We start from the raw sequence: 144,179 nt of genomic DNA, 5'->3' as shown, positions 1-144,179 counted from the left end.
AAATTGCTTTTTACGTAGTTCAAAGTGAAATATTAGTATTTTTACTTCATGTTATCCGTTTCTAACAAGTTTGTTGCAGCAATTGATGAAAACAGTACTATCTCTGGAAAAGAAAAACTAGTCATGGTAAAATATGAATTTGACCTTATCAAACGAGCAGTTTTGGCAAGGTTCATGCTCGTTAAAAAATAAACGCAAGATACGAGCAGTTTTAATGCGGAAATTCATGCTCGTTAAAAAATAAACATAAGCATGTGAGCAAGCTTCTCCCAGAGTTCAAGCTCATGTAAAAAAATGAACCGGTAAATAACCATTTGAGACCATAAATTCATCAGCCATAAAAGCCTTGGTCGTGTTTGTGCACCGTCACCTCCACTTTTCATTTGGCCGATCATTCACATCCACTTGATTGTTTACCTATTTTGAGGAACAGCTGCGAAGAGTGATCCCACCTAGCCATCCTTGTAATACTGCCGTGATTGGAAAATTCCAACCTGTACCTGGAATCTGCTGCTATCCCTGTTTATCACTCGTTCCTCAAAATACGAGTCTTCTTTGAGCTCTTTTCACTGACTCGTAAAATATGAAAAGTTTGCCGAGTTTTGGCCTTCCAGCTCGTTAAAAGGACCGGAAGAGCTATCCCTCCTCTAGATTTTAATCTTTTTGGACCTGAGGGATTATTGCACAAAAAGATCGAGCGCTTGTCTAGTTCGGCTCGATAAAGCTATCGAACATTCATCCCTTCTGTATTGTTTTATACATTTTCGGACTTAAGGGATTAGATGACGAAAAAGGACCCCTGGAGTCCACTTTATGTACCCTTTTCAGACTCTCTAAAAATGAAAAGGACCGAGTTGTCTTTGTCGCTGGGCTCGTTAAAAATATTAGATAGCGACAAACTTGTCTTTAGACGAGAACGAGTTTCCCTGTCGCTAGGCTCGTTAAAACATAGCGATGGGCTTGCCCGAAGGGCAGGTTATAGAACAAGCATATGTTATCCTCCTCAAGCTTGACAAAAATAAAGAGGTATTGGTCAGAAATGACTGGGGAAAAATTGGGAGAACCTCAAAGCTTAATGGTAGCAAGTCGCTCTTGAACATGACACTTTTGCCTCCGTAAATATCGGGTTGGGTTATTATCATTCACCGGTCCCTTCACCATGGTCTCGCCATACCATCCATACATGGGGTAATGCTACCAATCCATCACATCAGTGTCGTTATATGTTCAAGAGATGTCATTCAGAAAGTGTCAACCGGGTCCCATCCACTACCGTACATCATCTTTCATCCTTCCATGACCGCCACCCTGAATCATATTTCACAGATCGTTTTCACCATCATCACTAGCTCTGTTCCGTGTCAGTGATGTGGGATTCATTAAGGCCCTCCTTTGACGGATCACTTCTTGTCGACATCAGCTCATTATCCAAGAAGTTGATCTAGGAACACCCCCTCAGTACTTTGAAGCTTGCATGCCTCAATGGCAAGTTTCTCACTTCCAGCGATAGGTATACATTAATGACCTTCGACCAGGAGACTTTGCGTGGTGTTCGACGTCAGATCCTATATTCACGCCACGTGAATTGTGCTGCAGTACCTTGAGGGTCATCATCATTATCAGTGATTCCTCTCGCGCTTGTTAACAGTTTACATTATTGACTGGTAATCAAGCGATGTCTTTCCATGTTCGACTTCAAGAAATTCTCACATGGATCGACTTGTACTAGAGTGAAGATCGGACAAGTTTGAAGACCCCGGATCTAGTTTCATCCATCCGGGCTGCGATATATATTCAGGAGATAAAAACATAGACATGTGCAGCAGATGATCATCCTACTAAAAGGATGATAATTAAAAGCAGAGAATTATCAGTCTATTATCAGACGATCGTCTGTTTATGTACAACAAATGTATTTATAAAGCTGAGCATGGGAAATGCCCGCATCAGCTAGATCATGAAAAGAAAGTATGAAAAGATAATGTATTGTATTGTATTTTGTTACAGGTCACCTCCCGACGATTGAATGAACTTCGGATCCTCCTAATAAAGCATTTCACCCGATAAACGACCTCATACTTTAGGGGGCAACTGTTATAGACATTTTTGTGCCTTACAGCATAGAGCATGAAATGTCAATAATCTAAGGGATCCAAAGTCCCTAAACATGTTTTTCTTACCCTTAGAGGAACAAGGTCAGCAAACCACAGCACTGTAAATCAGTTCTCCACTGAAAAACACTCAAAAACAGGTCAATTTTGGATCAAAGTAGCTGCTCCACTAAGCATCTGCGCTGAATGTCAAAAGCTCTATGGTGTACGTGCGCTGCATAGCAAGTGCAACAAAGGCTACCTATGCTGGGAGTACTTTGACATGTGGAGGAATATTTTCTCAATGTGCCAGTGCCCAGGAAGCTTCCAAAATGACACTTGGATCAGAAGATTCGCCTAATGATGAGTTAAGAGCTTCTAAAACTCCAAGTGGAAGGTAGAAACTCCGAGTGGACTCAAGGACTGAAGAAGAACTGGAGTTGAAGAGGACAACAAGTCACACATCAAGCTGACTTAGCTTCACTCCAAAACTCTATATAAGGATCTCATCCCATGGGATCTGGAGGCCGGAATTGGGTGCAAAGAATTGTTGTTGGTTTACAGTTGAGAGTATTGGGTGATTGCTTGAGGGAGGTGAAGAGGAGATTTCTTTCCGTCGGGAAGGTGATGCTGGATTGGACCTCTCACGGTTGTATCACCGCCTGAACCTTACTTCCTTATATTAATAAAGCATTTGAGGTTCTTCTATTCGCATGTGTTTCAATGGTGTATTGTCTTACTTGCGTATTTGATTTATGCTAATCCTTGAATCAATTATGAATGCATGCTTCTTGTAGTCTCTTTTTCTTGTCTTGTTCGCAGGATCTCGTGTAGCTGGGCCCGTGAGAAGACTTGGAGTTGGGAGCGAGCGGCAAATAGAGGAGATTGGATCGACCATTTGCGCAAGACATCGGTAAGTGGATCTCTTCCTTTCATCTCTTGCATGTCATAAAGAAGTAACTTTAGATAGCTTTGCTTCAGCTGTTGCTAAGGAACTATCACCCTTAGAGTGGGATAGGGTCATTCCGTGTTGGATACTTTTCCCCACAACAGAGGGGGTAGGAGATCCTATCAAAATCTTGCTCGAAGAGGCCCTCGAGCGACAAAGGAATGCTATGATGGATAACTTTTCCCAGATCCTTCAGCGGCTACCCAAGGGTGACACATCTACTTCGAGCAACTACTCTGGAAGTGCCACACCATTCAAGGTACAAGTTAACTTTGACATTCCCACATTTGAGGGTTAGATAGATGCAAACGTTATAAATAAATGGTTAAATATGCTAGAAGGGTATTTTTCTGTTCATGATTTTTCAAGACAGGAAAAGATTAGTTTCGCTCTTCTCAAAGCCACCCCCCACGTCAAGGACTGGTGGGAAACCTACTGAGAACAGAAGGATGAAAGTATGACCTCACTGTTTTTAGTCGTAACCACTTGGAATTCATTCCGGGATGCCATCAAGGAGCAGTACTACCCTGTCAGAAGCTATGAGCATAAATACATAAAGTGGACCATGCTACAGTAGGGAAGGGACCAAGACGTGCCAGTTTTTACCAATATTTTTCATACCCTTCACACAAAGTTAGGTATCAAGGATATTGAGTAGCATTTGGTACTCAAATACCACGGTTGCCTATACAGATACATCTAGGACAAGATGGAGTTCTGGGACATGTCCTCGCTCAGTATGGCAGACCATACATTGTCAAGATCAAGCAAAAGTTTAAACAAAAGAAGCGAGACTTTGGATCTGTGAATCCAAAGCAAGGGAAAGGTGCCCCCAAACCACAAAACAAAGGACAAAGCTAAGGCAAGGTGGTCCTAGAAAACCTGCCAAAGCTACAAGCAAAGAACAACACCGTGTAGCTGAAGAAGGACATAGGAAAGTGGTGCGAGTTCCATAAGAGATCCAATCACAATACAAGTGCATGTTGAACCAAGCTGTCATTGGTGGATGAGCTAGAGGCTTTAAAATCAGATGCATGCTCTGACTTCAGATTAGAAATTGACAAGGGGAATGACAAAGGGAAGCAGATTATCGATGTAGATCCCAACACCATCGTTTCCACCACGAAGATCTAGAAGGAGGAACTCAAAGATCCAGAGTAGGAGGATCACCTCTTCCACTCCTAGATGTGGGTAAAGGGTTCCGCACTACAGTTCATTGTTGACAGCAGGAGCCAAAAGAACCTCATTTTGGTAGAGGTCATGAAGCATCCAGGCTTACCGACCAAAACACATCCCCAACCGTACACCATCGGGTGGCTTCACCAAGGACGAGATATTCACGTGAGATAGGAGTATCACCTTCCATACAACATCAAGCCATTCATGGATGAGGTATTATGTGACATTGCTCCCCTTGATGTTTGTGATGTATTATTAGGCCAACCATACTTGTGGAGGTGACATGTTGTGTATGAATCAAAGCCTCATGTTGTTATTATTATTTTGGGAAATAAGTTTTACAAGATACCGGTGGTAGCATTTCCTACCACCATCTCTTTGGTTACTACAAAACAATGCAGTAAGCTCATTTCCAAAACTGGGAATTTTTTTTCCTGATGCTACGCCCTCGAGGAAAGAAGAAGATGGTGGCCACGATCTCCAGATAGGGCCCCTATACACGACAACTACAGATGGACAAGGTCGTGGAGGAGTAAGAGGACATCTTCACATCCCCCGCAGGGGTTCCTCTGCACTGCCAAGTCAAGCACTCCATCGATCTGACCCCAGGTGCATCGCTACCTAATGGACCAATCTATCAACGCTCTATTATGAAGAATGACGAAATCAAGAGGTAGATTCAGGATCTATTGCAGAAAGGTCACATTCGACCGAGTTCATCGCCATGTCGGAGCTTGATCCTGTTGGTACAAAAGAAGGATGGGACTTGGAGACTCTGTATTGACTATCACGTGCTGAAAAAGATCACTTTCCGGAATAGGTACCTGATCCCACGGATTGATGACCTTCTAGACCAATTGAAGGGGGGAAAATATTTTCGCAAGATCAACTTGAAGTCAGGATATCACTAGGTACCAATCGAACCCTCTGATGTGTGGAAGACTGCCTTCAAAGCCAAGGAGGGCTTTTTCGAATGGTTGGTCATGCCTTTCGGTTTGACGAATGCTCTTGCAACATTCATGAGGTTGATGGATGACATCTTGTAGCGATTCACAAACTCATTTGTAGTGGTATACTTGGATTACATCCTGATCTTCAGTTAGAGTTGGTAAGAGCACCTCAACCACATCCGACAGGTCTCCAAACACTGCGGCAACACAGGCTATGTGAAAATTTGGAGAAATGCACTTTTGGTATGACCCAAGTTCAGTATCTGGGATACCTTTTTGATGAACAAGGGGTGCATGTGGATCGAGGAATGATCCAAGTCATTCAGGGTTGCCCATCTCCAACCACTGTGACAGAGCTTCGCAGCTTTCTAGGTCTTGCCAATTTCTACCATAGGTTCGAGTTGGGATTTTCTCATATCACTTGGCCCTTAAGTCAAGTCACCAAGGGAGGAGCAAAAGAAAAATTCTTTTGGCCTGAATCTCAAGAGAAGGCATTCACGAAGTTGAAACATCACCTCTTCTTGGCACCAGTGCTCGCATTACCAAACTTGCAACAACCATTTCAGATCAAGATAGATGCCTCTGACTATGCTATTGGGGCAATCCTTACTCAACACTGTCATCCAATGGCATATCATAGTGAGACACTTTCAGACACAATCTGGAAGTATCCCACTTATGACAAAGAGATGTATTTCATTGTGCAGGTATGCCGACAATGGAAGCATTACATTTTGGGGAAGGAAACAGTCATCCACGTAGACCACTAGCCCTAGCAGTTCATACAGATACAAGGGAAGTTGCAGAATGATCGCCATCAAAAGTGGTCCACATACCTACAACAATTCCATTTGAATATCAAGTATAAGAAGGGAAGCACCAATAATTTTGCAAATTTCTTTAGTCGACCACCGATCATGGTGTTAACCATCATGCTCAACTCTTGTGGGAACAAGACTTTTGATTGGACACTTCTCTAAAAAAGCGGCCCAGAATTCGACCACACATACCAGAAAATCTTGGAGGGTCAGCATGTTCTAGATTTTCACCTCCAAGATGCCCTGTTATGGCACCTGGGTCACCTTTTTTTTCCTTCAATCAAGCGTGCCAAGATGATTTTGGAAGCACACTACTGTTGGGTTGCTGGGAATTTCGGGGTTGAGAAAATAGTGGTAGTACTGCAAAAGTATTTCTATTGGCCAAAACTTCGACAAGATGTCGGGAAGTACATCAGATCCTGCACTTCTTATGTCATTTCCAAATCGACCATCAAGAAGAAAGGCCTCTATACTCCGTTGCCTACCCTTAGTCGACCTTGGGAATCCATCTCCATGGATTACATGTTGGCCCTTCCTTCTACTAAGCATGGAAATGATTGTGTTTTTGTGGTCATCGACATGTTCTCAAAGATGGCCATTATGGCAGCCTGCAAGAAGAATATCATGGCAGAAGCCACTGCTAAACTCTTCTTTGAACAAGTTTGGGTACACATTGGGATCCCACAGTCAATCATATTAGATCGGGACAATAGGTTCCTCAGTACATTTTGGTCCAGTATCTGGTCGATTCTAGACACCAAACTCACTAAGTCCATAGCCTTCCATCCCCAAACTGATGCCCAGACATAGATTGTCAACAGGTTGATCGTACACATTTTGAGCATGTATAACTCAAAGAATCCACACACATGGGATGAGAGCCTCCCCTATGTTCAGCACAGGTATAATCAGGATCTCCACAGCTTGACTGGCCACAACCCTTTTCAAGTGGGCTTGGGATTCCAGCCACTAGTCCCATTGATGTGGCCATGCCATTTGCAGCTACTTAGGTAGATTCGACTCATGTCTAGTTCGAAACAGATAAGGAAAACAAATTCATTGAGCACATCCAACATATTCACTAGCAGGTCCATGACATTCTGGATAAATCAAACGCCAAGTACAAGTAGTGACATGATCAACATCGGGTGCCACACAAGTTTCAGGTGGGTGACAAAGTCTAGTCGCATTTGCAAAAGGAATTCCTTACTAGAGCCTATCAGAAACTCAGACCACTCCGATATGGTCCTTACATCATTACCAAGGTTGTGGGAGATAATGAATTTGAGCTCAGCATTCCCCCATTCCTTGGCCTACACCCAGTGTTCAATTTGGACTGCCTTCGGGCATACTTTCCACCATTACTAGACACATTCGTCATTGCAGAACAGCTCACACCAACAGAGTTAAATCCAGATTGCATGGAATAAGTTGCAACTGATTGGATCATGGGCATGCAGATTAAGAACACTCGCTAGTAGAAGATCCAATTGTATTGAGTTTTCAAAGTAGGCCAACTCCTTCACCAAGGCAAGTAGCTCACTAGGGAGCAAGTTCAGCAGAAGTTTCTTCATCTCATGAAGGAACTCAACGTAATGGGGACCATTTCTTCCTAAGGGGGGAGGAATGATCCAGGTTCATATTGGTGGCCACCTACCAATTCCACTTGGATGCCCACCATTGTTTCTTTCAGTTTTTTCAATTTCCTTAATTGTAGCACAATTTAATATTTTTAGCAGTTTTTGGGGTCCTAAACTTCCAGATCCATTTTGAGGCCCTAAATGACATTTTTTTGGTAATCTACTCCCATCAATTTTTTGATAAAATCATCTCTTCCATTGTAGTCCTTGGAGATATCTTTCCAACAGAGTATCATACATGTCAAATGGAGATAATATGACCAAATCACAACCCCAGGAAGTTGGTTGTCCAACTAACCCCAATGGGGCCCATAAACTCTTGGTGTTACATCTCCTCGGGTTAGGGTTTTTTTTGTTTTGGGTTTTCTCTTAATTTTCAATAATAAAAAGGCCCTTGAGCCTCATTGTAAGGCGGTTCAGGGGTATGTAGCCGCCACATCTCTTCTTAGGGATAAGCTACCATCGCCCGAGCTAGTTTATTTACATTTATGTTACTAGGCATATTTCATTATTTTACATTAATGAAATGAAGTATTATTTCTGCTACATCTCTATATTTATGGTTATATCTGTAATTTTTTGCGTTCCTGTTTAAATCCAGATCAACAATAGTGTAAAGATATATAGGTTGAGCACATATAAAATTAAATTATTGGACTTTGAGTATGGTCTTGTCCTTGATCTAGGACATGGTGGTGGTAATATATCATATAATCAAAGGAAAAGGATTCTTCAAGACCTAGTCTAGGGGGAGCTTGTCCTTGACTTCTATTTTTCATAGATCATGCCATCATTGCCGCTTGTGGATGTGATCTACAATATGAGTGGATAAATTATACTAGAAATTAGTATGAATTCCCAAACCAATGTCATGTTGAATTCGTAGTTGGAAAATAGATAATAATTCATTTGCTAATGATGTGAAATTGACATGCGATGAATACTATTTCATTTATGCATTATTTTGCAAAAGGGCTAGTTAGATTCCTTTGGAAGAGTATTAACTAATTTAAATATTCTATGATAATATTAGAGGAGCACCATAAATGAAAGGTCATAATCTGCTTCACTAGGTCTTCACCCAACTTTCCTTGAAATTTGGGGACATATGAGGGGAGCTTAATTAGCATGGTTTGTCAAGATAAATTGCGTGAACACAAATTTTAAGTTAGATTCATCAAATACAAGAAAGTTAATGAATTCATGTGTGGTATATTGGGTGCATTAGGGGGTTCTGGGTGGTGTTGGAACATTGACCATTAGAATAGACTATTGAGAGATAACATTTACTGAGGATGAGATTCCAAAAGGGTTTGTATGAGGAACTAAACCTAACAGGGATGACTCAAGTAAGGTTAATCCTATTAAATTTGCACTCAAGAGTGAGTGTGGTTAGGAAGGTTGAATTGGAGAAGCAATAAGACCAAAAATACCTCCAAATGTCAGTGGAAGGCCTTGTAGGAATGAGGAGCAATAGGGTGCCAAATTGTCCCTTATAGTTACTAATTTACAAGTGATGTATATTTTTTAAGTGGGAGAATGAAAAAACTGTCTTTTTTGTTAATAAATTTGCCTCATTAAATATATAAATCAAGTAAATGGAATTCAAGAAACGATGCAACAAAATATATTTTTCCTAAATAGTATGTGGTTAAATGGGAACTTTTTGCATGATGTAAAAAAATGAAAAACCATGTACCCTAAATATCTAGCATCCTTCTTCTCAAAAAAACAAGAGGCCCAATAGTTTCAATGATGGGGCCTTAAGAAACCAAGAGAACTAGTGAAAGTGTGAATGGATTAACCATAATGAGGGGTATTGAGGGCATGGCCCAATAGAATTAATGACATTTCCCAGTAGAAAACAAAACTCGACTCAAGTGTAATTGCTTCCCACAAATGTAACATATGTAGATGTGCTAATTCTACCCATTAAGCTACCTTCTTCAAGTGTCAGCAGGGAACAATCGTCCTAAAAATGTGATCATGGGCTAAAATTGAACAAGTGTTGGATGGGTTAAGAATATTTGTGGGAATAAATACAACTAAGCATTTTCCCCTAAATGAGTATATCCTTCATTAGTATCTCCTTACTTTGGATTTTTTCACACTTCAGATGAAGGATTTTAAGAACCATGAGACAACTTATATTTTTTGAATGTAAAATGATAATGGTGAATTTTTGGGATTCCCATTTCTAAAATTCTAGCCGACGCTTAAAGAAAATAAATTATGACCTCCCAAAGAATGAATTTAATATATTAATTTAGAGTTGTTTTTTAAGGGCTCAAATATGTGTGACATTCTAGTTTTCATTTGAATATGGGTGTGCTAGTTAAGGATATTTTTTTAGAAATTCTCAAATTTTTAATGCATCAAAATCACTTTTAGGCATGGGGTGAAGAGCATAATCAAGAGAAGCATACTTACAAATCCGTTGTGTGTTCTTGATCATGAAATTTTTGCAAAACCAATGAATGAAATTGGATGAGAAATATAGCATGTGGACTTTGTCTAGTTTTATTTTTTTTTCCTAATTAATCTCTAAGTGGATTCTTGCAAACCTAAAAAATTGAATTGTTGATTTTCCAAAGGAAAAAATATTACTAGATTGTTGAAAGAGATGTGAACAATTATGGCTTTTACCCCTTTTAACTATTCTATGTCATGTTTATATTTGCAAGAAAGAAATAGTAGAATTTTATAGTCTTTCTATTTCACCTAGATCACTTTTAGATGTAAGGTGAAGAGATACTTTAAATACAGTGAACCATTTAACTCTCTTACTTAAAGAAAGTAGACTATAATGGAAATAATTTTAAATTAGCACAATAAACTATGTGCTATGAAACAAGAACTAGCTAGCTTCAAATTCAAAATTCTAAGTTTGATTGCAAATATCCAAGGGCTAATGAAATATTGTTGATTGTACTTCCACTACTAATGTGTTGGAAGGAAAATATATCACGTGTTAATGGACTGATGTGGAATTCTTGATGTGTTAGATGTTGTGGCAACCTTTTGGAATGCCATGTGTAATTAGAATGATAGATGACATTGGTAAAAAATATTATTTCATGTGGAAAACCATTGATTTAGTGACTAAGGTGGTAGTTTCCAGTGGATACATATCTCCACCATACTAACTAGGTGGTTACATGGTGTTTTTGATGGCATCTACATTTACCCATTACATTTTTGGTCAAAGGAAATTATGGCATTGTGACTCAAAGGAGGGCTTTGGAGGGGACTTTTTCCCTAGCTAAATGGATCCCACATAAAATCTATGGTACGTGGCACCCATGAGGTGTGCACATGATGGAAATGGCTAGTACAAATGGTGGTTGCACTTGGTACAATGAATCCCATGTCCACATTGTAAAGAAGAAGGACATGTTGGATTATGATGTGGAACGAGGGTCGCCCAGTGAATGTAATGGCTTGGGACTTTGGAGGTAGCCTAAGGCCATACAAAGAGATATTATCTATCTAGAAGATTCAGGTGGATATTGGTGGCCACCCAACTATTCCACTAGGATTCCCACCATTGTTTCTTTCATTTTTTCAGTTTCCTTAATTATAGCACAATTTACTATTTTTGGCAGTTTTTCGTGTCCTGAACTTCCAGAGCCGTTTTGAGGCCCTAAACGATTTTTTTTTGGAAAATCATCGATGGTGAATATGTGATCTTAGCTTGATATTCATTGTCACCCATTGTATTCCTCAGATATATCTTTCTAACAATGTATCGTGTGCGTCAAACGGAGATCATATGCCAAAGTTACAACCTCGGGAAGTTGATGTACCAATTTACCCCAACGGGGCCCATAGTTTGGCATTTCATCTCCTAGGGTTAGGTTTTTAGATGTTTATGGTTTTCCATTGTTTCTCAATAATAAATAGGCCTTCAATCCTCATTCTAACATAGTTTATAGGCATGTAGCCACCACATTTCTTCTCAAAGATATGCTATCATCGCCCGAGTTAGTTTATTTCCATTCGTATGTAAGCATATTTCAGTTCTTTAATATTAATGAAATGAAGTTTTATTTCTACTGCATCTCTGGGTGTATGGTTATATATGTAATTTTTTGTGTTCTAGTTTAAATTCAGATCAGTGGTATCAGAGTGGTCCGCTCTTTCTCGATCCTTCTTTGCATGTCCCCAATGGGGTCAGGGTATAAGGAGTTAGGGATCGATTTGGTTGAACCTTTGCAAGATTAGCCTTGCAAACCATGATGACCACCCATGGGGGAAGAAAATAAAGATGAGGGAATCGAATATCCTATCAAAATATTGCTCAAGGAGGCCCTCAAGAAACAAAGGAACACGATGATGGATAACTTTTCCCAGATCCTTCAACAGTTTCCCACTGTCTGTGCATCCACATCTAGCAGCCACTCTAGAGGCGCCACTCCTTTTAAGGTACAAGTAAAATTTGAGATTCCCATATTTGTGGGCCAAATAGATGCAAACATCATAGATAAATGTTTAAATCTGCTAGAAGGATACTTTTCTCTTCATAATTTTTCCAGCCGGGAAAATATTACTTTTTCTCTTCTCAAATCCACCCCCCACATCAAGGACTGGTTGAAAATCTACTGTGAACAGAAGGATGAAAGTATGCCCTCACTATTTTTAGGCACACCCACTTGGAAATCATTATGGGATGCCATCAAGGAGTAGTACTACCCTGCCAGGAGCTAGGAGGATAAATACATAAAGTGGGCCATGCTACAGCAGGGAAGGAACTAATACGTGCTAGAGTTTACCAATTTTTTTCATACCCTTCGCACAAAGTTGGGTATCAAGGATTCTGAGAAAAAAATGGTACTCAAGTACCGAGGCTGCCTACACAGGTATATCCAGGATGATATGGAGTTCCTGAACATCTCCTTGCTCGACATGGCATACCGATACACTGTCAAGATTGAGAAGAAACTTAAAAAGAAAAAGTGTTACTTTGGATTTGTGAGTTCCATAAGAGCTCCACTCACAACACAAGTGAGTGTCGGGCCAAGCAGTCACCTGTGGCCAAGGTGAAGGCTTCTGAATCAGATGCATGTTCTGACTCTGAGTCAAAACCTGATAAGGGGAATGACAAAGGGAATCAAATTATCGATCTGGAGCCCAACGCCACCATTGTGACCACGAAGATCCAAAAGGAAGAACCTAAAGATCTAGAGGAGGAGGAGTGCCTCTTCTACTCATAGATGTGGGTAAAGTGTTCCCCACTATAGTTCATTATTGACAATTAGAGCCAAAATAACCTCATTTCAGCAAATGTCATGAATTAACTAGGATTACCAACCACAACACACCCACAACCGTATACCATCGGGTGGCTTCTCCAAGGACTGGATCTCCACATCAGCCAATAATGTCGCCTTCCATATAGCATCAAGCCCTTCATGGATGAGGCATTATGTGGTGTTTCTCATCTTGATGTTTGTGATGTATCATTAGGCCAACCATACTTGTGGAAGTGGCATGTTGTGTATGAGTCAAGGCCTCGCTCTATTGTTTTTACCTTGGGAAATAAGTTGTACAATATACCAAAGGTAGCACCACCTACCACCATCTCTTTGGTTACTGTAAAACAATGCAGTAAGCCCATTTCCAAAACCAGGAAATTTATTTTCCTAATGATACGCCCTCAGTGAAAGAAGAAAATGGTGGCCACGACTACCAGATCGGGTCCCTCTACATGACAACAACAGATGGACAAGGTCGTGGTGGAGTATGAGGAAATATTCACCTCCCCTGCAGGGGTGCATCTACACTGTCAGGTCAAACACTCCATCAATTTGAACCCAGGTGCAACATTTCCTGAATGGACCAATCTATCAGCATTATTTTCTAGAGAACAACGAAATCAAGAGGCATATTCAGGAGCTGCTGTAGAAATGTCACATCTGGCAGAGTTCATTGCTTTGTGGGAGCCCGGTCATGTTGGTACAGAAGAAGGATGGGACTTGGAGACTCTATATTGACTATCGGGCACTTAACTATATCATTTTATGGAATAGGTACTTGATCCCATGCATTGATGAACTTCTGGAACAAGTCAAGGGGGAAACAGATTTTAGCAAGATCGACTTGAAGTCCGAATATCACTAGGTACCAATCGAAACCTCCGATGTGTGGAAGACTGCCTTCAAAGCCAAAGAGGGCATTTTCAAATGATTGGTTATGCCTTTCAGGTTGAGGAATTCTCTTGTAACCTTCATGAGGCTAATGGATGGCATCTTATGGCCATTCACCAAATCGTTTGTATTGGTATTCTTGGATGACATCCTGATCTTCAACCAGAGTTGGGAAGAGCACCCCCACCACATCTCACAGGTTCTCCAAATACTGCGAAAGCACAAGTTGTGTGCCCATTTGGAGAAATGCACTTTTGGCATGACCTAGGTTTAACATCTGGGATACATTATTTATTAACGGGGGGTGCATGTGGATCTAATCGAGATCCAAGTCATTCGGGATTGGCTAGCACCAACCACTCTGACAGAGCTCTGTAGCTTTTTGGGTCTTTCCAATTTCTACCGCAAATTCGTGTTGGGGTTATCTCATATTACTTGGACCTTAAGTGGAGTCTCTAAGGGAGGAGCAAAAGAAAAACTATTTTGGTTTGAATCTCAACAGAAGGTGTTTGCAGAGTTGAAACATCACCTCTACTCTGCACCAGTGCTCACATTACTAGATTTGTAACAAACATTTGAGATCAAGACAGATGCCTCCTACTATGATATTGGGGTAGTCCTTACTCAACAGGGGAATCCAGTGGCATATCACAGTGAGACACTTTCAGACATAGTGCGTAATTATCACACTTATGACAAAGAGATGTATTCCATTTTGCAGGCCTACCGACAATGGAAGCATTACATTTTGGGGAAGGAAATGGTCATCCATAAAGAGCACCGAGCCTTGCAATTCATACAGACACAAGGGAAGTTGTAGAATGATCTCCATTAGAAGTGGTCCACATACCTACAAAAATTCCATTTGAATATCAAGTACAAGAAGGGAAGCACCAATAATGTTGCACACTGCCTCAGTCGATCACCGATCATGGAGTTAACCACCGTGATCGACTCTTGTGGGAACAAGACTTTTGATTGGCTACTTCTCTACAAAAGTGACTCAAGATTCAGCCACACATACCAGAAACTCTTGGAGGGTCAACATGTTCTAGATTTTCATCTCTAGGATGCACTGTTATGCCACCTGGGACACCTTTGTGATCCTTCAAGGGAGCGTGCCAAGATGATTTTGGAAGCACACTACAGTTACTTCACTTGGAATTTTAAGGTCAATAAAATAGTCATATTTATTAGCTCAGTCATATAATATAAATGGTTGGTAAAGGTTAATAGGAACCAATCCATAATAAGCATAAAAATAATTATTTCGTGATACATCTCATATTGCTAAAATTAAAAAAATCATAGAAATTAACTAAACTAGAAATTAGACCAAATGTTGCAAAGGAAACGCCATAAGGCAATAATATATAGCACTAATTAATGCTTCTTTGACAACTATTGAAAGACAAAAAAATATCAACAGAAGGAAAGGACCATTCTACAATGAAATCTTATTGTAATACTACATCCTTGAGTCTTAAAAATAATGAGACCTATGTTGAAGTTAAAGATGCATGAAGATTTTTTCTCTTGAGAATATGTTGTTCTATGTTATTTTTTCTTTAGGTACTCTTCTTGCCAACCTAATCAAGAATATTAAGATCATACTATAATGAACCTAGCTTTTTTACAAATCCTACTTCCATATTGACGAGGGTTTTATGTGGGTGTTGTTAACCATTTTATGTTGATTTTATTTCATACTCACTGAGTGTGTTTTTTTCATTGTGGGTTCTTGCCCTATTAAATCTTGTTTAATATACTAATTTTTCATTATATTTTTGAGTGTCTAAATGCTCCTATATGTAACAATGGTGGCTTTCATCATTTCAAGAGCAGTAAAAACAAGTCTATTGAGAAAACAAATCCAACACTGAGAGAGATTTGGTAGGCATTGTGGAATCGGAAAACACATATTGCTCTATGGTGTTGGCTATTGGGAATAACTTTCTTGATGTTGTATAGAAGAGTGTAAATTTTCATTTAGCTCATACTACATTAGCAAAGAAATTTCCAACATTCAGGGCACACTTGCCATCACATTTACAAAGAAAATTACAACAAAATATTAAACTTTCCTTATCAAATATAAATGCTCCTATATGCAACAACTACCTTGTGCCTTATGGTTTAAATTTGTGCAAGGAGGAGGAGTCTCAAGGTGCAAGCTAGAATAAGAAAAGGGGGAGCCGAGATTGAGCGATGTATGAAGAATCTTGTTTGGGACTTGAAATTCATGTCGGAACACCCTTATTTATGCACAACACATGCTTTGATAATAAGTTACTTGATTCTCTAAGGTGATTTAGAATAGAAAACTGAAGCGAGCTATTAGCTCCCTATTTGAGATAATAGTCTTAATTTGAGAGACATGTTCTAGAAAATACTATGTTGGTGCAATTTCTTGATAGCTAAAATTATCTTTATAACTGACCTTGTACTGCCTATACTATGTTCATTAGGCTTAGATTTGGGCTACGCTAGTTGTATTACTATAGTTGAAGCTCATGAGCATAGCTTAAGCACAAACCTGTTGTTAGCATTGCTTAATATATGCTTGTTAAATAGACCATAGTTGAGGCTTATCCTAATATCTGTAACAGATGCACATACATGATTAGATTATGTTTGGGTTTACAATATTTATTATGTGATGGAAAAACATTTCCTCATAGATATTAAGTACATTGCAAGTGATGATTGTCTCTTCATGAAACTGACTCATGGATATGGATAGGATGGTAATGAACTTTTAGTCCAAATTTTTGAACCAAATCCACTACTGTGAGATTTATCTATAATCCTAAGTCGAATATAGCATCACTTTTTTTCTTCTTAACCTATATCCTTATATGAAAGAACTTAATCATGTTCTTCTCTTCCTGTTGCTAAAGGCTACTCATATTCACCCACTTCTAGACTAATGTGCAAAAAATAATCTCATCCATGTCTAAGCTTCTTTCCACCTACCCGGTCAAATATGTGGCTATGCAATTTTTCATTTTCACATCATTTTAATGGTTCTTTAGGACGAGTTTTGGATGCAATTCCCAACAGTGCTTTTGTGTGGACATCAATACTGCAGTGGTTTCTAGGATATTTTCACTAGTTTTATGTGGTTGTATCCTTCTTGTCACTTCCCCCTTTCTACTTCTCATTTCCGTCCTTTAAGATTCTTAATGGATTTTTTTTCTTTGAACTAGTTACTACCTTTCTTCTAGTCTATGTTTTCTAGTGATTGTCCCTGTACACAAGCCTCATCCATATTTATGGGTTTTGAACAACATTACCTTCTTTCATAGATGGTTATGCAAACCCCCCAAATACTTGAGCAGTACAGTTGGGTTATTGGGAAAGATACCCAACATTATTTCCATCTTCTTTAATTTTTTCGTGTAGTCTTGTATAATCTATCCCTATCTCTACCTGAAGTAATGCCATTAGATCCACTAGTCTTGTACATATGGGACATGGTAGAATTGGGAATTTATGATAGTTTTAAAATCCAACCACTTCTTTAATGGAGGATCTCCCCTATAAGCATGAGTGAGGAAGTTTCCTTTGTGATTTATCAACCCATTCTTGGATAATTTATTTCATATATGATAACATCATTGGGACAGTCAAGCAACATAATTTTAACACTCATATAAGCAAGTGGAGCTGACAATGTTGGTAGAACCTTGTCCTAGCATAATGGTATCATGTGGGACAACGTTGGTCATTGACTAACAACGTTAAGCTTATGTGCGCAAGAATATTGATCGGGGTCTAATTCATATGATTGATCACCAAACAATGATAAAATCATAGAGTGGGGTCAGGTGGACCTTGGAGTGCAGGAACATTGTCTACCACCTACCACTCACCGCCTGTTGTTGTGACCTTAATTGCATAACATAAAAAATAAGACAACCATGTGTTGGTGGAGGAGTAAGCCTATCTATCCACGACTTAGTTGCAAAGCCTTGTCATCGTCCACTACTCACTGTTGAACCTTTCTGCATTGTAACATGTGATGGGAGTGTCGATAAGGGTTAGGATGACCTAGCCATGCTTTCATAACAAAACCCTACAATCACCAATTGATTGTTGCTGGGAAGTTCTAACATGTTGTGCATGTGATATGAGTGCATTGGTGAAAAGGAGCCAATCCAACCATGGTTCCAATATGGAAACCTTGCCTACTAAGGAGACCACCCACCATCTATTTCTTTGATTAAACATTAATGCTACAATGATAACAAGAGTGAGCGGTCGAGCCGACCTGGAGTGGGCTTGGCCTAGATGGCCCCACTATGTTAACTTGACATGGACACATGGAGTCCACGTGGGAACCATGTGGCTAGCATGATGATGTGGCCTCTTTTAATAGACCAAACTCCAAATGAGTGTAACTTGTGATCCATGAATCATATCACGATAAATTTAATATCGGTAGAAAGTTTTCGACAAGCTGAACAGAATGATGGTATCATATATGAATTTTGGAGATTTGAAAAAATAATATTTTTGCTAACCCCATCTTAATAAGGGATCTTGGGGACCGATTTAAAGCAAACAAGTAATACCTCCCACAACCTGAGATCCTTTAAGGTGGTGGGAGGAAGTGTTACACTTTAAGGTGGTGGGAAGAAGTGTTACAAACTTGTTGATAGTCCATGAGAAAATAAACTTTTCTTAATTAATGTGAAGGGATTTTTAATTTTATCACAAGATCAAAAGATAATTTTAATTTAAAAATCAAGGTTCTATCAATTTTTTTTATAACCATAAAATATTTTTAAAGAATTAAAATGCTTTATAATAATATTTAATTTATGTAGATAGGTGTGTTTAATTTATAATAGGAATTTTAAAACTTTAATTTAATTATCTATTAGGTGGATAGTAGGATTTAACCTTCACTGAGTATTTTAGAATCTTCTTAGTAGTAATCACAAATCAAAGGTTGAAGTTTATCTGAAAATAGTTATATTTCTGTCCCTTTTAATTAAATTGATTAATGGAAAAAAAATCTTATATGAACTAGTGCAACTCTATAAATTAAATGATTGGTAAACACAAATAGGCATCATTTCATAATAAATATCAAAACAATTACTTCATGATATATTTCACATTATTAAAATTAGAAAATTATAAAAATTAACTAAATTATAAATTAGTTTTAAATTATTATTATTATTATTATTATTATTATTATTATTATTATTATTATTAATTCTAAAATAAATTAATACATAAAAGAAACATAACCATGTAACAAGATTTTTCAAATAAGAAGCTTTTGTGAAAAGAGTAATTACTATGAAAAAAACCAAAACCACTTAGCGAGTCAAGAAAATAAATAGGCAAGTGGAGACCATCTGGAATCTTTAAGCCAACACTTTGAGCAGATGTTGATAGCTGACCAAAGCCTGGAAATCTTGGAAGGGGAGTTGTGGTAAATAAGTTGATTACACCTAAACTGGAGCTGTATGTCGGCGAGAACAACATATCTCCGGTGTTTTTTTATTCAGGAAAATCTTCATGGAGAAGAAACAATGGGAGAGTCAATGACTAATAAACAAATCGAGGACCGCATTGGAAGCTGCTGCATTCTAAATCGGAAATAAGGAAAATCTAATTGACCAAAGTAAATAAATAGAGAAGAAAATAAAGTCATGTTTGGAGTTTGGTTTTACAATATTTTGATAGATTTGGGTTGGAATTATAAATTTGAATTTATGAAATTTTATAATTTAAGTTTTATTTGTTTATTTATAAAGCTAAATTTATTTATGTATGTAAAAATATAATTTAAATCATTAAAAAATTATAATTTTAAGAGTAATTATTGAGTTGAGAAGTTTATTCTATAACTTAGTATGAGAGGATGTGTTGTTTGTTCATGCATTTTTAAAATAAAGATAAAAAATAAAAATTATGTTTTAAATAGAAAATTAATGTCAACGTTAATATATATATATATATATATATATATATATATATATATGTAATATAATTAAAAGTAAAAAAAATGTGTGCATAAGATGCTTAAATCTTATACTTTTCAAAAATGTTTCAACAAGAGATTTAAATAAATTATTTGAATATCTATGTTAACTAGTTTATACATATATCAACTTCATATATATCTATATATAGAAAAAAATTAAGTTTTTATGGTTAAAATTTTTATTTGGTCCTATAAACACTCTATTTAGCATTCAAAACTACAATTTAAACAATGAGAAATAACACATTGTATTTTTTCTAAAAACATTCGCAAGTGAAGAAATTTGATCTCTCTCAGCTCATGTTAAATCCGTACTTAGTGACAAAATTGAAGTCATGGACCACGTATATCTCTCTCAGCGCATGTTAAATCCATACTTAATGAAAAAATTGAAGTCATACACTGCCTATCTACAGTCTCTCTTGGGAAGAGAAGTTGTAAATCTATCACAAGAAAAGCTGTAAATCTATCACAATTATCATCGAGGCCACCCAATTATCTACAGTGACCTAATGTTTCTTCTCATCAATCTTGAATATTATGAACCGATATATCTTCTTCCTCTTCATCTCCAAGAATCTAGACTTGCATTCTTAGTTGAGAGTCATCCCAAAGCATGCATTATCCTGCCACTATTTTAGATTTGTCAAAATTAAAAGAGAAAGCCTTCAAAGAAAGATATACACTGAAATGTTTCATTTCACAACCTTTTTTCTATTTTTTTTCCAGTAAGAAAAAACGTTATTTTTTGTATTGATCATTAAAAAAAGTACATATATCCTGGATATATACAGTGCATGTACATTGGAATAGGATACATCTAGTCCATCCTAACAGAAACATATAGATCCATATGTGCCAAAATAAAACATCATAAGAAGGTATAGCATTAGTAGAAACATATTACAACCATCATTTTCTTAGTCCATATTAACCAAAATCTATCAGTCCATCATGTAATCATAGTTATCCAATCAAAAATACATATCCAAAAATAACAAACACAACTGAGAGGTTACTATTCGGGGATATGTAAGATGCCAAGAATGGTTCCACCCATCTGAATCTCAATGTGCATACCATCCAGAGAATCCAGTAATCCCTGCTTGGACATCGTGTTAGCATTTTGATTAAACTCTCTGCCTATATGTTGAATAGTAGGGTCCCTGAACGATCTCCAAAGGGTCTTAATTTGCTTGAGCCATCCATGTAGTTGTGGTTGTCTAATATTCACATAGCCCCGAACATGGTTGATGATGGTCTGTGAGTCCCCATATATGTGTATAGTGGGGATGTCCAGGAATGTAGTGAACCATAGGAGTCCCCACAATTCCATAGCCTCTGCCTTCATATTAGTGCCTTTGTCAGCTCCCCAGTGAACCCAAAATTCTTGTTCCATTGAGATAACAATCCAGAAACCACACCCACAAATGCCCTCTATTCCGCACCTACAAAAAAACCAGCAGGGTATGCATTCTCGGGGCCAATCTTCTGGATCGATGGCCTTGTAGGTCTGATAGTGTTGGTCAATGAAGAAGTATACCAACCAAGAATGCGATCAATCACACGTGACCCATCTCCCATAATGCCTTCAAATATAATACCATTTCTCCATCTCCAGATTTCCGAAAAAATAGATAAAGGGATGCTTCTCCACTGGGGTTTTTTTACTCCACCAGTTCAAATAGTCTGTGATATTATCAAATGGTTTTAAGGGGAAATTTATATGTCCTTCAAACTTCTGCCAGATCTTTAGTGAGATGGGGCATTCAAGAAATAAATGTACATTGTCTTCCTTCGTTGTCCTGCATAATACACATAAACCAAACCCCTGCCAATTTCTCTTAATGTTATGCTTTTTTATGTAGCACAAGGATTTGTAGCATTCACCATCCGATACATTTCCTCTCTTCAACTTCCCAAGCCATCCAATTTGATCACCTTCCTCCTCTCTACAGACTCCAATTAGCTTCATTTCGAACCTGATATGTTCCCATTCCCGCACCTCTAGTTCCCCCAGACCCATCTCCCCCACCCCCTTCTAGATAGGGATACCTCCCTGCCACTGTCTAATGGCTTGGCTCCAGAAAAATATGCCCATATCATTGATGTTGTGTATGAGTCCCTCCGAGGGGTGGATATCCCGACCCATACCCAATATACGATTAGTGCCAATCAGAATCCTATACCCAGAACCAAAAATCTAGCATATGTGTTGTAGAAATCTTTGTCATATTTTATTTAAACTGAGCCATATGGATGACCCCAAAAGTACACCAATGAGCTCCCTACGCATCCAGACAGTAAAATATCTATCTTTGAGGTATTTATGTCTTATAATATCTACCTAGATGCCAGTACCAAATATGCCTCTCCATAGGGTTTTTTGCAACAAGGCCCATCCAAAACGCCTCAAGTCTAGTATCCCCCAACCTCCCATGTTTTTTGGCAAAGTAATGGAGGCCAAACTAGTCAGATGATATTTGTGTTCAGAATTCGATCCTGACCAAATGAACTTTGCCATGATTTTGTTGAGTTTTGTAGTGATAGTACCCAAGAGACAGTAGAGATGTGACCAATAAACCACTAGTTGTGTGATGAACGACTGTGTGAGAGTGAGGCGCCCACCCATTGATAGACATCTATGCTCCCACCTATAGATCTTTTTGTAAAAGTGATCCACAAGCCACATCCAATCATTAATTCTGTATTTATTAGGCTTGATATGAAACCCCAGATATTTCATACCACCCTCCAAGTTGTGAGCCTCTACCCCAAATAATCTTTTGATATATGCAATATCCTTTATATTACCACTGCCATATAAAATAATGGACTTTTGTTGATTCACAAAGAGTCCCTTTTGGCTTGATGGGCCCTAACCCAGGTTCAACATTAGTCAGCCAAGCAAATCCCTACACTATTGGGCCTTTCGACATCAATCCATGAAGCGCGGACTGAAGTCTCACTTGAAGCAGTATGGGGGGATGCAGGAACCAAGTTTCCCCACCTGGAGATGGTTGTGATGTCGGTTTTACACTTTAACTTTCCCTTCACGCAAATCGATAAGCCCTTAGGGCTTATCTATGTACTTCTTGATTAGTCTTTCAGAACCTCTACGAAGGTATGTAATCTTCCTTCGCATAACCCTAACAAGAAAATCAAGCACGTACTTGCCTTTGTAACTATGTTGTTGTGTAGTTCCCCGAATTATATTAAGTGTTTGCCAATTCTATCATATAATTAAGATTTTCTTTGCATAAACAAATATCTCTACTTGCATTCATATAAAAAAGGAAAACATATATATTCAATTAGCAATAAAACATAAACCTAGTGCTTAACATAACATAATTTCATGCAATTAACAGAAGTAAAATACACAGTAATTTTAGAATACTTCTCTTTATTGATGGTTCAAATTTTCCAATATAGACTCTAACTACGTTGTGCACACAGCTGTAGGGGTCCACGCACTCAGCTACAGAGCATCTTTCCTACACTAAGACTCTCGCTCTTAGCTCTTCACAAACTCATAAATGACTAACCATCAACTGAACTCCTCTGAACTATCTTAGACTCCTCTAAGACCTCCTTTTTATACAATCCCATGGTTTGTGGACCAAGGGCGGATCTCATCAAGCTGACACAACCTATCTAAACTAAGGGCAGAAACCCTTCTTGACTCTTGATATCTTCACGCTCTGTGATCACAAAATGCGGAGAGTTTACATTTCTTTATAAAAAATTAGGGCGTTCTACCCCAAAACTTGGGCTTTCAACCCCAAAATTGACCCCAAGGGACCCGTTCCCAACAGGTCCCCAACACAAACATGGAGACTCGCCCTTGAGTCACTCGGCTGGTGCAAAGATCTTGTCGCAAAGGCTTCCTAGCTCCACTTGGACTATTCCAACTTCGGCAGTGCATTGTGTTGTCATCGGCTTCATCTCCTCAACCAACTGCTCCGTCGTTGGCCTTGTACTATCTAACTGTATCTTCTACTGAGTCGCCTGTAGACTAGCCAACTTTCCTTTGATGATGGCGGTGAGCACATAGGCTTCATCAAGCCAAGGCCCTATTCTGGCCTTGGGGACGCTCTCTTTGTGTTGCATTGCATCCACCTTCTCCTTTAGTACCTTTTCCTCCTATAGTTTTTTTAGCCTCTACGTAAGGGCAACGATGTGTGCCATTGCTTTGACTTCATCATATGTCTGTTGCAGCTCCCATGCCTCCATTCCCAACCTTTGAATGGTGGGATCCTCCTGAAAATTGGTAACCACTTCGAGTGCCTGCTCGAAGAGCGCGATGCACTCTGTCACTGCACTATTCACCGCTACCACGACGTCTTTCACAACTGTCTCGCATTTCTCTTTGACTTCTAGTAGGGTTGAAGGTTGGGCCATCAACTATTGTTGGGAATGGGATCCCGTAAGGACAGTTTTGGGGCAAAAAACCCATGTTTTGGGTCAAATTTTGTAATAAAGTTGTAAAGTCTCCGCATTTTGTGGTCACAGAGCATAAAGGTGTCATGAGTTATAAAGGATTGACCACCATTATTTTGTAAAGTGAAAAGTCGGCTATAAAGATCTATCCATGGTCCGTGAACCATGGGATTGTATAAAAAGAGCTAAGTAAGTAAGGTCTAAGTAGCTTGAGAAGCAAGAAGTCTTGAGTGATAAGGAGGAAGTCCTTAGAGAAGTCTAAGTTTCGGGTCATAGCGTAGATAGAGGCTCTGCAGCTGAGTGCACTGAGGCCTAGGGTGGAAGTCCGCAGCTGAGTGCGCGGACCACTGTCGTTGTGTGCGTAGGGCAGATAGAGTCTGTAATAGTCCAAAGATATCAATAAAGAGAAGTATTTTACAAATTTTACATCTTTGTTTCTTGTTAATGCATCTAGTCATATTGTGATTTGGATTTCATTTATAATGCTTATGTGATGCGCGAATGTATGTAATTACGTTGGTTAATTGAACGCGAGTAAGAATATCTGTTTACACAGTGCTAACTATGATTGATTAGTAAGGAAAATAAAGACTTAAGATAACTTGGGAACTTGTACAATATGCTATCATAGTAGCATGAAAGTACCTGAACTACAGGTTAGGGCTGCGCGAAGGCCAGTTGCACTCCTTTGCGGAGGTTCTGAAGATCGGAATAAAGGGCTATACTATCAGAGCCTAGAACTTAGCGACCTGCATGAAAGCAAGAACATAGGACATAAATTGACATCATGACCATCTCAAGGTGTGGAAACTTCATTCCAGCATCCCCCCATATTTCTTCGGGTGAGACTTCTATCTGTGCTCCGCGGGCTAATTCCGAAAGGGCCAGTAGTGTAGGGATTTGTTTAGCTAACTAACACTGAACCTAGGTCAAGCCCCATGTAGCCAGCAAATGGTTCTGTTGCTAGGACTAGAATCTACATAAGAGATGTGTGAGGTTGTATCACTAGAATCCAACTAGGAAAGAGATCGGAGACTAGTTGGATAGGAAGATCCACGAATTCGCAGTGCAGGAGAACAGAAATGTATGACTGATAAAGGATTAGTGGTTGGACAAGTACCTATATATAGAGATCCACGAGATTTTTTTTTTTGTTCCTTTCCAGTTGATCTATATGAGTGAATCGCGAAGCTAGCGGATAGCCAAAGAAGGTGGAGACTTGATGGTCCTATTCTCTTGACCCTGGAGTTAGTATAGAGAATGGAAGCCTCTGAGGGTAAGATCTCTTGCACTGTCGATTATTGGTTCGATTGCATCATAGGAGGATTTGTGACTGAATTCGTGGTTGATACCTCAGTTAGCTATAACGAGGTGGAGCAGTGCTTTTTCAAAGGTCCGTGAGGTAAGTATTTGAAGTCTTTGAATACCTAGATTAAGATGTTATTGTGTGAAAAACGGGTTATGCAGCTACCTTGATGTTCAAAGCTATGCGAAGCAGAGAGAATTACAAGAATGAAGGGAGAAAGTGTCCTGAATATAGTCCATTGTTTTCACCTCCACTAGGTGACAAATAGGGAGTAGCGCAGGCTTCTCCGCGGAGTGCAATTCAGTTAATAAGACAAGGATTCCTACGACTTCCGCCTCGAACTTTGCCACCATCACCTGCGACTTCAGCCATACCACCTCCACCTCCACCACAGTTTAGCATGGCAAATTCAGTGAAGCTGCCTTTGTTCAAAGGCTTGGGAAATGAGGAGCCGAACCAGTTTTGGTTCATTGTGAAAGCCATGTGAAAATCTCAGGGCATTACAGATGATCACATGAAGAAAGCAACACTGGTTAGTGCTCTGCAGGATCCCGCACTAACCTGGTACATTAAATACTCTAATGATAATCCAAATGCTAGAGTGGCAAACATCCAGACTGCACTAAATAAAGAATTCAATAGGCCTAAATCTGAGGCACAGTCAATTGTGGGGTTCAAGTAAATTGCGATGAAACTAGGCGAGACACCTTGGGAATTAGATCAGAGATTGAAGTTTAAAATCCACGAAGCTAATATGAACTTAACAGATAGACAACACCGCGAATGGTTAGTGGCTTCGCTCTTGCCACACCTAAGGGTTGCATTGTCACAACAAAAGATAATGACTCAGGTAGAGGCCTTGGAGATTGAAATGAGACTACATGAAACACCGATGCAGGATCTGAATTTGGGGGTTCATCATATCCATGCACAGTTGAAAAATATTTGCCTTGAAATGCAAAGTTTTAAGCAGGATAGAGCAGTTCGGCCAGAGGTGTGCAAAGAGGTATGGTGCTTGAAATGTAAATGTCAGGGCATGACAAAGACCATTGGTTGGTCTTTGCAAACTATATTGCAGGAGGAGGACTGATGCCTTTGAGGCTAAAAGCTCAAGCAGGACCAAGCACAGGGCTTGCGTTGTGGAGCACTATTTGTCAGGTAGCAGGAAAACATACGACGAATAATTGTCATTTGCTACAGAAGTTTGTACAAACGCCGCAACAACTGTTCTGCAACTTCTGCAGGTCAGTAGGGCATGATGAGTGCAACTTCAGAAGTTATGAATTGATGATGGAGAAAACACCCACCTATAGGGTTCAGGAAAAAACGTAGCCCCCTGACCAGAGCAGAGAGATGGCACGAATAGGCTTTTAGGGGTGCGGACGAGGCAGAGGCAGAGGAGGACTTGGCAAAGGTTCGGGACAGCTAATATGCTACAATTGCGGAGGACCAGGACACTATGCCCACGATTGCACTAACCCAACGCGTTTGTCATGCAAATATTGCACTCTATTTAATCATGAAATGGAGGATTGTCCTACGCTGATAGCAAGCATATGTGATAAAGGGGTGATACCACCTCAACCAACTGAGAACTTGCATATGATGAGATTTGAGCCTTGCGAAGAGGATCTGAATGTGAATATAGTGCTCCGAAGTGGAATTGCAACAGGGAATGATAAGGGGAAACATCCCGAGGACAACGCATGGGTTCGCAAAGCTCCGACGAAGGAGACTGAATTTGATTTGGAGCACGCACGTGAAATGTTCATGGAAGCAAAGAAGAGCTTTGCTGAGGTCTCCACCTCGGGGAATAAGGATAACCCTGATCAGGAAATGGACCCTTCTATGCATACGACCTTTCTAGAGTCCTGCATGAAGTTGTTGCATGATAGCAAGGCTGCGAAGGGATTACAGGAGCTTATAAATAGATGTGCCAGAAACACTCTTGGTGAACCACGCATGGTACGAAAGATTGGTAAGAATAAAACAAGGATAGGACGTGAGATGAGGCTAACCGTGCAAATAGGAGAATACAAAATGGATTAGGTTATTTTGGATCTAGGGTCAGACGTGAACATCCTACTGAAGCAAAATTGGGAACGAATGGGAAGACACATGCTGCAGTGGTCTTTGATTCAGTTAAGGATGGAAAATCAACATAAGATCATCCCCATGGGGCAGCTATAAGGGGTGACTGTAGATATTGAAGGCGCGAGCACGTTGGCTAACTTTGAAGTTATAGAAATTATGGATGACAGCAACCCCTACCCTGTGCTCCTTGGAATTGAATGGGCTACTGACATGAACGAGGTAATCTACCTAAAGAAGTGGAAGATGATATTTGAAAATAATTCACTCCATGTAATAGTACCCCTAGATCCTGCTGAAGGATTGTTCTATACTGAACCAGTCCGTGATTATGAGAGCAATGACGATCTGGAATGTATCTATAAGATAACAACGCAAGACCAAGATTGGGTGAATTTGACATCACAGGGATGAATTACATGGGATCGCGAGAGTTCTTGCACCTTGGACTCTGATGAAGAATTAGAGCGCTAGTAGAATTGGTTACATGAAGTAACCACACTAAGTTGTAACATCATGACCTAATCGCTGCAATGTGTGTCGTTAGAGGTCAGAAATATGCCCAATTACGATGGCTTGAATGATGTAGATGTATTTCTAGATGCATTTGAGAGGGAAGCACCAGAGAAGCAACGCTTCCAAGCTTTGGACTGGGCACTGCGCGTTATGCCTGCAAGATGTTGGGGTATGCACAAGGGTAGCTTTGATGACTAGTGTGAATGTAGGAGATTGATGAGAACATTCTTTGGGAAGTCGAAGGTATGAATGATAGACAAGTATGATGGGAAGGATGATCCACATGCACACTTGGCCAAATGGGCCGAAGCTTACGTAGCGAAGCCCTAACCTGAATGGGTGCACTTGTTCTGTCACACCTTGGATGTCATCCCAATGAACTGGTACTTGTAAACAAAGTTTTTCCATGGTACATGTGAATGGGATATTCTACACGAAGGATTCATAATGACATTCAAGTTTGAAGACAGGTTTGACTATATTGACAAGGCGCTACAGGAAGTGAAAGCAACAATCTTTAGGATATCGCAACATCCTTTGGACCTGATTGGACTACTCAGCTGAGAAACGCGCTTGAATGCTATAATGTGACTACTAAAGAAGAATATGACGATTCGAAAAAGGTTAACATCCCAGAAACAGATGGTCACCGTAAGGTTGAGGGACCACAGATTGAGAATCTTAATATAACCATGCCATTGAAAACAAAACAAGTAAATATTGGTATAGAGGCAAAACCCAAATTCGAGAAGATTGGAGATTATTGGGATGATGCGACAGTGGATAAGGTCACTGAATTGCTCCATGAATACCAAGATTTGTTCCCTACTAAGTTTACGGATCTAAAAGGGATAATAGGAGACCTGGGTGTTATGAATATCACATTGAAACCCAACGCAAAACTGGTTAAGCAAAGACCTTACCATCTATATCTGAAGTATAAGGAGAAGGTATGCTTAGAGCTTGACAAGATGATCGTGGAAGGCATCATTTAGCTCATAGAAGAATCTGATTGTGTAAGCCCAATGTTGGTATAGGAAAAGAAGTAGAAGGATGAAATAAGGATATGTGTAGATCCCAGGAAGTTAAATGACACTTGCATACATGATCCTTTCCTAACTCCATTCATTGATGAGGTGTTGGATAATGTAGGTGGTCAGGAAGCATATTCCTTCACTGATGGGTTCTCTAGGTACCATCAGATCGAAATCGCGCTCGAGGATATAGGCAAGACAACCTTCGTGACTGAGTGGGGATGTTTTCAGTACACTGTAATACCATTCAGATTGAAGAATGCACCTACAATTTTTTCAAACGTAGTCATTGTCGCGTTTAAGTAATTTATTCACAAGTTTATGGAAGTGTACTTTGATGACTGGACTGTGTTTGGGTTGGTGAAACGCCATGTGGCAATTTTGCGCCTGATGCTAGATACCTGTCGAAGGTACTAGATCGCACTCAATCTAAAGAAGTGCCTGTTTTGTGTTCCTTTTGGGACCCCACTGGGTCATGTGGTTTGTAGACAGGGACTAATGGTAGATCCCGCAAAGATCGCGGTGATACTTAACTTGGAAGCACTGAGGAGTGTGAATAGTTGCACACAATCTTAGGAAATATTGGGTATTACAGGAAGTTTATCAAGGGCTATGCCTAGATCACCGTGCCTATGGAGAAGTTGTTGAAAAAGGATGTCACATTCTGCTGGAATGAGGACTATAAGAAAATCTTGGATGTATTGAAAGAAAATATGGTCACCGCACCGATTTTAGTATTCCCAGATTGGAAGAAGGACTTTCATGTACATGTCGATGCATCATGTATAGCACTGGGAGTAGTGCTGACACAGGCTGGCGAGGAGAATTGCACCACCCGATAGCGTTCGTAACCAGAAGGTTATCCAAAGCTGAAAAGAACTATTCCACCGCCGAGCACGAGGGGTTAGCCATGGTATACGTGCTCTAGAAGTTCAGACACTATTTGCTGGGTGGACATTTTAAGATGTATACAGATCATTCTGCATTGAAATAGCTAGTCAATAAGCCTGTGTTGGGGGAGAGAATCTGCAGGTGGTTGTTATTGTTCGAGGAGTATGATTTTGAGGTTATTGTGAAACCTAGATGACTAAACGCGGGAACAGACCATCTGTCACGAATCATAACAGGGTAAGATCCCACTAATTTGGAGGAGGGATTTCCTGATGCGTAGCTATTTGTAGTGCACATCGCAGATGGTAATTTTGAAGATATCATACAGTTTCTAACGACAGGAACTTCCCTGGAAGGTTACACCGTCTAGTAGAAGAAGGAGTTAGTGGTGCACGTGGCATACTTTTCTCTCATTATCAGGCATCTGTACAAAATTGGGTCCAATGAGATATTGCGACGAGAAGTACTGGAGTTTGAAAGGAGCAATATCCTCACAAACACTCATGGGGGTGTCACGAGAGGACATTATACAAGGAGAGCGATCGCACAGAAGATTCTATGTGCAGGGTTTTGGTGGCCAACCATCCATCAGGACTCAAAAGTTTACTGCAAAGTGTTTGATGTGTGTCAAAGGACTAGTAGGCCATCGCAGAGGGATGAGATACCTCTAAATCCATAGATGGCATTACGACCATTTAAAAAATGGGTGATATATTTTGTGGAACCCATTGAGCCCCAAGGGAAGAAGACAAGAGCATGGTGCATTATCAACATGACTGAGTATTTGACTCAGTGGCTTGAATATTGCACAGGCGCGACCACTGCGAAGTTCCTCTTTGAGTATGTACTGATGTGATTTGGGTGTCCAAAGATTTTGATGACTGATCGCGGTACGCACTTTCTAAATGAGATGATCAGCGCGCTGATGGAGGAATTCTAGGTATATCACTAGAAGAGCACACCTTATCACCCATAGGCTAATGAGATGATGGAAGCATTTAATAAAGTGCTAGAGAACGCGCTAACCAAGGTTTGCAACACTCAGCAAAGTGATTAGGACTTGTGCATACCCACAGTACTATGGGCCTATCGGATGACATGCAAGAAGTTGAATGGACAGACACCCTTTAGGCTTGTATATGGTGTTGAAGCAGTGATTTCCATGGAATACATTGTGCCTAGTCTGTGCATAGCGGCACTCACGGGTATGATGGATTGCAGAGCCTTGGAAAAGAGGCTCGCACAACTGGCTGAGCTTGAGGAATAGAGATTTCTAGCTGGATTTCACCAACAGGTCCAAAAGCAGTGCGAGAAATCATGGCATTATCGGCACATTAAGTTGTGCACCTTTAAGGTAAATGACCTAGTTTGTTATATGACAGCAGGTTTGATAAATTTCCAAGGAAGTTTAGAATGCACTAGTTAGGACCCTATGTCATTAAAGAGATTACCAATGGAGGAGCAGTTCAATTGGTCAAATTGAATAGAGATCAATACCCAGGAAAGGTGAATGGCAGCCAATTGAATCCATACACTAGTGGTCCGGCCATGTGACTATATGAAGGTAGCACAGTCTTAGCGATCCAGGAAGCTGAAAGGAGGTGCGGGACTATAAACTACATTGCCCGGGTTGGGGAGCTAGGTGATTGGAGGATTGTGCGAAGTAGGGAAGTGTCACAAGGTTCGCGGCAGCGCGAAGGTAGCTACCCAGGGAGAAATCACGCAGGTCGGCTGGAAAGTGACCATTAAATTCATTGTTCATGATTTAACGGTAGAAATGCAACCAAATGGAGCAGGCGACTGGAATTTAAGACAAAATTTATAAGTCAGATCCTTGAAAATCTGCTGCCAATTCAACATTAATGAACCGAATGTGGGGGTAATGGTCAGATTTGAATTCAAAATGACCTATAAATTATAGGTGGCTTCCCAGCGAAAAACACTTGGAATTTTGAGAATTGAGTTGTTAAGATCTCAGATGCACATGAACCGAGATTTCTTTGAGGTTCTGATAGTGAGTTCTTCGTTTGAGCAGTTACTAGAGACAACATGACAATTGTTGAATAACGTCATGTCAGCACTCGCAGAGGCTGTGATAGCAGAGGAGTCGATGCCGAAAATTGTTATGGAGTTAGAAGAAGCTGCACCAGAGGTTGCCAAAGTATTAGCGAAAGTCCCCAAATCACCTAGGACACCGAGACCAAAGCCAACCCCAACCAAGGAGAGCATGAAAGATAAGAAGGGAAAGCAGCCTGCAATACTGGTGCACACATCGCCGAGACAAAACCCACCAAAGGACAAGCCCTCCACACTGGAAAAGGGAAAAGCCATCAATCTGGAGCTGGAGAAGGAAGAAATCGAAGACATCCCGATGGATGATGAGGATATGGGGATAGATGTGGAGGAAGTTGAAGCCCATGGTGTTGACCCTATCACTCGATTGCCTGAATACATCCCTCCACACAAGGGAAAGACCAAGGTACCGAAAGATATCAATGAGAGTAAGGTCCCCTTGCAAACCCCTCTGCTACCAGATGAGATTGTTTTTGAAGGACCACGCTTGGTGCAGGTTCCTCTATTAAAACTCAAAGACTAGGACTTGGCTAACCATGAGAAGTTCCCACACTTGGTGACCAGGTAGCTGATGCACTGCATTATTGACACAACCACCAGGATGACCACATTGGAGTCATGAAGGTGGCTCAGAGGAGTAGACAAGCTAGGTCTGCTCAACATGTTATGGGTGTTGCTCTATAACCACACACTAATTACAGTATTGGTCATCAAGAAACTGCTATGCTTGGTGCATGATGGGTGTCTGTGGCTAGAGGAGCCAATACCCATCAATGAAAGATTGATCCACATAATCACGTGGTTTCCCTACACAGGAGAAAATCTAGCCATCATGTTTGGCAGAAAAGGTGGTGAGAAGGCCCTCACAAAGGCCATGAAGGAGAAATTTAAGCTTGTAAAGAAGCCATGCGGATATGCCATATCAAGCATTAGTGACCTTGTTGTAAAGGTGTCTACGCATATTTTCACAGGGAAGGTGATGAGGAAGTGTCGTGCCGATGAGGTGCCGACGCCTGTCATTGTGCTAGCAGCCCAGTGCGCCAAACGAGTCCAGTTCAATCGGGTGCACTATCTCTATGGTGAGTTCCTTGCGAACTGTCGCAAGGTATAAGAGCTCAGCAAGACTTTCCACTATGCATGGCTCTTGCTGTTTGTTGTGCTGGTAGCATGGGAGCTGCCAGAGGATAGTCAATCCCCTTCGATCGCACCAGATCTACTGTGGGTGACCAAGGATGTGCAGCGCATCAAGGACAACAATATTTTCTGGATCTTTATGGAGATGAACATCCACATGGCCATAAATCGCAAACCGCGATTGTCGCCTACAGTGTTTGCCAACCTGCAGGGCTATGCGGAGTTTAAGGAAAATTTTCACCATGTGTCATTCAAGGCTTGGAAGGACCCTGTGCAGACGTGGTTTTACTTGCCTTACCTGGAAACGGATGACACCATTGATGCAGTAGTTGATCGTTGGCCAGAAAAATGGCATACTATAGTGGACTTGGCAGTGCGAGGGAACAAGTACACCATGTAGTGCAAGAAGGAGGAGGCCAAGCTCAAGATGGCGCAACTGGCTGAAAAGAGGAAAAAGGAGGTCACTCACAAGGCCCGGGTAGAGCACAATGCTGCTCAACAGACAGAGAAACAAACAGATAGAACAAAGCAGGGCTTTGACAAAAGCGCGAGGTTGCCTTCACTAGAGACAGAGGAAGATACCAATGAGGAAACAAAGAAGCATGACGCAGACCCACATGCGACGTCTGCCTGCATCAAGTGTCCAAGAGAACAAGAGAAAGGAGGGTCGAGGAAGAAGTCCAAGGCCACTAAGATGTCATTGGACCCAATCACCCTCATAGAGGGCGACTTGCATGACATTGGAGACACGACGTGAGATGTCACCGTGGAGGCCCTGCAGCAGTTAGAGTAGCAGCAACAACTAATATTGGGGGCTATCCAGAGAATTCTACAAGAGTTGTAGACCCACACGTCACTAGCTAGCACAGTGTCCACCAGCCTTGCCATTGGCACTTCAGAAGCTACCGAGATGCTGCATGCAAAGGTCTCTAGCGAGATAGTGTTGCCTGATGGCGCACTGACCATGGAGAATGAAGCTAATAGGACCACTGTCAGCACCCTCAAGGGAGTAGGTTTGAATCTAGTAGTGATCCCTGGCAAGGCGCTCCACCTATTGTAGGATGGATTAATTGTAGAGCTCAGGGCCCATGAGCACCACGCCCTATAGGTGATCAGTGAGCAGTGGATTAACAATGAGAAGATGGCACTACATTGAGACTCTACAATCACCGTCATGACCAAGGTGACCAACCAAAAAAAGCATATAACTTAGGTCGTGGAGGAGGCATGTCAAATGGTCCCAGAGATGGCCATTCTTGAGGAAGAACCAATCGAGGTGCGTGTTCACAAGCTATCTACAGGGGTGCGCGACGCTTGCACAGAGATGGCGAGGGTTCAGTTTTAGTTGAACCTGCAGATCATCGAATTATAGTTGAAGGCCAAGCCTTCTACTCTGCCAGAAGTAAAGGAGCAATGTGCAACCATTGTCACAAAGGAAATAGTGGCGGTTGAAAATGCAGTAGTGGACTGGACACAACTCTTTAAACAATTGTTTGAGGTCCTGGAAAGCTTGCAGGAGGACCCTCATGTACAATGAATAGAGATAGAAGCGCGTGAGTTGCAGAAAGTGCTATGATGAGGTCAAAGGCACAACGCAAACCGTCGTGTTCACATAGAGACTAGCGAAGCGGCAGGAGGTCAAGCAGCTAAAAGAACAGGTGGATGTAGCGCAGCACAAAGAAGTAGTGTTGAAGGCACGACTGAAGCCTGGCTAGATGAGGCTTATGTAGTTACGACCTCTATTGAAGGAAATATTGCGACTCTGCAAGCAAATCAGCTAACTGATGCTGAACCTAGGTCAGGCCCCATGTAGCCAACAACTGTAGTTTTGAAATATTTAGGTTCAAGTCAAACTAAACCTTTGCCAATTCTATTCTAGCATCGTGCACTCTGGCAACGAGTTTCTGAATGCTCACATCTACTAGTAGGGAAACTTTTAAGAACCCCCCCTAAATTTATATGTATAATAAATGGGCGAATCTCCATGGTATATAGGAAAAATGGAAGGCGATTTTATCAATAATATATTATGTATATATAATTTTTTGGCGAATCTCTCACCAGGCATGGTGAATATTTTACTCAATTATAAAATCTTGTAAGGCCTTGGTGAGTCTTTCACTAAATAATAAAACTTTGTAAGGTCCTAGTGAATCTTAACATTATGAACTCTTAGAGAATTTTTTGAAAAAGTATAAAACCATATATGACAAGAGCCACATGGTGGCAATATCACTATTTTTTTCACATTTCCACGAAATGGAACTTGTTTATAAAATTATCAAAAAGCCAACCAAGTCCCTTATAATATGCAGGTAAGCTTATAACAGAGTCTGATACATCTACTATGCTTGTCTTCATTCAAGTGTCATAGCTGCTATACATAACACCATGAATCACAACTCTCTTAGAACTCAACTCTATAGTGTAATTAGAACCTTTGGAAATTGAATCTAACAACTCTATAAAAAGGATTAGTGAAATAGAAGCTTCTGTGAATGAGCCCACTAATTATCACTGCTAAAAAATCAATCCAGACTATGAAGTCTTCCATCTTGATCACAATCATGCTCACGATCAGGGGAGTGCGACCACCTAGCCTGACATAATGGCCATCATAGCTTCCAATAATCAACAACCACCTTGCAAGGACATCCTAGCTCAAGTCTCATGAATTTTATTCATCAACCTTAACTAATATAAATCTTATAAAGATAATATTAGAATCCTCTCTGGATTCACTGTTAATACAAGGGTAAAGGAAATTTTCTAGCTCAAGGCACTAGCCAATACCAACTTTGGTATTTGTGACCCCTTTTTGGGGATGCACCTACCCTGCCCCGTTGGGTTTCTGCCTTGTAACATAGTTCAAGGATCACAAGACTTTCCAATCTTCCTACTCCATTAGACACACTTTATATGCTATACATAGTGAATGGAAAAGAAGCATTATAGAACACACAATGTCAGAGAAGGAAGAAAAATCTTAGCCAGTTCAATATGAAAATATTAACCACTGATTAATAAAGAATAACAAGTAGTGTAATGAATTGTTCTGAGTTATTTATTTACAAGCTGTAAATAATGTAGTGGAATGGAAAATATTACTTAGGCAACCCTTCAATATTTTCTACTAATATGTCTGTGCATGTACATATGAAATTAAGAGCATTGTTGAATACAAAGTTTCCTTTTCTCTTGCCTCCATTTTGACAAATCAGTGTGAAATCAATGTCACTTTGAATCTCCTTTCCTGTGTGGATGTTTTGACAAATCAATGTGAAATCAAAGTCACTTTGAATTTCCTTTCCTGCGAGGGATCACATCCACAGTTTATTAGTAAAATATAATCTACTATATATTATGTTCAAGAAATTGACTGCAATCTACAGTGGAAACGAGACCTCAATTCTTATTCTGAATTTGAATATCTTAGGACAACATAAGAGATAAAAATGCATATGGCCTTAGTAGCTAGAAAACAATCACTCCATCATTACAAGACCACCTAGATTTCGGCACTTAATCTAAATAATGGCACTAGTTGTAGTGCTTATTTGCATTAACACCATGGAAAATCAACAACAATGTTTCAAAGTACACTTACTAGAAAAGTTGTAACGTTTTGACAATATTTAATGATAGCATCTGAACCTCATAGCTATGGTGGGGAAACTAGGGAACCCAAATATTGGAAGATATCTCATACCAAATCTGAGAAAAAAATAAAAAAGGGAAAAAATCTATAAATCAAGCAATGAATTGTTTACAAATCAAATACAATTCCTTTAACTAACAGTTAAATTGTGGTAATATATTTAAATATTTAGTAAGAGGGTAACTTCAAATCATGGAATATTACCTTTGTCATTACTGTCATCCCTCAGTGACTGAGATTACAAATCAATACTTATGGAAAGATTGTAAGAAATTTTGTGAAATAGTAAAGTGTAACCTCTATTTTCAAGCAACAAAATCAAGACATTGTTACATCAAGAGCCATAATTGATACATAATCAATGAATCAAGTCCTTGTATGGCACAAGCTTGTTTCACAACCTCTATTTTCTCAATAACAAAATCAAGATATTGTATGTGGTTATTGCCAAAAGGAAACTATGTTGTAATTTGGAAGAGGATCTTATCAAAAGACATGAATTTATTCAAATCTACAAAGCCTAATGGTTTATTGAAAAATAAGTTGGAATATGGGATCATGATACTTAAATTGAAAAAATATGCTTTCCTTTTAGAAACATTACAGTTATACAATGTTTTTTGAAAGCATTAGAATTTGAAATTGGGCCTTTCTATCAAGACAAATTTTCATTAACATAATGTACTTTCCTACCTGAAACGTTGTAGATATCCAAGAAAAATTTGAAAAGCATAAGATAACTTAGCATAATGTACTTTCTTTCCTTCCTTAACATTCTTAAAGAGTTGAGGTTCCCCAAGTCATCAAGTAACTTTCGAAGGAAATTACAGTTAGTAATAGTCCAATTCACAACTGAAGATGTGTCACAAATATGAGGGGGCATCTCCTCCAAATCACAAAAATGCTCCAGGTTAAGATCTAGCATTATTGGAAGCTTAATGCTCAATTGGTCGTTATTGAACCCAGACATTTTCCCATTCTTCACTAAAAGCTTAAAGATAGCTTCTCTAAGTTCTACATGACTTTACTATGCTCTTGAAGTGGGGGCACATGCAGGCTCTCCAAGTGAATAGTCTTAAACTAAGTGAAGATAAGGCCCATAGATCATTTAGTGTGGATCTCTTTAACCCATAATTGAATACTATGTCTCTCTTGAACCCATAATTGAATACTATTAGGGCTTTCAAATTTTTCACGGAACTCAAAAATGTTGGAAGAAAGTATTTTCTTCCAAAAAGAGTAAAACTAAAGCCTCTGCTTGAGGACAATTGATGTCACACCACTAACACTTCTCCATGGAATCTATATAGGTAAACCACAAATGCAAAATTCCATTAGAATATTGTGTTTATTGAATACACAAATCAAATCATTGCATTTCTTTAAAATATCTTTTGAAATCAAAATGACTGAAATTACATATCAATAACCTAGTGGGTGTAGGATAAAATTCACCCGTGTCATTCACAAAAAGCATGAGAAATAATCTAATACTAATAAAACCAAGAAAAATTCAAATTCATCACTTCTAGGGACCTCGTAACCACCTTGCCAATACACAAGTATGTGCCTATTTGCAGTTAGAAAAATTACCCAAATTACAATCTGTTTACTCCAGCATATGTTGGAAAGTTATAGAAGGATGACTAGTGCAATCAATCCATTCCTTTTAGCCCTGGATTTGAAAGTTATAGAAGGATGACTAGTGCAATCAATCCATTCCTTTTAGCCCTGGATTTGCTTCAGTTTAAAACAGAAGTATACAAATATACTTGCCCAATGTCTATGCTTTAACCATTCACCTTAAGATGTTTTTACAATATAATTTCCTAAGTCTATTTAATATCTTCATTATCATAAAAACCAACCTATATTCATATTAACTCCACATCTACCACTCTTAGGGGGATGAAATCTATTTATCCCTCTGAGCACTTGGTAGATCCAAAATTAAGATGGATCTAACATGATAGAATTTCCCCTTTAAATAGTCTATGCTCACATGAATACCATGGTATTACCATGCGTCAAAACCATGGGTTATCATAAACCTGGAGCTTAAAAATTAATATTAGTAATTTATAAAAATTAATAAAATTAATAGTTGAATTTTATTTTATTTTTATTTTAACTAAGCTAAAATGTTTAACATACATTAAATTACAACATCCACTTTTACTCTTGATCCACCAAGCCCCGAGAGAGATCAAATATTTTTTCACTCTATGCTAGTTTTCATATCACGATATTTGATACCTCTCGGGGGTTAGTAGATCCAGAGTAAACATGGATCTATGCCGGTTTAATTCCTCCATTTAAATAGGCTACATTCCAGGTGATTACCATGGGTCAATACCATGTGCCATTTTGGTGAATACCATGGGTCAATACCATGTGCCATTTTTATTTTTATTAATACTAATATTAGGGTTAATAATGTTTTTTTGCATGGTATTAATAGCAATCTAGTCCATGGTATTTGTCCCATAGTATTTTGCCCATAGGTTTCACCTAAATATAATGCATTTTTTGAGTGTAAGTAAATATAAGGTGACTTATGGAGTAAATATAAAAAAATGTTTTATTTGTTTACCATACCTCTCGTTTATTTATTTTTATTAATTTACCATACCTCTTTTACAAATATGGTATTTGGCCCATAGGATTCACTTAAATAAAACCTCTTTCTTGAGCCTTCATAAATAGAACGAGGGTTATGGACTAAATATAAAAAGAGGTTTTATTTATTTACCATACATCTAGTTTATTTATATTTTTATTTATTTACCATACCTTTTGAGTAAGTATAAAAGACGTTTTATTTATTTACCATGCCTCCACTTTACTTATATTTTTATTTGTTTACGCCCTTGCATGTATATAAGGTGACTTATGGAGTAGATATAAAAAAATGCTTTATTTATTTACCATATATCTCATTTATTTATATTTTTATTAATTTACCATACCTCTTTTATAAATATGGTATTTGGCCCATAGGATTCACTTAAATAAAACATATTCTTGAAAATGGGCGAATGGATTCACTTAAATAAAACCTATTCTTGAAAATGGGTGAATGGAAGGTTGTAACTCCTAGTTTCAAGGGCTAAATTTACCTTTTTTACCCTCTCCCTTAAAATAAGGTGGGCTATTTGAGGTGATTTGTAAAAATGTGCTATGATACAAAATATTCGCCCGCTAAAAATTTAAAACCCCTTAATTTCGGCCAAGGGCGAACATTCACCCTTAAAATTTTCTATGTCTACTAGTTCATCATTGAGAATGTCCAGCTCTAGGACAGACCTGCATGCTTTAGTCACTACCTTGGTTGTGCACTCATTTTTATCTGTGATGGCTTTGACGAGGTTAATAGTGGAATCTCTTTGTACTGTCATCTGACAATTGTTGAATTTCTGTTCACCAATGACCTGTAACGCGCGTTGTTCGCGGGCCTGAAGTTCCACGATCACGCCATCCTGCAAATTGTGAAGTGCCTCACTCGGAAGTGTAGCCAAATTGAGCCCAACTCCTTTAAGGGTGCTGAAAACAGGCCTGTCAGTTTCAATCTCTATGGTTAGCGCTCCCTCTGGTAGCATTATTGCCCAACAATCTAGTGTGCGCACCATCCCTACTGCTTCTGATGTGTCAGGTGCCAAACTAGTTAACGTCGCGCTACTTCATCCCACACTGGTCTAGACCTACAATGCCTAGATCTACAGCTCATGTAGACCTGTCTGAATGGCACCCAAGGCCTGCTTCTATTGTAGCTCAAACTACTACAATAGTTCTGTGGTGGTATCCCTTACCGTATCACCGATATCATTTAAATCACCTTCTATTAAGGTGATCAGAGTGAGATAAGTCTTGTTTGCCTTAGACTTCTTTCGCGGTCCTACCTTCTCTGAATCTCTATTTCGCTTCATGCGGAATTGAATAGTCTTTTGGTCCACTCCTCCCTAGTTCGACTGCAAGTCCTCCTCCTCTGCCTATGGGGAAGGTGACTTCTGACTCCTGTAAGAGTTGTGCTCCTCTTCTTCCACCTATCCTTCTGTATTCTTTGTGGTGGTAGCTCTGCCTTGGCCTTGTCCTTAGCCTCCTCTTTTCTCTTTGCGGCCAACTGTTCCATCTTTAGCTTGGCCTCTTCCATTTTCCGTTGCGTTGTTGTCTTGCTAGACCTAGCTGTCAAGTTCGAGGCAGTGTGCCAATTTTCCGGCCAGCGATAGAGGACCAGTGTGATCACGTCATCTATGGCCAGGTATGGCAATTCATGCCATTTCTGCTCAAGACCCTTTTGTGCGCATATCGAGCCCTGGTGGAAGTCGGCCTTCAACTCCACATACTCCTACAACTTCTAAAAAATGGTTGGTGACAATCGTGTTTTTCAGTTGATGGTCATATGGATACTCATCTCCATCATGATCCAAAAGACCTTGCTATCCTTGACCCTTTGAGGGTCCTTCATAGCCCATAGTGAAGTGAACTTTGATGCTACTGGTAGGTTGGGCGTGACCGGAGGAAACTTTCTATCCTCTAGTAATTCCCACACGACCAACACTATGGACAGTAGCATCCAGGCATAGTGGAATGTTTTGTTGTGATCCTGTGCCTCTCTATAGTTTGCGAGGAACTCTCTACGAGGGAGTGTGCCCAATTAAATTGTACACCCTCCATGCAATGGGCCACTAAGGCTACTAATAGTGTCGGCACTTCATCTGCATGACACTTTCCCATAATCTTTCCTGCAAAGATTTACGTTGCTACTTTGACCGCAGAGTCAGTTATACTTGTGATGGCGTAGCTGTGTGACTTCTTAGCGAGTTTGAATTTTTCCTTCATTGCTTCAGCAAGGTCGCACTCTCCTGTCTTTTCGCCAAACACCATGGCTGGATTTTCTCTCGAGTGTGGCAGCCGAGTGATCCTATAAATTTTCATGTCAGTGATGGGTATCGACTCTTATAGCCACAGACACCCATCATGCACCAAGCACAACAGCTGCTTGATCATGACCATGGTTATGGGTGTGCGGTTGCAATGCATCACTCAAATCATGTTCAATAGACCTGCCTTATCCACTCTTTTCACCCACTTTCTTGGATCCAGCGTGGTCACACCAGAGTCTTTGTAGAAGACGTGGTGCATGAGTTGGTCTGTCGCTAAATGGGGAAACATTCCACATTATCCAAATTCCAATCCTCCAACTTTAAAATGGGGATGCACCCCAGGCACAATCCTTCAAAGACAATTTGGTCCAAAAGTAAGGGTTTGTGCAGTGTGACCTTACTTTCATCAATATCCTTCAGAACCTTTGTCTTGCCTCTGCGCAGAGGAATGTACTCGGGCAGTTTAGAAATGGGGTCATACCCCTCCACATCAACATCCTCCACCCCCTCCATATCACTGTCATCTACACCCACATGGAATTCTTCAACCTCGGCTTCAGGTTCTAGGTCAATCACCTTGCCCTTCTCCTACACAGTGGGCTTTCTCGTCTGTGGGTGTTTTCAAGGTGATGCACCCACTGACTATTGCACTTTCTGCTTATCCTTCTTTGATTTTGGACCATCCTTGGTCGGCGTAGGCCTTGGATTGGGTGTCCTCGGTGATTTAGGAACTTCTTCCGGTACTTCAAAACTTTCAACCTCTGGGGAAATTCCCTCAACTACCATTACTAGCTCTGGGGCAGTTCCTTCGGCTGCCATTTCTTCTCCTACACTCACAGTTTCTGCGGGCGTCAACATAATGCTAGACAACAACACCTGCATCTCCATTGGCAACTTCTCAAACACTAAACTCACTATCAGGGCTTCAAATATCTTAGGGTTCATACGTTCCTGAGAGCTTAATACCTCAATTTTGAAAATGCCAAGTGTTTTTCGCTGGGCAACCACCTATAATTTATAGGCATTTTCGAATTTAAATCCGATTGTTCCCCCCATAAATCGTTCATAAATGTTGGATTAGCGGCATATTTTCACAGATCTTGACCTTAAATTCCAACTTAAATGCTGCCCCCCCGCTCCATTTGGTAGTTTTCCCACTGTCAAGTCATGAAAAATGACCATAACTGTCACTTTCTAGCTACCCTACGCAATCCATTCTTGGATAGAACAACTCCTTGCACGTTTCTTCTGACATTGTGACATTCCTTCATTCTGCAGAGTTCCCCAATCACTCAGCTCCCCAACCTAGGCAGTTTATTTTATAGTCGCGTGCCTCCTTTCATCTTCCTAGAGTGCTAACACTATGCTTCCATCATGTAGTCATCTAGCTGTATCATTGATGTATGGTTTCAATTGGCTGCAATTCACCTATCCTGGGAATGGTTTTCCATTCAATTTTACCAACTGAACTGCTCCACCATTGGTAATCTCCTTGATGACATAGGGCCCTATTGGCCGGATAAATCGATCTTGTAGACAAGACCGATCTCCCTAGTATCAAAATATAGCCTAGGAACAAACAGAAAAACAAACGTATCTTTCTCTAGACATGTGCGATTTATAAGTAAATACTACAAAGGTTTTAAGATCCTACCTTAGATCCAGTGCTTGTTCATAGTAGTCATCCTCCAATCATTCGAAAGAGTTATCTTTGAAGACCTGCAATCACAAACAAGCAAACATTAAATAGCACCTGCATAGCAAATGTTATAAATCATGCCTATTATGGTGATTAAGGAATCCATAAAATAAACAATGAATTAACAGCTTATTGAGAAAAACAAAGATATTTGTATTAACTTTGAATAGTAGAAGAACTTTACAACATTTTCAGCCTTGATGTTGAACAAATTCTTCTTGGGGTTCTAAACAAGAATTTCCTTTACTTTGACAAGTCTTGCACTCTTCCAAATTAGATACATAGAGGTATGTAATCTCTCCTCATAAAAACTCAACTAAAGAAGACTGAGCTCCAACAACATTTTACCTCAAAAAATACTAAGCTTCTAACTTCAACCAATTAACCAGCTGAATTCTTCTTTTTATAGTGCAGAGGAGGAGGTTACAGCTCCACCTATGAAGGGATAGAATCCTCCTTCAAAGGAATAAGCTCCTCACATCAAGGGGTTAGCTCCCTAAGGTAGGGGTTACATGAACCTTAAAAGAGCGAACTTGCCACCTCAAGATTCCTTCCAGAAGCTTCTAGAAATAACTGAAAGTGAGTTTTTTCAGAGTATACTTTTACAGGGGTCCGCACTTTTAACACAAAGACAGTGAAGTCAGGTTCGCTGAAGACATGTCCATTAGGTGCGGGACTGCAGGTAAGACAAAAAGAAAGTGCGGAACCAAAGTTCTAAAAAAAATTGAGAGATTTTCTCTTATTTTCAAGACTTGATATGAGGAACTGATGTTTTAGACCTGCAGAGGAGGAAAGTATGAGTGGTAATGAACTCACACAGATAGCAGAATGTCAAAGGTGACAATTTTCAGTGCAATAGATTGCCCCCTAAAGTGCAAAGTCTGTAATAGATGAAGATAGAGTCTGTCATGTATGAAGAGTGAAGTACTTCATCATTTCAAGGATCATGTTGTGGACACCCTAGTCGGAACCTGTAAAACATTCAATGCAAAATATATATATGTAGACATATCATCACTGAGGTAGACATTCCCATACTTAGATCAAAACTGACTAGAAAACTGACTAAACTATTCTAATACAGGAATGATTTTGTAATACATCAAGAGTATAGACATGTGTAGACACAGTATGGACGCAGCCATCTGTTTATGAATAGTCCACTGTATAATGAATAACAAAATTCCTCGCATCCTGGATGGTAGAAGCTAGATCCAGGGTCTTGATTTCTGCTTTCCGAACTAGTACGATTCTATCCATGTGAATGAATGTGTCAAAGTCGAACATGGTAGAAACCACTTGATTACCAGTCAATGATATGGACTATTAACAAGTGTGAGAGAAACCCCACGCAATGAATTTTAAACTTAAATTTCTCCATTTTTGCCCAAAATTTTTCGAACAAGCTTGTTCTAATATGTATTTTTATGCATTATAGGACATTCAAAATGCTTATTTTTTTAGAACATGAGCACGAGGATGTATATTATGCCACAATAAATCATATGCCCACATTGCAGGAATTGAGAGCATGCAAACTGTATAAGTTCTGGGCCATACAGGGCATGAGGGCCCAAGTAGACCTCAACATGGCTAGTAGAGAGATGGAACACAAAGGACCAGTGCTTTGTGATTGGTGGCCACTGGCTTGAAATCGAGTTGGAGGACATATACCTTTTGACTGGTTTGTCCAAGAGGGGCGAAAAATTATCTCTTTTCGAGACTAGGCCAAGTGGCCAATCTATCGCTAGCCTCCGATTGGAGTTTTACGATGATCAAGTAGACCTCAAGGATAAATGGATTGATATTAGAACTATCATCCATCCTGAGCTTAAAGTTATATTGCATTCACTATTACTAGACTATGCGGGAGTGCAACATTGCACGTGGCTACTAGATCCCAGATGCAGATGGCTGTAGACTATTTTTGAGGCACCATATACAACTGGTGTGAGGCTGTGTTGGAAAATGTGAAAGGCCAACTAACCAGAGCAAAGAATGGAAAGTTGAAAAACTTTGGATATGGATTTATCATAGTCACCTTTGCTCTAGAGAGGATCCCCATGTTAGCCCTGCAGCATATTCCTGTTGATGCTGGTCTTCCTCGAGAGCCTAGAATGGTTCATTGGGTTGCTTTGATGGCCCGTCACGCTGAGGGCATAGAGGTTGTTCGATTTCCGCCTACATATTTTCGTTGGTTGAACAACCAACTTTTTGTGATTCAGGACTTTCCATATGCCGAGATGGATTAATGCAGCGATCGAGACATGATTCTTCCACCAGGAGAGAAATGGGATGATTCGGGTAAAAACCATTTTCAACACTTTCTAAGTTTTAATTTTTTTTTTTTTAAATCATCTAAAAATGACAATCAAAAGATTAAATGCAGATGTGGGTCCATAACGACCAGCTGCTCTCCAGCCTTATGAGAGGAGACACCCAGCTGCAGCAGCACAAACCCCATAGGGCCAATCAGCAAAGATCCTGACCGACTTGGAGCATCATCTAGAGCACTTGACACTAGATATTCCAGAGACTAATATAGATGATATTCCACTTAGGTTACAGAGATATATGATTGGGGTCCATAGGACCTTTTAGGAGGTTCCTATGTAGGGTGGCCCGAGCAGTAGTTTCTTATCGTGATCATCACCAGGGATAGGATGATCAATTTTCTAGACTCACGACATTTTTGTCCTTTCTTATTATCATTTTTGCCAATCATAAGGTGTTTTTCAACCTATGATAGAAGACGATGTATATTTTGAAACACACTTCTATGCTATGATATATCATTATTACCGGCTATCTCGTGTAACATGTTATCGAATGTTATTAAATTTATTGTTTTGATTATTGCAAATGTCTATTTATCATACTAGAAGCAACTACATCTGCTAATGTATTTAAATGTCTTGGAATATGCTGATATTCAATGTAATCAAATTCACGTTCCAAGAGACGAACTCTCAAAAATAACCTTAATAACACTAGATTTATAATGGCATAAACCCTGTTAAGCTGTAATACAACGAGTTCAAAATCCAACCTAACAATCAAACTCCGAATCCAAATGAGATGGATTCAGATAACAACTCAATCACTGCACTATACTCTGCAATGTTATTCATTGTTTGACCGAGGCTTACCCCATGCATAGACACCAACTCATCAGAGGGTGAATAGATAACCCAAGCTGTGGAAGAAATGTTCCGTGCACTATCACAAGCACCATCAGCAAAACCAATGTATGTTTGAAGAGACGTCGACATCTGCAATATCAAGAGTAAAATTAATATAAGCAGGAATAGTGATAAGAGCACTCTCTAAACTAGGCACACTCTTCTAATCTAAAACACACCAGCAAGAAACTAATCTAACAAAAAATCTCCACACGGAATTTAAGCATAATATCTCTTCAAATAAAGTCCATTTATGGGTTTATCCAAAGAGACATCGTCAAAATCTATCAATTCACAAGCCCCTTTTGTTACCTTTTTCTTAACAATGTAAGGACCATGCCATATAGGTACAAATTTTCCAGCCCCTAGCTTATCGTTCGCTTGATCATATACTAAAACTAGGTCTCCTTTTGAAAAATTACGAGGTATAACACTTCTGTTGTACTGAGCTTTGATTCGTTTCACATGAGTCTCATTTGCTATTGCAGTAGTGTGTCGATTCTCATCTAGTTGAGCTAAGTACAAAAAACATTTGTCTTCTTCAGAAGTAGCTAGGAGTAATTCTATGGCTAATTGTAATGACAGAATTTCGCATTCAATAGGTAACACTGCTTCCAAAACGTAGACTAGTTGAAAAGGAGTGAAACCAGTCGATGTTTTCACTGAGGTCCGATATGCCCAAAGTGCTTAAAATAGCATGGTATGCCAATTTGACTTATGAATACCAATGATTCGTTTGATCATAGTGACTAAAACTTTATTGATAGCTTCAACTAGACCATTAGCCTTCGGATAATACGGAGTAGAACTATCGTGGTACAGGCCAAGTTGATCTGTCAGTTCAGTCATCATGATATTTTGAAAGTGACTTCCATGATCAGTAATAATAGCTTGAGGAACACTGAATCTAGCAATTATATGATTGAATATGAAAGTTGCAGCAGTATTGTTGTCTGTCGAAAATGTAGGCATTGCCTCAGCCCGCTTAGTAAAATAATCTACCACTAGGATAATATAGGGATGCCCCATGGCTGAGTGAGGGTTACATGTAATAAATTCAATACCCCACTTTGTGAAAGGACTGATAGAAATTATAGGGTGAAGAGGAGCAGATGGAGCACACATTTTATGATTAAAGATTTGACAATTGTGGCATTTCCGGATTGCATAGATACAATCTTTGAATAAGGATGGCCAGAAATAACCAGCGTGCAATATCTTTTGGGTTGTGGCATACCCAGACATATGACCGCCACATGATCTAGAATGACAGTCATTCAAAACCTTTTCACTTCTTCATGAGTTAGACAACGTCATAAAACAGAATCCGCTCCACGACGATAAAGTGTATCACCAATAATATTGTATTGTTGGGATTGGAAACGTATTTTCCGTCGCTGAGATCGTGAGATTTCAAGCCGAAAATATTGGTTTTGGAGATAAACAATAATATATCCATACCAAGGATCAAAAGTACTGATAAGAAACAAGGATTCATCGCAATGGGCTGCTCCGCCACTATTTCAGTATCAATATGCGGGAAATCACACATCAATTCGACAAAAACCAAAGATTTCTTTGCCTTGGATTTTTCAAATTCCAAGTCAAATTCATGCAGGATAACTATCCATTTGGAATACTTTCCCCTAGCAATTGCTTAGTCAAGATATACATCATAGGGTTACAGTAAAAATTTATCATGGTTTTGCATAATAAGATGTAGTGACAAAATCTTTGGACAACTTTGACAACTGCCAAGGCCAATTTCTCCACATGTGAATATTTAAGCTCAGTCAGATGCAGATTTCGATTAAGATAGTAAATCACATTTTCATTTTTGAATTCATCTTCCTGAACTAAAACCATGCCAATGGTGGAATGAGAAGCAGCGAGATACAAAAAGTAATCCTGGTTGTAATTGGGAGGATGCAATAACGGCACATGGGTTAACGCTTGTTTAAGTGCATCAAAATATTGATCAGCGATCTCATCCCAAAAGAATGGAATATTCTATTTTAACAACCTGGTAAAACCTTTTTTTATCTCAATGTAGTTAGGAATGAAACGACGTAAAAAGTTTGCTTTCCCTTGCAAACTTTGGAGTTGGCAAAGAGTCGAAGGAGGAGGTAGATTGATGATAGCTTCAACCTTCAAGGGGTCGACACGAATGCCAACCTTTGAAAAAAAATCCCAGTAAGTGACCTGTTTCTACCCAGAATACACATTTGTGTGGATTCAGCGGAATTCGATAATGCCTACATCTCATAAAAGGTTCATTCCGGGGTATGGACCCATAAAAGGTTTTGCATATGGAGGACCATAACTTGGTTGAATGTAGGGCTGATAATTAAGCGGTAAATTTCCAGCTCCTTGTAAAAATGATTGACTAGAAGGTGGTTGGAAACCTTGAGTTGGGTACTGACCTTGAGGTTGATAACCCTGAGGCACGTACTGAATCTGGGGTTGATAAGCATCTTGAGGAATATACTGAGTCTGGAGTTGACCTTGGGGTATGTACTGTCCTGAAGGTTGAAAACCTTTAGGTAGCCCTCCAGGTGGTAACTGACTACCTTGAGGTTGTCCGCAAGGCAGTAACTGACTAACTTGGGGTTGCCCCCCAGGCAGTAACTAACTACCTTGGGGTTGCCCTCCAGGCGATAACTAACTACCTTGAGGTTGAGGATTTGGAATACTACCAGACATCATAAGGATTTGCTCTTCGTTCAATGTTTGAGTTCCATTACTAACAAATGATAACTCTTGTTCAGTCGTTCGAGTTGTTGCTCCTAAAAAAGTACCAAAGAGTGATTGGTACCCCAAAGGAACAGAAGGACCCTCGTATAAAAATGTTTCTGATGATTGGGAAAGCATAGATGACTCTCTTAACATGATCGATGAATGATACTAACCTCTTGGTGTAGGATGAAAAGGAATTCGAGGTGGTGAAAAACTAAGACCCAGGTTTTCTAAAAAAAAATTCAATGATAAATACCAAGCGTCACTCCTAAAAGGACTGTAGAATATTGATTCACACTCCCTAAGATTTAAATTCTGTTGGTTTTTGGGAAGAGTTACGTCTTCATCTGGACTGACAAGTTCTTCAATAGAAATGAGGCCAGAAGGAATATTTTGAGTAATGATATTTCTTACCCTAGGTGAACCAGGATCACTAGAAGTTGGAGTAACAAATCCTGAAGATGGTTCCAAAACAACAGGTTCAGTGTCAGGCTCAGAAATTTCAGGTTCTTCAGCTAATTCACTGGAAGGAGAAATACTACCAGTAACTTCAGAAAATGAAATTGGTTCTTGAATATGCTATATTGTTTGTATTTGATAATTAGGATGAACAATTAGAGATGACTCTCCGACTTCTAGTGATCAAACTCTACTATCACTAGGTGATACGAGAGCTCGCAACCCTTCAAGTTGGCTTGGTGTATACTCAGGAGGCTTCCCCTGAAATCTACGAGATTGTCTTGGTAATTTGGCCACGAATAAATATTAATTAATCACATGCAAACAAAGAAAATTTCAATAAAAACACCTAAAGTCTCTAAAGAAACAAACAGCTGAATCACATGCCTAAAAAATCTAAGAGTTCAAACCACACACAAACAGTAACTTCCAGTACTAAAAACACTAGTTGGTGATGAAATCCAACTTAGTAGAAGTTTAATACAGAAAGGGCGGTTGGAACAGTTACCTCGACAACCTGCTTAATGAAACAGACTGGCACAAATTTCTTCACAAAACCATCTCGAGTGAAGAGAACCCCCCAGAGAGTCCAAGTGAGTCTAGTCAATGTCTACTCTAGGTACAGTGAGATCTGTCCTTCACCGTCACCTTAGGAAATAATCTTAAATTTATGGACACTAAGGTTACCAACAGCAAAAAATACAACTGGGGGGACAGTCTACGATCCGATTCTACGCGCAAGGGTAGAGTAACAAAGCTCAATGCCCTTGAAGGCTCCTCGACATGGTCAATCCAAGGTTCACCAACAAGTGACCCCAGGCTCCTCAACAATGGTTAATCTGAGGTTTACCATTTATAATACATGCAGATCTTCTATCTTTCCCAATGAAATAGAATTGATTGTCTCAAAGGTTCAGACATGATCTCGTGATTGACTCCTTTAAGAGAAGCTTCCTAGAATGTATCAATTACAATTGGATTTATTTCCTATCGCAAGATGTATCTACTTGTTTGTTTTAAATATCTTGGAGAGTTAATTACTCCCTACTCCAAGATACTAGCCTAAGCTATATTGGTGATAAGAGCCCTAGAAATAGAAAAGATTACTAGATCAATTTTAATTAAGCGTTGCTCTTATGGGTTGTTATTTAAGTCAATAGGTATGGAAATGAAACTTTGATGGTGTGAAGACTCGACTCCAAACACACTAAAAAAAATGCACCTAAAATGATAAGCAACTAAAAGAAAGAGTTTGAGAATGCAATTCTTTAAGAAACGATTCTTTCTTTCAACATAGAAATGGAAAGAAAATATTTCTGTTTTTGAATAAGAACTCAAAACGAGACAAATGATTAATGCTCACAATAAATCTCTTTCACTTTTCAAAACTCGAAACTACAAAAAAAAAAACAATTTTCTTCAAAAGAGATCTACAAGTTCTAGAAAAACACTCAAAACTACAAAAACTAATTTTGAGATCTAAAATCTTTAAAAATATAATTGAATAAAAACTTCAATTCTTTTTTGAGGAAGCTTTACTTAGTTGTTCAGTAAACTAAGGATTCATTTGCACAAAATAACAAACCAACCAAGAAACATCCAGATATGTTTTCATTTGTAAAAATGAAATTCAAAACTTATAACAAAGTTTGTTCAAAGATTTGCAATGAGAAAACTAAATCTATTTCTCACAAAGGATAGATTTCACAACCAAGTCAGACTCATCAAGAAGATGAAAAGACACCAGGGTGATCTAAGCTTTCTCAAGCTTCTGGTCTTTTAGTCACTACAGAGACAACGTGAAAACCACTTCAAGCAAGCAAAACTTCTAGAAAATCATTCAAAATAAAAATACTATCGAAACTCACTCACAAGATATTTTTGACGAGAAAAATACAGATCTAGGTAGACACTAAAAATCCTAAATCAAACCTAAACTTAATTGGAAGAAGATATCTCAAGTTTTTCAAAAAAAAATTACAAGTTCCGCAGGCTCAAGAAGCAATAGGTGCGGTCCCGCACTGTTTACTCAAGAAAAATACGAATATGTCCACACTATCTGTGAAGACAAAGTGCAGTCCCCAGAAAACTTCAAAGAAAACAAAAATACTTCAAGATTTTGAAAGCTACCCAAGCCAGTAAAATAATTTTCTCAAGTCAAAACAAAGGAAAACCAAAAATCAAATACCTTCCCCAGTGGAGTCGCCAATTTGTTGGCCGGATAAATCAATCTTGCAGACAAGACTAATCTCCCTAGTATCAAAATATAGTCTAGCAACAAACAGACAAACAAACCTATCTTTCTCTAGACATATGCAATTTATAAGTAAATACTACAAAGGTGTTAAGATCCTACCTTAGATCTAGTGCTTGTTCATAGTAGTCATCCTCCAGTCGTTCAAAATAGTTATCTTTGAAGACCTGCAATCACAAACAAGCAAACATTAAATAGCACCTGCATAGCAAATATTATAAATCATGCCTATTATGGTGATCAAGGAATCCATAAAATAAAAAATGAATTGACAGCTTATTGAGAAAAACAAATATATTTGTATTAACTTTGAATAGTAGAAGAAATTTACAACCTTTTCAGCCTTGATGTTGAACAAGTTCTTCTTGGGGTCCAAAACAGGAATTTCCTTTACTTTGACAAGTCTTGCACTCTTCCAAATTAGATACATAGAGGTATGTAATCTCTCCTCATAAAAACTCAACTAAATAAGACTAAGTTCCAACAGCATTTTATCTCAAAAAATACTAAGCTTCTAACTTCAACTAGTTAACCAGCTCAATGCTTCCTTTTATAGTGCAGAAGAGGAGGTTACAGCTCCACCTATAAAGGGATAGAATCCTCCTTCAAAGGAATAAGTTCCTCACATCAAGGAGTTAGCTCCTTAAGGTATGGGTTACTTGAACCTTAAAAGAGCAAACTTTCCACCTCAAGATTCCTTCCAGAAGCTTCTAGAAATAACTGAAAGTTTGTTTTTTTAGAGTATACTTGCGCCTTTTTAACTTTTATAAGGGTCTGCACTTTCAACATAGAGACAGTGTAGTCAGTTGCGCCAAGACGTGTCCATTAGGTGCGGGACCGTAGGTAATGTTAGGTTCCTATACCAATAGGTGTCATATATCATGATTGACTTGGTTTAGTTCTGAAATATGTACATACCTTTACTTTCTACAAATGTTTTCCATATTTGTAAAAAATCAAAAAATTAAAAATGTAAAGAGGGTATACCCTAAAAGAAAAATCAAAGGGTGAAAAGAATAAAAGATGGTCAAAAAGATCAAAGAAAACGAACCCCACCAAAAAGAAAAGACCATGAAAGTGTGCAAGTCTAAATTCCACTACTTTTCACTTTTGTATAATAAAAAAATTGTGTGCAGCTTGTCATCTATGTCACAATTCATGATTAGTCAAATAGTTAAAACTTTGCTAGTTCATTTTTCAATTTCATGTTGTAGAAATAGAGAATAAAGATCTGACCAAACAGTTTAATCTTGGCAGATAAGTAGATAGGTAGAGTGAAAAAAGGAGCTCAACATTTTAATCTGAGCCCTTGGATGTAATAAGTGTAGACTTAGACAGACTAATATATGTAAAAGAAAAGAAAAGTTGAAAAGGCTTTGCCAGTCTAAGTGCACCCTAATAAAGAAGTAAAAATGCTAGGTTAAGTAGGTAGGGTAAGTAGATGACGGTTGCTGGATAAATGTGTGATGAATGGTTGATTTTAAAGTTTAAATATTTTTCTTTCATCACTTGGACAAAGCACAACTCACATTGGAGACAGCACATCAAAGAAACAAAGTCAAATTAATTAATTTCCCTATCCATTTCCCCTTAAGTTTCACTAATTTCCCCTAAGTACTAAAGGCACTTACAAAGTTAGAGGGGCTTAGAGCATTTCTCTAACTTTTGGAGGGACCGGACCCTCGGCCCAATAATTTGGAATGCCTAAAGTACTTAAGTCCCTTTCATCAACATTACCCCCCGATAAGATCACTCATTCCTTTGATAAAACTTTTCCTTAGTAAAATCCTATTTTACTTAGGAAAATTGAAATAAATCTTCATAAAAACCCTTTTATACACTTTAGCCTAAGTCAATATGTTATATGATGAAATAATTTCAGAAAACATTGGACTTAGTGCTTTCCCATTCATTTGGTCATATTAACCATTAATGTTTTATTATATAATTCCCAAATAAAATAAAGTTACCCATGCCCGTATTATTATATTATATAAAACCCCGAATTTCTACATATCCCGCCCCTTGGTTAGTTATAACCATAATAAATCCTTAATTGGGATTAATTAGTTAATCAGTAACTAATTAACAACCCTTAATCCCCCGTCGCATTAATAAAGGATTAATTAACCCTCACGGTTAATTAACAACCTCCCTGTCCAATCCCGTCAACCCCGATAGAATTAATTAATCCTTAAATGTATCGGGCCCGCCTCCATTATATCCCCATCACTTCAGATCCCCGACAGTCATCCGATCAGGTCCCCTAGATCTAGTGGCTATTATTCATATCGCATAACCCTTTGTGATCGCGTGTTAGCACACGATCACAAAGCGGTTTTTGCACAGTTCCTCCGCCACGCATCGAACGCTCTATGGAATCGCTAGCCCAACGCTAAATAATGCCTTTTCCCATAAGTGGTGCGATAGAAACTACTTACTACCTCCACTAAATGACAAAATGTCTTGTCATTTAGTTGCCGCCAATTGTCATTCACCCACCAATATCGACCATTTACCCGTTTAAACACAAAAACCCCAATTTTGCTCATTTTCACCTAATTGTGCAGTAAAATCCTATGTAACCCATCTATGCCACCTGAAGCCTCTATTAACTGATTCAAGCATGGTTTACCTCCCAAAAAGCATTAGGACTCACTCCATAGACCTCTCAAGCTCAAATGAAACCTTTTTGACCTCCCCTGCAAATCAATGCTTTCTTAACAATTTGTTTTGTTTTACCGGTGATCAGAAGACCACATCCTTGAATAAACAGTCTTAATACTAGTCATAAGACCTGTTTACTCCAAGATTTTTATCAATTCTATTCAAACAGAGATGGAAGATAAAACATACAGTAAAAGGACAAGCAAAGGAAATATGAAATTAGACGATTTACTGTTGAAACAGACATAAAAAACCTAAACTACACAATGAAGGCAAAAGGACACAGTAAAGAACAGTCAAAGTGTATCAAGATTAAACAGTATGAGATTGAAGACCAAGTCAAGTAAATAAATTTTCATGAAGATAAACAGCAGGGAAGACAGTTAAATAACAGAGTATACAAATTCATGTCAAAGTGAAGACAGATGAAAAAACAGAGCAATAAAAGTAAAAAGTAAATAGTAAACAATAAAAGTAAACATGAAGACATTAAGGGTTAAAAAAAGATGAAAACAATTTCACCAGCTACAATGAATTTTATCCAAAGTAAAAGTGAAAAACAGTCAAAAGAATTTTAAGGTTAAAAGATGAAATTAGAGCAAAAATGGTACATTTTTCAGAAATTTTCTGTTTAAGTCATAGTTTTGCAGAAACTATTGTGGCTAATCCAAGAAGTATTTCAAGAAACTGGAAGAGGTTTTTGTTCCTAATAGGCCAATATAAAAAAACCTATCTCATTTTTTACACAAGTATTACCAAGAGGGAGATAAGTGCATTTCTTCACAACCTATTTTTCAGTTTGTGCAAAGTCTTGTTTTTGACATCTTTTTGCAGAGAATACTGTGAACAGCTCGAGATGAATTATGGGAAACTGAGAGGTTTATCTCAAAAAAATTCTTATCTACAAAAACATCTTTCAATTTTTACATATCTATCACATATTGAGATATAAAAGCGTATCATTGGACCCTAAGTTTGCAGAATTTCTGGGGCAGAATGCACAAAGGAAGGATGCAATTAGTGACTGGGATGCCTCATCATCAACTAAGGGTTGCTATCAAATTCGACTTTCTCTTATTTGTCACCATAAATCCATAGAAATAGTGCAAAATATATTCATTATTTTTGAATGTAATTTATTTAAGTTCTATTAATGTAAACAGTTGGAGATATTTGTGAAACTAATCTTGATATTTTTTCAAGATATCTCAGTTTACAATTAGTATAAATACTTCTTCATTTGAAGTATTTTGGGTGGATTCTTAGACATTGCTATAAAACAGATTATTTTGGAATAAAGTGATGTTGGACAAATCATACATGGTTGGCTGGATGAAGAATTAATACAAAGGACTTTTCACAGGATTCATGTGCAATACATTGGACAAATAAGTATTTATAACTCATGTGTTAGTGTTCTCTTGTTTACTAGATCAATTATGTATCATATTTGAATACTTAAACGAAAAATATTAACTCAGAAAGTGCTTCAATGCAATTTGTTTTCAATTGTTTATATTCTTGATGTTTTCTTGTAAACTAGCATAAACAGTGAATTCTTAAATGCTCCTGTTTCCTAGTTTAATCATTTTGATCATTTATTAAAGAATTATTAATTTCCCTTTACTAGTGATCATTCAAGTTCTTTTCTTTTAAAATTTTTTGAAGGATTCTTAATTGACCTTCATCTCTTTTAAGCCCATCCCATCCTATCAAGTTATCATTTGATCCCTGTTTTAGCTATCATGCCCTATGAAACCATCCTTTGTTGAGAAACAAAATCCAGTTGAGCCATTTCTTTTGACTCCATTAGCCCAATGGCCTAAACTATTCAGTTCTACCTCTTTGCTACTGAATTTTACCACCAAACACAATCAAAACCCCAAGCTTCCATAACTAGCCTAAAACCTTATAAAACAAAGCTAAATCCTAAAGAGAGAGCCCTCTCTAGACACGGATTGGCTAGATTCTGTGTCTAAAAGTTGGTTTTTGGTTACCTCGGACCCCCTTCCTCTTCTTACAACTTCTAGGAAAATCTGAGTGATAACAGGTAAGACAAAGAGAAATTGCGGAACCAGAGTTTTAAAAAATTTTGAGAGCTTTTCTCTTATTTTCAACACTTGATATGAGGAACTGATGTTTTAGACTTGCAGAGGAGGAAAGTATGAGTGATAATGAACTCACACAAATAGCAAAATGTCAAAGGTGACAATTTTCAGTGCAATAGGCCCCAACCAATGCATCCTAAATTTCCCTGGAAATTTATCAAACTTGCCATCATATAAAAAACCAAATCATTTAACTTGATGGTGCGCAGTTTGATGTGTCGATCGTGCCATGCCTTTTCTCACTCCTTTTGAACTTGTTGATGAAATCCAGCTAGAAATCTCTCCTCCTCAAGTTCCATTAGCTACATGAACCTCTCTTCCAGGGATTTGTGATCTTCCATTCTTGTGAATGTCGCTATGCGCAGACTAGGTACAATGTACTCCATCGGCATCAAAACTTCCATGCCATAAACTAGTCTAAACAATGTTTGTCCGGTCAACTTTTTGCAAGTCATTCTATAAGCCCATAGCACCGTGGGTACACGAACATCCCAGTTGTTTCTTTGAGCATTGCAAACCTTCGTGAGTGCACTCTCCAATATTTTATTCAATACTTCCACCATCCCATTAGCCTGTGGATGATAAGGTGTGCTCTTTTGATGGTAAACCTGAAACTCCTCCTTCATTGGGTTGATCATCTCATTGAAAAAGTGTGTACCGCAATCACTCATTAGAATTTTTGGACAACCAAACCTTGTCGGCATGTACTCAAAGATAAATTTTGTTGTTGTCGCACTCGTATAGTCCTTAACAAGGCACGCCTCCACCCATCTGGTTAAATATCTAGTCCTGGTGATGATATACCACGCACCCGTCTTATTCCCTGGAGACTGAATTGGTCCTACAAAATCAATCGCCCATTTCTTGAAGAGTTGTAGTGATATTTGCAGACTCAGTGGCAGCTCATTCTTGTGCAAGGGTTTTCCCGTCCTTTGGCATGTGCCACATGCCCTACAATGTGCTTTTGAATCCTTATGCAAGGTCGGCCACCATAACCCAGTGTGTAGAATATTTTTCGTTGTTTCTTTTCCTGCATAATTACCTCATACGGCTCTATCATGAGCCTCAGTGAGGATGTTGTTTCGTTCAAACTCTGTCACATAACATCACAATATTTCATTTGATCCCATTTTGTACAAGTACCCTACAATGACAGAAAAATCTATTGTGCGCACTACCAGTTCCTTCTTAGGTTGACTTGTATAACCATCTTGAGCAATTCTTGTCATCAGGAAGTGGATAATATCTTCAAAGTGACTGTCCGCGACATGAACTGCAAAGAGTTGTGTGTCAGGTAGACCCTCCTCCAAATTAATAGGTTCCTCTCCCGTTTCGATGTGCGACAGATGATCCGTTCAAGCATTCAATCATCCTGGTTTCACAATAACTTCAAAATCATACTCCTAGAACAACAAGAGCCACCTGCATATCTTTACCCCCAACGCAGGCTTGTTGACTAGGTATTTCAACACGAAATGGTCCATATACATCTTAAAGTGTCTGCCCAACAAATAGTGTTTGAAATTCTGGAGCACGTAGACCATAGCTAAGCCTTCGCGCTCTGTTGTGGAATAATTCTTCTCCGGTTTGGAAAAATGCCTACTTGCAAATGCTATAGGATGATCCAAGTCCCCTTCACTGGCCTGTGTTAGTACTGCTTCCAACATAATACATGACTCGTCCACATGCACATGAAATTCCTTCTTCCAATCCGGGAAGACTAGGATCAACGCGGTGACCATCTTCGCCTTTAGCACATCCAAGATCTTCTAACATTATTCATTCCAACAAAAAGTAACATCCTTTTTTAACAATTTTTCCATCGATGCGGTAATCTGGGCATAGCTCTTGATGAATTTTCTATATTATCCTGTATGCGCCAGTGTTGCACGCAGCTGTTTCACACTCCTTGGCACCTCCAAATTGATTATGACCGCGATCTTAGTTGGCTCTACCATCAAGCCTTGTCTACATACCACATGGCCCAACAAGATCACAAAAGGGACCAAAAACAAACATTTCTTCAGATTGAGCGTGATCTGGTACCTCCAACATGTGTCTATCATCAAGCGTAGACTTGCCACATGGCGCTTCACTAGTTTGAACACTGTCCAATCATCAAATTATACTTCCCGAAATTTATGAATAAAAGCCTTGAATGCCACAATGACTACGCACGAAAATATCATCGGCATGTTCTTGATCCAAAAAGGCATCACCGTATACTGGAAACATCTCCATTCAATCGCAAATGTCATCTTACTTATATCCTCCGACGCGATCTTGATTTGATTGTACCCATAGAACCCATCAGTGAACTAATACGCTTCTTGGTTGCCAACATTATCCATGACCTCATCGGTGAATGGGGTTGGGAAGGGATCATGCACACAGGCATCATTCAACTTCTTGAGATCTATGCATATCCTTATTTCTTCCTTCTCCTTCTTTTCCTGAACCACTATTGGGATTACCCAATTAGATCCTTCCATCAGTTCAATAATATTCACCATGAGAATCTTATCTAACTCAATGCAGACCCTTTCCTTATACTTCAGATTGAGGTGGTAAGTTATTTGTTTCACAGGTTTCGCATCTGGTTTTAGGGTGATCTTCATGACACCCAGGTCTCCTATTATTCCTTTTAGATTGGAAAACTTCGTGGGGAACAAGTCCTGATATTTGCAAAGCTATTCGGCGACCTTATCTACTATCACGTCATCCCAATAGTCCCCAATCTTTGCAAACTTCGGCTCTGCCTATGTGCCAATGTTTGCCTGTCTAGTTCTGAGTGGCTCTGTTATGTCGAGCTTCTCTAGTTGTGGTCCTTCAACTCCACAGGACCTTCAGTCTCCAGGATATTAATGTTTCTCGAGTATTCTTCTTCTTCTTCCATTGTTACATTGTAACACTCTAGTGCGTGGCTCAGTTGGGTAGTCCAATTAGGTTGAATCAGTTCTAGAGGACCCTGCAATATCCTAAATATGGTTGTCTTCACCTCCTGCAACTCTTCTTCGATAGATTCAAATCCATCCTCAAAATTTAACATCATTAGAAATCCTTGATGCAAAACATCCCATTCTTTGGTGCCATGACGGAGTTCTATCTCCAAGTACCAATTCATTGGTATACTATCCAAGGTATGACAAAATAGATGGACCCACTATGGCTGAGGCTTTGCTCCGTATACTTTAGTCCATTTGGCTAAATGATCACGCATATCATTTCTCCTGTCATACTTTTATGTTTGTTGTACCTTTGGGTGGCCAAAGCATATCCTCATCATCCTTTTATATTTGCGCCAATCCTAAAAACTATCCTTGTGTGTACCCCACCATATTATGGCTGTAGTGCACAATGCCCAATCTAATGCTTGGAAGCAATGATTCTTGGACACTTCCCTTTTGAATATATTCAAAAGTGATGAATGTTAGTTAACCCGTCATAGTGAGTTAATTTTCTTACCTTGGATGATAAGCAGCGCAACGACTTGGTCATCATATTACTGCATAGCATAGATACTTCATGCAACCGGTTTTGCCAGTGCTCTAGTTCTTTGTCTGAATCTGATGTGTGGGAGCCCTCACAGTCCCATGCAATACGTCCGTCTGCTGTCGGATTTACCCAATCTTGGTCTTGCGTTGTTATCTTGTAAATCTGGTCCAAATCGTCATCACTCTCAGAATCATGGACTAGTTCTGCATAACATAGTCCTTTTGCAAGATCTAGTGGCACCACTATGCAGAGCTATTTCTTCTCAAATATCATATTTTGTTTCTTCAGGTTGATTACCCCATTCATGTTAGTGGCCCAATTGATCCCAAGGAGTGTGTGGTAGGGATTGCTATCATCCACAATCTCTATTACTTCGAAATCCGCCAGTGCACTCGTGCCTTCAATGTCAACTGTTACCCCCTGCAACCTCACCATTGGGATGATTTTTTGTTGATTCACCATCCTTAACTGGTCAGAGACCATTGTAGCACATGTCTCCCCATTCTTTCCCATGTTTGTTTCGATAAAACATTCACGTCAGACCCCAAGTCTAAGATAACTTGGTCCATTTCGTATTCTCCTGTCTATGCAGTGAGTCTCATCTCAAGTCTAGTCCTTGCCTTATACTTACCAAGCTTTCTGACTATGCTTGGTTCGTCAAGAGCATTGTCCTTGCCAGTGCACTAATTGATCAGTTCATGTAGTGCCTTCACTGCCTTACTATCGCGGATCAGTTTCATGTAGGTCTCCAAGAACGTGGTAATCATGGATGGGTCCATTTCTTCAACCAGTTTCTCCTGACTTCCTGGGGTAGAGGCATCAGCGAAACTCTTCTTCACTTCCATAAATGTTTCTCTTGCGCATTCCAAATGAAACCCAATCTCCTTTTCTAGTTCTTTGCGGACCCACACACCTTCTATAGGCTGCTTCCCCTTATCCTCACCAATCGTCGTTCCACTTCGCAACATAATTTTTTCCTTAAGGTCTTCCTCACGAGGCTCAACCCTCAACATCTGTAGGTTCTGAGTCGGCTATGGAGGTTGTGCCCCCTTTTTTCAAATCTTAGCTAACAATATAGGGCAATCCTCAGTTGTATGGTCAAACTAAGTACAATAGTGACATGCTAGTTGCATTGGATTCAGGTAGTCTCTCACGTAGTGTCCTGGTCCTCGACAATTGTAACAAATAAGCTACCCTCGACCTCTACCAGGTCCTCCTCCACCTCGGCCTTGGTCACACCCCTGATACTCACCTGGCACTCCTCCAGTGCCTTGGTCTAGAGGCTACGTTTTTTCTGCACCCTATATGCAAGTGTCCTATCCATCATTAATTTGTAACTACGGCAATTACACTCGTCATGACACACTCATTAAGAGAAATTGCAAAAGAGTTTTTGTGGCGTCTGAACAAATTTCTGCAACAAATGGAAATTGTTCATCGCATGTTTCCCAGCTACTTGGAAGATAGCACACCATAACACGGGCCCTATACTTGGTCCTGCTATAGCCTCTGGCCTTAGAGGCATCAGTCCCCCTGTTGCAACATAATTCACAAAGACTGGACAGTGATCCTTGTCATACCCCCGACCTTATCATTTCAAGCACCAAGCTTGCTCGCGTGCCTCTGACCGTGTTATTCTATCTTTCTTTAGGCTTTGCATTTCGAGGCAAAGGTTCTGCAATTGCGCATGAATCTGGTAAACCACCATATTAGCATTTTGCATTGGTGTCTCGTGCAATATCATCGCAATTTCCAGAGCTTCTGCCTAGGTCCAGATCTTCTGTTGTGATAGCGTAACCCTTGTGTGAGGCAGGAGCAAGGCCACAAACCATTCGTGGTTTTTCCCATCAATCAGATCCACGTTGGCTTCATAGATCGTACACTTCAATATTTGATCCAAATCCCAGGGTGTCTCTTCAAGCTTCATTATGATCTCCTTGAATCCAACAATGGATTACGCTTGAGATTTAGGTCTACTAAATTGCCTATTTAGCGTAGTCTGGATATATTCCAATGTAGACGTCAAGTTATCAATATTGTACTTAATGTACCACATTAGTGCTCAATCCAACAAAGCACTAACCAACGTTGCTTTCTTCATTTGATCATCCGTGATACACTGAGCTTCCCATACAACCTTCACGGCAAACCAAAACTTGCCCAGATATTTATTTCCTACGCCCTTGAATAGAGGTAGCTTTATAGAGTTCACCATGTTGAATGGTGGTGGAGGTGGTGGTGGTGTGGGTGAGGGGGTAAGCGATGGAGGTGGGGATGGAGGTGGTGTGGGTATTTGCGGGAACCCTTTTCTTATCAACTGAATAGCACTCAACAAAGAAGCCTGTGTTGCTCCTTCGTCATCACTCAAAGGGGGTTCAATCAGCGGGCTATATTCAGGACCTTTTCTTCTTCCTTCCCTTAAAGACCTTCCACTTCACGTAGCCCCAAACATCAAGGTAACTGCATGACCCATTTTTCACATAAGAGCATCTTAATCCAAGTATTTAATGATTTCAAATATTTACCTTACAGCCCCTTGAAGAAGCGACGCTCTACTTCATTGTAACTGACCGAAATATCGACTGCGAATTCTGTCACAAACCCTCCTATGATACGGTCGAGCCAATGATCGACAGCGCATGCCATCTTATCTTTAGAGGCTTCCAATTTCTTTACTAACTCCAGGGTCTAGGAAATCGGACTGTCAAGCCTCCACCTTCCTTGTTCATCTGCCAACTTCGTGATCCACTCATATAATTCAACCCAGAAGGAACAAAAGAATATTTCATGTATCTCTATGTACATATATATGTCCAGCCACTATTCTTTCATCAATCGTGGATTCCTGTTTTCTTACACTGTGAATTCATGGATCTTTCTATCCAACCATTCTTCAATCTCCTTCTTAGTTGGATTCCAATGATGGGAGATCACACATCTCGTTATGCAAATCCTGGTCTAGGAAATGGAACCATTTGTTGGCTTGATGGACCCTGACCCAGGTTCAACGGTAGTCAGCCAAGAAAGTACCTACACTAATGGCCCTTTTGGCATCAATCCATGGAGCGCGGACTGAAGTCTCACCTGAAGCAGTATGGGGGGATGCAGGAACCAAGTTTACACACTCAGAGATGGTTGTGATGTCGGTTTTACACTTTAACTCTACCTTCACGTAGATTGATAAGCCCTTAGGGCTTATCGATGTACTTCTTGATTAGTCTTTTAGAACCTCCACGAAGGTCTGTGATTGTCCTTTTTGTAACCCTAACAAGAAAATCAGGCACTTATGTGCCTCTGTAACTATTCTATTGTGTAGTTCCCCGAATTATCTTAAGTGTTCGCCAATTCTATCATATAATTAAGATTGTCTTTGCGTAAACAGGTATCTCTACTTGTATTCATATAATAGAGGAAATCATATATATATTTGTGCATCAAATTAGTAATAAAACATAAACCCAGTGCTTAACATAACATAATTGCATGCAATTGATAGAAGTAAAATACACAGTAACTTCATAATACTTCTCTTTATTTATGGTTTAGATTTTCTAGTATAGACTCTAATTGCCCTGCGCACACAACTGCAGGGGTCCGTGCACTCAGCTGCGGACTTCTACCATAGGCCTCTGTGCACTCAGCTACAGAGCCTCTTTCCTATGCTAAGACTCTTGCTCTTAGCTCTTCACAGACTCATCAATTACTCTAACTATCAACTGAACTCCTCTAAACTATCTTAGACTCCCCTAAGACCTCCTTTTTATACAATCCCATGGTCCATGGACCAAGGAAAGATCTCATCAAGCCGAAACAACCTATCTAAACTAAGGGCAGAAACCCTTTTTGACTCTTGATATCTTCGCGCTCCTTGATCACAAAATGCGGAGACTTTACATTTCTTTATACAAAATTTGGGCTTTTAACCCCAAAATTGACCCAAGGAGACCCGTTCCCAACAGTCTTGTGGTATTCCAAAATTTGAAGAAAATGTGGTATATTTCCAACCAAGTAATTCTAGTAATCATGCCCATAATAAGCACATCATCAACAAAAAAACTATGTGATATTCTGATATTACGACCCAGAACTAGAGCCTGAAACTCCCCCTCTACCATGACCCTTTTTATATGTAAACTGAGTCCATCCATGGCCAAGATGAATAACAATGGGGAAAGGGAGCATCCTTGTCTCAGTCTGTGGCCTGCCCTGAAGAACCGAGTGGGGTATCCATTAATGATCACTGCATATCAAACATTTGTGATACATGCCATGATCCACTCAGTGTTCCTGGCCTATAAGACCATCTGCAGATAGCCCCAATCCAGGCAGTCATATGCCTTCTGCGAGTCCACCTTCATAACAGTTACATTAAGCTTTTTTGTGTGTATAGTATGGAAACATTCCTATGCAGTAGCCCCCGCGTCATGGATCTATCTATTCTGCAGAAAACCAAATTGCTTGGGTGATATAAATTTTGATAGAGTGTGCTTAATTCTGCCTGCAATAGTCTTTGATATAATTTTATAAATGATATTACACAGAGAGATGGGTCGATAATCCATGAAGGACCTAGTGAATCTCCCCTTAGGAATGAGTGCAATGTAGGTTGAATTAATATGTGGATGGATAAAACCCCGAAGTTGAGATTCTTCCACCATCGCCAGGAGGTCCTCATGTATAATATCATAAAAATGTATAAATAGCTCGACATTCCAACCATCCGGGCCTGGGAATTTGTCCCTACTGAAAGATCTGAGCACTTCCAGTATTTCCTCCTTCGTAACACTCTTATATAGTGCCTCATTTGAGTCAGCATCAAACATAGTGGGGTATAATCCCACTCCCCAAATCTGATCCTCAGCACAATCCACCTCCCTACGTCTGTATGCCCTACCAAAATGTTTGACTGCCTCCCTCTATATATCCAGTAGAGTGTGTATCTGGTTCCCCTCTGAGTCCATCATATCCCAAATGGTGTTAATCTTCCTTCTGTGGTTGGAATATCTGTGGAAAAATTTTGTATTCTGATCCCCCTCCTGAATCCATATAGCCCTACTCTTTAGTCGCCACGTTGCCTCCTGTATGTGTAGGATATTTAGTCTTCTTTTTTCAAGCAAACTGATGGCATCCCGCAGAGACTCAGAGGGATTGCCCATTTGTAGTTGTAGGCTCATATTGTCCAGCTCAATCGAGATATCCATTAGGTATTTTTTCATTTGGGTTTTCTTTTTCCTTTCCCATCTATTAACCACCACCTTGAGGGCCCGTAGCTTCTCCAGCACATTCACCATAGGAGAGATGTCATGTGACCTATTATTTTTCTAGAATTCCTTCACCAGTGTGTCAAATTTCGGGTCCTCCAGCCATACCCAGTTGAACTTGAACGACACCCCCCTTCTGAGATCATCCTGATTCCATTTCAATATAATGGGCCTGTGGTCAGAGATATAGGTGTTGAAGATCCCAGATTGGATGGCACCCAATCTCTCAATTAGGTGCTTGTGTAGTAAAAATCTATCCAGTCTTTTGGCAACATGCCCATGCCCCGTTATTCCATTATCCCAAGTCGAAGCAATTCTAGGAGGGAAAATATCCACTAAATTGTAGTCTACAATGATATCCTTCAATTGATCAGCAATGGGATCCAATTTTCTGGACCCCCCCTCCCCCCCCCCCCACCAAATTTCATCCATACCAATAGTGAAATTTAGATCTCTCGCTAATATGAGGGAATCTGGTGCCAAGATCCCTGAGTCAACCAAATTCTCCCAAAAAATGCTCCTGTCCTGATAGGGGGCATATATATTTAAAATGTGTATATGCCCCGGAAGGCCTCTGATTTTCCCCGCTAAAAATATGCCTGCAAAACAAGAGTATGCCTTCATATAAACCCATCTCAGGTCCCATAGAGCAACTAGACCCCCGGAGAGGCCAGCAGAGTCCGTAGCCACAAAATGCCAATCAGGGAGCATCTTCCTGAAATATGTTACCACATGTTGAGTCGAGTGCATAGATTCCTGGAGAAGAATGATATATGGGTAGGACGATTGGAAAAGTTCCTTGAGGGCTAGAAATTTGTGTGCGGCCCCCAAACCCTAGATATTCATAGAGAGGATGAAATTCATGTCAACCCCTGAGTGGGCTCATTTTCTCCAAGGGCCCGAGGGTGGACAAACGATGCAATCGGAACATCAATAAGAGTGTGAGGTTCTGATGGACTGAAAGGGAGGGGATGTGGACATCCCCAAAAATGACAACTATCTCTACTATGTTTTCAGTAGACCGTGATATTTCCAGATGAGGTAGGGCTGATATTGCGTGACGAATATTTCTAAGGCTTGTGTATAGTGAGGGTACAAAGGTCCAATGTCTTTCTTTTCAGTAAAAATTCTAAATTGCTATCCACCAATTTTGTAGGGGATGTAATAGGTGAAGTCAGCATAAGTGGTTGAGGCCTTGTCATAAGGGAATGTTGGGAAAGGTGAGGGGGAGTGGGAGCCAGGATGTAAGTGATTGATGAGCACCAATATTGAAGTAAGAATGTTGCAACTATTGGGCTACCAGCTTTAATTTATCAACCCGGGGTTCCTACAAACTTGAAGGTGATAGTGTTGTATACACAAGTAAAAGTGATGGTTCTGCCTTTTGTCACTATTCAGCTAGAGAGAGACCACTAAGGTTTGCAAGCCATACTTCTATGGATTCAGAAGAAGCTTAGTTCCTTGATGAAAGAAATAGAAATCTACTCTAAGAGAGAGTTGATCTACTGCAATAATGAAAAAGACTGAAGTTCAATGCTAAGGAACACCATTTCCTAATTAACTGGTAAGAGCTATGATTTGTAATGATGCTAAATTAACATGAAAAAAATTCTACTATCCTAAGAAAGGAAGTTAAAAACATCAAACACCACTGTTATGCATGTAAAGGACTACAATAAATCTATTTTTTTCTTTTTATGCTTTTCATGAAAAAACAAGTGTGCAAACTAATCTCTTTTGGTGATGTGGCAGGTGGTTTATGGATGTTGGTGGATGCCTGGAAGGTTCAGGAGATGGTTGGAAGGTTTGGGAGACCCTTGGGTGACCTTGGGAGGCTTCCTAGAGGTAGTCCCTAAATTCGGCCTCAAAACAGGCCACTACAGGAAAACCTACAGGATGTACTAGAAACCTATAGGATTCCATGTATTTCTATAGGTACGACCATGAGAAAAAAGATGGGCCTTGGAGGTGATGGAAGGATTATGGAAGGTGGTTGATGGGTGGAATGGAGTGAGAAAAGGCCTAGGATCACTCAGAACCCAAAACCAAGTTTAGGAGATGGTTGGATTCGCTCAAAATGCTTGGGGAAATTTCTATGTAAAATGATGAAATTGGTGAAGGTTTTGATGAAAACAAGGAATGCCTATGGGTGGATGAAATTGGAAGGTGGTTGGTGGCTCTGAGATTTATTTCTAATTTTGAAGCACCTTCTCTGCATCAAACATGTGTAATTTCCAAAAAATCATGTAAACAAGAAGAATTCTCATGAGCTAGAAAAGAAGAATTTAATGAACTAACTATCTACCTTATGCATGAGGAAATTTCTGAATAAAATGGAATCATAGATGAGATCTACTGTGAGAATGAAGATAGAAGAGATGGCAATGAAATGCTACTTTGAAAAACTCATCAAATGCTATTTTAAGTACAACAAACTCTAAATATCATGAAAGAAATGGAAATCTATATTTTTGGGCTGCATAAGGGTCTTTTCCTCAAATCATGATTGCAGAAGGAAGAAGTGAGGCCAAGACACATACTAACAACTTTGTGGCACCTCTTTTATCCCTTCTAACCTACTATTGAAGTAAGGCACAAATGGAAGCAAACTAATAAATAATCAATCAAATCTACACTACTTGCAATGAAATACTTCTAAAAGTAGTTTAACCATGAATCTATGAAACTAAGCTAAGCATAAAGATACAAGAAGAGGAGCCTTTTCTGCTAGGGTTGGGACATAACCCAAGAGCTTCAACCCTCTAATTTAACTCAGTATTAGATCAATAAAAAACTCATTCTTATTACCAAAACAGGAAATTACATCAAAAGTCTTCCACAAGTCTGGAGCTCGAAAATAACTAGTGTTTTTGCAATAAAAATTCGAATCCTAATGAGGATCTAGGCCTCTCTACTTATAAAACTTATGTCTCCAGTGATTTCCTTAAATTTATGGAGGCTCGGATCCCAAACTAGAGATGAACTAACTCTTTGTCTATCACTTGCTCGAATGCCTTCTAATATTCATGACTTGGTTGCTTGCACTTCGAGCTGGTGGGATTAATGGAGGAATATTTGAATGGGGGAGGAGTAAATGAGGAGGATTTACCTCCTACAATCTCTCTCCCTAGTCCCATTCCAGTTTCAAACCTGAGTCTTGCCAAAATTCCTTAATTTTCTTTTCTAAACCTGCATTCAATGCATATTAGTCCACTAGGCATAATATCTCGCTTTAACTCATCTCATTAAACAAAATATAAGTGAAACATGTAATAAGTTGTGAGAAGAGTTGGTTTGACTAAGCTAGGAGGTGAATTAAGGCCCATATAATTACCCAATTATGAGGCTCATCATCACCCCCCTACTGAAAGTGTTGCTCATCCTTTGAGGAACCCAATCAATATCCGTGTCTTTCATAGCTCTAGTGGTCTCCTTGACATCCCATGCCTCTGTTGTGGTTTCCTCTTCTTGTTCATAGAAACCTGCTTTCTTTTCTACCTCCTCCCACTGCCTTCTTTCTTCTTCTTCCTTCTAGCATTCCTAATAGCAGTGGTGGACTGCGTCTCAATCCAATCCAATTTACTTTGAGCCTTTACATAGATTGCTTGTACATGGGTGTCATGTTTAGTGCTTCTCTCATTCTTTGAGGAGAGTGGTACTCTCTTATCTTTAAACTGTATGACAATGTGTTCCATCTCCTTAGGCAAGCTTGCATGTTGTCATCCCCTAACAACCTAAACATGTCCTCAAAATGTGAAATTTCTTTCTCTTGGGCAGCAAGATACCTGGGTGTAAGATGAGGATAATTTTCAATTAAATTATGTGTACTAATGAGGGCCATTGGATTGGACAACTCAACTCTGATCATAAGAAGCTCTGTTTGTTCTCTTGCTAATATCTTATTCATTTCTGCAGCCCTTGCTTCCTCATGGTTCATCGATGATGCCAAAGCCATCAATTGTAAATCTCCTAGGTTGGCATTAGGGTCCCATACATTCATGTCTGTTAAGGCCATGTTATGCAAATAAAACTCAGACATCTTGGCCCTATCTTCCAATGTACTTTGATCACAAAGATCAATGAACTATCTATAATCCTGAAATGGCATAGTGCCTTCCTGTGCTAGGGTCTTGATTTGGAAATACAACCACTGTTCCTTAAGGTATAGGGCATAGGATTTAGTGGCATCCTACACTGGATTGCTTCCAAAGAGATACTGGCCATACATGCCAATTGGTTCTCTCTTTCTTGTAGTTGTCCTTTCAACCATGCATTTTTGTCTCTAACTGATTTCTGATTATGGTCTCTCTATCCCTCAACCTACTTAGTTCTATGCCCATCTCCTTGATCTTCTCCTCCATGTGACCAATGTCCTCCACCCACTTAGACTTGGCAACCTGCATCCATCTATGAGTTTTGACTCTCTCCTTCTCAAGCTCAAAGAATAATGGAATAGCAATTTTTTATGGAATGACCCTGCCCCCTTCAATAAATCTATAGTAGGATTAAAGGTTAGGTTGGGGGCTAGGTTCTGTTAGCTTTGGGTTTTCTTCTTAGTTTCTATAGGCTTCCCTCCTTATCCAATTTTTGAGTCTCCTATATATTTAGCAGAGTCTCTTGTAGGACTGCTTCTGCTTCCTGTAGGTCCTGCTATGTATCCTGTATGATTTATTTTCCTTTGGATGAGGTGGATCTAGTTATAGGCCTTCTCACATAGGTGATAGGATACTTAGGAGGAGGCATTTTCTCCTATTGTTTAGGTGAGTCCTCAATTACAATGGGAATTTTGGTTGGAGTTTTGGGTTTCCCCTGCCTTATCCTTGTGCTTTTCCTTGTCCTAAAATATAAGGGGATCTACCTCTGTCTTCTACCTTTCTGTTTGATAGGGGTGCTAAGAGTAGTAAGGAAATTTGCTACTTCTCTCACAGTGGGTTCTAGAGACACCCTAGGTGACTCCTCCTTGTCTTTTGCCTCCTCTTTTCCATTGCCCTTTTCCTCTATGTTTTTCCCCTCTTCTCCTCCTTCTAGATCCTCATCTTGTTTATCAGTGTCCTCCTTGACATCTTCCTTTGTTTCCTCATCACCTTCCTTCTCTTTCTCCTCTTCTTCCTCCTCATCTGTCTCATCCTCATCCCTCTCTGCTTCTTCTCCATCTGTTTCAATTTCTTCCTTATCTTGTTCACTGACAGTAGGACTAATGTCATATGTGAGGGCTTTGATATCCTCCTCTGTCTGCATGTCTTTGAAAATTTCCCATTGGATAGGAATTCTGAGGTTATGGAGGGAATATTCTATGATGATTCTAATTAACCCATGGTGGGCTAACTGTTGGTGGTTTCCCTCCTGCACCTTTATGCTTGTGTCTATCTATGATTGCAGAAGGAATTATGGTATGTTGAGCCTGTGGTGAGGAGGTGTTTCTGCTCCAAACCTCAATTATTCAAGAAACCTAAAGTGATACCCATAAACCACACTATACCTACCGTCACATGATATGTATTTGATAAGGTGGTATCTCACCTCATTCTAAGGGCATGGTAGGCTTTCTCTCCTTACTCCATTTTTGTCCTCAATGGGATCCTCTCCCTCTAAAAGGAACTTCCTCTTGGAAATCTCACTATCTCCCTTGTCTTCCTTTCTCCAAGGCACTCCTAAGGGAATTGTGCTAATTTTTTTCTTATGAGTTCAGAGGTGAGCTCTATGGAGAGACCTCTCACCACAATAGTGGCATGAATTCTGATCAGTGGAATGAGGGAGAGAGAAAAATATTGGGCCTCTTCATCATCATATCCTCTTAATTTTTCAATATACCCCATCCAATTATTCCTTTTGAAGATTTCTAACACCTGAGGGTGTTGGTGGATTCTCACAATATTAATGGGCTCCCTTCTATTAAACCCCCTTGTCATCTTGTTGGTGAATTTGGAGAAACTGAGATGGTTGACACAATTTTTTGAATGCAAAAGTAAATAAATGAAAGAACTGTGGAGACAATTCCCTCACACAGTTGCCAAATTCACTCACTACTAGGGGATTTTTTGTTCAATTCACTTTGAAAAAGGGAAGTAACTATAGAGCCTACCTCCTCATAATGTTTTTGTAGCCAACCCGTGTGTTTTCCCCTCTGAAACTCCTCTCAGTCAATCCTGTAGACTGTCTGTCTGTATCCTATAAGATTCCTGTGCAATCCTGTAGGATTTCCTATGTAATCTTGTAGGAAGTCCTACACAGGAGACAAATGTAAACTTCCTCTTCTATAGGTTTCCTAGGTATGAGAGTGACTTTGCTAGAGTGACCCTCGAGGAAATGAATGCATGAGAGCATGGGGATCAACAAGTATTTCCTCTTATGGTTGAGTTATATGAGGTGGTGTGCTAGCAGTGGAGGTACGTTTTCTATTTTTGGACCGTCGGTCCCCACTGCCACATCATCATTCCCCTCTCCTCATAATCAACTCCCATTTCATGCCTCCATAGACTTAACTATTTTTTTCCTTCTCTTCTCTTTTTTTGACTTGACTGTTGCCACATGTGGGAGGACCAATTGTTTTATCTTTGTCAACTGAACAAAGGTAGCCAAGTTAACTGGCCACCTTTCTCTTATAAAACAACTTACTCGTAACCTTTACATCTTTTGACTAAATTATGTAAATGAGAGAGTGAAGTGAGATACTTACCTGTGGTGATAATACCTTGCTGCAGTTGTTGAAGATCTGAGGTGCTTGTTGTGTGTTGGCTACATGCTATTTCTCCTTCCTTTTTTATTACTCTTTGATGATTCCTTTGATGTGTAGGTACCTGGTGTTGAAGATGATGGTGTTGTTGCTGCTTTGGAGCTCCTTTTACCCTTGGATCTTCATGTTGGAAACTTGTTGCTACTCATGATTTTGATTCAGTGGGATAAGCTGCTACAGGATTTCCTATAGGGTGTCATGTAGCTAGTTCTCCCTTGGAACTTTTAATCATACACTCTGCTGGTATTTTGAGGATGGTGACATGGATTGAGAGGAAGACTAGGAGTGTGGAGAAATGAGAAATACGTAGGTGTTGATCCCTTCTACTCTCTGTTTCATTTTTTCTCTCTATGTTTTCTCTTGAAGACTATGAAAAATATATATTTTTTGAAACTTATTTTTTTATGGTGAATGTAGGGGTGATGAAAGTGATGACAGGTATGGTAATGAAGTTTTGATGTAGGGATGTCATTATTTTGACATGGCATGTCATTTTCTCGTGGTAGGGTCACTTCTTGTAGGATTCCCGAGCCACTGTAATTCCTACAGGATGTATTATTTTTCCATGGAAGGTCATTTTCTCATCCTAGGGTCACTTCCTGTAGGATTCTCGAGCCACTTTAATTCTTATAGGATCATCCTATAGGTTTTCAGGGGATCTTGTAGAAAAAACATTCCCCTTGTAAACTGAAGGAAAGGAGTAAAAAAAAATGAAAGAAATGGTGGAGTGATGAATGACAATAAGTGGAAAAATAAAAGTGTGAGTGAAATTGTTCCCTTTTTTATCCTCCTTTGTTCTTTGATCGTCCTCCTTGCTGACCTACAAATAGAAATTTTCATGATTTTTTTTCTTTTTTTTAAACAACTAGTCTGCCTCTAAGAGGTTTTCATCCTAGTTGTTTGCCCTGGGCACCTCAAGAGAGGTTTTCACCCATGGATCTTTTTATTTCCTTTTTTGTTTTTATTTTTTTACACCATTGGGCCGCCCCAGGAGGTTTTCAACCCAATAGTGGGACTCAGACACCTCATGGAGGTTTTCACCTGAGTTCTTATTTTTCTTTTCTTTTTTCTACTCAATGATTTGAGGAGGTGGGAGCTGAAACTTGCTCCACCACCATCACTGTTGTATTGATACCATCAATGAACTCTTGCTTTGACAATGGTATTTTGTAAACTTTCAATCGGTGTCCATTAACAAGTAAAGTAATGGCCTCTTCATCTATGGTTCTAATCTGCACTGAACAATTATCATGACATCTTTTCATAACATAAGGTCTTAGCCATATTGTCCTTAACTTGCCCTTAAATTCTTTATATCTAGAATCACATAACAAGGACCAATCACCTTCTTGAAATTTCTTATCCTTGATGTTATTATCATGCCAGATCTCCCTCTAAAGTTGAGTCACGTATATGTGTAGAAGGGCCTGCATTTTGAAATCATCTAAACCATTTAACTGAAGAAATCTCTCTTTTTGTGCACTGCTGAGATCAAGATATAGTTGGGCTACCATCCTTAATGTGTTATACTCAAACTCAATGGACAACAAGGCCTTTTTCCCATAGACCAACTCATAGGGTGTGAATCTAGTGGTGGTCTTCCAGGTGGTATTACAGGCCCAGGTGGCCTCAATTAGTCTATCTACCTAATATTTCCTGCTATTGTTAACCACTTTGGTCAAGATGCCCTCTAGAACTTTGTTGGTCACCTCCACTTGCCCATTAGCTTGTGGATGATAGGGAGTGGAGGTCCTATGTTTGATCTTGTGCTGGATGAGTAAGTCTTCAATCATGTTGGAGGTAAACTAGCTACCTTGATTAGTGACCAGCTCTCTAGGGTACCCAAATTTGTAAAATACATTCTCCCTTAAGAACTCAGCTACCTTCTCCTCTATTGTTGCCTTAATTTCCTTGGTTTCATCCCACTTACTCAAATAGTCAGTGCACAGAATGATGTATTTTTTTTGCTTGGAAGGAGGGTCAATAGGTCTAATGAATTCCATGCCCACTTGTCAAATGGCTTGAAATTCACTTGAGGCTGCAGAGGCATTTCATCCCTTGGAGTAGCCTTTCCCATCCTTTGGCACCGATAACACTATCTAGTATATCTTTTCACATTATGATGAAGAGTGGACCAATAATAGCCTACTTGTAACACTTTGAATGTTGTCCTCTTTGCTGCAAAGTGACCTCCATAGGGCCCATCATGATAGGTCAAAAGGGTTTCAAAGACTTCCTCCTCCCTGACACACCTTGTTGTGGGGAAAAGTATCCGACTCGGAATGACCCTATCCCTACTCTAAGGGTGATAGTTCCTTAGCAACAACTGAAAGTGAAGCTTTGATATTTTTCCTTTATGAAAGTACAGAGAAGGAAGAAAAGATTGACCAACCGATGTCTTTCGCTTTTGTCGATCCTGTCTTCTCTCTTTGCCTCTTGTTCCCAGCTCCTTGCTCCCTTTGCCAGCCCAGCTACACAAAGATCCTGCAAAAACAAGAGAGGGAAACTACAAGAAACATGTACTCATAACTGATGCATGGATTAGAATGAATCAAATATACAGATAAAAACAATACATCATTGCAATACAAGTATATAGGAGAACATCAAAGCTTTATTGATAGAAGAAAAAGGTTCTGAGAAGGTTACAACCATAAATGGCTCCAATCCAGCGGCACCTCCCCAGCAGCAAGAAATCTCCTCTTCCCCTCTATAAAAGCAATCACCCAATAGCTCTAAATGTAAACCAACAACACTTCCTTGCTTTGCACAAAATTCCAGCCTCCCTAGACCTCATAGAAGAGCTCTATATATAGGAGATTTGGAGAAAGGATGAGTCAGCTTGAGACTGACCTAAAGCTGCCTTGTTTCCTCTCCCTCTTCAGTTAAACTTCAGTTCTTGAGTCCACTTGGAGATCCTTTCTTCCACATGGAGATCAAGTACCTCTTACTCATCATAGGGCGAATTCCTTGAACCAAGTGTCAGTTTGGAAGCTTCCTAGGCAGTTGACACCTTGCAGAATGACTGTGCCACTTGGCCAATCTCGCCCAGCGCAGGTAGCCTTCATTGGTTTTGACTTTCAGCGCAGGTACAAGGAGGAGGAGCAGTTGACATTCAGCGCAGATGCTCAATGGAGCAGCTGACATGATCCAAAAATAGCCTGTTTTTGAGTGTTTTCAGGTGGAGAACTGATAGGAAGTGCTGTGGTTTGCTGACCTTGTTCCTCTAGGGGTAAGAACAACATGTTTAGGGACTGAGGATCCCTGTAATTATTGACATTTCATGCTCCATGCTGCGAGGCACAAAAATGTCTATAACAGTTGCCCCCTAAAGTATGAGGTCGTTTATCGGGTGAAATGCTTTATCCAGAGGGTCCGAAGTTCATTCAAGTGCTGAGAGGTGCCCTGTAATACAATACAATACAATATATTATTTTTCATTCTGTTTTCATGATCTAGCTGAGGCGGGCATTCCCATGCTCAGCTTTATAAATACATTTTGGTACATAGAACAGACGATCGTCTGATGGTAGACTGATAATTTTCTGCTGAAATTATCATCCTTTGAATAGGATGATCATCTGCTGCAATGATGTACATGACAAATGCTTTTATATTTCCTGAATATGTATCGCAGCCCGGATGGATGAAACTAGATCCGGGGTCTTCAAACTCGTTCGATCTTCACTCTAAGTACAAGTCGATCCATGTGAGAATTTCGCTGAAGTCGAACATGGAAAGACATCGCTTGATTACCGGTCAATGATGAAAAACCGTTAACAAGCGCGAGAGGAATCACCGATAATGATAATGACCCTCAAGGTACTGCAGTACAATTCACGTGGCGTGAATAAAGGACTTGGCGTCGAACGCCACGCAAAATCTTCTGGTCGAAGGTCATTGATGTATACCTGTCGCCGGAAGTGAGAAACTTGCCATTGAGGCATGCAAGCTTCAAAGTACTGATGGGGTTGTTCCTAGATCAACTTCTTGGATAATGAGCTGAAGTCGACAAGAAGCGATCCATCAAAGGAGGGCCTTAATGAATCCCACATCAATGACACGGAACGGAGCTAATGATTTTAGTGGAGGTGAAAACAAACTGTGACGTATGATTCAGGGTGGCGATCATGAATGGATGAAGGATAATGTATGGCAGTGGATGGGACATGGTTGACACTTTCAGAATGACCTCTCTTGAACATATAACGACACTGATGCGATGGATCGGTAGCATTACCCCAAAATGTGGATGGTTTGGCGAAGACCATGGTGATGAGACCGGTGAATGAAACAACCCAACCCGATGTGGTACGGAAGAAAAGTGTCATGTTCAAGAGCGACTTGCTACCATTAAGCTTTGATGTTCTCCCAATTTTTCCCCAGTCATTTCTGACCAGTACCTCTTTATTTTTGTCAAGCTTGAGGAGGATAACATATGCTTGTTCTATAACCTGCCCTTCGGGCAAGCCCATCGCTATGATTTAACGAGCTTAGCGATAGGGAAACTCGTTCTCGTCTAAAGACAAGTTTTTCGCTATTTAATCATTTTAACGAGTCTAACAACAAGGAAAACTCGGTCCTTTTCATTTTTAGAGAGTCTGAAAAGGTACAGAAAGTTAACTCCATAATTCCTTTTTCGTCATCTAATCCCTTAAGTCCGAAAAAGTATAAAACAATACAGAAGGGATGGGTGTTCGGTACTTTTAACGAGCCGAACAAGACAAGCGCTCGATCTTTTTGTGTAATAATCCCTCAGGTCCAAAAAGATTAAAGTCTAAAAGAGGGATAGCTCTTCCAGTCCCTTTAACGAGCTGGAAGGCCAGAACTCAGCAAACTTTTCATATTTTACGAGTCAGAAAAGAGCTCAAAGATGACTCGTCTTTTGAGGAACGAGTGATAAACAGGGATAGCAACTGATTCTAGGTACAAATTGGAATTTTCCAATCACGGTAGTGTCACAAGGATGGCTAGGTGAAATCACTCTTCGCAGCTGTTCCTCAAAATGGGTAAACAATCATATGGGGGTGAACGACCGGCCAAATGACGGTGGAGGTGATGGATGAAAACATGACCAAGGCTTTTAAGGCTGATAAATTTACGATCGCAATGGTTATTTACCGGGATAGGTTCATTTTTTAATGAGCTTGAACTCTGGTGGAAACTTTTGCTCACGCTTTTCTATTTTTTAACGAGCATAAATTTCGCGGTAAAACTGCTCGATTCATGGTCAAATTTGATTTTTTACTTTTACTAGCTTTTCTCTTTTCAAATGTAGTACTTCACCTTCAATTGCTGCAACAAACTTTGTTAGAAATGGACAATATTTGCATGAAAATGAGATTATAACCCTAATATTTAACTTTAAACTGTGTAAAAAGTCATAAAAAGGTGTTTTTACCTCTCATTTACCATTTCATTTACATTTTGCTTGTTGGAGCTCTGGAGGTGCCTCTTCTTCCTTGATTTTCACCAGCTGATTCCGGGAGATTCTGTGGACGATTTTCGGCGCCGTTTGGACCAGGTAGGAGCTAAACCTTAGCCCTTCACTTTCATGGTTTCCTTTTTCAGTTTCATGCACATTTTTCAGGGTTTCTGAGCCTCAGTGGTTTCATCAAGGCGCCCTGGCATCAGCGCAGGTTCTCCTTTCGAAACCTGCGCTGCATGTCAGGTTGTCTTAAGGCAGACTGCGCCTCAGCGCAAGGGAGAGACTCTCTGCCTGCGCTGGGCCTAGAAAAACTGATCCTGCATGTGATTTTCGATGATTTTTCGCCAGTTTTTCATCAAAATTAGGAACTTACTCCTTCTCTTGTTTGCTTGCAGGGAACTTTGAACAAAATGTCCCTTACATGGCGAGAACAAGAACATGAAGCAGAGGACATGGTTGCACTCCATGACCCGGTCACGGTGAACGCGCTTCGGAACTGTGGCCTACTGAAGTTCTTCCGTATCTCTAGCATGAGAGCACAGATTTCTTTACTGCAGTATATGCTTGATGCTTGGGATCCTGTTAACCAAGTATTCCAGATTAGGGGGAAAACCATCCCCTTGACCATAGAGGACATGTACTTCTTGACTGGGTTGTCAAGGCGGGGTGCCCCCATTTCTTTGTCAGGTACGGCTCGAGGGACTAATTCCACCAGAGACTATATCCGTCAGTATTGCCGGGAAGGTTCACAGCCGAGCAAAGACGGCAAGATCAATATCCGTGACATCACTGACAGGTCTCTTAGGTCCATTCTGTTTACCATTGGTAGGATGGCTGGTAGCGCAGCTTTACATGTTGCCAACAGATCTTACATGCAGCACGCCTTGGAGTGTCTCCAACCGAAAGTGTTTAACTGGTGTGATGCAGTATTTGTTCAGATGAAAAGTCAATTGACCAAGGTAAAGGACGGGAGGCTGAAGAACTTTGGATTTGGTTCTATTCTGACTGCCTTCGCCTTGGAGAAAATCCCATTGATGCAGCCTCAGTACATCATACTTGACTTGCCTTCTCCGACCGAGCCACGCATGCAGAGGTGGGTTGACCACATGTCCCGACATGCTAGTCAACCTCAGATTACTTTCACTGAGGCCTTCTTTAGGTGGTTCGAGCGTCAGGAGATGGTGTTTTCTGAGTATCCATATGTGGGTATGGACTACCGAGGTGATCCGGACTTGGTGCTACCGGATGGCGAGCAATGGGGCGCTATTGGTAAAATCTCTGACCATATCACTGTTTATTGTTTTTACTCATGATGTTACTGTGCAAAACTAATCAAACTCTTGGGTGCATGCAGATGTTGGTCCTGTTCGTCCAGCAGCCCGTCCACGATCGCCAGCTGCTGCCCCAGCAGCAGAGCCTGCTAGGAGAGTTGTTATTCGCGACCTTGGTGATACTGAGACACTTACAGCCGTGCAGGAGCAGGTTGAGAGCCTTACTCGTGGTCTTCCGGATGTACAGATTGACGAGTTACCTTTACAGTTGCAGCGGCACACTATTGGCGTGCCTAGACGATGGACTCGTCTCTTGCGCATGATTGCACAGACCGTGACGTACTATCATGAGCACCACTAGGCTAGGGTGCCCCCTAGCATCTTTTTGAGTTCTAGGTCATACGACCAATTTTGTTTTGATTACAGCACATCATGTACAAACTATAAACAGCTTTATATATTTTGATTTTCGGGGTTTATTCTGGTTTATTTGCGATCCACTTGCATAGCACCGATGCATCTCTTTTTATATATGTCGTAAATGTCTATCTAATACATAGTTTGCTAATGAATCTGTTAATGTGTTCAAGTTTCTGGAAATATGTTGGTATTGAATTGAATCAAACTCTCTTTCCAAAATCTTAACCCTTAGAAACATTCGATAAATAGCTGGATTGCGGACTGAATATATACCAGTGAGTTGTAGTATCACAAAATTTGAGTCTAGCCTAACAATTAGTCGGCGTATACCATGAGCGATGGTATCAGAGAGGAGTTCAATCAACGCGCTATACTCAGCGATGTTGTTCGTTGACTGCCCAATACACACACCTCTGAAACTCACTAACTCGCCGCTTGGATCAAAAATGGCCCAGGCTGCAGAGGACAAATTCCGCGTACTAATACTCGCTCCGTCGGCATATCCTACATATGTCTCAGAAAAATTCGACATCTGCAACAAACGAGAAGGGTGGATTACTAAACCGAAACAAACACTTTAGCGAAAACAAAATACAACAAAAGCACTCAGGTTACTATTCAGGCATAGTAACGCTTGAGGTACAACCCGTTGCGGGGTTGCGCCAGTGGTATCCCGTCATAATCCATTAACTCGTAGGCTCCTTTTGCTAACACCCTTTTAACAATATAGGGACCCATCCATAAGGACTTAAATTTTCCTGCTCCTAATTTGTCGGATTCTTGGTCGTAAAGCAAAACCAAGTCACCCTCAGAGAAGATACGAGGTTTGACATTCTTGTCGAACTGTGCCTTGACTCGTTTCTTATGGGCTTCGTTCGCCAAAGCGGCGTCACGACGGTTTTCATCCAACTGGATCAATTCCAAGAAACGAGCCTCTTCTTCTGAGGTTCCGGGGAGGAGGTCAATTGCGAGTTTAAGAGACGAAATTTCGCACTGGATCGGTAAGACTGCCTCCAGGCCATACACCAATTGGAATGGTGTGAACCCAGTGGCGTTCTTTACCGAGGTTCGATAAGCCCACAATGCTGAGTACAGGAGTAGGTGCCATCTTCTTTTGTGAACCCCGATCATCCTTTGTAACATACGCTTCAGGACCTTGTTGATTGCCTCAACTTGTCCGTTGGCTTGTGGATAATATGGGGTAGAGCTGTCGTGAGATAGCCCTAGTTTGGCAGCTAATTCAACCATCATGTGATTGCGAAAATGCGATCCATGATCTGTCACTATAGCCTGCGGAACGCCGAACCTCGCGACTACATGATTAAAAAAGAAAAGGGCAGCTGTTTCACCAGTGTTATCCAATGTAGGCATCGCCTCGGCCCATTTGGTAAAATAGTCAACAACGACTATAATATACCCATGCCCCCCGGTCGAGGTGGGGTTACATTGCATGAAATCGATGCCCCACTTGGCGAAAGGCCCAACAGCAACTATAGGCTGCAAAGGTGCGGGCGGTCTCCTGGTTTTGCTATCAAAGATCTGACACGCATGGCAACTTCTGACAGCTATTATGCAATCTTTAAACATAGTTGGCCAGAAATATCCTGCTCGTAAGATTCTTTGTGCTGTTGCATATCCAGATTGATGCCCCCCTCACGCATGAATTAACAATAAAGACACCTAAGGGAGTAGTACACAAGTCGACATTTAATCCTTGCGCCAGAGCGGCGCAGCATTATAACATAGTGGAAGATTTGGCCCAATCGCCATCTGTTGTGTCGACTCTTGAGGTACTGCAAAATTGTCCATCCCAAAGGTAGGCATTGTTATCAGCAATTGGTGGAGTGGATCCTAAAGATTCCAATCTTGTATCCTTTGATCACAGAGGATATGATCCTCAGTTACCAGCGCAACTAGCTTTCCTTATTCAAGTGAAAGCACTCAACAAAACTGTTCATAGAAGACCCAGTTTGTTGTGGGGAAAAGTATCCGACTCGGAATGACCCTATCCCTACTCTAAGGGTGATAGTTCCTTAGCAACAACTGAAAGTGAAGCTTTGATATTTTTCCTTTATGAAAGTACAGAGAAGGAAGAAAAGATTGACCAACCGATGTCTTTCGCTTTTGTCGATCATGTCTTCTCTCTTTGCCTCTTGTTCCCAGCTCCTTGCTCCCTTTGCCAGCCCAGCTACACAAAGATCCTGCAAAAACAAGAGAGGGAAACTACAAGAAACATGTACTCATAACTGATGCATGGATTAGAATGAATCAAATATACAAATAAAAACAATACATCATTGCAGTACAAGTATATAGGAGAACATCAAAGCTTTATTGATAGAAGAAAAAGGTTCTGAGAAGGTTACAACCATAAATGGCTCCAATCCAGCGGCACCTCCCCAGCAGCAAGAAATCTCCTCTTCCCCTCTATAAAAGCAATCACCCAATAGCTCTAAATGTAAACCAACAGCACTTCCTTGCTTTGCACAAAATTCCAGCCTCCCTAGACCTCATAGAAGAGCTCTATATATAGGAGATTTGGAGAAAGGATGAGTCAGCTTGAGACTGACCTAAAGCTGCCTTGTGTCCTCTCCCTCTTCAGTTAAACTTCATTTCTTGAGTCCACTTGGAGATCCTTGCTTCCACATGGAGATCAAGTACCTCTTACTCATCATAGGGCGAATTCCTTGAACCAAGTGTCAGTTTGGAAGCTTCCTGGGCAATTGACACCTTGCAGAATGACTGTGCCACTTGGCCAATCTCGCCCAGCGCAGGTAGCCTTCATTGGTTTTGACTTTCAGCGCAGGTACAAGGAGGAGCAGTTGGCATTCAGCGCAGATGCTCAGTGGAGCAGCTGACATGATCCAAAAATAGCCTGTTTTTTAGTGTTTTCAGGTGGAGAACTGATAGGAAGTGCTGTGGTTTGCTGACCTTGTTCCTCTAGGGGTAAGAACAACATGTTTAGGGACTGAGGATCCCTGTAATTATTGACATTTCATGCTCCATGCTGCGAGGCACCAAAATGTCTATAACACACCTTCTCAATATTTTATCTCGGCCAAGTTTGAAGAGATTGCCCCCAATCCAAGTGAAGCGGGTACTCTTCCTTATAATCTTGCTTTCCTCTTTGGAGGACAAGTTCGGTGGGAACTATGTAGATACCAAATAGTTTGCTATGTTAGTAAACCATGGAAAGAGAACTGAAATGGTGAAAAAGTGCTCATCCAGTAACTGGTCATCGACCATTCCCTCTTCACTTGCAGGAAAAGTAAACTAGACAAAAAGTCTGCAACAACATTTTCTTTACCATGCTTATCAACAATAGTTAGATCAAATTGCTTTAATAAAAGTAACCATATTATAATATGAGCATTCACAATTGGGTTTATTCATTAAATATTTTATTGCAGCATGGTCAGTATGGAAAAATGTTTGATAGCCTCTAATATAATGCCTAAATTTTTTCAATGAATGCACAACAACCAGGAGCTCCTTTTTGGTCACTGTGTAGTTTAGTTCGGCCTTTGACAGATTCTTACTGATAAATTAAATGGCATAAAGAAACATTTCATATATCTAACCTAGGGCTGCTCCTATGTCTTTGTATGAGGCATCAAAATGAATGTGGAAATGAAGGGCCCAATTTGGGCCTCGAAGAATCAGGGCAGTGGTTAACTTGCTCTTTAGGATGTCCAAGGCCTCTTGACAGCTTTTTGAACACATAAACTCAAAGCCATTGGCCAAAAAATCAAATAAAGGAGAGGCCAACTTGTTGAAGTCCTTTATGAACCTTTGGTAGTATCCGAATAACCCTAGGAAACTTCTGACATCTACCTGCTTTTGAGGCGGTGGGACCCTTTGGATGATAGCTATTTTGTTTAGGTCCACCAGCAATCCTTGTTGAGATATTGAATGACCTAGCACAGTCCCTATAGTCATCAAGAATTCACATTTATCAGGACTAAGAGATAGGTTCATCTCAATGCATTTTTGCACTACCTTACCTAAGTTGGAAAAAGCCTCCTCAAAATCACCCCCATAAGGTGTGAAATCATCCATATAGATTTCTACCACATCATGGACCAACTCAGCAAAGATACTCAGGAATTCTCTCTGAAAAGTGGCAAGAGCATTGCATAGGCCAAAAGGAAGGACCCTATAGGAAAAAGTGCCCCAAGGACAAGAGAAGGTGGTTTATCATGGTCTTCCGGGCTAATCTGGATTTGGTTGTACCCGCTGAATCCATCTAGTAAAGAGAAAAACTTTTTCCCTGCCAGACCATCTAACAATTGGTCGATGAAAGGTAGAGGGAAATGGTACTTCTTTTTGGTTTTTTTCAACTCCCTGTAATCGACACAAATCCCCCACTTACCATGTTTCTTTGGAACTAACAGCAAAGGAGAGACCCACTCACTGTTGGAGATAGGATAAATGAATCCTACATCTAGCAGTTTTTGCAGTTTCTTCTTTGGCTATATCTTTAAGAGCTGGAGTCATCCTCCTTTGGCGTTAGATACTGACTTGCAACCTTCTTTGATGTAAATGTGGTGAGTAAACATTGAGGGGTGTACTCTCTTCATTTATTTGTAACTCCAAGTGAAGGCATCCAGATGTTCCTTTAGCATGTTGCACAACTTCTCCTCTTAGAGAACATAAAGATAGGGATTGATTTTCAAAGTTCTCTCAAGGCCAAATTATATGGTTTTGACATGGATAGGGTTGGAATCGGCCAAGTATAGATCAATTGGATGGTTGTTCTGGGTTTCGTTTACTACTTATTCTAGGTACATTGTACTGGGAGTCAGACTTTGGAGTAGGTGTTCAATCATATCATCTTCATCCTATTGTCCTCCTCCCATGGTTGTTTCTAAGGTATACAGTTGGGCAGTATAAACTTCATCTTCTTCCTCCTCTTCCAGCCATAAAGGTAAATCATGTTCTAGAGATGGCTAAGCAGGAGGGTATATGACTAACTGCTTGGACATATGCCCATTCTTGATGGTCATATTCCTAGCTCTGCAACTATTGTAAGCATCGACAGTGGCCAACCATGGCCTTCCAAGGATGAGAGGGTAACCAATAAGCTTAGCCTTAGGCTGGAGAACTAGGAAATCTAGGGGGTACTCCCAAGAGTCAATGGAGATCATCACATCCTCCACAATCCACTCAGGGGTCACTGTGGAGCGATCTTCAAGTTGCAGGACTGTTGTGGTATTTCTCAATGAACCTTGGAGGTTGAGCTTGAGCATGGTGTCCTTGGTCATCACATTAATGGAAGCCCCAAGATCAATCAAAGTGTGTGGGACAATGATGCCACTGATGTGCACATCTACTACAGGGCTTCCAGGGTCCAAATACTTTGGACAGATTACCTGTCCTAACATTAAGTCGGATAGATGTCCAATGACATTAATGGTAGGAGAATCTCTTTTTCACCTCCCTGGATGCTTGAAACACTTCTCCTTAATCAAAATGTTGTAAATAGGTACATCCTTGATGGCTTGGAGAAGTGGAATCTTGACAAATAGGTTTTTCAATTCTCCCAGAAGTTCAGTAGGCTAGAGTGGTTGAGTTAATCTCTCATGAAAGGGTGGATTTACTTTAAGAATGCTTTCCTCTCTTTCTTATTCAACCTCCCTATGTGGAGGTGGAGGTTTGTTATTTGGGAGAACTCTCCCAAATATCAAGTTAATTTCCTAGATCTCCACAGAATAAGTTGGATATGATGTCTCTCCAAAATATACTTGATGTATATTTCTATTGTTCGGGTTCGAATTTGGCTGGGCAGGCATCTAGGGTTGTTTAGGTGGAGCAGAGTGAAACAACTATGGTTTGGTAGGTGGTGAAGGCAATAAAGCAGGAACATTGTTGTATTGGGGCCTCCACCCCTGGGGTGGTGCATTCCACTAAGGTTGTGGTGGAGCATATGGTTGAAATGACTGGCTAGCTGGCTAGCAATGATACTAAGATGTAAAGGACCAAGGAGGAGGTGTAGACTAGGAAGGATGAGCAGGGGGTCCCTAAGAAGGTATGGATGTGGTCTAGTTGGGGTTGTAATATGCATGGGATGACCCTTGCATGCCTTGTTGATATGGCCTAGGCCCATGAGGTCTCCTTTGGTTTAAGTAACATAGCTGCTCAGTGACCCCTTCATCTCCTTGATATACAACATTGAGTCCATGCAAAGAAGGGCACTTGTCTGTGGATTGGTTTTCTTCACAGATTGAGAAAATTTTAATAGAATTCAATGGACATTCATTCCTAAGGTGCTTCCTGGTGCATCTAGGATAGAAAATGGCCAAGGCTCTCTCTTCTTCCTCCTTCTTTCTCTTAATGTGCATAGTTTCCATCTGTAAGTTAAGGGTTTGCAGCATCTCACTCTTGAAATCTTCCAGCATGTTTCCAATTTCACCCTTGATGGACGAACTGGAAGAGGATGTACTGACCATAGGTTGGCTTCTCTTTTCCTTTTTCCTAGTTGCCCTAGAATGGTTTATAAAGACAATCTTGATATCCTCATAGGGTAACTAGTATATATCTCCTCCTGCTAACAAGTGTGCGATATCCAAAAGGTCTTCCCTTACTCCTCTAAGCAGGACCAACTTCAATGACTCAGGGTCAAGTGTTCACCTAACCCTTTTGTAACTAAGCTGGAATCTTTCTGCATAATCCTCTAGGGATTCATCATTACCTAAGGTCATCCTAAAAATTTCTTCTTTAGTATCTTTAGACCTCTAGTAGTCTTGATACTTGACGTTGAAGGCTTGTTGCATATGAGCCCAAGTTGTGATGTTATCCCCAGGTAAACCCATGAACCAGCCCAAAGCTACATCCTTGAGGGTAGAGGACCAAGGAGGAGGTGTAGACTAGGAAGGATGAGCAGGGGGTCCCTAAGAAGGTATGGATGTGGTCTAGTTGGGGTTGTAATATGCATGGGATGACCCTTGCATGCCTTGTTGATATGGCCTAGGCCCATGAGGTCTCCTTTGGTTTAAGTAGCATAGCTGCTCAGTGACCCCTTCATCTCCTTGATATACAACATTGAGTCCATGCAAAGAAGGGCACTTGTCTGTGGATTGGTTTTCTTCACAGATTGAGAAAATTTTAATAGAATTCAATGGACATTCATTTCTAGGGTGCTTCCTGGTGCATCTAGGATAGAAAATGGCCAAGGCTCTCTCTTCTTCCTCCTGCTTTCTCTTAATGTGCATAGTGTCCATCTGTAAGTTAAGGGTTTGCAGCATCTCACTCTTGAAATCTTCCAGCATGTTTCCAATTTCACCCTTGATGGATGAACTGGAAGAGGATGTACTGACCATAGGTTGACTTCTCTTTTCCTTTTTCCTAGTTGCCCTAGAATGGTTTATAAAGACAATCTTGATATCCTCATAGGGTAACTAGTATATATCTCCTCCTGCTAACAAGTGTGCGATATCCAAAATGTCTTCCCTTACTCCTCTAAGCAGGACCAACTTCAATGACTCAGGGTCAAGTGTGCACCTGACCCTTTTGTAACTAAGCTGGAATCTTTCTTCATAATCCTCTAGGGATTCATCATTACCTAAGGTCATCCTAAAAATTTCTTCTTTAGTATCTTTAGACCTCTAGTAGTCTTGATACTTGACGTTGAAGGCTTGTTGCATATGGGCCCAAGTTGTGATGTTATCCCCAGGTAAACCCATGAACCAGCCCAAAGCTACATCCTTGAGGGTAGATGGAAATAGTTTCAACTTCTGCTCATCATTTGTATAGTCATAGGTTCGGCATATAACAACAAACTCAAATACGAAAGTGTCGGGATCTTCTCTAGTCAGGCCATGGAAATGAGGAAGGGCATAGGGGCTTATATTTTACATCTTAGTGTCCCCATTAGTTTCCTTGATGGGGAAGGCACCCTCAACTCTGTGTTTTTTCCCTCTGTCATTTCTGTTTTCAGCCATTGGCTCAGTAGGAATGGGTTCCTATTCTTCCCATGTAGGTTCTTCAAATATGTCGGGTTTCTCACCTAATGGTTCCTCTAGCTTACAACCACTAAAAAAGAGGGAAGGTTGGTTGTTTGATGCAGTGGAGGTATTTGGAAAAAATTCCCTAAGTTATCCCTATTCCTATGAGGCATGAAAGGAAATGTTTTTGGTTTGGTTTTGTGCTTTGTCACACTTTGGGAAGTACTTTTCAAAAATGAAATTGCAGATTGAATGAAAACTATTGAATGAATGAGAAATTAATTGCTGAATTGAAATCTAACTTGCAAAATTGAAATTGCAGACTAAATGAAAACTACTGATTGAATGAAAATATTAACTACTTGGTTGAAATCTAACTTACAGAATGGAAAGGAAAGCAAAGAATGCATAATGAAAAGGAAGCAAACTAAATTACTTTTGCATAAATGAAACTAATGGCAGAATAGTAGAAACAAGAAATAGAAGAAAGAAAGCAGTAATCACATATTACTCAGACACCTCCCTGACAATGGCGCCAAAAAGTGATGAGCACCAATATTGCAGCAAGAATGATGCAACTATTAGGCTACCAAATTTACTTTATCAACCCGAGGTTTGTACAAACTTGGAGGTGACAGTGTTGTATACACAAGTAAAAGTGATGGTTCTACCTTTTGTCACTGTTCAGCTGGCGAGAGACCACTAGGGTTTGCAAGCTAGACTTTTGTGGATTCAGAAGAAGCTTGGTTCCTTTATGAAATAAATATAAATCTACTCTAAGAGAGAGTTAATCTACTGAAATAATGAAAAAGACTAAAATTCAATGCTAAGGAACACCATTTCCAAATTAATTGCTAAGAGATATGCTTTGAAATGATGCTGAATTAACATGAAAAAAATGCTACTATCCTAAGCATGGAAGTTAAAAACATCAAACACAACTATTATGCATGTAAAGGACTGTAATAAACATGTTTGGTCTTTTTATGCTTTTCATGAAAAATCAAGTGTGCAAACCAATCTCTTTTGGTGATGTGGCAAGTGGTTTAGGGATGTTGGTGGATGGCTAGAAGGTTCAGGAGATGGTTGGAAGGTTTGGGAGACCCTTGGGTGACCTTGGGAGGCTTCCTAGAGGTTTTCCCTCAATTCAGCCTCAAAATAGGCCACTACAGGAAAACCTACAGGATGTACTAGAAACCTACATGATTCCCTGTATTTCCACAGGATACGCCCGTGAGAAAAACAATGGGTGTTGGAGGTGATGGAAGGCTTAGGGAAGGTGTTTTATGGGTGGAATCGAGTGATAAAAGGCCTAGGATCACTTAGAACCCAAAACCAAGTTCAGGAGATGGTTGGATTAGCTCAAAATGCTCAGGGAAATTTCTATGTAAAATGATGAAATTGGTGAAGGTTTTCATGAAAACAAGGAATGCGTAAGGGTGGATGAAATTGGAAGGTGGTTGTTGGCTATGAGATCTCTTTCTACTTCTAAAACACCTACTCTGCATCAAACATGTGTAATTTCCAAAATAGCCATGTAAACAAGAAGAATTCTCATGAGTTAGAAAAGCAGAATTTAATGAACTAACTGTTTACCTTATGCATGATGAAATTGCTGAATAAAATGGAATCATGGATGAGATCTACTGTAAGAATGAAGATAGAAGAGATTGAAATGAAATCCTACTTTGCAAAACTAATCAAATTCTATTTTAAGTACAACAAACTCTGAATATCATGAAAGAAATGGAAATCTATGTTTTTCGGCTGCATGAGGGTCTTTTCCTCAAGTCATGATCCTAGAAGGAAGAAGTGAGGCCAAGACACCTACTGAAATCTTTGTTTTTCCTCCTTTATCCATTCTAACGCTACTAAAGTAAGGCACAAATGGAAGCAAACTAATAAACAATAATCAAATCTACACTACTTACAATGAAATACTTCTAAAAACAGTTTAACCATGAATCTATGAAACTAAGCTAAGCATAAAGATACAAGAAGAGGAGCCTTTGCTGCTAGGGTTGGGCCCTAACCCCAGAGCTTCAACCCTCTGAGTTAAATCAATACTGGATCAAGAAAAAGATCATTCTTATTACCAAAACAATAAATTACATCAAAAGTATTCCACAAGTTTGGAACTCGAAAATAACTTGTGTTTTTGCAATAAAAATTTGAATCCTAATGAGGGTCTAGGCCTCTCTACTTATACAACTGAAGTCTCTGATGACTTCCTTAAATTTAGGGAGCCTCGGCTCCCAAACTCGAGATGAACTAACTCTTTATCTATCACTTTCTTGGATTCCTTCTAATCTTCATGACTTGGTTGCTTGCACTCTAAGCTGGTGGGATTAATGGAGGAATACTCGAATAGGGGAGGAGTAAATGAGGAGGATTTACCTTCTACAATCTCTCTCACTTGTCCCATTCGAGTTTCAAACCTTAGTCTTGCCAAAATTTCTTGATTTTCTCTTCCAAACCTGGATTCAATGCATATTAGTCCACTAGGCATAATATCTCACTTTAACTCATCTCATTAAACAAAATATAATCGAAACATTTAATAAGTTGTGAGAAGAGTTGGTTTGACTAAGCTAGGAGGTGAATGAAGGTCCATATAATTACCCAATGATGAGGCTCATCAATGATATGTGTCGAGGAAAAGTCTTCATGTGTCATTAGAGGGGGAGGAGTTTTCCCCAAAATAAGAGGGTCGTCGCAGGAAGAAAGTGTGGCCCTTTCCAGGGGAAACTATGACATGTCATCAACAGTAGGCGAGTCAAATCCATGTGTCGACCAGGGAGATGAGGAAACATCAATCATGGAGGAAATTTCTCATTTATTTGGACAAAAGTCAGAGGATAGTTGTGAAAAACGACAGGGGGGGTACCTATAGGAATGCACTTTCCATCCATCATTCCAACTGCAGTCCGATCGCCAATAAAGAGAGAGCCCTGTCCATAAACCTTATCTGTCATCCCATGAAAATGCCTTCTGTGTGGTAAACTACGTCCTCCCAATCTATGTGTGCATTGAGCCATGAGGTGTCCCATGTGATGGAAGATGAGGCATCGGAAAGGGACACCCCAGAAATCCAACCATTGTATTAGATGTGTTCCTTCCCAGTGCAACTCGATGTGGTCCGGGAAACCCCCCATATATTCCTTCTCAATCATAATCCAAGAAATCCTCTTATCTCGAGCTCCCAAGCATTGTGGATCAACATATATAAATTTTCCAATGGCATTCCCAATATCCATGAAGACCTGTTGAGTCCAAAATTCAATTGGCAATCTGGGCTACTTGACCCATATCAATATGTTCTTGGGTGTCTCTTTGAGCAAATTGAAGCTGATATACCATGAATGTAGGGCCAAAAAACCTCTCCCCTTTATCTAGAGGATACTTAGATAGTGAACAATATACTAGTCATTCATCAGCCTGACCACCATAGGCATATATCCTAGCAGGGTCTTCCACTTTGTTTCGACCCAAAAGTGCATGTCTCCTTCCTTTAATTCAGTAAAATGTCATCTTCCCGCAAGAACCCTCTTCTGTAAACTGTGAACACGATTGATGAGCCTCACCATTGGGTAACTATATGGACCTTAATACACCTCCAAAGCTTATTAAAGTCAACTCTTTTCATAACTCCTTACATGTTTTAATTATATTTTTCATAATGAGATGAGTAAAAGTAAGATGTATGTCCAGCGGTCTAATGTGCATTGGTTGTAGGTTTTTGAGAGAAAATCATGGAAATTTTGGTTAATTAAGGGCAGAAACTCAAATGAGACAAGGAGGAAGATTATAGGAGATAGATCCTCCTCATTAAAATCCTCAATGATTCAAATATTCCTCAATCAAATCATACTAGCTCGGAGTTGCAAGCAGCCGAGTCATCGAGATCATGGGCAACCGAGCCAGTGACAGTTAAGAGCCAATTCATCTTGAGTTGGGAGAAAATCCTCCCTATATTTAAGGAAATTATTGGAGACTTCAGTTGTATAAATAAGGAGGCCTAAAGCCTCAATAGGATTCAGATTTTTTATGTAAAAGCACTAAGCATTTTCAAGTTCAAGCCTTGTGGCAAAACATTGTTATGTAATTTTTCTGATATGATAATGAGAATGAGAATTTCCTTGATCCATCACTGATTTGAATCAGAGCGCTAAATATTCTGGGTTAGGGCCCAACCCTAGCAGCAAAGGCTCCTCTTCGAGTACTAGTATGTTTAGGTTATTTCATAGATTAAGTGTTTAATTGGTTTTAGCATTGTTTCATTGCAAGTAGTGGTAAATTTGATTAGTTTGCTTCCATTTGTGCATAGCTTAAACAATATTTTAGAGAGGTAAAGGAATACCAAAAAGGTTGATAGTAGGTGGATTTGGCCTCACTCCCCCCCTTCAGGGACCATGGTTTGACAAAAAACTCCTATTCAGCCCCTAAAAGACAGAATCTCGATTTCTTATGGGATTTAGGGTTTTCTGCTACTTAAGTGAGCACCTTTTTATTTTTCAAAGATAGGTTTCAATTTTCATTTCTGATATCTTTAGATTTGTATTGGATATCATGGTGCTTAAAAATCTTTTGCAATTATTTCCATGCATGAACTAGGAAACTAACTAATGAAATTATGTTTTCTTAAGTTGATTGAAAATCTTCCTTGTTTGATATGATTTATCGATAAATGCCAGTAATGTTTGTATTTCAGGAGTTTCAATAGTATAGAAAGATCTCATGCTAGCAACCCCAGCCAAATCTCACCCATCCATGATCACCGAAAGCCACCAAGTACCTCAACCAATTCATCATTCCATAAGAACAACTTTCCAGGGTTTTTGAACAAATCCAACCATCTTACAAACTCTGTCTTGAGCTTTGAAGACGTCCTAGCCACTCCCTTGCCTTATTTATTCCATCATTCACCTTCCTTAAGACCTATACAACCTTCCAAATCACTCCTATTGCTCTCGACTGGATCCTGTAGGAATACAGGGTATCCACGTAGGAGCATTAGGATATCCTGTAGGAAGAATTAGGATATCCTGTAGGATGACCTGTAGTGGCCTGTTTTGAGGCCAATTTATGGAAAAAAAACATCCAGGAATATAGGAAAATACCCCTACTTTCCTCCCAAACCATATGACCTTCCATCACCATCTCTAATCCACCTTCCACGTCACTAAGAAGATTTAGCATTCACATTTTCAGAAAAAAAGAATAAAAAGGAAAAAAGAGTTATTGTGTTCATTCACATGCACAACAGTGGAATGTTTGGTTGTTTTAGATTGCATGCCTAGGATAGTTAGGATTACACACATGTTAGCTTATAATTCTTCTGAAGAAAGATCTCTCTTAGAATTTAGTTAGATGAGTGGTGTGTTTAAATTATTGATTTCAGTCCTTTCTTACTGCAGTTGACAATATTTCAATTCCCCCAATTAGTGCAAAATTCCCCTTCCTTCATTCGTAATCAAAATTCTTTTGAATCAATAGAAGGCTAGTTTGAGAAATCATAGTGGTCTATCTCCAGCTCAGCAGTGACAAAGAGTGGACCCATTGCATCTACTTGTGTATACAACACTGTCACCTCCATGTTTGTACGAACCCTAGGTTGATAAAATAAAGTTGGTAGCCCCAGGAGTTGTAGCATTCTTGCTGCAATACTGGTGCTCATCACTTTTTGGCGATGTTTTCGAGGAGGTATTTGAGTAATATGCAATTTCTTCTTTCTTTCTTCCATTTCTTATCTATTTCATTCTATTATTAGCTTCATTTCTGCAAGAGTAATTGTAAGTCGGTTTGCTTTATTTTCAATTTTGCAAGTGAGATTTCATTCAACAATTAGTATCCATTCAGTTTGTTATTTCAATTCTCCAATTAGTCCTAAAGCTTGACAAAAACACAAAACAAAACAAAATCACTTCTTTCGTGCCTCGTAGGAATAGAGATAAATTAGGAAAATTTCTGCCAAATACCCCCACCACTTCAAACAACCAACCTTCCCTCTCCTTCGGTGTATGTGAATTGGAAGATCCCTTAGGGTAACAACTAGAGATTTTTGAAGATCCTACAGGGGGATAAGAAGAAGGAGAACCCATTCCAACGGACCTAATGGCTGAAAATAGGAATGAGAGAGGAGATAGAGGAAGAATTGAGGGTGCTTTTCCCATCAGAGAAACCAATGGGGATGCCAAGATGAAACACATAAGCCCCCCTTCTCTTCCTCACTTCCATGGCCTGACCATAGAAGATCCATATACTTTCTTGTTTGAGTTCGTTGTCATATGCAGAACTTATAATTACACCACTGATGATCAAAAATTGAAATTATTCACATCCACTCTCAAGGATGTAGCTTTGCGCTAGTTCATGGGGTTACTTACGGATACCATCACAACCAGGGCTCAGATGCAGCAAGCCTTCAAGAATAAGTATCGGGACTATTGCAGGTCCAAAGACACTAAAGCGGAAATTTTTAGAATGAACTTGGGGCATGATGTCTCTTTGGAGGATTATGAGGAAATATTCTAGCTTAGCTACAAAAGGGCTAGGTCCACACTTGACCCTGAGTCACTAAAGCTAGTCCTTCTTAGAGGGGTAAGGGAAGATCTTCTAGATACCCTAAACCTACTAGTAGGTGGGGACATTTACTAGCTACCCTATAAAGATATCAAGACTATCTTTAAGAATCATTCTAGGGCAGCTAGGAAAAAGCGTAAGGGTAGTCAACCAATGTCCAGCTCATCCTCCTCCAACACATCCATAAAATGTGAAATTGGAAATATGCTGGAAGATTTCAAGAGTGAAATGCTACAAACCCTCACCCTACAGATGGATACTATGCACATCAAGAGAAATCAGGAGGAAGCAGAGAGAGCATTAGCCATCTTCTACCCTAGATGCACAAGGAGGCATACTAGGAATTAATGTCCATTAAACCTTATAGAAATATTATCGGTCTATGAAGAAAACCACCCCATAGACAAGTGCCCTTCTCTACCTAGACTAAAAGTTGTGTATCAAGGAACTAAATGGGTGACTGAACAACTCTGCTACATAAATCAAAGGAGACCTCATGGGCCTCGACCATACCAATAGGGCATGCAAGGGTCATCCTATTCATATTACAACCCTAAACCAAACACATCCATTCCCTCCTGGGGGCCCCTTGCTCATCCCTCCTGGTCTACACCTTCTCCTTGGTCTTTACACCTCAGTACCATTCCTAGCCGACCAACTAGTGATTTCAACCATATACTCCTCCATAGCGTCAGTTAAATGCACCACCCAAGGGGTGGATGCTCCCATACAACAATGCTCCAGCTTTATTGCCTTCACCAACTACTCAACTATAGATTTTACACCCTCCTTCACCTAAACAACCTCATATGCCTACCTAGCCAAATCCGAACTCGAACAACAGACAGGAACAATAGGTATACAGTGGAGAGACATTCCACCCTGCTTATGTTGTGGAAATTCAGGAAATCAACCTAAGGTCTAGGGGAGTGCTCCTTGTTAGGGCCTAGATTTGCCTCAGGCTGAAAAGACAAGGTTCTAGGTCCACATCAAACCACGCTCAACCTCGTAGCTAGCCCTACGAGGACAGGAGAGGGCTCTCTCCAGGTCAGTCTCAGAAAAAATGTAATCGATGAGGCTCGAGATGACTAAATATGCAACTGATCTTAGGCTAGGTATTAAGTGCAAGGATTTGATTTGGTTTTTGGTAATTTTTGTTGAAAAAATGGAAAAGGCAAATTGGGCTTGGGGATGAGGCACAGTTTCTACAGAGTTCTGATTGGGGCAAGGAAGGAAATTGTTTTGATGCTTTAAATTGAGTGAATGGATAGATCAAACTGGTGAGGAGCTAAGGAGAGCAAGAGAGTCTCAATAATTCTCCTTAAACAGATGAAAACATGGAAATTTAAACAAATTCAAAGGCAAAGCATAGCAGTTAATGGATTCTACCTTAATCACTCATTTGTTCAAATTCAGAAGAAGAGATAGGAAAATGATACATATAACACTAATGAACTTACAATTACTCAGAGAAGCACACCATCAAAACATAAAGCCACATGGATCCCAAACAGTGCTGCAAAACCCTAGTCTTTCCTTAGCCGAAATGAATGTACAATAAAGTGCCAAACTTTTCCCAAGAGTCCAACCTTGAAAAATGATTGAGAAATTACATGATATAGACAAGCCTAACTCCTTCCCATGCCTCTATGGGTCGAGCTCATCATTCTAGGAGCTGTTTGAACTAATTCTAAACAAGGAACTGAAATCTAGGTAGTCAAACAACTTACCCTATATGTTAGGAAACTAATTCATTCATTTAATTTTCACTTTTTAGTGAATGAATCCTCTAGAAAAAGTAAATAAGTGCCAAAATTACATCATGTTTATTCAATTACATCAAGATAGATCAAAAATTACATCAAAAAGCAAAATTAGTCAAATTGGCCGAATTTCTGAGCTGGAAGGTGAAAAATTGAGCAAAAATCCTTTGTGCATCGCGCCAATTTCTCTATGCATTGTGCCAATTTGAGGCTGAGTTTGAGGCACTTCCTGAAGTCCAAATTGAGCTCAAGTGTGCTTTTTGGAAAGCCCTGCCTGTCTACTTTCCAACCCAAGTGGAATTTCTGAATTTCCTTGTCATTTGCCCCTCCAAAACTTCAATCTCCCAAGACTGCTTCCTGTGTGTCAAAATAGGGGAAGTGAGGTAATTTTTAGGGTGTTTTTGACCCTTTAGGAAACCCAGAACTTTAAGAAATCTCTCGGCCATTCCTGAGCATGCATAACTTTTCATGACAAATCAAAAAATATCAAGTTTTCCTCCAGAAGATGTCCCAATCATAAGCGCGTGTCAAGTGGCGCGGCGCATTGGGCACAAAAGCCTATTTTTGCTCAAAAATGTCTAGTTCTGCACTTTTTATTCACATTGCCTGTGGTCCCGCACCTAATGGTCATGTATCCTGCGGACCTGACCGCATCTTTTCTTTGTGACAGGTGCGGACCCATGAGTGCGTCGTGCCTTTTTGCAGATAACTTTTGGAGGCCTTCCCCATGTCCAAATTGGGTGTAGGATAGCGTGTAGGAAATTTCTTTGAGTCTACTTTCCAAAACAACTTGAATTTTTCAATTTGGAGTTCATTTGCCCTGTCAAAAGTCAAATCTCCCAAGACTAGTCAAAATGTGCAGAATGAGGCTGCCTCAAGGCAGAGTGATGTTGCAGTCAACTTTTGAAGGTCTTCATCAACTCCAAATTGAGCTCATGATAGCTCATTGGGAATATCATTATGTCTATCTATCATTTGACTCATCAAGAAAGTCATGTGGCCAACCAAGCTAGGAGAAAACTTGATTTTCCCAAGGTTACTTCAGAGGTGCATCAATTCTCTTGAGGCAACTATATTTTTGACTTTTCTCTCAAACCATGACACTTGTGTAAAAAGGGAAAGAGGTTTTTCTTCCTTTGCCTATGTTAGAAAAAAAACCTATCTCAGTTTTCCCAAATTCATCTTTCCTTTCTCAGAAACATCATTTGAGTAAAACCTACCCCGATGTGTGGAACAAGAGATTTGTCGAAATGAAGCGAAATGAAGGGGATAAGGGGCTTCTAAATTCTTGGGAAAATTTTAGGAAGTAGGGAGGGATGCTAGGAAGTAGGGGAAAGTGGAATTTCAAATATTTAGTGAGGGGAAGGGGTCCAAAAGGGAAAAACACAGGCCTAGCCTCGAAAATAGGGTTTGTAGCAAGAAACTAGGGTTTGTGAAAAAATGAGGAATTTGGGGGATCTCACTGATGGGAAGTGTTTGATAAGGTACTTTAAGGATAGGGGAAGGTGGATGAACATTAGGATACAAGTTTTTCTGATGATTTGACCGTCCAAGAGAAATTGCCTTCAAAACCCTAGGAGAGGGAAATGACCTTACCTAGGCGCAACTGAAGCATGAACAAGGTGTAAAATGACCCATTGGAACCTGAAATGATGATGAAAACCCTTTGAATGATGGTAGACTTAGCTGAATAGTGACATATACCAACATTTGGACAACTTTGAAAGGAGTGAAAGCAAACCCTAGACCTAATGCCTAGTGACCAAATTTTTCTTGCAAACTCATTGAAATGACAGAATTTGACCTTGAAACCTTAAAATCACTTTGTAAGAGAAAGTTTGATCATTGGAGGAAGGCTACAAAGACTGACACTAACATTGGCTCCAATGGGGATGGTAGCTCCTTGGAGGTGCCAAGAACGGCAGATCTTTGGGAGAGCAGACCAATGCCTTTCGTCCATTGGGCTATGGAGTCATTATCTCGAAAAACAACACAAGACTTTGACTCATTTATTGACTCAAACTTGACTCAAACTAACTCGATGCAATACTGAAATGACTGGAAAAAGTTGACTCTAACAAGACAATATATCATCAAACTGTATCAAAATGCCAATGTAACCAATCAAGAAGATGGCTTCTTGACTGATTCTTCCGATCAAATCTTCTGGTCGACAATTGATACTGGTAACTGGGCATCCAAAAACATATCTGACCATGATCTCCTTCATCACTGAATACTACAATAATCACTTTCACTGCTGGCTGCAACAGATTTGCCATTGGATCCTGAAAAACATGAAGTCTTTCCTCCTACCGAAAGAGCAAGGTGTCCTTTTATTTTGATTCTGATCTTTCTTCACGATGTACTTCAATAAGAGTATGTTCCTGGTCCTGAAAAGATTCTGAACAAGTAGAGGAGCATATTTCCTTTTCAAAGAACATTTCAAAACATGAAACATAGGAGGAAGAATCTGAAATGGAATCCTGAATGGTCTGATCTTCGGTAGTCTGAACATATTGTAGGTCATCTTTATATGGTATGACAGCTAGATTCTCATTACATTCATCAATCATGAGAAAAGAAACTTCAAATGTTTCGTGAAACCCAACACTAACATTTCTATCATCTACCATAAATTCGTCCAGAGAAACCTCTTTACTTACTTGAGCGAAGATCTCATCTTGTTGTTCATGAACTAGATGGATTCCCTCGTTATGAAGGTTGTGTTCCGATGAGATGAGGGCAGTTAGGTCTGTAACTCTGTCTTCTTCATTTGAGGCAGCCTCAACAATGCAATTCTCTTCTATGAGATCCAGAACAACATGTTTTTCCTCATCACAATCTGTCTCTCGATCTAATTTATCATCATCATTTTCTGAGAATGGAACATCATTTTCCTGTGTGTCCTCTTTTATTTCAACCAGATCTGAAATAAAACTTCTTCTTTCATCATTTTCAGCCATATGGAAATCTTCAACCTGCTGATTTTGATCTTGCTACAAAGTTTCCTCTAAGAGTTCTGTGTGCTGCTGAAACGGATTTTCATACAAGGCTTCCATGATCTCATCATCCATGAAATTATCATCTTCATAATATTTCTCAAGGCTTTCAATAAAACTATAAGCATGCTTGCAACAGTCCTGAACTAATTTTAATGATTGATAAGATTCTTTATACCTTTCAATGAACATGGCATGAAAATCCTTTAAACAGTAAATACAAGCAGGCGGCAAACTTTCATACCAAGATTGGGCTTCACCTTCCAGAGTGGCCAGGAATATCTTCATCAAGAAATCTTCAGGAAAATGAACCTTCAACTTGCGAATATGCATGTGAAATCTGATCAGATGTAAAGCAGCATCCTTCCTACCATCATCTATAAACATAGGCAAATTCCTTGACCAATCTACCTTCGGAATTTTATTTGGGAAGCCTGGAATGTGATCTCGGCTCATGGGAGCATATCTTCTTGCAACCCGTTCCATCTTGAAAATCTCAAAGCTACTGATCTCTCTGCAGTGGAGTTATCATGAAGCATTGATCTCTAGATTTTTCAGTGAATGAAGTCGCCAGGTGAATTATTTTAGCCTTCTGATGTCTGATCGTTGTCCACCATCAACAATCAGATCTGAACTTGATACATGTACTGGGGCAATACAATCTACAAGTCAAGTGTCACGTTCACAAGCTAGACCGGAGATTGACTGAAGCAACGTTTATCTACTTCTGCTAATGCAAAGCAAAAGTGTTTCGAAGGCTACTTGGCATAACTTCAGGCTCCGTCTGTAGCTTATAAGAAAAATGACATCAACAAGCAAACCATTTTCTTCCCCAGTATGGTCGCCACTTTGTTAGGGCATAGATTTTCCCTAGGTTGAAAATACAAAGTTCTAGGTCCACATCAAACCACGCTCAACCTCGTAGCTAGCCCTACGAGGACAGGAGAGGGTTCTCTGGGTCAGTCTCGGAAAAAGGTAATCTATGAGGCTCAAGATGACTAAATTTGCAACTGATCTTAGGCTAGGTATTAAGTGCAAGGATTTGATTTGGTTTTTGGTAATTTTTGTTGAAAAAATGGGAAAGGCAAATTGGGCTCAGGGATGAGGCACAGTTTCTGCAGAGTTCTGATTGGGGCAAGGAAGACAATTATTTTGATGCTTTAAATTGAGTGAATGGATAGATTAGACTGGTGAGGAGCTAAGGAGAGCAAGAGAGTCTCAAGAATTCTCCTTAAACAGATGAAAACATGGAAATTTAAACAAATTCAAAGGCAGAGCATAACAGTTAATGGATTCTACCTTAATCACTCATTTGTTCAAATTCAGAAGAAGAGATAGGAAAATGATACATACAACACTAATTAACCTACAATTACTCAGAGAAGCACACCATCAAAACATAAAGCCACATGGATCCTAAACAGTGCTGCAAAACCCTGGTCTTTCCTTAGCCAAAAATGCAGAAATGAATGTACAATAGATTGCCAAACTTTTCCCAAGAGTCCAACCTTGAAAAATGATTGAGAAAGTACATGATATAGACAAGCCTAACTCCTTCCCATGCCTCTAGGGGTTGAGCTCATCATTCTAGGAGCTGTTTGAACTAATTCTAAACAAGGAACTGAAATCTAGGTAGTCAAACAACTTACACCTATATGCTAGGAAACTGATTCATTCATTTAATTTTCACTTTTTAGTGAATGAATCCTCTAGAAAAAGTAAATAAGTGCCAAAATTACATCATGTTTATCCAATTACATCAAGATAGATCAAAAATTACATCAAAAAGCAAAACTAGTCAAACTGGCCGAATTTCTGAGCTGGAAGGTGAAAAATTGAGCAAAAATCCTCTATGCGCCACACCAATTTCTCTGTGCATTGCGCCACTTTGAGGCTGAGTTTGAGGCACTTCCTGAAGTCCAAATTGAGCCCAAGTGTGCTTGTTGGAAAGCCCTGCCTGTGTACTTTCCAACCCAAGTTGAACTTCTGAATTTGGTTGTCATTTTCCCCTCCAAAACTTCAATCTCCTAAGACTGCTTCCTGTGTGTCAAAATAGGGGCAGTGAGGTCATTTTTAGGGTGTTTTTGACCCTTTAGGAAACCCAGAACTTGATGAAATCTCTCGGCCATTCCTGAGCATGCATAAATTTTCATGAAAAATCCAAAAATATCAATTTTTCCTCTAGAAGATGTCCCAATCATAAGCGCGTGCCAAGTGGTGCGGTGCATTGGGCAGAAAAGCTTGTTTTGGCTCAAAAATGTCTATGTCCGCACTTTTTATTCACATTGCTTGCGGTCTTGCATGTAATGGTCATATATTGTTTTGTGTGGAGCATGATTGTTCAGAGGTCTTTGTTTCAGCCGCATGTATACCCCAGGAAGTTTTGTACACCCCTCCACGCAGGGGGGTGTGGGGGGGACTTGTCCCCCCCATGGGGGTCTAGGGGGGCCGATCCCCCCCGGCTAGGGGGTCCGGGGGCCAGCGGTCCCTTGGCGGGGGCTCGGGGGCAGCGCCCCGGAAGCCAAAAATAAATGTAAAATTGCCTTGTAAAAGCATAGTAATTTCTAGTCAATCTGGGCCGTTCATTAGGCGGATGATCTGACGGTAGAACTTATGTTTAGTTTAGGGTTTTTTGCCCTAGAAGGCAACCACTCTCTTTGTATGAGGGTATTGTATTTGAGGTTGTGAAATAGATGTGTATTCGGTGAGCGAGAAACAGAGAGGTGAGACTGTGAGAGAAAACATAGGATATTACAGCGGATTTGCTGTAGGTTGTGTCTCTTCATTTTGCTGGATAATAGAAAGGAAGGACTGGCTGTTCAGGGTGGACGTAGCCCAAACTGGGTGAACCACGTATATTTGTGTCTCTCTTGTTTTGTGCGTTTTCTATCTTTATATTTCTGCAATATTTTATGTGTTCCATTGCTCCGTAATATATAATTTTCTAACAACTGGTATCAGAGCCGAAGGTCTATTTGGCCAATAAACTCGTAGAAAGAAGGGTTCTTAGTTCGAGTGGGAGCAATGGCAGAAGATGGTAAGTTTAGGGTCGAGAAATTTAACGGCCACAACTTCTCGCTGTGGAAGATGCAGATGGAAGATTATCTGTATCAGAAAGATCTATACCTACCATTGGGCGGAAAAACAAAGATGCCGACGGGTATGAAAGACGAAGAATGGAGCCTTCTCGATAGAAAGGCACTCGGAACAATACGGTTGTGCCTTGCTGCGTCAGTCGCCTTCAACATTTCGAAGGAAACCACGACAGAGGGTTTGATGCAGACGTTGTCGAAACTATATGAAAAACCCTCGGCCTCAAACAAGGTATTTCTTATGAAACGGATATTTAATATGAATATGTCGGAAGGTGGATCTATTGCAAACCATTTAAATGATTTTAATACAGTTACAAGTCAGTTAAGTTCTGTAGGGGTAAACTTTGATGATGAAGTTAGAGCTCTGTTATTCTTGTGCTCATTACCAGAAAGTTGGAATGGTTTGGTAATGGCCATTAGTAACTCCATTTCTGGATCTAGTACTTTAAAGTTTGATGATGTTGTCGGTGCTATCCTTAGTGAGGAAATGCGACGCAAAAGCTCCGGTGAGACATCGGGAAATGTTTTGAGTGCAGAGTCTAGAGGAAGAAAAATGGAAAGAGGAAAGAGCTTAGGATATCGTAGTAAATCAAGGAAAGGCAGATCCAAGTCCAGATCGGGGATAGTGTGCTGGAAATGTGGAAAGAAATGACACCTAAAGAAAGACTGTAGATCTCGGAAGGGAAAAGAAGGAGATGCAGAGCAAGAAAACAATCATGAAGCAAATGTGACAGGTGAGGTGTTACAAGATGCTTTAATTCTTTCTTTCGAAAATATTACTGATTCCTGGGTGGTAGATTCAGGGGCTTCATTCCATGCCACACCTGATAAGAAATACTTTCATGACTATGTTCAAGGAGATTTTGGACAAGTTCGTCTGGGTGATGATAAATCCTGTAAAATCGTTGGAATGGGTAAGGTTCTTGTAAAACAACAGAATGGAAACCAATGGCTATTAAAGGAGGTAAGGCATGTTCCAGATCTAAAGAAAAATCTGATTTCAACAGGGCAGTTAGGCAGTGAAGTTTGTGTGACAAATTTCACAGATAAAGCTTGGAAGGTCACCAAAGGAGCCCTGGTAATAGCAAAAGGCGAAAAGGTTGGTACATTGTATTTATGCAATGGTATTTCTAACTCTGTTACTGCTTTATCTTCCAAAGGAGCAGATGCAACATTATGGCATCATAGGCTCGGACACATGAGTGAAAAGGGGATGAAGATTCTTCACTCAAGGAATTTGTTGCCAGGTTTGAAGAATGTTGATTTGGACTTCTGTGAGAATTGCATTTATGGAAAACAGAAGAGAGTCAGATTTCTCAGAGTTGGGAAAGAAAATAAGAATGAAAAATTAGAGCTTGTGCATACAGATGTATGGGGACCTGCTCAGGTATCATCTCTCGGTGGCTCTCGTTATTATGTTACTTTTATTGATGATGCAACTAGAAAAACTTGGATTTATTATATTAAGAATAAATTTGATGTATTTGATACTTTCAAGAAATGGAAAGCTTTGGTTGAGATTGAAACAGGAAAGAAATTGAAGTGTCTTAGATCAGACAATGGAGGTGAATATTGCAGCAAAGAGTTTGATAGGTACTGTTCAGAACATGGAATTCGCAGAGAGAAGACAGTTCCAAGAACACCACAAGAAAATGGTGTGTCAGAAAGGATGAACAGAACAATCATGGACCGTGCAAGGTGCATGAGATTGCATGTAGGATTTCCTTTACAGTTTTGGGCAGATGCTGTAGATACTGTTGTTTATCTAATAAACAGAGGGCCTTCAAGTTCCTTGGATGGTGGTGTTCCGGAGGAAGCATGGATAGGTAAAAAGGTAAAGTACTCTTTTTTAAAGCCTTTTGGTTGTGAGGCCTTTGTCCATATTGATAAAGAAAATAGAACAAATCTTGAGGCAAAGTCAAAAAAATGTACCTTTATTGGATATGGTATTAATGATTTTGTTTATCGCTTATATGATTATGAAAATCACAAAAAATCATTAGGAGCAGAGATGTAATATTCAATGAAAAGGTCTTGTATAAGAATCAGTTGCAGGAAAAGAAGAAAGAAAATGAAAACAAGGAATACGCAGTTCTTGATGACATCACTGAAAAGGTAAAGGTGCCTAAAAATAATAATAATAATCAACAACAGCAACCACCACAACAGCAACATGCACCCCAAACACCTGAAAGTGGTGTTAGAAGATCTACCAGGATAAGTAGACCCCCTGAACGATACTCTCCTTCATTATATTATTTATTGTTGACCGATTCCAGTGAACCTGAATGTTATGAAGAAGCAATGCAGGTTGAAAGCAGGAAGAAGTGGGAGGTAGCCATGGAAGAAGAGATGGACTCCTTAATGCATAACCAGACTTGGGATTTAGTCAGGTTGCCTATAGGAAAAACTACATTGAAGAATAAATGGGTTTACAAGCTGAAGGAAGAAGATGGAGGAGAATAAAGGTACAAAGCTAGACTTGTGGTGAAGGGGTTTGCACAGAAGAAAGGTATTGATTTTGATGAAATATTTTTTCCTGTTGTTAAAATGACTTCAATCAGAACTATTTTAAGTCTTGTAGCAGCTGAAGGTTTGCATCTTGAGCAGTTAGATGTAAAGACAACCTTTCTCCATGGGGATTTGGAGGAAGAGATATATATGCAGCAGCCACAAGGATATGAGGTGAAAGGGAAGGAGAAACTAGTGTGTAGGTTGAAGAAGAGCTTGTATGGCTTAAAACAGGCTCCAAGGCAGTGGTATCTAAAATTTGACAAGTTTATGTGTGAACAAGGTTATACTAGATGTCACTCTGATCATTGTGTTTATCTGAAAAAGCAAAATGATGGCAGTTATATTATATTGTTATTGTATGTGGATGACATGATTGTTGCAGGATCTAACATGCAGGAAATAAATGTACTCAAAAGAAAATTGTCAAATTCATTTTCAATGAAGGATTTGGGAGCTGCAAAACAAATCCTTGGTATGAGAATAACTAGAGACAGGAAAAATCGCAAATTAACATTGTCTCAGAATGAGTACATACAAAAGGTGTTGAAAAGATTTAACATGCACAATGCAAAACCAGTTAGTACACCTTTTGCTAGCCATTTCAAACTTAGTAAGGAAATGTGTCCAAAGACCCAAGAAGACATGGATTATATGTCTAAAGTTCCATATGCATCAGCAGTTGGAAGCTTAATGTATGCAATGGTCTGCACAAGGCCTGATATTGCACATGCAGTGGGAGTTGTAAGCAGGTACATGAACAATCCAGGAAAGGAACATTGGATGGCAGTGAAATGGATTCTCAGATATTTGAAAGGTACCACAAATCAAGCATTATGCTTTGGAGGTTCAAACATCTCCCTACAAGGATATGTTGATGCAGATATGGCATGTGACAGAGATAACAGGAGGAGCACTACAGGATATGTATTTACTGTTGGAGGAACAGCTGTCAGTTGGGTTTCAAAAATCCAAAGTGTTGTTGCACTTTCAACAACAGAAGCAGAGTATGTTGCTGCTACAGAGGCTAGTAAAGAAATGATTTGGTTACAAAGGTTTATGGGTGAATTGGGTAAGGAGCATGATATGGGCACATTATAGAGTGATAACCAAAGTGCCATTCATCTTGCAAAGAACTCAACATTTCATTCCAGGACTAAACACATACAACTCAAGTACCATTTCATACGATCATTGTTGGAAGATGGAGATTTGAAGCTGGAAAAGATACACACTAGCCAGAATCCTGCAGATATGCTGACAAAAGTTGTAACCAGGGAGAAACTGAGAATATGCTCAGTTTCAGTTGGTCTTCAAGGATGATGATGAAGATGAGAAACAGCCAGGTCCAAATAGGAGTCATTGTCCAGCAAATGGAGCAGCGGTGGAGTTGCTACAATCATTCTCCAAGTGGGAGATTGTTGTGTGTGGAGCATGATTGTTCAGAGGTCTTTGTTTCAACTGGATGTATACCCCAGGAAGTTTTGTACACCCCTCCACGCAGGGGGGTGTGGGGGGGACATGTCCCCCCCCCGGGGGTTTAGGGGGGCCGATCCCCCCTGGCTGGGGGGTCCGGGGGCAGCGCCCCCGAAGCCAAAAATAAATGTAAAATTTCCTTGTAAAAGTATAGTAATTTCTAGTCAATCTGGGTTGTTCATTAGGCGGATGATTTGACGGTAGAAATTATGTTTAGTTTAGGGTTTTTTGCCCTAGAAGGCAACCCCTATCTTTGTATGAGGGTATTGTATTTGAGGCTGTGAAATAGATGTGTATTCGGTGAGTGAGAAACAGAGAGGTGACACTGTGAGAGAAAACATAGGATATTACAGCGGATTTGCTGTAGGTTGTGTCTCTTCATTTTGCTGGATAATAGAAAGGAAGGACTGGCTATTCGGGGTGGACGTAGCCCAAACTGGGTGAACCACATATATCTGTGTCTCTCTTGTTTTATGCGTTTTCTATGTTTATATTTCTACAATATTTTATGTGTTCCATTGCTCTATAATATATAATTTTCTAACATATATCCTGTGGACCTGACTGCACCTTTTCTTTGTGACAGGTGCGGACCCATGAGTGCGCTGCGCCGTTTTTCAGATGACGTTTGAAGGCCTTCCCGGTGTCCAAATTGGGTGCAGGATAGCTAGTTGGAAAGATATTTGAGTATAATTTCTAAGCCAACTAGAATTTTTCAATTTTGATTTCATTTTCTCTGTCAAAAGTCAAATCTCCCAAGACTGTTAAAAATGTGCAGAATGAGGCTGCCTCAAGGCAGAGTGATGTTGCAGTAAACTTTGGAAGGTCTTCCTCAACTCTAAATTGAGCTCATGATAGTGCATTGGAAAGATAATTGTGTCTAGTTATCATTTGATGCATCAAGCAAGTCATGTGGCCAACCAAGCTAGGAGAAAACTTGATTTTCCCAAGGTTACTCCAAAGGTGCATCAATTCTCCCGAGGCGACTGTATTTTTTACTTTTCTCTCAAACCATGACGCCTGTGTAAAAAGTGAAGGAGGTTTTTATTCCTTGGCCTATTGTGGACAAAATTTCTCTCAGTTTTCCCAAATTTATATTTCCTTGCTCAGAAACATCATTTGAGTAAAACCTACCCCGATGTGTGGAACAAGAGATTTGTCGAAATGAAGCAAAATTAAGGGGATAAGGGGATTCTAAATTCTTGGGAAAATTTTGGGAAGTAGGGAGGGATGCTAGGAAGTAGGGGAAAGTGTAATTTCAAAGATTGAGTGAGGGGAAGGGGTCCAAAAGGGAAAAACACAGGCCTAGCCTCGAAAATAGGGTTTGTAGCAAGAAACTAGGGCTTGTGCAAAAATGAGGAATTTTGGGGATCTCACTGATGGGAAGTGTTTGATAAGGTACTTTAAGGATAGGGGAAGGTGGATGAACATCAAGATACAATTTTTTCTGATGATTTGACCGTCCAAGAGAAATTGCCTTCAAAACCCTAGGAGAGGGAAATTACCTTACCTAGGCGCAACTGAAGCATGAAAAAGGTGTAAAATGACCCATTGGAACCTAACATGATGATGAAAACCCTCAGAATGATGGTAGACTCAGCTGAATAGTGACATATACCTACATTTGGAAAAATTTGAAAGGAGTGAAAGCAAACCCTAGACCTAATGCCTAGTGACCAAATTTTTCTTGCAAACTCATTGAAATGACAAAATTTGACCTTGAATTCTTAAAATCACTTTGTAAGAGCAAGTTTGATCACTGGAGGAAGGCTGCAAATGCTGACACTAACAATCCCGGAAAGCCAACCTCCATCTCCACCTAGGGAGAGTGAGGAGCAAAAGGAGGAAAGTATGCGTAGAGTGAATCCACCACCCCTTCCTGAAAGATTAACTCATCTAGTCCAACCTACCCCAGAAGAGAATGAACTTCTGGGTAAATTGAAAAATCTGTGTGTCAAAAGCCCACATCTCCAAGCTATTAAGAATGTACCTATTTACAACAAACTGATTAAAGAGAAGTGTTTCAAACATCCAGGGAGGCGAAAAGGAGACAACCCTATCATTAATTCCATTGGATTGTTGTCTGACTTAATGCCGGGGAAGGTAATTTTCCCAAAGTATTTAGACCCTGGAAGCCCTGTAGTAGATGTGCACATGAATGGCACCATTGTCCTACACACCTTGATTGATCTTGGGGCTGCCATTAATGTGATGACTGAGGACACCATGCTCAATCTAAATCTCCAGGGTTCATTAAGAAAGACCACGACACTTTTGCTGCTTAGAGACCATTCCATAGTAGCCCCTGAGGGGATTGTTGAGGACTTGATGGTCTCCATTGACTCTTGGGAATACCGTGTAGACTTCCTAGCTCTCTAACCTAAGGCCAAGCTTAATGGTTATCCTCTCATACTTGGGAGGCCTTGGTTAGCCACTCTCGATGCCTACATCAACTGCATGGCTGGAAATATGAATATAAAAAATGGGAATCTATGCAAGCAGTTGGTCTTGTACCCTCCTGCTTAATCATCTTTAGAACATGATTTACCTTTATGACTAGAAGAGGACAAAGTAGATGAAGTCTACTCAGGCCAACTCTATACCCTAGAAGCTGCCATGGGAGGAGGAGAGTCGGATGAATATGATTTGATTGAACACATACTCCAAAACCCAACTCCCAACACCTCATCCTTAGAGGAAACAGTAAAGGAAACAAAGAGAAACCATCATATTGATCTATTCTTAGCTGATTCAAACCCTACTCGTGTCACGATAATAGAATTCAGCCTTGAAATTACTTTGAAAATCAACCCCTCTCTTTCTGTACACCAAGAAGAAGAGTTGTGAAACATGATAAGGGAACATCTAGATGCCTTCGCTTGGAGTTACAAAGAAATGAAGGGAGTGCACCCCTCGATGTATCCTCACCAAATTTATATCAAATAAGGTTGCAAAACAGTCTGACAACCCCAATGGAGAATGAATCCAACTCTCAAGGATATAGTCAAAGAAGAACTGCAAAAGCTGTTGGATGCAAGATTCATTTACCCTATCTCAGATAGTGAGTGGGTTTCTCCTTTGGTGTTGGTTCCAAAGAAAAATGGGAAGTGGAGGATTTGCTTCTATTACAGAGAGTTAAACAAAGCAAAAAATAAGGACCATTTCCCTCTACCTTTCATTGACCAAGTGTTGGATGTCCTGGCAGGGAAAACAATTTCTATTTCTTAGATGGGTTCAGTGGGTACAATCAAATCTATATTAGCCTAGAGGACCAGGATAAAACCACCTTGACCTGTCCTTGGGGGACTTTATCTTATAGGGTCCTTCATTTTGGCCTATGCAATGCCCCTGCCACTTTCCAGAGGGCAGTCCTGAGTATCTTTGCCGAGCTAGTCCATGATGTTGCAGAAATTTATATGGATGATTTTACACCCTTTGGGTATGATTTCCATGAGGCTCTCTCCAACTTGGGTAAGGTGTTGATCAAATGCATTGAAATGAACTTGTCCCTTAGCCCTAAAAAATGTGAGTTCTTGATGACTGCAAGGACTATTCTAGGTCATTCAATATCCCAGAAAGGACTACAGGTGGACCCAAATAAGATAGCCATCATCCAAAGGGTCCCACCTCCACAAAAATAGAGGATGTCAAAAGTTTTCTAGGCTTAGATGGATACTATAGGAGATTTATAAAAGACTTCAGCAAGTTAGCTTCTCCATTATTTGGGTTATTGGACAAAGATACCAAATTTTTATGGTCAGAAAGCTGTCAAGAGGCCTTGGACACCCTAAAGGACAAGTTGAATACTGCACCTATTCTCCGAGGCCCAAATTGGGCTCTTCCTTTCCACATACATGTTAATGCCTCTCACAAAGTCATAGGAGCAGCTCTAGGCCATATAGATGACAAGCTACCTTATGTCATTTACTTCATCAATAAGAATCTGTCAAAAACCAAACTAAACTACACAGTTACTGAAAAATAACTCCTAGCTATTGTGCATTCATTGAACAAATTTAGGCATTACATTATAGGTTACCAAACACTTGTAGATACTGACCATGCTGCAATTAAATACCTGATGAATAAACCTGATGTAACTGCCCAGATTATTAGATGGTTACTTTTATTGTAACAATTTGATTTAGCTATTATTGATAAGCCTGGCAAGGAGAATGTTGTTGCAGATTTTTTATCTAGATTGACTTTGCCTGTAAGGGAGGAAGGCATGGTTGATAATCAATTACCAGATGAACACTTATTTACCATTTCAGTTCTCTCTCCATGCTTTGTTGACATAGAAAATTACTTGGTGTCTACACAGTTTCCATCAAATTTTTCCTCTAAGGAAAAGAGCAAGATTGTGAGGAAGAGCACCCCATTCACTTGGATTGGGGGCGACCTCTTCAAACTAGGCCTAGATCAAATTATGAGAAGATGTGTCAGGGAGGAGGAATTCTTTGACATCCTTCTGACCTGTCATGATGGGCCTTGTGGAGGTCACTTTACAGCCAAAAGGAAAACATTCAAGGTGTTACATGTTGGTTATTACTGGCCCACTCTTCACCAAGATGTGAGGAGGTATACTAGTCAGTGTGATCAATGCCAAAGGATGGGAAACCTACCCCAAGGGATGAAATGTCTCCGCAACCTCAAGTGACTTTTGAGCCATTTAACAAGTGGGGCATGGATTTCATTGGACCCATTAACCCTCCATCCAAGAAAAAGCAACACATCATTGTGTGCACTGACAATTTAACCAAGTGGGTTTAAGCTAGGCCATCAAAGGAGCAATAGAAGAGAAAGTGGTTGAGTTCTTAAGGTAAAATGTATTTTATAAGTTTGGGTACCCTAGAGAACTGGTCATTGATCAAGATAGTTAATTTACATCTCACATGATTGAAAATTTGTTGAGCCAACACAAGATCAAGCATAAAACATCCAATCCTTACCACCCACAAGCTAATGGGAAAGTGGATGTAATCAATAGAATGCTAGAAGGAATTCTGAGCAAAGTGATTAGCAAGAGCAGAAAGGATTGGGCAGATAGATTAGTTGAGTCCACTTGGGCCTACAACACCACCTGGAAGACCACCACAAGTTTCACTCCTTATGAGCTGGTATATTGGAAGAAGGCCCTGCTATCCATTTAATTAGAATACAGCACCTTAAGAATGACAGCAAAATTGGATCTAGATCTCACCAAGGCACAACAAGAAACATTGCTCCAGCTGAATTGGTTAGCTGAATTTAGAATGCAAGCCCTCCTGCAGATAGAGGTGACTCAAGTTCAAAGGAAGGTTTAGCATGACAAGAACATAAAGGAAAAATTGTTTCAAGAAGGTGATCAGCCTTTGTTGTATGATTCCAAATACAAGGATTTTAAAGGAAAATTAAGTACTAGATGGTTAGGGCCTTATTCCATAGAAAAATGTCATGATAATGGTTCAATACAGATAAGAATAATTGATGCAGAGGCTATCCCTATCCCTTTACTTGTCAATGGGTACTGATTGATGTTCTACAAGAAGCCCTTGTCAAAGCAAGGATTCATCAATGGCATCAACAAGACAGTGATGGTGGTGGAGCAAGTCTCAGCTTTTACCCCATCAAGTTGGTGAAAAAAGAAACAAATGAAAAAAAAAAGAGACTCAAGTGAAAACCTCCATGAGGCACCCGAGTCCCACTATTGGGTCGAAAACCTCTTGAGGCGGCCCAGTGGTGTTGAAAAGAAAAGAAAAGAATAAAATATCTCTGGGTGAAAACATCTTTTGAGGCACCCAGGGAAAGCAGCTAGGATGAAAACCTCTTGGAGGTAGACTAGTTGTTTTCAAAAAAAGAAAAAAAAAATAAAAAAAGAGAAAAGAAAAAGTTTGAAAATGTTGTTTGCAAGTCAGGAGGAGGAGGATCAGTGCAACTTGAGAGGAACAAAAGGACCTACACAATCCATATTTTCATTCCTCCATCCCATATTCTTCATTATCCCATCAATCCCTCCATTTATGAACTCCTCTAGCTCAGTTTACACAGGCTCTGTGTTTTCTACAAGATTCCCTGAAAACCTACAAGAGTTTCTTGTAGGAATTACATTGGATATCGAATCCCAAGAAAAGTGACCCTCGAGCAATGCGATGACCAGCCTGTGTCAAAAAATAAAATTATCACTCTGCCACATCATCACCATGCCTTTCATCACCTTGTTACGCCTACATCCATCCAATAAGTCAATTAAGAAAAACAAATATACAGTTTTCAAAGAAGGGTAAAAATAAACAAAAGAGGGTGAGAATAGAGGACAGAGGGACAATACCTGAGGGCTATACCTCTCACCTACCATTCATAGGAACCCTTCACTACTCTTGTCAACAATCCTCACACTTCAGAACTTAAAACAAAGTATGAAAAGTTTAGGGGAGAGGTAGCTACAGGACATCCTGTAGCTTTCCTGTAGGAAATCCTGTAGCAGCCTATCCCCACTAAGGAAATTTCACAGGGTTGCAGCCATCTTTAGCATAGAGATTCCAAGGTTAAGGAAGCTCCTATAGAGCTCAACAGTAGCAACAAGATCATCAACATCACTCTCCTGTACCTGCACATCCAAGGACAAAAGCATCAAAAGATGCCAATAATAAAAAAAATATGTAGCAAATACATAGCACAGGGACATCATTCTTGAACGAGCATCATCTTCAAGGCATCTTACCCACAGGTATTTCATCTTACTCATGATCTCTTGATAGCATGATATGATAAAAAATGTAGGATTGTGTAAGAGTTGGTTTTATAAGCAAAGCTGGCCAATTAACTTAGCCACCTTCGACTAGTAGACGAGAAGAAAATAGTTAGAGAATTCCACAGGTGGTAGCAATCAAATAAGAAGAAAAAAGAGATAATGTTAAAAATCATTAAGTTACAGAGGAACAAAGTGGGAGATGATTAAGAGGTGAGTGAAATGATGTATTGAGAGTGGGACCAACAACCCAAAAGAAGGTGCTCCTACTTAGACAGCCAACACACCATCCCACACGATCGTCCATATAAGGAAATAAAACATTGATTCCCACACTAAAATAGCATTAGAAATCTCAAGGATTCATCTAGAAGGGATTTCCTCAGCCTTTTTGAAGCAACACCTATAGGAGACAGTGAGCATTTTGCTGCACAGAGGCACCTATATGATCCTATAGGAAAACCTACACGATCCTACAGGAAGATGTACATGATATAGAGCAGTCATCTACAGGGTTATCAGTGGGCATTAAGGGAGGAGAGATAAAAGGTTGTCCACATCACCAATGAGGTAGGAGATATACCTTACCATATTTTCCAGTTAAAAACAGAAGAAAAATCCTCCATTTGGTTAAGGAAGTTACAGTCTAGGAGAATTATATTGCAGAGTTATCATTTAAATCTCACACTGACTAGACTTCTTGAATTATATCCATATAAGCCTCCACAATTACAATGGAAAGATGACAGGGTGTTTTAACAAGAGGGAACCCACACACATGGTAAAAATTCATCAGCACCCTCTTGTAGTAGAAATTTTCACAAGGCACAATTGGATGGGTTTCTTTGAAAGAATGAGAGGATACAATGATGAGGTGGCCAAAGACTTTGCTCTCTCACTCATACCCCTCACTAGGACCCATGCCACTACTGTTGTGAAAGGCCTATCAGTAGAAATCACCCCTGAAGTTATAAGAAGAATCACCACACTCCCTTTAGGGTTACCTTGGAGAAAAGAAGATAAGGGAAATAACACCCTTGCAAAGAAGAAATTTTTTTGGAATTGGAGGAGGCAATGGAGGACAAAAATGGGGTCAAAAGAGAAAGCCTTCCATATCCTTAGAATGAAGTTAGTTACCACCTCATTAGATATATATCATGTGAAGGGAGATATAGTGTGGCATATGGATACCATTTCAGACTCCTCCAAGAATTGAGACTTGAAGCAGACATACCTCCTCAAAATAGGTTAAGTATACCCTACTTTCTTCTTCAATCATTGATATATATGAGCATCAAAGTGTAGGAGGGAAAAAATCATCAACTAGCCCATCATGGGTTGATCAAACTAATCCTAGAAGATTCTCTACAAAACCTAAGAATCCCTATTACATGGACAACTTTCTGAGACATGCAAGAAAAGGGAGCAATTCAAGCTCTTGAATATGAAAAAATCCCCACTGCCAGTGAGAGGGATGAAGAAACAGACATAGAAAATGAAGAGGAAACAGAGGAGGAAAAAGATGAAGAAAAGGAACAGAAAATGAAGAAGAGATAGAAGAAGAAAAAAAAGAGGAGGCAGATGAGCAGAGTGAGGAACTAGAGGAAAAAGAGAAAGAGAGAGACAAGGATGAGAAGGAGAAAGAGAAAGAGGAGACAAAGAAAAAAAAAGGAAGAACATAGGTCTACAGTTCAAGGCAAAGAAGGGGAAGAATCACCAAGGGTATCTCTAGAACCCACAAAGAAGGAGGCATCAACTGCTCTTACTGCCCTAGGTACACCTATCAAGTCAAAAGGAAAAAGACAAAGATAAACCCCACTGTACTTTAGGATAGGAAAGATCACAAGGATTAGGCAAGGAAGATCTCAAACACGAAGACTCACCAAAGTAGCAAGAAAAGATAGCTCCTCTTGAGAAAAATCAAGGAGAAGGATCATTAGGACAAGCCTATCCCAAATCTCCCATTACATATGTTAGGAGGCATGTTACAAGGTCTTCCTCATCAAAGGGAAAATGTCTCCTACATGAGACACAGAAAAACCTATAGGAAGTAGAGGCCATCCTATAGGAAACTCAAAAATGAACCAAGAAGTTATCACTCAGCAAGAAACAAAGAAAGAAGACCCAGATCTCAGAGAGCCTAGTCCACAACCTAACCTTAGCTCTTACTATAGGTTCATTGAATGGGGTAAGGTCATCCCCCAAAATTTTTCCATCCCCTTATTCTTTGAAGGGTTCAGGGCGGGGGGGGGGGGCAATGATCTTTAGGAGCCCCCCCTAGTAGGGAATCAGGGGCAATGCCCCTGAAGCTAAAAATAGATGTAAATTTTCCTTATAAAATGTTGTACTTTCGTAGTCAACCTAGGCCATTCATTAGGCGGATTTGACGGTATAAGTTATGTTTAATTCATGGTTTTTTGCCCTATAAGGCAACCCCTCACTATATAAGAGGGAATTGTATTGCATCTATGTATATCTATATTCTGAATGAGAAAGAGAGAGTAGATTGTGTGAGAGAAAAGAGGGAATTACAATGGATCTACTGTAGGTTGTATCTCTTTAGTTTGCTGGATAATATAAAAGGAAGGGCTAGTTGTTTCCTATGGACGTAGCCCAAATTGGTTAAACCACTTATATCTGTGTCTCTCTTGTTTTATGTGTTTTCTATGTTTATCTTTCTGCAATATATTTTATGTGTTCCATTGCTCTGTAATATATAATTTTCTAAGAAGACTCACCCAAGTAGCAAGCAAAGATAGCTCCTCTTGAGAAAAATCAAGGAGAAGGATCATCAAGACAAGCCTCTTCCAAATCTCCCATTACATATGTTAAGAGGATTATCACAAGTTCTTCCTCATCAAAGAGAAAAGGTCTCCTAAAGGAGACATAGAAAGACCTGCAGGAAGCAAAGACCATCCTACAGGAAACTCTTGTTAAACCTACAAGAAACTAAAAAATGGACCAAGAAGGTATCACTCAGCAAGAAACAAAGAAGGGAGACCCAGATCTCAGAGAGCCTAGTACACAACCCAACCTCAACTCTTACTACAGGGTCATTGAAGGGGGTAGGGTCATCCCACAAAATTTTTCCATCCCCTTATTCTTTGAACTTGAGAAAGAAAGGGCATTAACACATAGATGGATGCAAATTGCCAAATCAAAAGGAGTGGAGGATGTCGACCACATGGAGGAGAAATTGAAGGAGAGGGGCAAAGAACTAAGTAGCATAAGTGAAATAAAGGCAATGATGAAAGCTCGGGTAGAAGCAAAGAATGCATGGCTAAGGGGACACTTACAAGAAAGGGAAAGCCAGTTGGCAGCTATGGCCAATTTATCCTTAGAGGAAATCTAATGCAGGATGCCAGCCAAGACATATGCCTTGTATCTCAAGGAAAAATGGCTACAATTCCAAATTAAGACTTTAGAACAGAGAGGCACTATGCCCTTCTAAGACTATAGACAATTCATTTATCTCTATGATCAAAGCACCTTGGAAGATAGAACAAAGATGTCTAAGTTTTACCTACACAACTTGGCCTTGAAATATTTGAATGTGTGGGACCCAAATTCAAAGCTCAGAGACATGCAATTGATGGCCTTAACATCATGGATGAATCATGAGGAGGCGAGAGCTACAGAGATGAAAATGTTATTGTCAAGAGAAGAAAAAAAATTGATTAGAGATGAACGATCCAATCCAATAGTTGTCATCAACACCCACAACTAGATTGCAAATAATCCTAATCTTGCACCTAGGTACCTTGCTGCACAAGAGCAAGCAATCACACACTTTGAATACATGTTCAGGTTGTTAGGAGATGAAAACATGGAAGCTTTCCAAAGGAGATGGAACACCTTGGCTTAGAGCCTAAAAATCAGAGAATACCATTCTCCTCAAAGAATGAGAGAGACACTAAACATAACACCCATGTACAAGAAAGCTCCACAAAGACTCAAAGTCAATTGGAGTGGCTTGAGACTCAGTCTACCTGCTTTTAGGATCGTTGGAAGGAAGGAAAGAAGAAGAATAAAGAAAGCAGTGGGAAGAGATAGAGCACAAGGTATGATTTTATTCACAAGAATAAGAAACTACAGTAGAAGCATGGGATATCAAGGAGTCCACCAGAGGAATGAAGGACGTGGATATAGATTAAGTTACTCAGAGGATGAGCAACACTTTCAATAGGGGGTGATGATGAGCCTCATCATTGGGTAACTATATGGACCTTAAAATACCTCCAAATCTTATTAAAATCAACTATTCTCATAACTACTTACATGTTTTAATTATACTTTGCTTAATGAGATGAGTAAAAGTAATATGTATTTCTAGTGGTCTAATGTGCATTGATTGTAGGTTTTTGAGAGAAAATCATGGAAATTTTGGCTAATTAAGGGAAGAAACTTGAATGACACAAGGAGGAGAGATTATAGGAGATAGATCCTCCTCATTAAAATCCTCACTCATTCGAATATTACTCAATCAAATCACACTAGCTCAGAGTTGCAAGCAGTCGAGTCATGGAGACCATGGGCAGCCGAGCCAGCAACAGTTAAGAGCCAGTTCATCTTGAGTTGGGAGTCAAGCCTCCATAGATTTAAGGGAGTTGTTGGGGACTTCAGTTGTATAAATAAGGAGGCCTAGAGCCTCATTAGGATTCAGATTTTTTATATAAGTGCACCAAGCATTTTTGTGTTAAAGCCTTGTGGCATAACATTGTTATGTAATTTTTCTTATATGATAATGAGAATGAGCATTTCCTTGATCCAACACTGAGTTGACTCAGAGGGATGAATCTCTTGGGTTAGGGCCCAACCCTAGCAGCAAAGGCTACTCTTCTTGTACTTGTATGTTTAAGTTATTTCATAGATTAAGTGTTGAATTGGTTTTAGCATTATTTCATTGCAAGTAGTGGTAAATTTGATTAGTTTGCTTCCATTTCTGCATAGCTTCAACATTAGTTTAGAGAGGTAAAGGAATACCAAAAAGGTTGATAGTAGGTGGATTTGGCCTCACTCCTCCCTTCAGGGACCATGGTTTAAGGAAAAACTCCTATTTAGCCCCAAAAAGACAGAATCCTGATTTCTTAAGGAATTTAGGGTTTTCTGCTACTTAGCCCAACACCTTTTCAGTTTTAAAAGATAGGTTTCAATTGTCATTTCCAATATATTCAGCTTTGTATTGGATCTCATGTTGTTTCACAATCTTTTGCAAGTATTTACATGCATGAACTAGGAAACTAACTACTGAAATTATGTTTTCTTAAATTGATTTGAAATCTTCCTTGTTTGATATGATTCATGATTAAATGCTAGTAATGCATGTATTGCAGGAGTTTCAATAGTGCAGGAAGATCTCATGCTAGCAAACCCAACCCAATATCACCCATACATGATCACCAAAAGCCACCAAGTCCCTCAACCAATTCATCTTTCCATAAGAACAACTTTATAGGTTTGTTGAGCAAATCCAACCATCTTAAAAACTCTGTTTTGAGGTCTGACGAAGTCCTAGCCACTCCCTTGCATATTTATTCCATCATTCACCTTCCCTAATCCCTATAACACCTTTCAAATCACTCCTATTTCTCTCGGCCGGATCCTATAGGAGCATTAGGACATCTTGTAGGATGACCTGTAGTAGCTTGTTTTGAGGCTGATTTGTGGAAAAAAACATCTAGGATGATAGGAGAAGACCCATACTTGCCTCCCAAACCATCTAACCTTCCATTACCATCTCTAATCCACCTGCTACATCATCAATAAGATTTAATATTCACATTTTCAAAAAAAAAAAGAAAAAAAAGGAAAAAAGAGTTATTGTGTTCATTCATATGCACAACAGTAGAATGTTTGGTTGTTTCAGATTGCATGCTTAGGACAGTTAGGATTACACAGATATTAGCTTAGAATTCTTCTAAAGAAATATCTCTCTTATAAATCAGTTAGATGAGTGGTGTGTTTAAATTATTTATTTCAGCCTTTTCTTGTTGTAGTAGACAATATTTCAATTCCCCCAATTAGTGCAAAATTCCACTTCCTTCATTGGTAATCAAACTTCTTCTAAATCAATAGGAGGTTGGCTTGAGAAACCATAATGGTCTATTGCCATCGCAGCAGTGAAAAAGAGTGGACCCATCACATCTACTTGTGTATATGACACTGTCACCTCCAAGTTTGTACAAACCTTGGGTTGATAAAGTAAAGTTGGTAGGCCCAGGAGTTGCAACATTCTTGTTGTAATAATGGTGCTCATCACTTTTTAGCATCGTTACCAGGGAGGTGTATGAGTAAGATGTGATTTCTGCTTTCTTTCTTCCATTTCTTATCTCTTTCATTATGCTATTAACTTCATTTATGCAAGAGTAATTGTAAGTTGGTTTGCTTTATTTTCCATTCTGCAAGTGATATTGAATTCAACAATTAGTATCCATTCTGTTTGTTATTTCAATTCTTCAATTAGTCTCAAAGCCCGAAAAAAACACAAAACAAAACAAAAACACTTATTTCATGCCTCCTAGGAATAGGGATAACTTAGGAAAATTTCTGCCGAATACCCCCACCACTTCAAGCAGCCAACCTTGCCTCTTCTTCAGTGATCTGAATTGGAAGACCCCTTAGGAGAACAACCAGATATTTTTGAAGAGCCTACAGGTGGAGAAGAAGAAGGATAACCCATTCCAACTGACCTAATGGCTGAAAATAGGAATGAAAAAGGAGATAGAGAAAGAATTGAAGGTTCTTTTCCCATCAGAGAAACCAATAGGGATGCCAAGATGAAAAACATAAGCCCCTCTGCTCTTCCTCACTTCCATGTCTTGACCTCAGAAGATCCATATACTTTATTGTTTGAGTTTGTTGTCATATGCAAAACTTATGATTACACCATTGATAATCAGAAGTTGAAATTATTCCCATCCACTCTCAAGGATGCAACTTTGTGCTGGTTCATAGGTTTACTTGGGGATAGCATCACAACATGGGCTCAGATGCAACAAGCCTTCAACAATAAGTATCGGGACTAGTGCAAGTCAAAAGACACTAAAGAGAAGAATTTTAGAATGACATTGGGGAATGATGAATCCTTGGAGGATTATGAGGAAAGATTCCAGCTTAGATACGAAAGGGCTTGGTGCACACTTGACCCTAAGTCACTAAAGCTAGTCCTACTCAAAGGGGTAAGGGAAGATCTTTTGGATACCCTAAACTTGCTAATAGGTGGGGACATCTACCAGCTACCCTATGAAGATTTCAAGACTTTCTTTAAGAATCATTCTAGGGCAGCTAGGAAAAAGGGTAGGGGTAGTCAACCAATGGCCATCTCATCCTCTTCCAACACATCCATGAAAGGTGAAATTGTAAATAGGCTAGAAGATTTCAAGAGTAAAATGTTGCAAACCCTCGCCCTATAGATGGACACTATGCACATCAATAGAAAGCAAGAGGAATCAGAGAGAGCATTAACCATATTCTTCCCTAGAAATTGCACAAGGAGGCATCCTAGCAATGAATGTCCATTAAACCTTATAGAAATATTCTTGGTCTATGAAGAAAACCACTCCAAAGGAAAGTGCCCTTCTCTACCTAAACTAAAAGTTGTGTATCAGGGAATTGAAGGGGTGACTGAACATCTCTGCTACATAAATCAAAGGAGACCTCATGGGCCTCGACCATACCCGCAGGGCATGTAAGGGTCATCCTATGCATATTACAACCCTAACCAAAACACATCCATTCCCTCCTAGGGACCCCCTGAGCATCCCTCCTGGTCTACACCTTCTCCTTGGTCTTTTTCACCTCAGTACCATTCCTAGCCAACCAACGAGTCATTTCAGCCAAATACTCCTCCACATCCTCAGCGGAATGCACTACCCTAGGGGTGGAGGCCCCCATACAACAATTCTCTAGCTTTATTGCCTTCACCTCCTACTCAACCAAAACCTTTACACTTTGCTCCACCTAAACAACCTCAGATGTTTGCCTAACCAAATTTGAACCCAAACAATAGACAGGCACAACGGGTATACAATGGAGAGACATTCCACCCTTCTTATGCTGTGGAAATTTAGGAAATCAACCTAAGGTCTGGGAGAGTGCTCCTAGATAACCAACCTCCATCTCCACTTAGAGATATTGAGGAGGAAAGAGAGGAAAGTATGCCTAGAGTGAATCCACCACCCTTTCCTGAAATATTAACTCATCTTATCGAGCCTACCCCGGAAGAGAATGAAATTCTGGGTGAATTGAAAAATCTATGTGTCAAAATTCCACTTCTCCAAGCTATTAAGGATGTACCTATTTACAACAAACTGATTAAAGAGAAGTGTTTCAAACATCCAGGGAGGCGAAAAAGAGACACCCCTACCATTAATGTCATTGGACAACTGTCCGACTTAATGTTGGGGCAGGCAATTTGCCCAAATTATTTAGACCCTGGAAGATCTGTAGTAGATGTGCACATCAATGGCACCATTTTCCCACACACCTTGATTGATCTTGGGGCTGCCATTAATGTGATGACTAAGGACACTATTCTCAAGATAAATCTCCAGGGTTCATTAAGAAAGACCACAACAGTCTTGCAACTTGCAGACCGTTCCAGAATATCCCCTCAGGGGATTGTTGAGGATGTGATGGTCTCCATTAACTCCTGGGAGTACCTTGCAGACTTCCTAGTTCCCTAGCCTAAGGCTAAGATTAATGGTTATCCTCTCATAATTAGGAGGTCTTGGTTAACCACTGTCGATGCCTACATCAGCTATAGGGCTAGAAATATAACTATAAAAAATGGCCATATGTCCAAGTAGTTGGTCTTGTACCCTCCTGCTCAACCCTCTTTATGGCTAGAAGAGGAGGAAGAAGATGAAGTCCACTCAGCCCATCTCTATACCCTAGAAGCTTCCATGGGAAGAGGATATCTAGATGAAGACGATTTGATTGAACACATACTCCAAAATCCAACTCCCAACACCTCGTCCTTAGAGGAAGTAGTAAAGGAAACCAAGAGCAACCATCATATTGATCTATGCTTAGCTAATTCAAACCCTACTCGTGTCAATACAATAGAATTCGGCCCTGAAATAAATTTGAAAATTAACCCCTCTCTTTTTGTACACCAAGAAGAAGAGTTGTGCAACATGCTAAGGGAACATCTGGATTCATTCACTTGGAGTTACAAAGAAATGAAGGGAGTGCACCCCTCGATATGTACTCACCACATTTATATCAAATAAGGTTGAAAACTAGTCTGACAACCCCAAAGGAGAATGAATCCAGCTCTCAAGGATATAGTCAAAGAAGAACTGCAAAAGCTGCTAGATGCAGGATTCATTTACCCTATCTCGGATAGTGAATGGGTTTCTCCTTTGGTGTTGGTTCCAAATAAAAATGGGAAGTGGAGGATTTGTGTTGATTACTAAGATTTAAACAAAGCATCAAATAAGGACCATTTCCCTCTACCTTTCATTGACCAAGTGTTAGATGGCCTAGCAGGGAAAAAAAATTCTCTTTCTTAAATGGGTTTAGCGGGTACAATCAAATCTAGGTTAGCCTAGAGGACCAGTATAAAACCACCTTCACCTATCCTTGGGTGACTTTCTCTTATAGGGTCCTTCCTTTCAGCCTATGCAATGCCCCTACCACTTTCCAGAGGGCACTCCTGAGTATCTTTGCCGAGCTAGTCCATGATGCTGCGGAAATTTATATGGATGATTTTACACCCTTTGGGTATGATTTCCACGAGGCTCTCTCCAACTTGGGTAAGGTGTTGATCAAATGCATTGAAATGAACTTGTCCCTTAGCCCTAAAAAATGTGAGTTCTTGATGACTGCAAGGACTATTCTAGGTCATTCAGTATCCCAGAAAGGACTGCAGGTGGAATCGAATAAGATAGCCATCATCCAAAGGGTCCCACCTCTGCAAAAATAGAGGGATGTCAGAAGTTTTCTAGGCTTAGATGGATACGATAGGAGATTTATAAAAGACTTCAGCAAGTTGGCTTCTCCTTTATTTGGGTTATTGGCCAAAGACTCAGAATTTTATGGTCAGAAAATTTTCAAGAGGCCTTGGACACCCTAAAGGACAAGTTGACTACTGCACCTATTCTCCGAGGCCCAAATTGGGCTCTTCCTTTCCACATACATGTTGATGCATCTCACAAAGCCATAGGAGTAGCTCTAGACCATATATATGACAAGCTACCTTATGCCATTTACTTCATCAGTAAGAATATATCAAAAGCCGAACTAAACTACATAGTGACTGAAAAAGAGATCCTAGTTGTTGTGCATTCATTGAAAAAATTTAGGCATTACATCACAGGTTACCAAACATTTTTACATACTGACCATGTTGCAATTAAATACTTGATGAATTGAAGGGAGTTAAATCAACTAATAAAACATTAATACAATAAACAGTAGACATATACACAAATCAGACATGGGAGAAAAGGCCTGAGAGCCTCACTGTATTATATTCCTCACACTCTCAAATGTAATCTACAAATAATGATAATAGTACAAATAAATACATGAGGAATTTTGTCTCAAGATAGTACGTCTATCTTGGACACCATGGTTGAGTAAATATCTCAACCAAACACTAATCTAGGAGCCTAACTAGTTGGAGAGAATATCTCAACCAACCAGGCCTAAACTGACTCCTAACCATGAGGAACAAAATCAATCTAGAAAGGTAGGATTAAATCCAACTTTCTTGATTTTAATTAATTTAATTGTTTTGGACTTATTAGATGGTTACTTTTATTGCAACAGTTTGATTTAACTATTATTGATAAGCCTAGAAATGAGAATGTTGTTGCAATTTTTTTTTATCCGGATTGAATTTGCCTGCAGGGGAGGAAGGAATGGTTGATGATTAGTTACCGGATGAACACTTATTTACCATTTCAGTTCTCCCTCCATGATTTTCTAACATAGAAAATTACTTGGTGTCTGCACAGTTTCAACCAAATTTGTCCTCCAAGGAAAAGAGCAAGATTGTGAGGAAGAGCACCCCATTCACTTGGATTTGGGGCAACCTCTTCAAACTAGGCTCAAATCGAATTCTGAGGAGATGTGTCAAGGAGGAGGAATTCTTTGACATCCTTCTGACCTATCATGATGGGCCTTGTGGAGATCACTTTGCAGCCAAAAGGACATCATTCAAGGTGTTACAAGCTGGTTAATATTGGTCCACTCTTTACTAGGATGTGAGGAGGTATACTAGTCAATGTGATTGGTGCCAAAGGAAGGGGAAACCTACCCCAATGGATGAAATGCCTCTGCAACTTCAAGTGACTTTTGAGCCATTTGACAAGTGGGGCATGGATTTCATTGGACCCATTGACCCTCCATCCAAGCAAAAGCAATACATCATTGTGTGCACTGACTATCTAAACAAACCAGCTGAAGCCAAGGCCATCAAAGCAACAACAAAAGAGAAAGTGGTTGAGTTCTTAAGGGAAACTGCATTTTATAAGTTTGGGTACCCTAAAGAACTGGTCACTAACCAAGGTAGTCAATTTACATCTCACATGATTGAAAATTTGTTAAGCCAACACAAGATCAAGCATAGGACATCCACTCCTTACCACCCACAAGCTAATGGGCAAGTGGAGGTAACCAATAGAGCGCTGGGAGGCATTCTGACCAAAGTGATTAGCAATAGCAGAAAGGATTGGGCAGATAAATTAGTTGAGGCCACTTGGGCCTACAACACCACCTGGAAGACCACCACAAGATTCACTCCTTATGAGTTGGTCTATGGGAAGAAGGCCCTACTGTCCATTGAATTTGAATACAACACCTTAAGAATGGAAGCACAACTGGATCTAGATCTCACCAGGGCACAACAAGAAATGTCTCTTGAGCTGAATGGGTTAGATGAATTTAGAATGCAGGCCCTCCTGCACACAGAGGTGACAAGTTTAAAGGAAGATTTGGCATGGCAAGAACATAAAGGACAAACAATTTCAAGAAGGTGATTGGGCTTTGTTGTATGATTCCAGATATAAGGATTTTAAAGGAAAATTAAGGACTAGATGGTTAGGGCCTTATGTCATACAAAAATGTCATGATAATGTTCAGTACAAATAAGAACCATTGATGCAGAGGATATCCCTTTACTTGTCAATGGGTATAGATTGAAGGTCTACAAGAAGCCTTTGTCAAATCAATAATTCATCAATGGCATCAACAAGACAGTGACGGTGGTGGAGAAAGTCGGTCAGTGAGAAAGAAATAAATGGAAAAAAAAGAAAAAGAAAAAAATAAAGAGACTCAAGTGAAAACCTCCTTGAGGCACCTGAGTCCCACTGTTGGGTTGAAAATCTCTTGAGGCAGCCCAATGGTGTTGAAACGAAAAGAAAAAATAAAAAGATATCTGGGTGAAAACCTCTTTTGAGGCACCCAGGGCAAGCAGCTAGGATTAAAACCTCTTCGAGATAGACTAGTTGTTTTCAAAAAAAGAAAAAAAAAATTAATAAAAGAGAAAAGAAAAAGTTTGAAAATGTTGTTTGCAGGTCAACAGGAGGAGGATCAACATAGCTTGAGAGGAATAGAAGGACCTACGCAATACATATTTTCATTCTTACATCCCATGTTCTTCTTTATCCCATCAATCCCTCCATTTATGAACTCCTCCAGCTCAATTTACATAGGATCTATCTTTTCTACAGGATTCCCTGTAATCCTACAGGATTTCCTGAAAACCTACAAGAGCTTCCTATAGGAATTACAATGGCTTTGGAATCCCAAGAAAAGTGATCCTAGAGCAAGGGGATGATTAGCTTGTGTCAAAAAAATAAAATAATCACTCCACCACATCATCACCATGCCTTTCATCACCTTGTTACCACTTCATCCATCCAATACGTCAGTTCAAAAAATAAAATATACGGTTTTCAAAGAAGGGAAAAAACAAATAGAAGAGGGTGAGAACAGAGGATAGAGGGAAAATACCTGAGGGCTATACCTCTCACCTACCATTCACAGGAACCCTTCTCTACTCTTTTCAACAATCCTCATACTCCATAACTGAAAAAAAGGTATGAAAAGTTTAGGGGAGAGGCAACCACAGGACATCCTAGAGGTTTCCTGTAGGAAATACTGTAGCGACCTATCCCAACCAAGGAAATTTCATAGGGTTGCTGCCATCTTCAACATAGAGATTCCAAGGTTAAAGAAGATCCTCTAGAGCTCAACAGCATCAGCAAGATCATCAACATCACTCTCTAGTACCTACACATCCAAGGAAACAAGCATCAAAAGAGGCGAATAATAAAAAGACTATGCAGCAAATACACAACACAAGGACATCATTCTCCAACACGCATCATCATCAAGGCATCTTACCCGCAAGTATGTCATCTTACTCATGTTATCTGGATAGCACGATATGATAAAAAATGTAGGATTATGTAAGAGTTGGTTTTATAAGAAAAGGTGGTCAAGACAAGGAAAACACAATTAAACTACTCCACACGTGGCAACAGTCAAATCATAAGAAAAATGAGATAATGCCAAAAATGGTTAAGTTACAGAGGAACGAAGTGGGAGATGATTACGAGGTGAGTGAAATGATGGAATGAGAGTGGAACCAACAGTCCAAAAGAAGGTTCTCGTACTTAGACAGCCATCACACCATCCCACACGATCATCCATAGAAGGAAATAAAACATTGATTCCCACACTAAAAGAGTATTAGCAATCTCAATAATTCATCAAGAAGAGCACTATAGGAGACAATGAGCATTTTTCAATGGAGAGGAACCTACAAGATCCTACAGGAAGACCTACATGATACATAGCAGTCATCTACAAGATTATCAATGGGCATTAAGAGAGGAGAGATCAAAGGTTGTCCTCATCAAAAAATAACCAATGAGGTAGGAGCTATACCTTCCCATATTTTCCAGTTAAAAAAAAAGAAGATAAACCTCCATTTGGTTAAGGAATTTGCATTCTAGGACAACTATATTGTAGAGTTATCATTTAAATCTCTCACCCACTAGAATTCTTGAATTATATCGATACAAGCCTCCACAATTACCAGGGAAAGATGACAAGGGGTTTTAAAAAGAGGGAACCCAAAAACACAGTAAGAATTCATCAGCGCCCTCCTGTAGTAGAAATTTTCACAAGGCACAATTGGATGGGTTTCTTTGAAATAATGTGAGGATACGATGATGAGGTGGCCAGAGACTTTGCTCTCTCACTCATACCCCTCACTAGGATCCATGCCAATGTTGTGGTGAAAGTCCTATCAGTAGAAATCACCCCTAAAGTTATAAGCAGAATCACCACACTCCCTTTAGGGTTACCTTAGAGAAAAGAATATAAGGGAAACATCACCCTTGCAAATAAGAAATTCTTTTTGGAAGGGGAGGAGGCAATGGAGGACAAAAATGAGGTTAGAAGAGAAAGCCTTCCATACCCTTGGAATGAAGTTAGTTACCACCTCATTAAATATATATCATGTGAAGGGAGATATAGTGTGGTGTATGGATACCATTTCAAACTCCTCCAAGAACTGATATTTGAAGTAGACATGCCTCCTCAAAACAAGTTAAGTATACCCTACTTTCTTCTTCAATCCCCGATAGATATGAGCATCAAAGTGCAAGAGGAAAAACATCAGCAACTAGCCCATCATGGGTTGATCAAACTAATCCTAGAAGATGCTCTACAAAACCTAAGACTCCCTATTACATAGACAATTTTTAGAGACATGCAAGCAAAGGGAGAAATTCAAGCTCTTGAATATGAAAAAAATCCCCACTGCTAGTGAGAAGGATGAAGAAATAGAGGGAGAAAATGAAGAGGAAATAGAGGAGGAAAAATATGAAGAACAGGGAGAGGAAAATGAAGAAGAGACATAAGAAGAAACAAAAGAAGAGATAGATGAGCAGAGTGGGGAACTAGAGGAAGAAGAGAAAGAGAGAGGCAAGGATGAGAAGGAGAATGGGAAAGAGGAGATAGAACAAATGGAAGAACAAAGGTCTACATTTCAAGGCAAAGAAGGGGAAGAATCACCAATGGTATCTCCAGAACCCACAGAGAAGGAGGCAACAACTGCTCTTACATCTCTAAGTACACCTATCAAGTCAAAAGGAAAAAGACAAATACAAACCCCACTATACTTTAGGACAAGAAATAGCATAAGGATTAGGCAAGGAAGACCACAAACACCCACCAAAACTCCTATTGTTATTGAATAATGACCAAACCAGCAAGAAAAGATAGACCCTCTTGAGAAAAATCAAGGAGAAGGATCATCGGGACAAGCCTCTCCCAAATCTCCCATTACATACGTTAGGAGGCCTGTCACAAGGTCTTCCTCGTCAAAGGGAAAAGGTCTCCTATAGGAGACATAGAAATACCTATAGGAAGCAGAGGCCATACTATAGGAAACTCTATTAAACCTACAAGAAACTTAGAAAATGGACCAAGAAGGTATCACTCAGCAACAAACAAAGAAGGAAGACCCGTATCTCAGAGAACCTAGTCCACAACCCAACCTCAGCTCTTACTACAGGTTCATTGAAGGGGGTAAGGTCATCCCACAGAATTTTTCCATCCCCTTATTCTTTGAACTTGAGAAAGAAAGGGCAAGGACATATAGGTAGATGCAAATTTCGAAATCAAAAGCAGTGGAGGATGTAGGCCACATGGAGGAAAAATTGAAGGAGATGGGCAGAGAACTGAGAAGCATTAGGGACAGGGAGGCAATGATGAAAGCTTAGTTAGAAGTAGATAATTCATAGCTAAGGGGACAATTACAAGAAAGGGAAATCCAGTTGGTAGCTATGGCCAGTTTATCCGTAGAGGAAATCTAGTGCAGGATGCCAGCCAAGTTGTTAAAATTGGAAACCATGGAAAAACTTCATGTGGGTCATCTTATTCATGGCTAATAATATTTTTATTAGATTCCTCTCGTCGAGAGGTGTAGGATTGATATAAAGATGATCCAATTCTGATAACTATTCATGGAGATATGAATTTATTTTGATTATGGAATTATTATCAAGCCGACCTACAACTCATGTAGGCTCAGAAGCCCAACAGTCGCATCTATTCACCCACCAACGTTGTATATAAATATAAGAGGACTTTTCCTCATTTGGACTCACTCATCTCATCACATCTCTCTCTCTCTACTACGCAGATATGAGTCTCTTCTCTACTGCGCTGAAATGGGTCTCTCTCTCACACATGTGAAGCCGGAAGTTGTTGAATTTGAAGATGCAACTGCAGAAGTAAAGATTGACTTGCGTGGCCTAGAATATCTCCTCTTTGGAACTGTGTTGTAGGTTCATCTGAACCTCCTTTGAAAGCCACAACTTTTGGTGGCGGAATGAAGTCAATCCGATGAACGGTTTGCAAGATATCGACTGCCCTAGTTTGAAGCCGGAAACTGCTGAAACTGAAGCTGCAACTGCAGAAGTAAATATTGACTTGCGTGGCCTAGAAGATCTCCTCATATGAACTGCGCTGTAGGTTCATATGAACCTCCTCTGGAAGCTGAAACTTTTGGTGGTGGAATGAAGTCAATCCGACTGTCGGTTTGTGAGATATGGTCTGCCCTAGTTTGATAATGAAGCCGCTAATGCTGATGCTACTGATCTAGGGTTTGATACTGCTGATATGAATCAGATTTATTGTACTATTTCTCTCTGCTGAATTATTGAAGATAAAATAAGATTTGATCAAAGGGTTTCTCCACACATTGTGGGGTTTGTCCCTGGCTAGCCACCACATCTTGTGTCTCTTGTCTTGGCTTGTTTTCTGTCGATCGTTTAATGTTCTATCTGCACTTTAATTTATGTACATGTGATTGCTAATTGGTGGAATATAGTAAGAAAAAGAAGTAAATTGTTATAAGCATAGAACATACCATAACTTAACATGGTATCAGAGTTGAGGTGAAGACAAAGCCCGAGAAAGAGCAAGAGCAATCATCGAAGAGAATATTGGCAAGGCTATCCTAAAAGAACTATGGGGTCCTCAACACTCTTTCCTGTTGAAGACAAGCTCCGTGAGAAAGCTGACTATCACGGATGGAAGATGTCTATCGATCGAACCCTTGAGAATCAAGGAGTGTTGGATCATGTGAGAGGCAATATTTTTGAGCCTCCATCAAATGCATCCGCTGCTGCCTGGAACAAATGAAAAAATGGAGAAGTCAAAAAAATAGAAGATCATCCGGGACTCTATCGACAAGCACTTGGTGGCCTACATCTCTGAAATGGACACCTCCAAGGAAATATACGATAGACTGGTGAGTTTATTTAAAGTTAATGATGCAGATCAAGTTTTGTTTCTTAGAAATAAGATGAGGGAAATCAAGAAGGGTAAAGATGAAAGTATGCAAGCATACTTCTTAAGAATCACCGAGATCAAGAACGATCTCCTATCTATTGGGGAAACTATTACTAACAGAGAAATGGCACTCACATCTCTTGGAGGATTTCCATTTGAATGGTATGTGTTCAGGACTACTCTTTTTAACTATAATGTAATTCCTGGTTTCGAGGAATTAATGGCTAGATGCATTCAAGAACAAACAAGGGTAGAAGAGTAGGAAATGCCCATGCCTAAAGGTCCTCCTGCTACCTTTTCTTCTCATGCAAAGAAAATAAATAATTCCGAGACTAAATCAAAAGGAAAGGCTAGACCTAAGGCTAGAAGAAAATGACGATGTTACATTTGCGATAAAGCAAGTCACTATGTATGAGATCATGAGCATCATGATGAATGAGATCATGGACATAAAGGGCAACATGAGATCATGCACATATAGGATAGCATGATGATGATGCATACTAGTTTGAGCAGCATTATGATGGATAAAATCATGGACATGGGCAGCATGATGATAATCATGATTAGAGAAGCATGGTACAGTATGTAGCGGTGCAACTCGAAATCCCTCTGATGGCAATCAAAGGAATGACAAATTCAACAGCAAAGGTAAGAGGAGAGCAGGGAATCAAGGAAGAGGACAAGCATTCAAGAAGGCTAGAAATTCTAGGATGTATTAAATGCACCTGACCTCAAAAGGAACCTGGTGTCCATCTTGGCAATGGAAGACAGAGGCTTCAAGGTAACCTTCAGCAATGGCAAGGTATGTATATGGAAAAATAATGTTAAAGATGCCTTTACTCTTGGGTTTAGTGTTGATTCATTATATCAGGTCGATGGAAGTCCGCTAGGTGTCATGTCTTCTGACACATCTCTTTAGTCCGAACTTTGGCATCAGAGGTTTGCCCACCTTCATTACAAAGCTCTACCCGATGTAAGACCCGAATTCCAAGTAGAGAAAGAAGGTGTATGTCCGGGATGTGCCTAAGGAAATATCAAAAGGGGACCATTCCCCTCAAGCCAAAGCAAGACCTCCGATATATTACAATTGGTTTACTCAGGCACACCTGAGGTTGGCATTAAGAGGGAGACTACTACACCACATACTCCTTAGCAGAATGGTGTGGTGGGAAGGAAGAACCACACGATGATGGAAGCTGTCCGGGCCATGCTACATGATCAAAGACTTCCAAAGTTTCTATGGGCTGAAACTGCAAACACTGCAGTATATGTACAAAATCGATGCCCTCATCAAGCATTGGGTTCCAAGACTCCTGAAGAAAAATTCACCGGTAAGAAACCTGATGTTTCTCATTTTAAAATTTTTGGAAGCCATGTATACTTTCATGTGTCGAAAGAGAAAAGAAATAAATTGGGAGCATCTAGAAAGAAGGGAATTTTCGTGGGCTTTGGTGAAAATACTAAAGGCTATAGAATCTATGTATCCGGTCAAAGGGAAGTCATAATTAGTCATGATGTCACCTTTGACGAAGATATGGCTCTCAGCCAGGTGATCAATCTTCCGACTTTGAGGAGCTCTCAAGAAGTCGACACTAGGGAACCGAAAGAAAAGGATGATGAATCAATGCCTGATGTAGAAGAACCCATGGATCTGATTGATCCTCCTCCATATGAGCCTTCCTCTTCTAGGAAGAGGCCTAGGGGTTACTTGATGATGTTGAAGGACATGCTGCACCCCGAGGAACCTTTCGTGAAAGTAAGAAACCTAATAGGTATCAAGGATACTTGACCATCATGAGCACGATCATACAAAATGAGCCTTCGTCATTCTCAGATGCCGTCAAGCATCAAGTATGGAAGGATGCTATGACCGAAGAATATGAGTCTATCATAAAGAATGATGTTTGGGAAGTAGTTCCCAGACCCCAGGACAAGACTGTTGTTACTTCCAAATGGCTTTACAAGATAAAGCATGCAGCAAATGGAAGCACAGAAAAGTATAAGGCTCGTTTTGTTGCTCGAGGTTTCTCCCAAAAGGAAGGTATAGACTATGATGAGATATTTGCACCTGTTGCTAGATATACGACCATCCGCTCGATCATAGCCCTTGCTGCTTCACAAGGATGGAACCTACATCAGATGGATGTTAAGACTGCGTTCTTGCATGGCTCGATCAAAGAAGGGGTCTACGTGGAGCAACCCGAAGGATTTGAGATTTATGATTGAAAATCGCATGTATGTAGGTTGAAGAAGGCTCTCTATGGGCTGAAGCAAGCACCCCGAGCATGGTATGAGAGGATCGATAGCTACTTGATGAAGTTGGGATTCACTAGGAGTGAAGCTGATCCTAACCTTTACTTTAAGGTTGAAGATGACAAGCCTCTCATACTGGTGTTGTATGTGGATGACCTCTTTCTAACAGGTGCAAACCCTCTCATTCACAAATGTAAGAGGGAGATGGCTTCTGAATTTGAAATGAAGGACCAAGGACTTGAAGTGTGGCAGAAGCCAAGGGAAATTTTCCTATCTCAAGGAAAATATGTGGTAAATATATTGGAAAGATTCGGTCTGATGGACTGCAAGCCTGTGACTACCTCGAGGATCTTAACTTTTAGAAGTTATATGGTAGTGATGTCGGACCAGACTTGGGAAATGCCTCTGAGTTTCAAAAACTCATTCGTATTGATGTTATTGGTGAACCTCCGTCTGAACATATGTTTTCCAGTTAGCATTGTGAGCTCATATTTGGTTGAGCCTCACTGGATTGATGCCAGGAATCTTCTGAGATGTCTTCAGGACACAATCTCTCATGAATTAAGATACACTGTCAGAGATGTGAGACTACTTGGATATACTAATGTTGATTGGGCAGGCAGTGTGGTGGACTGTAAGAGCACTTCCGGGTACTGTTTCACCTTGGGATCCGCTTCGATATGCTGGATGAGCAGGAAGCAGGAGTCGGTGGCTTTGAGCACCGCCGAAGCAGGATATATTGTTGCTAGCATAACCTCGTGTGAGGCAGTCTGGTTGTGAAAGCTCTTCAGTGAGTTGTTTGGATTTACATTGGATACCACTGTGATTCTCTGTAACAACCAGAGGTGGGATTCAATTATTGAGGAATCCCGTATTCGTCAATTGCTCCAGCAGATAGACATCATCTGGGATATGGTAAGTCGATGAGCAAGGAAGCTCCATCACATTAAGATGATGTACAGGTTGATACACCTTGTCAAAGCCCCGAGGAAAGATCTAATCTGTGATTTTCCCAAACGACTTGGAGTCGGCAAGAAACCCTTGTACAAGGGTCCTGCATGTTGCATACATTGAGCTCTGGGAGCTCTGAGGGCTTGCAGTTCATACTGGAGCAACATATGACCACAGGGTGACTCACCCTCCCCTGGTGGTGCACACTGGAACAAGATGATTCGCTCTCTTGTGGAACAGGATGATTCGCTCTCCTGTGTAGCAGGATGATTAGTTCTCCTGTGAGGCGTAGATTGATGTGTTCTCCATGGCAGCTTGGATTGATGTGTTCTCCACGACGATTATAGCAGGATTGATGTGTTCTCCTGTGAGGCCTGGATTGATGTGTTCTCCATGGCAATTGTAGCAGGATTGATGTATTCTCCTGTGAGGCCTGGATTGATGTGTTCTCCATGGCAATTGTAGCAGGATTGATGTGTTCTCCTGTGAGGACAGGATTGATTAGTTCTCCTGTCGAGGCATCCTACCCATGCAGTCTGGGACTCATGGGAAGTACCTCTCATCTGATCAATGAGCAGGGAAATGACGTTAGGGACCATAGTAGTATCGATGGATGCATCGTTGTAACTACCGTACTCCCTACGCTAAGATGACCTCCATTGATCTGGGATCAATGATACTGGTATGGGACCAGTGGTAGGAGTTGTACCATACTATGACGCTGACTTCGGGTCGGTTGAGACTGGTCTGGGATCAGTGGTACATACTCTGAGACTAACTTTGAGTCAGTGGAGGATGATATTGGTCTGGGACCATTGGAGTTGTACTTACTATGACGCTGACTTCGGGTCGGTTGAGATTGGTCTGGGATCAGTGGTACATACTCTGAGACTGACTTTGAGTCAGTATGATACATCCTCGATCATTTATTCTTCTTCATAATTCGGACAAAAGCAGAGCAGAACAGAACAATGCAAGAGCAGAGCAGAACAGAGCAAAACAGTACAGATCAGTGCAGAGAAGAACAGGAAAAAGCAGAACAGGCAAAATAGAGAAGAGCAAGGCAAGGGTCAGGCTGTACAAGGCAGTGCATTTGATGGATGAATAGTAACGACCGATAGACAGATTGCAGATGAAGTTCTCCATGGTTGAGAGGGACAGTTAAAATTGTCAACCAGGGTAAAACTTCATGTGGGCCATCTTATTCATGGCTAATAATATTTTTATTAGATTCCTCTCGTCGAGAGGTGTAGGATTGATATAAATATCATCCAATTCCGATAAGTATTCATAGAGATATGAATTTATTTTGATTATGGAATTATTATCAAGCCGACCTACAACTCATGTAGGCTCAGAAGCCCAACAGTCGCATCTATACGCCCACCAACGTTGTGTATAAATATAAGAGGACTTTTCCTCATTTGGACTCACTCATCTCATCACATCTCTCTCTCTCTACTGTGCAGATATGAGTCTCTTCTCTACTACGCTGAAATGGGTCTCTCTCTCTCTCACATGTGAAGCCGGAAGCTGTTGAATTTGAAGCTACAACTGCAGAAGTAAAGATTGACTTGCGTGGCCTAGAATATCTCCTCTTTAGAACTGCGCTGTAGGTTCATCTGAACCTCCTTTTAAAGCCGCAACTTTTGGTGGTGGAATGAAGTCAATCCAACGAACGGTTTGCAAGATATCGACTGCCCTAGTTTGAAGCCGGAAACTGTTGAAACTGAAGCTGCAACTGCAGAAGTAAAGATTGACTTGCATGGCCTAGAAGATCTCCTCATCTGAACTGTGCTGTAGGTTCATCTGAACCTCCTCTAGAAGCTGAAACTTTTGGTGGTGGAATGAAGTCAATCCAACTGTCGGTTTGTGAGATATGGCCTGCCCTAGTTTGATAATGAAGCCGCTAATGCTGATGCTACTGATCTAGGGTTTGCTACTGCTGATATGAATCAGATTTGTTGTACTATTTCTCTCTGCTGAATTATTGAAGATAAAAGAAGATTTGATCAAAGGGTTTCCCCACACATTGTGGGGTTTGTCCCTGGCTAGCCGCCACATCTTGTGTCTCTTGTCTTGGCTTGTTTTTTGTCGATCGTTTAATGTTCTATCTGCACTTTACTTTATGTACATGTGATTGCTAATCGCTGGAATATAGTAATAAAAAGAAGTAAATTGTTATAAGCATAGAACATACCATAACTTAACACAAGTCTTATGCCTTGTATCTCAACGAATAATGGCTACAATTCCAAATTAAGACTTTAGCATAGAGAAGCACTATGCCCTTCCAAGACTATAGACAATTCATTGATCTCTATGATCAAAGCACCTTGGAAGATAGAGCAAAGATATCTGAGTTTTACCTACACAACTTGGCCTTGACAAATTTGAATGTGTGGGACCCAATTCAAGCTTGACGACTTGCAATTGATGGCCTTAGCATCATGGATGAATCATGAGGAGGCGAGAGCTACAGAGATGAAAAATGTAATGGAAAGAGAAGAGACATAACCACTTATGATCAGAGTTGAACAATCGAATCGAATCATTGTCATCAACACCAACAACCTGATTGGAAATGATCCTAAGCTTGCACCTAGGTACCTTACTGCATAAGAGGAAGCAGTCACACACTTTGAAGACATGTTCAGGATGTTAGGAGATGACAACATGCAATCTTGCGAAAGGATATGGAACACTTTGCCTTACAACCTGAAAATTAGAGAATACCATTCTCCTTAGAGAATGATGTTGAGATTGCAACAAGATGATGGAGCTTAGTGAAAAGAGTCGCCTTCACTAAGTGGGCCCGCAGGAAAATTATGGCGCAAGTTCTATTTTTTATCACAGTGTGGATGATCACAGTGTGGGTGATCACAGTGTGTGTGATCACAGTGTGGGTGACCACAGTGTGGGTGACCACAGTGTGAGTGATCACAGTGTGGGTGATCAAAGTCTATTTTTAGACTGGCTGTCAAAAATAGAAAAGTCAAATATTATTGTCTCATAATAATATTTGGACTATAAACTTGATCTTATTCTCTTGGAGCACTTCATTTTGAGCTACAGATGTGGCCCATGCAGCTGTCAGAAGGAAGTACGCTTTTCTTATGAGTCAGTTGAGTTGTTGCATGCATGACTTCAGTTAGAACTCAATCAGTTGAGTTTGGTGGAGTTGATTGTGGAGTTGATGGAGTTGTGTTCAGTTTGACTTGGTTAAACTAGTTGTAGTTATTCTAACTGCAAATAGACTAATGATGAGTTGTTAAAATAATTATTAACTCATAATACAACTATAGAATACATCAGTTAACTCAGTTGCATGTCAGTGCATGTTCAGTTCAGCAGGGACATGTGTTAGAGAATCATATTGCTATCAGTTGTGACTATAGTTGTGCATCAGATCTTGCACAATCAAGGGATTGAGTATGCCAATGAGTTTGCTCATGTATTTGCCCAATTTGTAGCTTCTGCTCATGTCTTACACATTTTGAGTGATTCTTTGGAGGTGAAATACGAGTTTGGTAGACCATTCTCATTCATTCTTGAGCAGGTATTGAGCAGTAGAGGCAGGCAAGCAGTGGAATAGATTTGGAGATCAGATCTTAGCTGTATTGTGTGTAACAGGTGGAGCTAGTACTGGATTGCTTGTGATAAGCATTGTACTTTGTAATGTTACATGGTCTCAATCATTAATATACAGATAGTGTGGGGTTTTTAGCAAGATGCTTTCCCCGGGTTACATACTGTGTTAATGTGTGAATGCTCTTGATGTTTTATTGTTATTGATGCTGCTATATTGATGATCAACGTAGAGGAGCTTATGTATTGTGTATGTATTCTGCAATAGTACATGATCAGGATAATCTCTGTTGATTATGTGTTAAATTATTCAAAATTTCTACATGGTATCAGAGCTGCTTGATTTGTAGAAGAAATTTTTACAGGATATCAAGCGAGGATTGATCATCAGATCTACTATTCAGGAAGTGTTTACATTCTATTTCTTCAGGCAGAGTCTGTAATCGGGCCAGGTAGCCTCTGGATTCATCCTTCCTTTGGAAGGTGAGATATCCGGTGAATGCCCATACAGTCAATCTCTGTACAAGAAATATTATGTTCTCACGAATCTTAGATCCGAGGCGGTTGAGTTGGTTGCTGGTGGAATTCAAATTTGCAGCAGTGTTTTCTTGGTGACAACGCAGCAATGTTTTTCAACGGATTGTGATTGGAGTATGCTCTTGAGGGAAGCTCAAACTATATTGCATGGAAGGACAGGATGGAGGCAGTATTGCATGATAATGGGCTGAAGGAGTTCATAGATACAGATATCCCAAAGCCTACTGATGCTGCTGAGGCGGAAGTTTGGAAAAAGAAGACCGCAAAATGTCGAAGGATTCTGTTGGAGGGCATGAAGGATCACATTGTGTCCAGCCTCCATGGAAAGGCTACTCCATATTTGATGTGGAAATCATTAACATAATTATTCCAAAGAAAGAGCGATCAGAGGAAGCTGGCGCTCAAAGATAAACTCAGAAACATCAAATGCGAGAAGGGTGACAGTATTCCAAAGTATCTCACGAAGTTCACTCAGTGTCGAGATGAGCTGGGAAGTGTGGGGGTTACTGTCGATGATTAGGACTTGGTGAGCTTTGCTCTCCTTGGTCTTCCGAAGAGTTGGAATTCCTATCAGGACTTTGTCAATGGTCGGGAGAAATTGCCAGGATGGGAAAGACTATGGTCAGATCTTGTGCAGGAGGAGATCAGGCGGAATACCAGGGATGGATCTTCGTCAAAGGGAGCTGATGAAGAGAATTGTGCTTTGGCTGCCAAGGAAAAGAAAGGGAAGAGCAAGAAAGCTTCTCAGTCTGGTGCGAAAGGTAAGAAGTAGGATATGTCCAAGGTGAAGTGTTTTCAAGGTCACCAGCATGGACACTATGCCACTAATTGTCCGCAGAAGAAGAAGAACAAGTAGGCTGCTGGATCTTCAGCAGGAGAGGCTCTAGCCTCACAGTTTGAGCTTGATTTTTCATTGATCGCATGCTTGGTTTCAAGTGTGATGGGATCAGTGTGGTTCTTGGATAGTGGTGCGTCTTTTCACATGACAGGAGATAGAGATTTGTTCTCTGATCTGGAGGAAAAAGATCTTGGAGTGCACATCGAGATGGGCGATGATGGTAGATACAGTGCGACCAGTATCGGTACCATTTCCTTTGAGAGGGAGTCTGGTAAACCCTTCGTATTGAAGGAAGTCATGCATGTTCCAGGATTGACGAAGAATCTCATCTCAGTGGCGATGTTAGAAGACAAGGGGTATGATGTTGTTTTCAGCAAGGGAAAGGCTTTTTTGCGCAGCAAGAAAACTGATGAGACCCGAAAGATAGGGGTTCGAGTGAGGAACCTTTATCAGTTGCATGTAGATGGATGCGTAGCAATGGCGGGCAAGGCAGAAGGATTGGTGAGCTAGGATGATGGCGAGTTGTGACACAGGAGATTGGGTCACCTTCACCATGGAGCCTTGAATATACTGCAACAGATCACTACAGGGCTTCCTAAAGGCACACTTGCGCAGTCAGATCAGTGCAAGGGGTGTACTTTGGGGAATTTTGTGAAAGCCACCTTTCACGAGAAGGATAGTGGCGCCACGACGATCCTTGAGAGAATTCACACAGACGTGTGTGGACCTTTCTCAGTTGCTTCGACAACAAAACACATGTATTATGTGATTTTTGTTGATGATTTCTCTCGTAAGTGCTGGATCTTCTTCATGCAGAAGAAGAGCGAGACATATTCAAAGTTCTGTGAATTCAAAGCACTAGTCGAGAAGGAGTCGGGAAAGAAGGTGAAGGCTCTTAGGAGCGATAATGGTGGTGAATACATCTCGGACGAGTTCAAGGATTTTTTCAAGGGAGAAGGGATTCGTAGAGAGCTCATAGCTCCCCATAACCCACAGCAAAACGGGGTAGCTGAGCGGAAGAATAGAACGATTGTGGGTGCTGCATGGGCAATGTTGCATGATCAGGGCCTACCCCTTCACTTGTGGGCGGAAGCATGCAATACAACAGTTTATGTGCAGAACCATTGTCCTCATAGGATACTTGGCATGAGTACACCTGAGGAGACTTATTCTGGTAAGAAGCCTGATCTTTCTCATTTGAGGATTTTTGATGCTAACGTTTACATGCATGTGACGAAGGATGCCAAGAAGAAGTTGGAGCCGACCGCAGAGGTTGGGATATTTGTGGGTACACTGATACGCCCCACAACTATCATGTGTATTTGCCAGACAGTGGTAAAACTGTTGTGCGACGGGATATAAAATTTCAGGAGGAGAAAGCCATGAAGTGTTCGCTTGAGAGGGAGCTACACTTGCATGCAGATGAGGAGCTATTAGTTCCTAAGGATGAGCTTCAGGACGTGGATCAGCCACAGGACGAGGTTCATGGAGTGGAAGAGACCACTCATGCAGCGCCAACCATCAAAGGGTGAAAACGCTTGACAGAAGCTGAGCGACTGGCTCAAGATGCAGAGAAAGTTGTAAAACCACCTACAGCCCAACGCAGGCAGAGACAGTCACCTGATCGGTACACTGGATACATGGCTCTGATGAGCAAGTGTGTTGTGACTGAGCCATCCTCTTTCGAGGAAGCTATGGAGGATCCCGCATGGGTAGACGCCATGGTGGAAGAGTATGATTCTATTGTCAGAAACAGTGCATGGGAGATTGTTCCTAGACCGGAAGGGAAATTAGTGGTGGGTTCGAGATGGATATACAAGGTCAAGGAGGCAGCTGACGGGAGTGTGGAGAAGTACAAGACAAGATTTGTTGCCCGAGGCTTTTCACAGATTGTTATAGACATTTTTGTGCCTTACAAATCCAAGCATGAAATGTCCATAAACCAAGGGCTCCTAAGTCCCTAAAAGTGTTGTTCTAACCCCTAAAGGAACAAGGTCAACAGATTACAGCTTCTCCCAGAAGTTCTTAACCAGAAACTGCTCAGAATTGGTCAAAACAGGATCATTTTAGCTGCTCCACTGGCTAAGTGCGTTGCATTGCACCTAAATACACTGTGAGGGTGCATTGCATTTCAAAACTCCCTTATGTAGGGTGCGATGGGCGAGAAATGACAAATGGCAGTATCATTCCGCGAGGTGGAGAGGCAATGGAAGCTTCCAAAATCTTCTCCTGTGACACTTGCCTCACTGAATTCAACTAAATATGAGTAAGATGCCCTCAGTCTCCAAGTGGAAGCAAGAACTGACAAAGAGAAGACACTAATCAAATCACAAGCTGACTCATCCTCCTTACACATATCTATATATGGATCCCTCATCCCAGAGATCCAAGGGCTGGAATTTTGCCTATTGTAAGGAATTGGTGTTGGTTTCTAGAGACAAACATCAGACTGTTGGGTGATTTATGATTTGTTTGAGGTGAAGAGGGGTTTCTTTGCTGGGAGGTTGATGCTGGGTCGGAACCACTAGTTGTAACTCCTCCTGGATCTTTTCTTGCTTATCAATAAAAACTATTTGAGTTTTCCTCCACGCTTTTGTATCATTGATGCTTGTTACATTTTGTGTGGTTAACTTAAATCTGATCCTAAGTTGTTTATGAATATAGATCTTTGTCTTTGTATAGTGCTCTTCTTCTGTGATCTTACAGGTACTTTGTGAAGCTGGGCAAGCAAGGGAGCAGGTAGCTAGAGACTATCAAAGAAGAGAGGAATTGGATCAAAGGATTAGCGAAAGACACAGGTTGGTTCTTTCTATTCCTCTCTGTCTATAATTCATAAAGGAAATACAAAAGTAGTTTTTCTCTGTTTGTTTCTAAGGCAGCTGTCACACCTTAGTGGGAAAGAGCAGTTCTAAATAGACACTTTTCCCTATAACAAAATGGCGACTCCGCTGGGGAATGTCTAATTAGTTTGTTTGTGTATCATTCTTTGTTGTTTGTTTCATAAACTTATAAGTAGCTTTCGAACTGCATTTGCCATAACAAATGCAAAGTAGATAACTGTTGCTTCAATCCATTCACTGGATCTGTTTATGATTTAAACAACTGATTCACAGACTATCTGATTACCCTTGTGATAGCTCTTAGATCCTCCTTAGATCTACCCCTGATTGTTGCATTACTGATTGCTTTTTACTCGGCCAAAAACCAAGGACTGAACTGCAAACTGTGACCCAGAACCTGGACAGATTCTCGTTTCTGGCCCAGCGCAGGTACTCTTCAGAGATCCTGAATTTCAGCGCACTTCCCGAAGGGGCAACCTGCGCTGCATTTTAGATTCTCTGTGTTACAGGTGCGCTGATCACACTAACTCTGTGCAGCTATGGTTCCTGTGCTTCATTCTTTCCAGTTCTATCCCTGAATTTTGCTGCCTGTGATCAGTATATGTCTGTTTGAAGCCTCTTTTCCTTGCTGTTATTCCACCTCCTTTGTACAAAAGAACTGTAGATGTTTTTATGTGTTTGTTGAGTCGTTTACAGTTTTCCATTGCAAAAGTAGAATAGTCGTATTGTCGTCCTTTGATTTGAATCTGTCGCAAGTGTCGATTTCGACCATAGGAGAAAGTTTAGTTGCTGTTGATGGTCTATTATACTATTACTATTACTTTTGGTCTGAATTTGTGATTTTATAGTGTCAAGAACAAGTGTTCACTTCAAAATCGTAAGGTGTCGTAATCATCTCTGTTTTTCGATTTCGAAAAAAAGCTTGTTTATATTTGTCGCTTGAAAATAAATTTAGATTTGTACATCAACTTTCCTTTTAGCATCAATACTAAGAAAGTCGAAAACAAATACATGCATGTGCATTTGCATATAGACAGTATATTTGGCTTGATTTAGGAAAGTGCATTTACGGTGTGCTCTTTGCTCTTTGTGAAAAGATTGTGTCTTTCTTTTCCCTTAGTAGCTAGGATTTTCATTGCATAAAAGAGATAAAAGTTTGTTTATCATCTTTAAATTGCATTTTAGGAATTACATCTACATCTCGTGGTGAACCCGAAAGGAAAACTTCATAAACAAGATCAACTTATAATAAATTCAATGAATCTAACAACGCTTTGGAACTTAACGCACAACATTTAGAGGTCTAGGCTAGAGACGTATTCCGGCGTCGTAAAGCCTGGTAACTGTTGTCCTCACTAATGGTTGGGTGATTCCTCCACCTTGAGACGATAAGTGCCAGTATGGACTTGTGCTCCCACGTACCGTCAAGTATATTTTGGGAGACCCCTATAGGCTTAAATCCTTTATCCTTAGGAAGCCGTGTCTACCGCCCTATCGATCGCAATGCACTGAACACAGCATTCGGGAAGATTGACTGTTGTACCGTAAAAATTATTCTGCAGTTTTACGATTGGTTTGGTACTCCCTCTACCTAGATCTCCAGAGTAGTCCCTTTCGTTGCTTTTCAGACTCCTTAACGGAAAAGGTCCATCTGAGCACTTGTCACTTCAGGCTCCTTAAAAATCGAAGGCGACTAGAGTCAGCTTTTGTTTTTTCTCGACTCTTAAAAACCGAAAAAACAAGTTGTGTCAAAGCGTCTAAAAAATTATTTTAAATGGAATATTCATCACCCCCTTTCCTACGTTGATCTTGGGTTGAGAAAATGGAGTCTACCAACCAAGGATTTCCCCTTGGAGGGAATCCTAGTCCCTTCTCCTCATGGGGAGATGTTGGTGCACCCCATATGGCCACATTGTCGCTTCCAGGACTGACGATTGGTTTGCCTATATGGCTCTTCTCAACCTCTGTCGTTCAGAACACCACTATTCCTGAACAATCGAATCAGCAATTAGACGAGTCCAGAGTTACCCACCAACCTTCTACTTCATCTAATTCTTCCTCTCCTCCTTCCTCTTCGCTTGATGGGGCTGGTAAAGCCAAAAGTCATGTTCCTAAGGAGAAGAAAGAAAAGAAGAAGAAGGAGCCAAAAGCGAATGGGGGCAAACGAGTGTCGTCTAACGAAAATCCACACATTGCACCGACCAGGCCTAAATCACCATGTGTCATTTGCAAAGGAGACCATTTTCACAGAGATTGTCCCTGCATCCCTCGGATCTTAAGGGACTGGTCTCCTCGTTTTCACAACCCGGTGTCGTCAACCTCTGATGATCATGTTGAAAACACACCGTCAACTAGTGAAAGTGAAGCCCGAGGACAAAAAGGAAAATATGGATTTCCTTGTAGACTGTGTGAAGGCGATCATGCCGTTCACCGTTGTCCCTTCTTAGATGAAGCTAAAAGAGTTTTGGATGATCGTCCGGTTTCACCGTTACGACTTCCTCCTGGATATAAAAAACTCTTGCCGAGTCCGTCACTAGTCGAAAATCCGGCTGACCCGCTCAGGTGGTCGGCCGAAGCATCTGTCATTGAAGATGAACCATCTGAATCCATACAAGACGAAAGTCAAAAGGTTGAGGCGGCAGTTGACCCGGCCTTGCCTTCATAGGTTCCATCTTCAGATGATACAATCACTGAAGAGAACAAGGATGACACCGTCCAAATTCTTTTCATAAGGACGGACTCCAACGAACATGGGGGAAATTTACCCGTTCCTTTACTGCAGGAAGGAATTTCGTCAGAGTCGTACCCGGCCGTCTATTCGGTCCCACCTCCAAGCAACCTAGTTGTCTCCTTCGACTAGAATCAACTAGGCAGACGCCGTTTACCAGCTAGTGTACCATTCCGAATTATTGTTCAAATATATAGAATGGTTATGGCTGGTACCATCATAGATGAGGGGGCTTCTGTGAGTATCCTTTCCTCAACTGCTTGGAAAGCGCTTGGTTCGCCACCGCTTTTGCCTGAGATGAGAAATCTGACAGGCTTTGATAAAGGAACCAGTCGACCGTTAGGGATCCTTCCCGATGTGTCCATAACATTGAGAGGGAAAACCATTCATATGAATGTAATGGTAGTTCAAGGACCCCTAGATTACAATCTACTCCTTGGACGAGACTATATTTATTGCATGAGAGCCATTATCTCATCACTCTTTAGAGTGATTT

Source organism: Pinus tabuliformis, chromosome 8, assembly GCF_031772625.1.
Source record: "Pinus tabuliformis cultivar Carrire ecotype Pingquan chromosome 8, CPIR1, whole genome shotgun sequence".
Lineage (NCBI taxonomy): Eukaryota > Viridiplantae > Streptophyta > Pinopsida > Pinales > Pinaceae > Pinus > Pinus tabuliformis.
Note: the sequence above shows the minus strand (reverse complement) of the source record.